The sequence below is a fragment of the Botryllus schlosseri genome, chromosome 14, assembly GCF_051294905.1.
Source record: "Botryllus schlosseri isolate E-star chromosome 14, Bs_hap1, whole genome shotgun sequence".
Classification (NCBI taxonomy): domain Eukaryota; kingdom Metazoa; phylum Chordata; class Ascidiacea; order Stolidobranchia; family Styelidae; genus Botryllus; species Botryllus schlosseri.
In genome coordinates this window covers 8,772,192-8,901,803 of record NC_137249.1, presented here as the reverse complement: position 1 = coordinate 8,901,803, position 129,612 = coordinate 8,772,192, and the positions used below count along the sequence as shown (strand labels likewise).

Here is a 129,612-nt window from a genome sequence, read left to right as displayed (position 1 = left end):
CTACGTGCCATAATTGAATTTTGTTCAGCGGCATGATTTCGAATCGCAAGCACCATGGTCACACCCAATTGAGAAAAAAAAACTACATGGAAGTGTATCTTGTTGGCCAGTTACTCAATTAAAATAGCTCTAGCCACCACTTTTGGTCTTTCCAAAGCTCACATCCGAAATTGTGAATGACTTAAGTAAGGACCAGTTATATGCTTATAAAATGTGCTGGGCAATTATTCAAGGAAATGCTGATGATGATCTGGCTTATTTGGAGGTTGGACCAGTTGTGCATTCAAGATGGCTAACTTTAGGATGCAGAGTTTTACGGTATCATGCGACAGTTGATGAACCCCCTTTGAACTGGAGATTCTGGTTCGTTTTTTCCTAGAAGTATATTTTCCGGCTTGGTTTGAGATCAAGCTAAACAAACATATAACACATGGATCCAGAAACTTCTTGCACTTGATTCAACGGGTTTTGAATTTCTCCAAAACGTTCGGAAAATTGCTTTGAATGTGGTGATAAGAAACGGTTATTCCGCACACCCCGAAAATATTATGATTGCAATGCTGCTGCAATGACGAAACAAGGGTGTGACCAAGGTGCCTGCGATTCGAAAACATGCCGCTGAACAAAATTCACTTATGGCAAGTATGTCATTTCAGTTCCAACCAATTGAACTTCGGTCCTTTTCGTTTATTCTGTGTCCCAAAGTTGAACTTGGAAGCAAAGGCATACCACGAGTTGGTTGATATTGAACCTTATCAACAACTTCCTCCAGCGATTGAGCACTTAACTGATATGGGAGGGTGTGTCGTCCGCGTGGGAGAGATAGATAAAAGTCATGAATCATAATCGAGTATATAGGGATTACGAAATTCGCCGCGATTGAAAAGTGAACAGTCCATCAGTCTTTTGGAAGACCGAATAATTATTTATATACAGTTAAGCCATGCACCGGGGGCCGCGAACCTGCCTGGAATAATTAACAGTCAATGCTCATTGCTCATTAAGGATTGTATTTAGATCAAATTAGTTCACTCCGCCAAGGTTAAAACGCGTATCGCCTGCTGTGCGAATATTCTTCACGACTGTTCAAGTCGGCTTTAAAATGCGCATAATACGTGGTTTTACCAAAGCGCCATACGGAACTTGAAATTCCCGTAATGTCGGATAGGGCGGCGTCGGCTTAGCAGAGGTTGTTGTGTAGTAGAGAGCATTTCGGCGGTTCGCGATAGACCCGTGGCAGGCGACGACGAATTCTAGAATGCATTATAAGCAATATCGGCAGCAAGATGATATTTCACAAGGTGGTAATTAGCATAACATCATAGCAATAATGGAGATGACAAATTGAAAGAAAGTAAAATACAAAAACACATCGTTCGTCAGTGAACCAGATATGAGGTGGTGAAAATCTGCACCGATAGGGAGTATACGCTATAATGTGAGCGTAAGTACTAAGTATTGAATCGATTCCATACGTGACGGAGCGACGCAAGGCGGTTATATAAGCCTTGTGAGTAATTTGAGATTTCAAGTAGAAGTTAATAAAAATTTACGGAATATCGAAGTGAATGGAAATTATGCCGGGTTATCCGGGTGTTTTGATCGGTTCAAAAGTATAGTAATGGAATATTTAGCATCAAAGCATGTAAAGATGAATGTAATCGTAGCGTAACGCGGGGACTTCGTCATAAATTACGAAGTAACGTCGTGAAAGTAGAATGTACAAAATGTAAAGAGAGGTAATAACAATAGCTTAAGTAATGACAAATGTGTGTATTGTTAGGTAGCATAATGGCATTGTTAGTGTTTAGTGCTGCGAACCGCAGTCATGTCGAAAAAAAAGTCCCTAGCGATGTACACAGCATGGTATACCACAAATCCATACACATTGATGAATCTGCGCGCCATATGCTATCCAGATATATAAAAAGGTTTCCGGAAATAAATTGACGTGATTTAATCAAGAATTTGGTCCACTAACGGATCGAAAGAAGGGATAAAAATAGTAATTAATCATCACTGCACGCCACTTAACATATCGCAAGTGTAAGAACGTGCGCCCGACTACCCCAGTATAATGTGCTTCGAAGACTTACACATGGCAATGCCTGATGACGTATCGACCGGTAAGATACGTCTAAACGACAGTCTAAGTATTAGGTCAAATTCCCCAACACTGGATAGATAATTCATCCAAAAAACCGTATATACACTAATAGTGTCCGATCGTGGATCATTTCGATAAAAAAGCGTACGGGCGAGACGCGAGTCGACCGAACTTCACCTCAACTTCGTTATGTAATGACGGAAGTTTATAGCATGAGTTAAAATCGCGTGTTTACAACCCATAGATTCCCCGGCCGGTAGAATCGCTGAGTCACGCACAAGCAACTCCCATGTCTAAAAACGATTTGGCGAGATAACATGGCCAAACCCACTCATTACACACGATCCCAGGAGCAAAAGTGAAATCGTAGACCCGGTACTTCGACCATAACCTTAATTAACGAGTTCCCCCGAGTAGCGCTATGGGCATCGTGATATTCAAAATTTAACAGATTCGTGACTAAACAAACGTTTCACGGATAGGTGACAAGATGTCAGTAATAGGTAGCCATGCCATGAAATGTACAATGTACAATGTATAAAGGTAAAAGATATGTATAGCTAATCGCATGTAACTATAGGTTGCAAAATCTGAGTATGTTCAGATGACATTATCGCGGGTAAGTATATAAGGACGTAAATTACGGGAAAAAAATGACAATTTGTCACCGTGTTAAAGCGGCCTTATTTAAGTATAGGTAATTAGAAGTAAGCGAAAATGTCAAAGACCTAGCTAGTATAAAGAAAGTAAGGAAGTCAATGTTTGAAGAAAATAGGGAAGTAACTTCCGTATTTATAAATTCCAGCAAAGCGCTGAGTTAGAAGTAACGCTAATATGTGATTAAAATCGAATTATGATTATGGGTAATTGTAGCAAAAGCGAGGTTATGCGAATACGTGTAGTGAGATAAGATGAAGTTGCGTTATGCAGAGTTAAGTTAGTTATAAAATCCCCATTCCCAGTGATACTGGTATATTTCAATAATTCGAAGCCGAAATCTAAATTGTCGGTTAAAAATAGCAGATTTTGCCGCGGAACATCATATAGAATCCCGATGGAATGCTATGCTATAGTCCGGCGAAAAGCCGCGTCACTATTTTTATCAAAGTAACATTGACGGTATATAGTTACGGTAGTTAAAAAGGGTAGCGCTTAAATACGCGCAGAAGTCAGTGTCGCATGAATGACATATGAAATCACAAAAATTAATATCCTGGAATTGGTAGTTATGTTCCACGGAGATGCCGTGAATTTAAAAAAAAAACGAGCAAAAAAATAGATTGGTAAATTTCCACTGTGGTTGGCAGTGATTTACGCGGTAATATGAAGGTAGGAAAAACCGCAAAATTTATAATCAGAATCGAAATGGGGGTGTTAAACAATCAAACAACTGTAAGCAAATGGTATGTTACACGACTAAGGTAGGCTATTCGTGCGAAAGTGAAGTTGTATATATGGAAATAGTGAATAGTTAATCGGTAGTAATTATTCGATTTCACGGGAGAGAGAAGCAATTTTACCGGGCGATCGAGAGTGTAATTCCCGACGAGGAATGGATGTGATAATTTCGTTAGAAAACAAAACGCTAAGATTCAAATAATAGTATTTAAGGCCGTAATATAAAAACGAAACCAATGCACAATGTTCTGTCAGTGTCAGAGTATCACTCAAATCTGGTTCTCTGAATGTCATGGCGATGAATATAGGACCACAAACAACGAACATAATTATATGGAAAGCACGAATCGAGCAATAACGAGGAAATTTGCTGCTAGCCGATAAAGCCAAGTGAGATAAATTATTCTCACTGCAAAATGCATTCCCGAAATTCGAAGTCAAGTAAACGGATTTACCGTGTAAGTCTGAAAAAGTCCTGGATGGCTCCATAGCAGTTGTTAGTCCAATTGTGTAGGAGGCGATTCGTCCTTCGTTGAAGCTGAAATCATCTCACGAGCGTGCACCATATGGGAGGGTGTGTCGTCTGATAACCTGCTAGAGTTGCAACCTGAGTCCCACGTAATGTGTGGCTGGGTAGATATACTTAGCTCTTTTTCGTAGTAGACGCACGTCCCTGTGTTAGTCCTGGATCTGACAACTTCAACGTGAATGCAACGACATCATTGCCTCAGATAGATATATTGGTCGAATATGTATGGAATATACAGTAGGATATCGCAGATGAGTCTCCTTGTAAAATGAGATGCACGAGCTGATAAATGGTAAGTCACGTGGTAGCGAGAAGAAAGATATAAGTCACGTGATATACAGATATGGGCGATGTACCATAATGATGTTGTATCTTACACATGGGCGATGTACCATAATGATGTTGTATCTTACAAAGTTTATGAACCGTGAGAGGGCGCAGGGCGTCCCACACTGATGCAGAGTTGGAAGAATGCCGCGAGAAGCCTCTGATTTTGTTTCATCCATGCCACAATCAAACAGTGGAACGACATGTAAAGATCGTAACAGAAGCATCAGCACAAGTTTCGGGATTTGAAAGACGAGATGGCCTCTCATTCGCCAAAAAATTAAGTCTCGTAAACTGATGAAAAAATTTGACACAAAAATGCATTTTCAATAAGTCGTTAAATGTGAGTGTTTGATTATGTTTTGAACCGATTTTAAAAGGACTGTATTGTGAATATATTTGTATTATGAGCCCAATATTCGGTATTGTCGGTGTGTTACTTTTCTTTTCAAAAAAACTGATGACGGATCACAATTCGTCAGAATAAATGTTGAATTTCAACAAAAATGTGTGTATATATTGTTTTTTTGGCTATAACTCATTTTGTGTTCACAATAGAGAAAACTTTCTTCTTAAGACAGATAGAAACATGATGCTTCCGCAGATTTTGAGCTATATATCATGACTCTACGACCAGCGGTTGCCGAGATGGGCCATTTTACCACCCCTACGCACAGAAATTGGGGGGTTGCCGGCTGGAAATTGGGGGTAATACCCTGAAGTCACTCTTTATTGAAGTTTTAGGTCATTTGTCAGGATTGAGGAAGCCCTTTTTTCGATTAGAAAAAAAGTCATTTTTACTCCACCCTATTGGCATGAATAACTTTAATGGCCCTACCAAGACTTCACCGAAAGAAAACTTCACAGAAGTTAATATTCTCACACCATCTACTTTGATTCCACAACGACGATGCTATACTATATCAACTATGACGTTCTGTGTACCTCATTAAATCACTGTATCCACGCAACACCATACACAACAAAGATAGACATAATCGAAGTACATAGAGTTGAATTTTTTCAAGCAGTATCCAATGAACCAGTTGTCTACGACTGAATATTGCGTTTAGAGTCGCAGATCTTGTTGAAAGCTGTGGAGGCATGCGACGTGCTCAAGTCAACTGATTTATCCACGAACACAAGGAAAACGCGTTCAAATTTGTAACATATAGACAATATTGCGATCTATCTATACATAACATACAACAAGCACAGCAAAACCATTGGAACCTGGGATAACGTTGTCAGTAGCCAAAATCCACTAAATTCCCTTTCAATGGATACAGATTTTCGTGTTTCAAGATATTCTCAATTCAACCTGATCGTCGATTAGAAGAAGTTCCATCCTAATTGTAAGGTGAACTGGACCGTTCTTGCAACGGGAATGATGGATTCCAGTGCAACATCCACCACTATATTTTTCCAGCCCAATCTTCTCATGCGAAGCATTCATAGAAACATAACTTACTACAAAAGGTATTTAGCTATATACAAATCATTTCCAAATTATGCAAAAATTCCAACAACAGCCACGCGGACGGTCACAGTCCTGGACGTCGAAACATGCGTACTCTGTATACATCAACACACTGCCAGATAGGATAGTGCACACACTAGATAAATAGACTCCTACTAAAAGAATTGTGGCAAAATCCCTAAGTATTCTATGATTGTGAAGCAGTCAACGTCCAATTGCCAACACATGGATTGCACACGAGGTGCTGTTGTAAAATTACACTCTACGATGTTCAATGCCGTATACATATAGATGGTGGAAATGCGTAGATGAAGACAGATATCATCCGAAAATATCCATAGTCCAAAAACATCTTTGTCAATAGTTGATGATACTGGCGAAAAACAATGCATGAAACATATCTAAAAGAAACTAGCGGCGTGTAGCAAAACCGCCCAGGGTTCCCGCGTTTCAATGGAACATGTTAAAGTCAGATCCTCAGATAGACTTTAAGCGACATGATAGCGCGGATGATATACTCGAACATTGTTTCAAGCGGCTAGCTTTAGTATAGAAGGGTGTGAGAACCTGTGCCCATGATCGAATACCAGCACAAACTTCCCGATAGGAAATACACGGATTAAACTAATCTAATTATAAATCTTGCATAATCGTGAAACATATCTATCCATCGGTAGGCTTCAGCTCCTTTATCTGCAAAAACAACGAGGGTTATACAGACACATCTACGTGATTAGTACAACCTGACACAACACCCACCTGCTTTATTAAGTAAGCCTTTTCGTCGTTGAACTGATCATCGTCAGTCCTGTCGTGGTGGAACTTTGGCAAGAAGTCCAGCAGTCTCTGCTGATTTTTGAGGAGTATTTCCAGAATCGGCTGGGGTTTTTTCGGGTTTGCCACAAAAACCTAGAAGCATAGTCATGCCTCTTACATTATACAATACAAAATAGGACGCTACGGCCCCTACAATATTTTAACATCAAATAGGTATATATTCTAGATCAGTGGTTCTCAACCGCCGGTCCGCGACGACATTCCTGCCGGTCCGCGAGGTATATTACAATTTTATACCTTAATTTCAAGATGCAATAATGAAGGCGACAAGTACAGAACATATACAAGCTGACTCTTCGCTAAACAGCGCAGTTTGTGCGATCATTCCTTTTCGATTCATTCATTTCGGGCAGGACCGCAACTGGGGCCCCCCAAACCGCCCAATTGGAGAGGGGCCGAGCTTGAAAAGGGCCCAAAATTATTTTGCAAACGAACATAAATCATAGTGTCATTTTTTCTCAACATATTTCAACTTCTTTTCGCGCTTTGCGCGATTTAATGTCACTAAATGCCATGCTTATAGGTGCCCCTTTCCGATAAATACGCTTGATTTATATAAATAGGCATTTCGGCGTCAGCCATTACCGCGCCGCGACGTACCAACACAAGTTCAGGCTAACATTCAGGCCAAACATTCGGCAGCGAGAATACCGATTCAGTCATGAATGATCGTAAATTTTCGCTATTGGCGCGATTAAGCTGCATGAACTGTCTGCTTACACTGAGTAGAATGAATGTGCTCACAAGTACAGGTGACAACATCCACCCAACTGTATGGTCTTGGGTCGGAGCCCCCGGAAGTTTGGCCTATCGCCCTGTGTGGGCCCAAGACCAGCGTTTGTGGGGTGAGCTGACGAAGTACTTTTTCGGCCCGGGTTTGCGCATGGCCGGTACAGCTGCTGTAAGGTGTTGTCTTGCGGCACGCATTGTATTCGTAGTTGCCAGAGTAGCCTGCGTCTGGTGGCATTGTGCAATGAGCAAGGTAGCACGACAAGGTGCTTGGTTCTACTCCGAAACGCTTCTTCTCTCGATATTGTCAAAGAGAAGAATATTATTCGTGTTGGCGTGGTCGGTTAAACCCACGGCCTTCGGCGCGAAAGACTGTAAACGACTCTCGGCGGTAGCACGTTTATCTGGACAAGGCAATTTTATCTCGACTCAGCAAACTCACTACCATAAAATCAGATGGATACCATCAATAAGATAATTAATTACGCTCAAAACCCTCTAAATGTCACACTCTAGCGCCATATAGAGGGTTGCCATCGACATAGACCCAAAAATAAGGACAGTCGAAAAATTAGATTAGCATGAAAAAACGTTTTTGAACATACTTTGTATTTTTATGAGCCGTGGCATATTCGCCAGAAACAATCTGCTCCAGCAACTCCTAGTTATTAGAAAGTGCTTCATGAATCTCACGAGAGCTCAGGTCTAGATTTACTTTTACTCAGGACCGAAACAGCACTTCGTCAACCCCCTTTCTGAATAAACGTTGGCGCAAGTGCAATATAATTTGGAAACATTTATCAATGATTAACAGCTTACAACTTTTTAACCAATGTGTCGATTGCATTACGCTTTTTCTCACTACGCAATAAATGCTGCCTTCCCCACAGCTTGAGCTTATTCTGCTGTAGACCAAACAGCAGGAACCAAGTACTATTGTTTACTGCTAAAATGACGTCCGCCGTGGTAGCTTGGTACAGACGTAACCACTCACGGGCACTGCCCGAGCTATGTCACCACTTAGAAGTCAAATTTTATGGCGTGAACGTCACAAGAGTTCATTTCCTTTATGATGTCATAGAATCTCGATGCAAAAGCAGAATTTATGAATATTATACAACACAAATACCAGAGGAAAACGATCAAAGCTCTGTAGTGGTTGAAAATAAGACAAAATAAGGACGCAAGTCGAAAATAAGGACATTTCTTAGAAATAAGGACAGTTGAGTTTTCTAAGACGTGATCCTTCAAAATAAGGACAAATCTTATAAATAAGGACGGTATGGCAACCCTGACCATATAACAGGGTTGTAACCTAGTCACAAGTCAATCTCACTTTTATAGTTTTGACTCGAGTCAAGTCGAGTCATTTCAATTCACCACCGAGTCAAGTCCGAGTCCAAGTCAGCGAGCAGAGGGTCGAGTCCGAGTCATGGAATTATGACTCGAGTCCGAGTCCAAGTCATCGTTTTCACTTCTCAGTTTCCAGTTAAAGTCTGGGTAAACCCACTTATTATAACTCTGTTTGGTGATAACGAACGGTTCGCATTTAAAATCTACCAATTTTCCTCACTCTTAGCAATTACTGGTCGCATTTTCAAGTACCAGTGCCAACAGACGAAATCCAATAGTGTGTTGACTTCGGAATTACAATGAAATGTCGGTCTTGGCCGTCTGAGTCTCGAGTCAATGACTTGGTTCGAGTCATGCGCATTGACTCGAGTCCAAGTCGAGTCAATACACAGATTGACTCGAGTCGAGTCGAGTCATTTCCGTATTTTGAAAAAATGACTCGAGTCAAGTCGAGTCATCAGAAAATTGTGACTCGAGTCGGACTCGAGTCGAATCATGACTCGAGTCATTACATCCCTGCCATACGATTGCAAAAAAACGGTTGCATACTTTACATTTTGGCTTCATTTCAATTTTGAAAGTTCACCGGTCCGCCACACATTTTTGGAAATTTTACCGGTCCGCGAGGTGAAAAAGGTTGAGAACCACTGTTCTAGATGACCGAAAACAAGGCTTCAAAGTTGACTTACACAATTTGAAACATATAACCAGAGTTGTAATGACTCGACTCGAGTCATGATTTTCTGATGACTCGAGTCATTTTCTCAAAATACGGAAATGACTCTACTTGAGTCATTCTGTGTATTGACTCGACTTGGACTGAGTCATCGCGCATGACTCGGAACCAAGTCATATGACTAGAGACTCATATGGCCAAGACTGACATTTCATTGTAATTTCGAAGAATAGTAAAGTAACCACACTGTCGATTGGTACTGGTATTTGAAAATGTGACCGGAAACTGGTAAGTGAGGAAAATTAGTACCGGTATATTATAAATGCGAATTGCGAACTATTCAATATCACCAAACAGAGTTATAAAAGTGGGTTTAACAAGACTCGTAACTGGAAACTGAGCAATCAACACAATGACTTGGACTCGGGTCACAATACCATGACTCGGACTCAACCGTCCGCTCGGCGTGCTCGCTGACTTGGACTCGGACTTGACTCGGTGGTGAATTGAAAATGACTCGACTTGACTCGAGTCAAAACTATAAAAGTGAGATTGGCTTCAGACTCGGGGCCTTGTGACTTGGTTACAACCCTGCATATCCCCACACATTTCCCTTCGCGTGGACACTAAAAAGGCCCTGAGCCCCAAAATCACCATACGTGCATTATCGAACCCGTGGTTAGAAACATTATACGGGATACAGTTACAGTAAAATCTAGAATGATTTTCTGCTCATTACAGAATATAAAAGTAGCAGCAATCATGCTTAAACACATTATCAAATCTATCCCACCTTGAAAACATGAAAGGCTTCGAATTGAATGTTTTTACTGCTGTCCCGTAAGCAATTCATGATAAGTTTCAAATTGTTCGGACTACCGATATAGTTTGTCATAATTGTGAAATTGTGCCGGTCCAGTAGAAGCTCGCCTAGAAGCTGTGAAGTAAACGAGGAGTTAATGGAGCACAAAAGATCTGCAGCACCAGGAAGATACAGTCGCAGATCAAAGTTTTCGCGGCACGAGAAATTCTACAGTGTAGTGCAAGCAAAGGGTCACTCGGCAGAAATCATTCAACCCGATTGTTTAGGTATGTCTGTTTTTCGATAAAAAAAAATCATCATACGGTAATATAAACCGTTTTGGTATATTTCAGTGAATAGCTATCACCGATACGTGTCCATACATAGCTTCATATCAGATATTAGTTAATTTATTAGGTAGTTCATGGATACCTTCATACTGGATATCAATTATGTTTATGACATTATAAGTCTGATATGAAAGAACAAAAATGTTGCAGAACACTGTTTCAGGGCATCTATTAACACTCTCACTCTCGCATACAGCTTTTTCAATTTCCAATAATGAAATGAAACTGTTTAAAAATCCCAGCCAAAACAATAGAGTTAAGCAACTCCTAAAATTAGGAAATTATTTGGTCTACTAAATGCCAGGTAGTATGGCTCAAGCCTCACATCATTAATTTCATCACGGAACAGAATCTGGAAAGAGTTTCAGGGGCATCCACATCAGCCAGATAACACAGGAAGCAGCATTCAACATCTTATGACAGGTAATAGACAAGATATGCATGAAATCGAAAGCAACCGTCGCTGTTCCATTTTGTTGAACTATGCAAAAAACGTGAACCAACTGCAAGAACTTCAGTCCCTTCTCCCTTGCCACGATTAAAATACCAGCAGAATCAACATTCAAATATCAAATTTACAACTTACTTTCAGCGATTGCCTTCTGGTTACATAGTTTTCTGAGCCCAGCAAATTGGTATACCTTCCGAAGAAGCTATCGTAGTTTGCAGTCAAGAAATCGGCCACCACAGGCTTATGTCTCGTTAGAAGATCCTGCAAAGGGATAGCTAGCTTAAAGCTTGGATTTTCAATCAATCAAATATTTCATCATCTGGTAGGCATCAGTCTTGGGCTAAGAATAATATCCAATATCCTTCAGCAACATTCTGATCTGTTACCACCATACCGGATTTGCATCGGTCAGTTGTCATGGCGATTTGCCGATTTCACCCGTAAACATGATGTATATCTATCCAAATATCACTGTATGTGTATATAAACTTTACATTTACATAAATAAGGTAGTTTGGCTTAAATAAGCTAGTCCGGCTTAAATAACTGTCAAAGTAGAGCGGAAGTAGTGTTAAAGCATAATTAGGCCTGCTGGAGTAAGTGAAACTCAAAATAATGGCTTTAGAAGAGAACCAAGAATACTAGTACAAGTTGAAAATGAGAGGCCTGGACAATTCTTAGTCGTTTAAGAAAGTGTATTCCACATGCTTCCTGGGCAGTAATCTGCAAATTTCTCAATCTCTAGCCTTTAGCCTGATAGTTAGTTAAAAGAGTGTCGCTGAAAAACTGTTCTTCATACCGGTGATACATGGGCTATTGTGCCTGATAGCTGTAGTTGACATGACTCGTAAGTATGATACACGCTTTTCAAAATTTGATATCTAGTGAAAAATTCGGATTTGCAGCACTTCGGTAAAGAGTCAACAGAGTAGATGATAGATAAAATTACCTTGAAAGTTGAGAACGCGTCAGAGGCTATATCAAAAGTTGAAAATTCGACGTAGTCAAAGAACTTGTATAAATTGCCCGGCGACAACACTGGCTTTGCAAGTGTGTCGTATCTCATGCTTTCCCGAAGCATCAATCCACAATGAAGCGCTATCTCTGGATTTTCATATCTGGAACAAGGAATCAATGAAAATCACAGTACGGATCGCACAATCGATTTGCAAGTGAGCGAAAACATGTTCAAAAATATTCGACTCAATAAAGCTATGTGGTCATGACCAAATTCCTCCTTCCACCAAATTGCAAAATTTCTCCCCATATGAATATATCAATCAAACTTCCGAGATGTATAAAGTTGATACTTGCACCACATTTGAAAGTGCGTTCTTTTGTCCTTAGGTTTCCGTGATACATAAAATTAATGTAGGCCAGGGGTGTCAAACATACGGCCCGCGGGCCGCTTCTTATAGGTTCCAGCACATTTGTAAAAAATGTTGAGACTTTTTCGCGGGGAATACTTCCAAGTTCATAAGCGAGGCCCCATTATAACAACTCAACTACAGCGCTGTGGCTTCACTCTAGTGATCACTATAGTAACAAGTCGGTGAAATTGACATCCAATTTTTAGAAGGCAAAAAGTGCACACCAAGTTCAGAGTTTTATACAAATATAGACCGAAAAGTAGTTACTCACAGAAGCGAAAACGCCAATGCGGAACCGTTATATGTTAGTTCCACAAATATATATATAAATATATGGTCGTGTCACATTCGACCCAATAGATCTCCCCAGGCCCAGGCATGAGAGACACCGAACTCGCGGTTTGATAAAATAAACCAAATTTGAATGTCTACATTTCCAATTAAATATCTTGTATTCCTCACAACGCATATGCAGGGCTAACACCAGATTACGACTAAATCAAAGGGAGCATAGAATATGCAAACCACTGTTTTAGCGTTTCTTAACTGTATTTAACCAGACACCATGGTATTTTTGCCAATTCTATCGTTCACGAATAAAGGTAAATGCGACTTGCTACTTTAGAAACCCTATGATCCATGTATTATCTATATATGCTTTCAAGGTATTCAAGTGATAAGCAAGAGCACGAGGTAACATTTTGGAATCAGTTGACTTGTCCGGCCCGCAAGCTATTTGAAGGCTTGATCCAGCCCGCGATGCAATTTGAGTTTGACACCCTGATGTAGGCCTAGGTTACTGCGCCTAGCACGGCAGTGACTGGATAGTAAATGATGATAATTGTGAAATTAATTGCATGGATTTTCACTCGTGTTACTTTTTCAACATTAAAACCTTGACAAATATCGAATATCTGCGAAAAACTGAATCCATGATACAACAGTAACCAGAAACTTCAATCAGAACACCGAATCCTTTACCCCGAAATCAGTAATGTGATGATCTCCGGCTTGCTATTGATGTATTCCACTGTGGGCATTCTAGATCCGATCTGACGCCGGAGCAGGTTATTATAAATTTGGGTGATATCTTTTTTTCCCTGAAAAAGTCAACGAGTTTTCGGCCATATGACTATGCTGCTCAGTGCTCATGCCCGTAACTCAAATTCAGTATCGCACAATTTCACTCACTTCAAACTCAATGTGTGAGAGATTCAGTATCAGGGAGTGCAATACATGCGAGCTGTAGGTTTCTTGTGACAGTTGGGCGACCAATTCCATACTCGGTTCGTGATTTTCAGTGCCGTAGAGGATGAGTTTCATTGCCTGCAACTGCTTCAGTATGTCTTCGGATGCCTGTTCATCAAATACCGGTATCAATGATTGATAGCCTACACTGACAGCTAACTAACAAATATATGGCATTACAATAAAAAACAGTTGACCAACCTTCTCTGCTTTTTTATCTTTTTGATGTTTTTCGATCACCCCCAAGCTCGTAATTAAACTCTTGACAATCTCAGTCGGAGATTTTTGTGCTTTTTTGAAAAGAGACGACATCGTGACACTGGCTTTTGATGCTTGTTGGTGGCGGTAGGCCAATACCAATCAAGTGAAGTAGCTCCTGCCTTGTACTTATAATTGCTATATCTCTTGTTAGAATATACCACCTGCGATAAACGCAATAAAAGTATATCATAACGCAGCCGGATTAGCAAGTAGAAAGCAGGGTTTCAATTTCACATAATGGATTTCACCATAGAATCCAATGTGACAGCTCTTGGTGATCAGGCAACAGCATTCTATGAAACAGCATGTCAGTATTGAAATGGACTACCGCTAAAGGAATTACAGTCTTGTATCTGAAAATGGCCGCAATTTTGAATTAGATTGTGTACAGACAGTGTAGTCACATATTCTGATACAGGCGGCAAGGAAAAGGACGCCAGACATCAGACTCGGAAAAGTAGTGTACCACGATTAAAGGAGGGTATCGTTTCCTGAAAGTAAAATCGATATGTGGAGGCTAGACAGTATCGGTTCAGTAGATCCTGCTCGACTCCTTAATAGCGAGCAGAATATCATTTTGCATATGGGACCCAGCAAACTTAACACTTGACATTTGATACAAGTCTTATCATGCATACCAATCATAGTGAAATCAGTCATCTTTTGGGGGGTCGGTCTGACCCCGTTTTCAAAGGTAGTGAATAGGCAAAAGAATACAAGTTGGCAACAGAAACGGCACACGTTCAGAATGGCAAGGTAAAAAAATTTCATGCTCATAGCGGTAAACTGTTAACATTGCTACGGCATCAATCGTATCATATAATCAGTAGGCTATTCACCAATCTAACTAGAATGACATCACAAATACTGAATGTGTGAAAATCCCGGGTGAATACGAACTACTCTGAATAATTGATATGAGCAGCTAAAATCAGAAGAAATCCACAGCCTAAGTTGCAGATGCATAGAGCGGTTACTTCCTGGGAAAAAAACAGCAAATCGAAATGTCTTCACACCAATTCAGCTGTTAATGCGGGAAAAAGTTGAAACTGATACAAACTGAACCATTTTAACGACACAGGTGAAATCCTTGTTATCTCGCTGAGATTTTCTTGAAAAATCAATAAATTTTGCATAAGCACTGTCAATGCCGGTTTGGATTGATCAGGAATGGCTACGAACACCCATTCTTGCTTGATTCAAAACAAAATATTTGCAGTGAATTAATTATTTAGATCGTGTCAGAGCAACGGCAGTCACATTAGTCCTTCATATTATTATTATGTGTTTATGTCTCTCATAAAGTACACATTCGTCCAAGTTCGCAAAATCAGTCCTGAAAGTGTGAAAAAAATGCTTGAATTCATAATTATCTTCATGGATATCAGATCAGCTGCCCGGAAACCAGAATATTATGAATACAAAATCGTCACAACATTTTGCGTATATTGCAATATAAATTGCAAGAAATATATCATCAGCCTTGTGAAAAGCCATGTCCACAATACCAAAGGTTAGGCTACATCTGAAATGTGTCAGTGCCATTTGGTCCCGGTAACTTCCTCTTTACCAAGACAGTACACACACTGGGTTGCAATGTGTACTTAAGTGTACGATGCTTCTTAAAAAGAATCACAAGGTATGGATCAGAGATTTTTTAATGCTGCCATGTATATCCTTTCCGGTACCGTACATACATTCCTTGTGCCAATTCACTGTATATTCAACTATAGGCCTACATATTGACCCTGATGGAAAGAGCGTGCTTCGAAAAAAATTGATTTCTAGGTAACTAATTTCATCCTACATAACGGCAACGCTACATTTTCTGAATGGAAACATTGATCAAACCATGACTGTTAAGCCCAAAATTGAAAGTTCTTTGTTAGAAAAGGTCTAGCACTTGAAGTGACATATTCTGCGCACAAAATTATGAGTCCGATATTAACCTCCTACTAAATATCTCCTAACTTTGGTTAGAATGATTACCTTGTCAATCAAGATGCAACGGCCTATCTGCAGTGTATCAACAGCAACAGCAATAATGTAGCTTAGGCTATTGAACCTCAAATATATTTTACCCTGTCTTCTATTCAGCATTTACACAAAATCACTGGTTATCGATCAATAACATTGAGCACCAGCATTCAACAATCAAATTACCACTTTCTATATTCACTATCATGATATATAACATTGCAATTGACATTGTTTTCTGGATGTCAATATAGACTTTTTCAATCTCTGATGACAATGACAGCTTTTGGACTTCCATTACCAGTATGCTGTGATGAATAATATATCCCAATCATAAATCTGGTGATTATAACTTGTTGGTTAGAAAAACAATAATGGAACTAAACTGATTGAGTAACTTATCATGAATGAACTGAAAAAAGGTCAGACTCCAGTTAACATTGCTCATGGTATATCACCAGACTTGGGAAACTACAAACTAGCATTTAGAATTCTACATACCCTGGCATGAAATCAGTGAGCCAGTAGGGTAAGGGCGTGAAGGTCACTTACTATAACACTGAAAATATATCTTGGTAGATCTATGGTTCTCTCCATCCATCAGGTCACTCGATCTAAAGTATATGGGTTATTATTAGCAGAAGTTTAAATGAACTCCGGGAGTTTGCTGAACCAGTCTCTGGGGTTTGCCAAAGGTCACGGCTTACATCCTACTCATACAGCATAAGTCACACTGATGTTCGTATTGATCTTTTTGTTTTGTGTGAAAACTGAAAATCATGCTTTAATATGTTTCTGCGGCAAAAATTATGCCACTGCTGTTTTTGTACATCAGTGTTCTGTCAGTAGTACTGTTTCAGATGATTAATGTGTTAGATTATTTGTGTAACTCTGAGAAAGTTTGGGATGCACAGAACGGTCGCAGATTAGTGAAATGTAAAGAGAGGACACTTTTTCAGAAATTTCTGACATGCAAAACTGGAGAAGAATTCTCCCACTTCGTGATCGGTTGACTAAAAAAAAAAATAAGGTCTTCTTTTCGTTCAGAGCTAAAATCACCGCTTTTCCCTCCGAAATACCCGCCGGAGCTTCACTTCTGAACTAATTTGCGGCATATCACTCGCAATTTCCTCTAAATCTGACCTAAATTTTCAAAAAAGAGGACAAAATCTCTAAAAAGAGGACAAAAGGGCGTCCTCCGAGGACACTTTCAAAAAAGTCAAAAAAGAGGACGTATGGTAAGCCTAGACTAGAACCAAGTAAGTGATTGATCTAAACATCCTATAAGTATGAGCCCATGTAGGCTAGTGAGCTTATGAAGCGAAATTATCAACTACAACAACAGCTACGTACCTCCCTCTCTGTAGTTGAGTAATGAAATTACGATCATACCTCACGAAACGTGAATCAACTGTGCCTAAACATCTTGCAAGCGCAAGTGCCAGAAATCCACACTGCAACTGAAAGTTAGACTTCGGCGATCTCTTGGGCACTGAGGTGTGGCGCGTGCAGGCTTTCGTATCTAAAAAGCCAGTACTTCCTTGGCGTACGTAAATATCGACAGTCATTTTATTGCTGACAATACGGGCGCAAAATTTAATAAACCCAGTTTGAATCGAAGGCCTCAGTCGTGGTGATTCCAAAAATCTGAACTATAATCAGGTCAAGGCATAGGAACCAGAAAAATCACTATACTATAAAAGCAGCACTGTAGTCAGATCCGAACGAGTCACCAACTAATACTGTACAAAGATTTCAACCAGTATGACAATTGCCGCACAGATCGCCGATTCCATGCCGCTGACTTTCTTATTCACCTACCTTAGAATTTAATTTGAATGCGACTAGGGTGATGTTAAATCGTCAGCTCTTACTTATCTTTTCGACATCCTCCTAACTTTTCATTACAATCATATTGTGTCTTGTATATCGCATTGTACGGTGTACAGTATGTGTGAATTTTGCAACGGGATTTTGTTCGGTTCAAATAAGGGCAGATTTCCACTAATCTCTATTATTCCAACGTTCATTATGTGTCAGTCGTACCCAAGGACATGTATCAGCGCGGTACTGGCCCGCAAGATCGTCTGCTGCTTGTATACCATTACATCGCAACTTTCCAACGACGGTGCTGCATGTAACAATGTAACATGCATAGGTGAAATGAGGGTCAGCACTATTTACGACGCTCTACCGTAACCCAAACGCCACGCGAAAACCATGCAACCACTGATTAAGCGCAACTGACCTAATCCAACTTCGACCTGTAACTTCAACCAACCAACCCTAGAGTTCACAAACATCTTCGAAATGCGTAACTGGTATGATAAGAATGAGTACCAACCATACCGCGAAGAGTAGGGCTAAGGCTGTCTTTGAAAGGATGACGGCTCGTTATGCCTTCCCAAATATTTTATATAGGTTCGTCACATATGTGCCAGGCATAAAAGAACGTACAAGCATCTCATTCGTAAAGCATTGGAACATATTCATAATAGCTGGATGAAACAAGAAGTTCTATTATAAAATATACAATGAAAAATCACACCACCACAGCAGCCAAGGTAACATATGCAAATGAGATGTGTCACCTCATCTATAGTGAGATAAGGTAAGGGTCGAAATACGATTTACGGACCAATAAATATTCGATCCTAAAATGTTAAGTGTCGGTTAGTATCATATGCGCCCATTATCAGCAGTCAACACGGGATAAGTCAAATGCCACAACTTTAGCATAAGCACAAGGGTGAATCCTGAATACCACATTATTTCAGCATCTGGGCAAGAGATAATCTCAAAGCATTCAAATCTTCACCAACAGGAAAGTTTTAACAATAGAAAAGTGCTCGGCCTAGAATGATAGGGCAACCTCTGCCGGCGAATTCCGTGAGACGTGTTCTGAGATACAACAAATGCATGAATCTTCGCTATTAATTACGTTATTAATTACTAACACATGGGGCACAAATTCAACTAGCCACCAAGAAGGTGTTTTAAATCTTTACGAAGGCCATCAAAACTTGAATGGGGTGGTGTGGATAAAATCTAGGGTTCCTAGCACTGGTAACTTGTATGAGTGAAACGATAGAGCAAATATTTGGGCTAGTTGAAACAGGTCAGTTTTGAGATGAAAAAGGTTGCATATTGGTTGTTTTCAGGTCATGACCTGATTAACATATCGAAAAAGATGCTCTAGTAAGAGTACGACACCGGAGCTAGATTCCTATCCAAAACACCTCTTGTTTAGAGTTACCGGCAATGCAAATGTGCCATTGTATTCAACCAGTAGAGAGTGTTCCTTGCAGCAAATGTTGCAGTCAACCACGGATATGAATATGCCAGACGATCTCGTGAAATTCAAATGACCAATATCTCGCTCAAAAGTAAATTCATTAAACGGCAAAAATAGTTACGACTTGCCACTGTGATGCGACAAACGAAAAAATCTCTAAAATTACACTATTACAAAATAGTTCATAACAAAATAGTAGTTGTAGAATCGCCCATTTCAACCGTAGACAATATGTCGACATTGCTCATAAGTCGGTCAGAGGGGTCATGCCTAACAACTCGCATGCATAAAGTAGGAAGACTCGACACAGGCTATGCCACATCAACAAAGTGTAAGCATACGATCATAATCCATACTGACGAGGCTTCTTGTGATATTACACCAAACATTAACAAACAGCTTTCAGCAAGGTGGCAGTACAGGCACAAAATATCGAGCCTCACTCAGTTTTCTAGCTCGAAAATATTTGATGTGGAGGGCAAAAGGTATTTTCAAAACCATCGAAATTCATAATTTCCTCCATGTCAAATCACTACGCTTGTAATATATATCAAGTTGAGCAGCGTCATTGCAGAATTTTCCCCATACGCTGCGTGCAGTGTACAGGACAATGATTTCAGAATCACGCATGTGCATTTCGTTAGTAATTCAGGTGGTTGGGTGGCATGTAAATACAGGCACAACGTTTCTAGGCATTAACAATGGAGCATTGGGTACAAAAGATCACACAGACATGTAATATTTATGTTTGGCCCTCAAAACGAGTTGGGAATTCTCATCGTTTTCACTTAATTCACAAGGCAGCTGTTACAGAATCACAGCAGAAGCAAGCTAACAGTTTGCACCCGACCTGACGGATAGCTTTTCTGATGCTGCGGAATGGTGAATTGATTCACAAGGCTATATCATTATTGCTTCCAGCGTCAATCCGCTGCTGATACAGAAATAACAAAGGGATAACGTCGTACAAAGAAAATGAATTACAAGCTGAAAAGCAAAAACGCTTTTCCAATGATGACTCGATTAAGTGCAGTTGATTAGGGTTGTTTATAAAGATCTTCAAAGTCGAAAAAAAAGAAAGAACCGGGAAAGCACGTGCCACCATATTCAATGGAGAGGGCTTTGCACTCGACCTGAAAGCCGCTGTCCGTAGTAGTTGGTGCAATGAAATGTTACTCTTTACCGCACCATCGCCTTTCGGATTATACAGAAAGCGCAACGTCGACGAGCCATTCCGGGATGAGAAACCGGACCTTGAGTCTCTGATCAGAAGTACGAGCCGGAGAACCATCTATGGTTGATTATATCTTCGACATAAGGCCGATGGTCTTTGTTTACAAATATCATTCGTAAAAAATCCTGGAAAAATGAGCGATTGCTTGAATACAGACTAACAATTCAAATGGCGATACCATATCCCCAATAGCTTAGATGTTACAACGAAGTTCATTATTTCCAGCAAATCAGCGTCATATTGTTTTCATTAATAAGCAATGTCAAAATACAAGCATTATCATATGCATAAGATGAAAACATGTGAAAAAGGATAACTGTCCCTTCAGGCATGCTGGGAACAACATGTTCGGTCACGGCGGAATAACAAAATTCGGCACTGTAAATACTATTATATTGAAAAAAAAATGGTTGAAATTTCATCTTGACGTTATCTCCCGCTTAGAATTCAGCCAAATTGTAAATTTTTTGTTGAAGCAGCCCTACCGATCATTACTCATGGATAAATTTCAACATCTTGGATAATCGGATTACCCTTTCACGTCGTTTGGTCACACGTACAAAGACGTTACGCAGCTTACCCGACAGGACTGTGAAATATTAGGAGGTAATTCCGGATTCGTTGCCTTTGTGGCAATTTTGAATAGCGCCGCCATAGCTTCAAATTCATACCACGGTGGCCGGGTGGTCAGCATCTCCACGGCCGTGCAACCGACGCTCCTGCAACATCAATACGACGCGTTCAAAGAGAACAGCGTATCGTTATTTCAATACATACCAGACGTCGGCCCTTCTGCCGTACCCCCTGCCTTCAATGACTTCCGGACTCATCCAATACGGTGTGCCTGTCACACAGAGACTGCCGATCAGTATGCAAGTCTGTGCTGCGTAACTCGTACAGGGGTCCATCATAGCAAAGTCGTATATAAGAATGGAGCTTACCAATCGAAATTATGACAACTGTCAATATGATAAATAGAGGCCGACTCCATCACCATGGAGCAGAGGCGGTGAGTAACTGACTACTTCTCACCTCTGCCATGGAACATAGAGTCCGTGATCAACATATTTAAATAAATTCAGGTCGCAACAATCAAGAAGTTGCACTATTAAGGGCGGAGATCATAAAGTTGGATGATCAATGGAGTCTATTATAGCCTTCATCAGGATGTGACAAACCTGGATTAAGGAAAGGGTTGATCGGAGCGCATTAGGTTGATCAAACACACCGGAATAAATTATAGATAACTATAAAAACTGCGTACCATTCCTACGCGCAAATATTTCTGATCATGACCACGACAATTGTCTCCTAGATAATGTACACTGCGCACCATTCCTATCCGCAAATATTTCTGATAATGCCAATGACGATTGTCTCCTAGATAAGGTACACTGTGTACCATTCCTATGCGCAAATATTTCTGATAATGCCCATGACGATTGTCGCTTAGACAATGGCTTCACTTGACAATTATCGAATTATGTACCCACTATTGTAAAGCGATATCAATGTTCTATAATCCGTTTCTGTACCGTACTGATTACACACGACTTTCATTTCGCGATGATGATAATTCAACCTATTACAGTCGCAGTATCTTCATTTCATTCAATAAATTGACAACTGACAGCCTATAACGAGTTTTTGCATTACGATGCAACAGTTAACACCACTTGATTGAAAACACGGTACACCTCGGACAATCAGCACGCGTCACCTTTCCCAACTTTATGTGTTGCAATTAGCAGTTTTTTAATCACATGACTAGCATTCTCCCGGCTCTTCTAACTTTATGCTCCCAGCCCTTAGTGTTGAAATATTGTCACTGCACCGATGAGACAATGCAGCAGCACACAGCAGGTTCACTGTTATCTCAAACTTACCGACGACAGTTTGTCCGGATGCTGTCAGTATCGTCTGTAAACGTTTGGCGGCGCCAAAGTCACCTGTTTCAACACAAACATGAAATTACACATCGAGCACAGCGGTGGATTTACAGAGTGCAGAATCCCTAGGTCTGCGACTACTACGATTGTGATAAAGTTCGACAAGGCTTCATAAACCGTAAAAATGAAACATGACAACCTGGCACGAGTCAAGTCTGGAAAAATGCTCCAGAAAATGATGGGCATAGCGGAAAAGACTATGTCAGAGGGGTTCACTAATTTCATGCTGAAATCCAGCAGCAAACAGGCGTCTCACCCAGCTTCACATTGCCGGAAGCGTCCCGCAAGACGTTGGCCCCTTTGATGTCACGGTGTAGAATATTGAAGGAATGCAGGTAAGAGAGCCCCTCCAAGATTTGCTTCGTGTATTTGCAGGTGACGAGCTCCGTGAGAGCACCGTAAGATTTAATTTCGTCTTTCACCGAGCCCTGTCGAGAGTCGATCGAGAGTCATGGAGGTGATGCGAATTTATCCAAACACTACTTGCCGTAAATGGGTCTACCTAATTACAAGTAGAAGTAACAATTTCCAAGACGTGTTAAAACTACTTCAAGTGTTAGGTCTGAAAAGTTGTTTCCAGAGGTAGATCTGGTGGAGGGGGTCGCGTAGCAATGAGCAAGAGCTGGGTACATTCCAAATTTCCAGATCCATTTTCACAATTCATGCAAAATGGTTAATGACACTACAAATATGTGCAATCTTCAGTTGCCGCAATGGGGAGGCTATTTGCGACACATATTATATCTATATCTCTATCTCTCATAACAGTGATGCAAACTCCTTCCAGTTTCAAAAATTAAAAAAGTGATAGCTCTCCGAAAAATTACATTTGTCACTGACCACCTCTGTTGTATTCTGTTACAACACGGTCGGTTGCGCATGTAACCCAGCTGCACTCACCCCCGGCATAAACTCCATAAATACAGACAGTGTGCTTGAGTCTTCGTAAGACCCGTAGTACTGCACGATTCGCTCATGCGACACCCGTTTGAGAAGTTCGATCTCGCTTAGCAGCGCTTTGATTTCCTGCAGAGACTTGTCGTTTACTCACGATCTCATTGGCTCTCCCTAACATTCGATTACCTTGGTCGATTCGGCACTATCCGTCGGTATAGCCACCTGTTTGACGGCCAGTTCTCTGCCCGTATCCGCATCGTATGCCAGGTAAACTTTTCCGAACGCACCGTGACCAAGCACTCGTCCCCTCTTCCAATTGGCTGGAGGTTTTGGAGCTGGGAAAGAGTAGCATTTCTCTCGACTGCCTACGTTGTCAATCAATGTGTAGATGACGCAACAGAGAAAGTATTGATAGAGGTTTCGGTAATTTACATGCCCAGGAAGCGAGGGCTGGAGAGAAACACGAATTACTACAGCACTACTCTCCCAACACCTGTGTGATTCCCAACTACAACTACAACTCATTCGGTTTCGAATGGCCCTTGGCTCCAATGACCGGAATTGTGACTCTAACCCACAATACAAGTTACAAGCTACACATGAAAATCACGATCCAAGTGGAAGTTTATCACTCAAAAATTCCGAATATGACCATATACTTCACCTCGGATTTCTCCGGCTCAAGAAAATTCGAAATACAAAAAATGTCCTAATTCTCCAGCCCTCAATCAAGAGATGGAGCCTCGAACGGTTGCAGACAAAGCAACGAATATAAACGCCACTGGAGTTACCATTTGTCCATTGGCATTTACTTACACGATAAAACAGCCGAGGCATCGGGACCCGTGTCCCCCGTGCTCCTTCTGTGCGGGCGTGCTGTTTGAAAAAAGTGTCGAGAATCTAAAACCCTCTACCGACACAAATTACCGCTTCAGCATCGTCATACCTATGAAGGACGGGCCCATGAATTCTTCCATGTCAACGTTCAGACTGCTATTGCTACTGCATGTACTTTTTACGGACCTGAACGACAAAAAGTCGATTGAAAAAAGTTGAGCCCCCGGAGAAATTAGAAGGCATCCCATCCAATGGATGACGGTAAAGCACCAGAGATAAGCAATAAGCATGGATTAGGATTTGGAAAAACCTAATTTGTGAAATGTTGACGAATTAGGATTTGAGATTTTTGTTTCGATGGATTAGGGTTGGATTTACGATTTTCTGGGAGATTGATGTCATGTGACGAATGGCGACGAAGTTTTACGTCCTACCAAAGTTACTTCATGTACTTTGACACTCATTTAGCGTTTTAGTTCTTTTTACAGAATAACAGGCATAAGATATAGGCTTTCTAAGTAGAATTCTAAGCCTGAATCTGACTAGGATTTAAATATACAATACAAAATGTCCAGATTGGGGTTAGGAATTGAAGCTTTGGATTTGGATTGGATTAGGACATTGAAATTTGAAATCCGTTCATCTCTGTAAAGCACCATGCAGTGCCTTGAGGAGCATAGCACAATATAGCCTCAGAATAAACAACTCCTCGGCAGTCACCAATAGATATACAGATGATAGAAGCATTTTTTTATAGTTGGCAATATTGAAAATATATTGGCAAACAGGCTACTCGAGACTCAAAAATTTGAATATGCCACATATGACAATGCTGCAAACGTCCCATTGTTATGAAAATCAGTCTGAGATCAACTTATGACTCAACAAGGTTTGTATCCGCTAAGCCGCGGCAACATAACCCAACCAGGAATCCAAAGCACTAGCTACGATGACATGACAAATTTAGAGCATAATCAAATATAACACCGACCTCTCCATGGGTGATTTCCTTAAAAAATTATTTGGCAAGTTCTGCCTGCTGTTTGCAGGACGAATACGCGGAAAAGACCTAGAAACTGAAAGGAATTCAAAGTTAGTATCGACAAAAGGCGAAACTACACAAGAACACGTACTGTCCATCGGCCTGGAACTTTCTTCCGGTTTGGCATGGAGTCGTTTAGGGTATGTCCCACCACCAGAAAGAATATAGTTATGATCCGGTAAATCAGACATATCATCCGGGTGACTCAACACCCGGCCATACCGGTCGTACCATTGATTGTCGCTGAATTTAAAAAACGGGCACGGTTCATATCAAGCAACAAAATATAACAAGCAAATGTGTGTCCAAACACCTACCTCGCTAGATGTGGGCTCGAAATGCTGCTGTCTAAAGAAGTAGAGCTGGCAAGTGGATGAGGATTGTACACCTGACAACAAGAAAAGCAAATCAACGCGGTCGCAATCAAAATTAGGGGGCTGGAGCAGACCAACAGCAGCATGAATTATGAAGTAATTTATTGCATTTACAAATACAATGGTAACACCTGTGATCAAATGTATGTGAATTGTGAGAATTATACAAATTTTGTATCAGTAACAACAGCAATTAACCACAAATGATGCATTAACACATTACAAAATTACATTTATCGCGGGCTGTGTAAAACGAGGTTTTCGTACTGGGTGCTGATTGAAACAGGGGTGCCGGGATAAAGTGAGGTAGATGGGCACCTAATTTCTGAGTAGCATATCGGAAACTGAATACTAGAATAAATACTTCTTTTTCGGCATCAGCATCTGGGACTGAACTGATCATTTGCGATGTAGGTTCGGGTTGAGCACCTATTCTTAAGTCATCAGCTTCTTAAATCTTGCGATTACAAATTGGTAGGGTGCCGTGCATTATTCTTCCCCCTCAGAGGGTGCCGCCAGGTCAAAAAGGTTAACAACAACTGCTATGGATCAAAATGTTGGGGTGGATTACGCTATCGACATCACAACACATTACTATCACAATCTAAAAAACGGGACAGGAGTAACTCCCCAAAATAGAGCCGTAGTCGAATCAGCACAAAAACCTTCAAGGTCATTTTCTGAGCCTGTAGGTACTGTAGGTACTCGACTACTCGACAAGCAAACAGTTTTCACTCACATCATCAGGTATGAACTCCCCCGTGCTGACTGTTTTGCTACCCAAGGAACTGATGGACCCACGGTGATTGACTCCTGGCTCGTTTTCATCCACCGTACCCGGAGGAGGCGAATACCTTCCGGGGCTCATCATCTGCGGAGACTTGAAAGAGAAATTCAATACATTATTGCGTATGCAATGGTCCATACACTCCACCCAAGGCCAGTGTATTATCAATAAGCAGGGTCAGACACATCAATTTGATCACTTGAAATGATTGGAGTCACAGTCACAAATGGCAATGATTTGCCAGTACAAGATAGTTGGCAATTGGAATTTAAGAATTATAACAAGACATTGACTAATAATCCAACCTGCATTGTCTTCACAGACGGTTTTCTTGCGATTGGCGGGGATACTTGCGGCAAAATTACATTCTGTAAGATATATATGATATTACGTCTGCTTGCGGTGTGGTGTCGGTAATGCTGGTGTTGTACGACCCATTGCCATTAAAACACTTTTCTTCCACTTTAGTTGAATGGCGATATCTCGTCACCAACACATTTCCAGTAGACCATCAAAATACGGGTAATACAAGTTCTAATATATGACAAGACAAGCACACTCACCGGATCTTTTAAAAATATTTTGATATTTTTTGCACCAGGAGTTTCTTCAAGAAATCCAACCATTTGATCCACGTCATTCTGAGTGAGAATTGGCAGAAGGATCTGAATGTATCAGCAGCGTTGTTAATCGTTATTTATGCAAACGTATAAAGGTACCGTTATGTTAATTTTGCCATTTCAAGATATCATGTCGAGTACTGTCAAATGTAATTAGTAGGGCAAGTTTTTGTTGCAGTTAAATCCTTGGAAAGTTGCATTTATTTTTGACAAAAGTTGCATTTATTTTTTCACAAGAGTTGCACCACTAAAAGACCAACATTTTGCTCAGTTGACTAAAAAAAAAAGGTCAACTTCCCTGCTCAGCTCCCTAAATACCCGTAAGAGCGTTGCTTCAGTGCTGATTCACAGTATTTCAGTCGAATTTGGCCGTGTATTTCCCCAAAATCAAAAATACTTTCATGAAAAATCGAAAAAGTTGCAAAATATTGCAAAAAGTTGCATGATAAAAAATGGGCAAAATTTGCACTATAAGATTCCTTCAAACAGCTTAAAACAATACTCTACATATCTTACGAGTATTTAGGAAGCTGCCGGAGGCTGTAAAAAAAAGTTGCAAAAACTTGCCCTAGTAATTAGGAATCAACAATGAAGATTAGGCTATTATTATTATTATGATAAACAGACAGATATGCAATGTTTTGGCTCAAGGGCAAGTGCAGACTATATAATAACCAAACATAGTGAATTCTTGAAATTAAGGATGTATCAAAACCAAGAATTCTATACACTTTCAGTGGATATTTTTCATATATAGGGCGATGGTCCGGGCAATCTAGCATGGTTGGTGATAAAACAAACAATCAAGGTCCTATTCCGTTATTCCTTGCAACACTATACAGGAGAGTGGCCTTCTTTGATGAAGAGAGAAACCTGAACACAGTTGACAGTCATGGCAGATGTTGCTAATTCCATATTCTCGATGTACTTGTGTCAAAGCTTAATCATTTGAATACGGCTTGAAACCGACTCGACACTGACCAGTGTCCATATACTAAATTGACAATATAGACCAGTGGTTCTCAAACTGGGGTCAGCGGTTCTGTTGGGGTCCATGAGACAATTTTTTACTACAAAGCATGCTTCAAACAATTCAAATGAGCCAGAAATAACAAATTTTTGGAATAAAAATTCCTGGAAACGTATTTACATACTTATGATCCAATATTAAATTTGAGTCGCGCTATGCGCTATTAAATTTGAGTCGCGCTATGCGCGCTTTACTGTCACTATGCATTTCTTGATAATTTTGCAGAAACAAGTCTACTTGTATTCGCAATTAACAGCATCGCGCGAGGCCGTTGCAATACTCTAGTCTTGGGGTGCGCAACCCGAGTGTGCAACATCCGCATTTCGGCGCTGACCATTTCCGCACCAAGACATATGACGGATTGGCCAACAAGCAACTTCACAATAAGTGCACTGACAAAGATCACTGGCGATAGGAATTTTATTGTTGTCACCGACATGATCCTCTCAGATTCGGTCAACGGTAGGGCTCTTCAAAAATGACTTTTTTTCTCAAATCGTACTGGATACTTGATAAAATTGTTAGGTTACCTAATTTAAGCCTACACACAAAATTTGGTTCAATTCCAGCCAGTAACCGCTTTGCTACAGGAGAAGAAAGTTTCTATTTATTATACAAAAATAAATGATAAAAAATTGGAAAATTTTCTGTTCACCCCATGAAAATGTTAGGCTGTCTATAGAAACGATGCTCACCAAATTTGGTTCAATTCCAACCAGTGGAAGCGGAGTTATTGCCGTCGAAAAATTTAGATTTGAATAAAATAGTATTTACGGTTTCTTTGTTTATTTATTATAGTTGTGCTCACCGTAAATACTATTTTATTCAAATCCAAATTTTTCGACGGCAATAACTCCGCTACCACAGGTTGGAATTGAATCAAATTTGGTGAGGATCGTTTCTATAGACAGCCTAACACTTTCATGGGGTGAACAGAAAATTTTCCAATTTTTTATCATTTCTTTTTGTATAATAAATAGAAACTTTCTTCTCCTGTAGCAAAGCGGTTACTGGCTGGAATCGAACCAAATTTTGTGTGTAGGCTTAAATTAGGTAACCTGACAATTTTATCAAGTAGCCAGTACGATTTGAGAAAAAAAGTCATTTTTGAAGAGGCCTAGTGTGACGGTAATTTCGGCTGTCAATTATACACATTCACACTATTATAGCAATCTTAGCGACAAAAATAACATTGGCTGAATGCTTTCAAGTAACAGGGTGCATTCTGAAACATATCCATTTACAAAAACATTTTAAAAGTGACAAAGTCGGTGCAAGGTGAGAATAAAGATCATATCTGACGCCATGCATTTGTATCACAGCTACGATGAATTCAAATGGTGTAGGGTGATACTTGAGCTACGAATCAAAAAACTAAAGCGAAGTGAGAATAAATCTCATGAGGTAAGAATAAAAAATCATATCTGACACAATGAATCTATGCCACAACTACGATAAATTCAAATGGGTAGTTAAGAATATATCACTGTAAGAAACTTCAAGTAATAGAACTAACTTCACTATTGCTGCCAGCACCAAAAACCATTGTAAGTGGTCGTCCAAAGAGACTTTGAACGGTGGAGTTGAGGTCGGACATGAGAAGAGGAAGTCTAAAATATGCTATCCTTCTCTCACCACAGAACTCAAACTTCATCCGGATCTCCTGAAAAAGTGTTCAGAAATCAAAATTTGCCATATGCATTGAAACTGCATCAAAGAGTACAGGCATAAAGATGGATTTGGAAGCGAAATATGACAACTCACTCGACCGGACGAAGTTTGCTGGCGCAATGCTGTCAATTCTTTCAAGACAGAACTGACTGGGTCATCTTCATCCATTGCACCGGATGGGGTAGCCATCAGTGTAGCAATTCTTCACAAATTCCAAACTCGGACTCTTGGTATTTTTGCGGCTTCTAATTACAATAATATCCACACGGCAAACCAAGGGTAATCCCAGACAATATTCATGTCATTTAGCTTACATTGGCAACAAATCCTCTGTCAAGTCAATTGAAAGTGATCAACATTGAGGGTCACTGGGTGAGCATCATTCATGGGGCTCTCCAATCCTTAGTCCAATTTACCGGTGACTTGCAGTCCAATGAGGCAGGTGAGGCAGTGCCTCACCTGTCGTCAGGGTGAGTACGTGAAAATTGTTAAAAACCCCTCCATGAGTCGATGATTATTGGTATTTTACATCGATGCTCATAAATAACTCAATTTGAACATTTTTTTACCCAACGTCATCAATTTGCATAATTATTATTCAAAAATACAGCACGAAAGGAGAGGTGAGCCACAGGTGAGGCACGGGCGGGTCGTGCCTCACCTGCAACAATGCAATTCATCATAAATAGCTCAGAATTCATAATAACTGGTATTAATCAAATGCTATCGTCACATTGATTCCGAAAATCCAAATATTAACAGTGTCAGAGCACCAGAACCCCCCGAAAATCGCCAAGGAATGTGACATTTGGCTTTATTACAGACAATGCCATCGCAGAGAAACAACACCCACGTGAGGCACAAAGATATCTGCCTCGTGCACTATTTGCTAACAATTGGACAATCGCAGCACAGTGAAACGCGCTATTGATTTCGGAATAAAACAGTCTTGTAGGAATTATATAGTAGCGACGGCCAAAGGTGATGCGGAGCAAAGATATTCCCTTACTTATGTAACGGTTATGTATATTTTCCATCCATACCAACGTTAAATTGTGGTATGTGATAGCTACTTGCATAGGCTGCATTGTCGTTATTGTTGGCCTTTATGCCGTGCTCAACAACAATACCTATAACCCTTAATTGAGGTATGTGATATCTATACTTAAATAGCCTGCGTTATTGTTGTTTGTGGTCAGTGGAGCCACTCCTAGTGTTTTTACACTAGTCTATAGTGTATTTTGACTGCACCTAGTGTCCTAGTGTATTTTCTTTCGAAATTCGGCAGACCTGGTGTTTTTTTACTGAAAAAATATCTGTATATGAGGAATAGGATGCCATTTTAGTGTGCTTCGAATAATTTATACCGGTACTTGAAGAGATAGTAATTATTATCCGTCTCAACTTGCCCATTTAGCACAATAGCGACCAGTCCTGTATGTTTCAGTCTCATTCTTCCAGATTGCATAATATTATAACACGCGCGCATACCTCCACTTTAGCCTCATGGTTCGTCTGCTTACGAATATATTCATCAGGGCCTAGAGTGGAATTGGTGGTCACGTCACGCGCAACTTTCCGTTCAATTGCTTACGGTAATTATTCTATGTAAGAAACCCTTCTGTCACGGGCAACTCATTGCCGAAAACCACCAGTTTCCAGTCTGGATCAGGGCAAGCACCAAAAGTTTGCGATATTATAACAATAAGTAAGATAGATAGATTCATAGTTAGCACAGTCCACTGTAATGTCATTAAAATAAATTGGTCCCAATAAATGCATGGTATAGCTGAAGAACGGAATAATCACAGGTCTTATGCGACCCCAATCTTGTATTGGTTTGAACTGCCAGGACAAATATGGGAACGAACGAACCACTGTCTGTAAGTCTGTCAGAAAATCATCAATTTCGAATATTTTCCCCGAATGAATTATTCGGATTGCAGATTTAGTGTGATTCTGAAGTTTTTCACAATGAAAGCTCGCGACATCATAATAATAATATTAACACTAATCCTGTAAGTCGATCAGCACTCTAGAAATAGTCATGCATCTGTAACGTCACGATCGCAGCCTCAGTTTTATTCGCAATTAGCTTCAGCATAAAAACTTTTACGAGTTATTTTCTAAACGGTAAATATAGATAAGAGAGACGGAGAGAGAGAGAGAGAGAGAGAGGCGAAAGGACAGTTCGAATATATATTCATCCATTCATTATATTCATTTCAACATTATGTTATATATTTATGTATACACCAGTGCTTTTAAACCTTGATGATCACTTTTTCACAAAAGAAATCCCATCCGCACGAACCAACCAAATGTTAACTTGCGGAATCATGTTCAGAATTTTTTTTCATAACGAAATTACCGACTTTCCGTGTTTCAACTCAATCGGAAATTGCCGTAATTTTGACTGAAAGTTTCAATATTGGCATGTTTACAGAAAAAGTAGAATGTGCATTGTGACGTCAAGTGAGTGACACATATTATCAACACCGGTCACAGCGGCTGTTTGTGTTCTCGCAGTTTTTATTCTAGTCAGTTAAGGCCGAGGTTTCCATTGGATCTGATTTGCCAAGTGATATTGAGACTGAGTCCGAGTACTCGGATGTCGAATGTAAGTATCATTTTTGCACGTACTTACAAAATTACCGTTTAAATGCCGTATTGGTTCAGGTGTTGACGCGCTCGATCCCACGTCAGTGGAACCCCTTGCAGCTTCATATGATGGGTCATGAATCATGATCAGCCTAGCTTGCTCAGCGCAAGCCGCTCGTCGAGACTACATGGAATACAGTTGTATAGTCTGTAGTCTAATAGCTCGTTTCACTCATGTATCTTGATAAGTTTGTGCTGTAAGGAGGTTCCGAGAGTTACTGACAGAATTGAAGTGTATCACAGAATTGCCAGGATTCAAATCAGTGTGTCTGGACGTTGACGTATTGGAGATGTCCTACTATGGATATCAACAGAAATATGGCCGCAGAATAATAACATCGAGATCGATGCATGAATGGGATGAATCTCTGATTCGGTTGCCAAATACTTTTCTCGCACTAATACATTTCTTTTCACTTTTCAGGAAGTTGAAACATACTCTCCACAGAAATTGTGTTCGCTGGGTATGGGGATTCTGTGGCAAAATCCTGCCTGCATGCGTTGTTACTGCTGCCCGAACAAAATTTACGCCAAATTCTTACACAGGATTCCAGTTCAGTAACGCCACATTGTGAATGTACAGTTGTATTCCAAATAATAAACGCATATAACTAATCGACCAAAATAAATACTGTGTCAGGCAGAAAAGCATATCAGGTTTTATGTCGGGCAATAGCTTCATCTCTGCTAATTCTGATTATGCTGCTAGTCAGAGGAGGTGGAACGGTCTCAGCACAATCGCTCAACTCAACAGTTTCTGGTCCAGTTCTGATGAGTGCTTGAACTTCTTCGGCAAGCTCATTGCAGTAATCTAGAACAGGCATAACAATATGAAGAAATCTTATGATGCAGGCAGATCACCGGCAGTTACCAAATGTTGAATTATCAAGGATCATGTGAGCCGCACATTCCCCATCTTTGTACTTCGGGTATTTGACCGCGGTGCTCCTTTCGACATTTTCCGAGTTTTCGAGCAATTTTCATTGAAATGCAGGATTGCCAACTGCATCCTACAAAAAATGCATAATTGATGAGGCTAGTAATTATGCCAAAATCTGATATAGCCTACGGCAGGTTGTTTTGAATAGCCGAGACACTGCAAGGTACCTACCTGGCTTTTTGACTGAAATATGGTTGTAGTGATATAACTTTAAGCAGAAATGATTGAGGAGGGCATTGAATGATTCACTTCCAGCAGTGTTTCCATTCGGCGATAGATGGCGTATGTCATTTTCCATTCGCGTGGAGTAGATAGAACATCGCAAATCCTTAGTATGCCAATGAATCTGAAAATGGATTGTCATAATGGTAAACAACAGAATCAAAGATGCTACTCATTGTAACTTAAATTAAGGCCCATATGTATCATGTATATATGCTGAATGGAGCAGTTTGTTTCTTTTTGATACAGTCTAGTAGGCTTTTTCATCTTTAAAGGATGTAACGGCATCTACACTACCCGTAAATCAAAATCTGGAGTATGAGCAGTTTGTGCAGTCTTGCTTGATTCTCAGTGTGCTACCTAAACCAGACTCTTGCACGTCCGACTCTGATTGACACATTGGACAATGTTGAAAAATGCTCACCAGCTTATTCCTGTCCACAATCACAAACTGGGTCTTGCTATTCTCCAGACATTCCTCTGAATCTGAATGCCTGCAAATCAATATCTTGGTGAAGACTTGGTACAAATATGATTACACTGTTCAAGTACTCACTCTGACTCGCCATCTAACTCTATTGGGTGGAAGCTATCATCACTTAACAGGGATTGGATATCACTTTCACAGTCTTCATAATCCTCTCCAGCAATAGGATTTGGACAGCGATGAAAAGACACTTTGGGTACCGAATATCGCGTATTCGAGCAACCATACGCGACACAAGATGTACCTCCGTGCCTCATCTTCTTCATACCTTCCATATTCACAATCAAATCCAGTATCAAAGTCAATCCCAACACGAATAACTATCTGTTTACCACACTGAGCTATACCAGGACTTTTACCGTGTCACTCACATGACGTCATTTCATAGCTGAATGATTTCATATCCGTTTTTCAGCTTTTCGATTTATAATTTAAATTACTTGAAAACTATCATGTAATTTCAACTTTTTTTTATTTTATTCATATTCCTAACCACATGCGTACGAAATTAGGCAAAGTCATTTTTAAGATGCAGTTGACCTTTAAAGACGTGATTCTTTAACTTTTTAGACCACTATCCAAATCTAAGTTTTAGTGACATCTAGAGACCCAAGCCTCACACACCAAAAAGAATGCATTTTAAATATTAGTATGCCGGATTCACTGACGTGCGGTCTAGGGAACTGACCTAGTTTATTTTTGTCCTTGATGTTTTTTGCGGAATATACACCGACTCATGATATACAGTTCGGTTTATTAGCATTGTTAATCAGTTCAATACACCACAAAAAATTCGATACAATGAACAGATAGGAAGGTGTCGATAGGACTTGGAGTAGTCTTAGGAATCAGACACCGACATAGCTCAGTGCGCCTACATAGTTATAGCATAGCATAGCAATTTTCAGCGTAGCTACGCTGTAAATTGCTATGGTACGGTCATAGTTACATACACGTGATCTGTGCATATGTATACCATCGAGTGCATGAGTAGTGCCTCACATGTCGTCAGGACTATCCTTTGCATTCCAAATGCTTATTTTATCGAAAATTGATACGACCTATGGGATGCATCAATATATATGAATCAAGCTCTCTGCACCTTCCGCGTAGCTCAATTTGCAGCCTTTAATTTCACTGTGAACATCAATCATAAACAAATCTCAATATGTGACTCCGGCGTCACCATTGATTCCAAATTGTCTTGGAAGCAGCATATTGAATGCACAATATCAAAACTAGCTCGGTGTGTGGGAATAATGACCCGTCTCCAATCTTTGGTTTCCAGATCAGTGCTACGAACCATCTACTTCTCTCTTTTCCACTCTCATCTGCAATATGGAATCTTAGTATGGGGAAATGCATGCACAACATTTTTGTGCAGAATTCGAACCCTGCAAAACCGTGCGATACGGCTGATCTCATCTGTACCTTTACGTACCAATTTATCGCCTTACTACCGTAAGCATCGAATTTTGCGAGTTGATGAACTATATCGCTTCGAAGTATCAAAAGTTGTTCACAAATAGTTTTCCAATAGTCTGCCTCCTGTGTTTGATGACTTTTTCATACCTGCTAAACATGTCCATTCCCATTACACGAGATCCTCGTCTAAAGGAAACATCTACTTACCCCCACCCAATAGCAGCCTAACTAAGAGATCTATCGACTACTCGGGACCTATCATCTGGGATGCATTACCACCACATATCCGTGAATTGCCTTATAATAGATTCAAAAAAGCCCTACTTGATCACCTCTTGTCGTTACACTAACACTGTTGCCCTACCTCGCCCAGACATTGCTTCATTGATCATTTGCCACCATTGTTTAATTTTTTTTTCTATTTTCCTTTAACTAAACATTTCTTTACAGCCAGACTGTTCAGAGTCAAGTGTACCTGTTTGATGCTGGTGTGATCAGACTAGATGACCTTCACGGTCTTATCGATCATTCCTATCTAATACCGAATACTGTGCACGCATATTTTCTGTACCACCATCACTGCCGTTGTTATGTATTTTGGTTCGATGAAAATAAAGACTCTCTCTCTCTCTCTCTTTGACAGTCCGTGCAAACGAATTACGACCGTCTTCACAACTACTTATATTTTCTTGAGTAGATTTAAAGTCAGTCAATTCTACTTCTACTTTAAGTAGTTTTAGGTTGCTTTTAAAAGTACTACTTCTATTGGTACTTGAGTACATTTTTGCGTCGCTACTTTTACTCGACTACCTTGACCACCTCTGCACACATAGTTGATGCCAGTTTGATGGTGGATAGGTCTATTTCTACGTGGTTCTATTGAAAATTCTGCAAGTCAAAGCTTGCAAAGTACTGATTGTAATTTCTCGTTGTCTTTTGAAAAAAATGCGCCTTCTATTATAGGCCTATACTGCCAAGTGCCACTTAATTGCACTGTCGGAATTAACCGAAATTTGATTAGAGGTCTCCGTAGCTTTCACATGTAGCTTGTCCGAAACGAGTCGCATGGCTACTTTTAAACAGTTTCTTATAACACTTGAATCATTGCGACGCACGCCCAAAGTAGACCACGAACTCTCTGTTGCGACACTAGGACATTTCTAAATCAGTTGAAATTTGATATTTTATTTCTCTACTTAATGGAAAAGCGCCCAACTTACTGCATTTTGGATTTGAGATATAAAAATCGAATACAACTGGCGGACCGGTAGAAAACTTGCCACGGACCGGCACCGGTCCGCGGACAGGCGGTTGAGAACCACATATATATTAGTACAGAAGACCGTGACCTCGAATATGTACCTTGTACAAACTAACCAAAGGAAATCGCTTTACGCGCAAAGAATTTTTTTGTCGCAAGAAATTAAACAAATAATACATATATCTACATAATAAAATATCGATCTTGTGCCGTCGCGACCCACCCTTCGCGACCCATGCTTATAAGAACCGATGCCTTAAAGAGAGAAAAATTTGCATTGCAGTAACTTGTTGACCTTATTTACTACTATCTTTATCTCTCATGTCATCCGAACCGTTATTACGAAATTGTCATGATTTTTGAAAGAAAGAAATCTGAAAGTAACTTTTACGTCATTTGTTCCGCGTGTCGTAGGCTAAGATGTGCTGATTCAGTGTATGCCTATTGCGTGTCACTATAAACACCCGCTTTCGAACAAGACATTTGATTACGTAATATTAATAATAGTGCGCAAATATTAATTCAATACCGATGGGGCAAGACAAAGTCATTGTAAAAGCTAATTAAGAGTTGTGTCGTTATTCAAACAAGTCTTTGCAAATGCGTCACAACGACAAAAGTTGCGGAGCGACTTTAGACTGTACTTAAAGCTCTTTTCCATAGTTTGTTTGAAATATTCCACGCCAGAAAAAGTACAAGCATGCACGATTTTCATCCACACTCATCCGCGCCATGTTTCTCTCCGTACTGCGATTTTTTTTTATCCCCACAAGTGAGTAGCCTACCGTCTCACAGGTTAAAAAGGACGGATGGAACATTAAGATCTATAGCCCTGTCTTCATCAAGAATAAAAGCATCATCATCGAGGTAATAAAAACTCCATCAAATGAGCATTAAAGATTTGCAGTTTACAGAAATTACATTACCGGTGATAGGGCAACTTTTGAGAATGCTCTGTATTGTAGGGTTACCATACGACCCAGAAGTCGGAAACCTAAGGCTCACGAGCCATATATGGCTCTTTTGGGCATAATTTGACAATTGTTCAATTTTGTACCTAATTTATCAATATTGCAGCAACTTGTTAGTAAATTATTAAAGCGGTCAGATTAACTATTCTCGTGGCAGCATAAACATGTCTTTGAGAAGTCAAGACAGTGGCGTATTCAGGGTTAGGAGCTTCGACCCCCTTTACAAATTATTGAAATTTAAGTTGCCAAATTCGATGTACCCGACCTTACGCGCTGCAAAGTCTTGGATTGCACCATACGCTGATTAATCAAAGGGAATAGCAGACATGGTGACTCCTGTATATGACAATGCAGTTTTCTAATGCACATTATCTTCCTGATCTACTAAGAAATGAACCGCCTTGAAAGTGTAATTTACAATTGGGCCATTCCCAACCTGGACAACAAAAGTTGGAACCACCACATTTCCAAATCTTCTTAAATTTGGTACACGCGTAAATGAGTAAATTCTGAACACAATAAACTTTATTTGAGGAAAATCGGACCCTGGGGTCAAAAGTTACGGCATTTTGAAAAATCGACAATTTTCTGCTCATTTCAGCTCCGTATCATTCAGGTTTTATCATGTAATATTCAAAATGTTGTGAACATATGGTGGATTACAGTGGAGATTTGGTACTTGGTTTTCTGAGTAGCAAGTTTAGTGGTTTATATTCCCAAGTGGTATCAAATGCCATGCAGTGTAGTCTTAAAGCTTAAATTGGGGTGATACTTGATCGATGGTTTGAAATCGGTCAAGCGTAACACAATTTAGAACATGAATTGCTCAAAACCTTATAGAAATATTCAAGCAAGTATGGTTTCATATGAAAGCTGGCTTCAAGGACAACTTGTTTATAGCTATTTCATTTTGGTTTTTTTGACTGGAAAGTAGTGAAATCGCAGTCTCAAGAGTACACTGTATTTGTGTATAGATATTCATACCTCCGGAATATGCGCGGCAATAACGATTGTATATCGCCCGCCACTAGGGCTTACCTTCCCTGAAATTAGAAGTTACATTATTTGAGTGAAAGCTAACTAGCATCACAGCCGAATCACACTGATCATTATTGCAATTTTTATTGAACAAATTGATGAAAAATAACAAAAATGAAACACAGAGGCACGGTACATTAATTGGGTTGTATTTCTTCAAACTCTTGCCATGCGACAGTAATTTTTTCATTGCTATTGAATGAAATCCTATATCGCCTCTGAGTTCTTTGCAAAGTTGGTGCCTCAATACAACAGAGTATATGGCTATGAGGGATCCAGCAAACATCATCCTGTTCAGGAAACCTGAAAGTCGTGGACGGGCCTTTTGGACTCATAAATTTTAGCTGAACATCACCGTCTTGGCTGTCGTTTTTCATGACCAGACCAATATACCAGTGGTTGTCATAGGCTGCAGCTACATATCCACCTTCTCTTAAAGACACGGCAGAGGGTTGACTGCTACGGCCAGGCTGTAGAATGCCAGTTATGTAGGCATAGCTTCCATCAAAGCTTATTCGCTTAGCGGCGATTTTCGTTTGAGAAATTGGCTGGAAATAATGAAAACTCCTTGTACCTTTGATGGTTGTGGCATGTGTGAACCGCTGTGCCAGGTTTTGTCTTGCTCCTTCTACGCACTCCTCCGTTATTTCATCAAAGTGAATTATTGGGATGGCTTCTACGCAGAATGCCAGCATGTCTGTCAAGTTCAATATTTGATTTTGATACGGTCGGCGTAGGCTTGCCAACGTTGTCAGCCTTTTAATAGTACCTCCAATGCCATCGCATGGCGATTTGCCATGACTTGTTGCAAAAAATGACCAATCAGCAGGGACGCCAAAATCTGCTTCATGGTTACATAGGTTTAAAAAGTTCTTGCAGTTTTTATACTGTGCTGCACAGCCATCAGTAAAATATTCGATTTTGTTCAACTTTGGTAATATTCTTTTAAGAAATTCAACGGTTTTCTTTTGGATTTCAAATACCATTGCTACATCATGTGTTAAATCCTTGGATAAAAACACAGGCTTGAGTGTGATAACGTATCGCCTGCTTTGTAATAGCATACCACCGGGTGAATGGTGCAATTTTTATGAGTCCACTGGTATCCTTGGGCTTCATCCTGTACATGAAAGGAATAATTTTCGCTAAAATCCATAAGGCAAATCACATTGCCTTCGTCCAATGATTGCTTTCGATGTTTGAGGTAACTTGATTGCTGTTTCGTGATGAATGAATGTGGCTTGAGTTTAATTAGTTGTTCAATGAGCAAATTTACAAATTCATCGATGGCAAGTACTCGGGTAATCATATCCGTTCTATCCGTAGTGACCCACTGATTGAAACTGATGTCATCATATGTATTTTGAAACTGGCTACTTAGGTATTCTCTAACAGTATCTTCATTTGGGCAGTTTTGACATCCTTGCAGCATACAATCCTTGTTTTCTGCGTCACATGATATCATGGCAATTAATTCTTTGTAAGTTCTTTCTATGTGACCAGACTTCAACATTAATATTACATTCTGATGGATTGTACATACACACACGGAATGTGTACCTGCAGAGCCCGCCAACACGCACCATTTCGGCCTCAATCTAGCGAAAGTAGAAAATCCTACTTTTTTCTCAGGATACTGACTTTTGAATAGTTGGTAGAGTTCCCTGATGGTACACAAAAGCAACCTCTTTTGCTCGTGTACATTGCGGGGGATGCTCACTTTATCTCGAGCTCCAGGCATGATTCTTGTGTTCTCGTCATCTGAGTAAAATTTAATTACCAACTGCTTTGTATCAGAGCTCAGGCCTTTTCCTTTTGTCACGGATGGTTTGCTGAATATTCCTGATGCTTTTTCGATTTTGCGTGCTTTTGTGACACTGCAATACGGCACTTCAAAGTATTTTGCTACCGCAGCTTTGGACCATGATTGAGGTGCGCATGTTAGCAACTGAATTTTTTCTGAATACGTTATGGTCTCCTCATTGACCTTGTTTTTGATTTTTGCAAGTAAAATATTGTAGTCCTTAAGACTTTGATCATCATCCCAGACTTCCAGGTCCTCTTCATTGTCTACTTCATGCTCAGGAGGTTGAAGGGCAACTGACATCTTTTTGGCATAATAACCACCAATTGAGGAAAGCTTTCGTTTCTTGTACTCGGATTTCGTTCTGTCCTTCAAACCGTGAAGCTTAAGTGGACCCTCTCCTATTAAAGTCAATGTTTTATCCACCTGATATCTAGCTATTTCATCTGAGCAATTACTATCCCCACTGTCAGTACCGGTACTGCTACTGATTACCTCGGGTTGGGCAGATCTGGAATACGGAATTTCAAGCTTACAACGACTGTTCACTGCGTTCCGACAATTTGCGCAAAGCTTCTTTCCCGGAATGATATTCAAGTTTTTCACCATTACCTCTCTCACAGTTTTCAAGCTGATGGTACGGAGACTTCTTTTCACTGGTTTTCTGTGCTTACTGAAAGGATCGCAACAGTATACCTGATTATTTTCATAATGCTCGAGAAAAGCTCTTTTATGGTGTACGTACACAGATGCTTATCACTTTCTCTATTTTTGTTCAAGTAGCCCTGACCTGTGTAAAACCTTTTCTCTGTCATCTTCACTGAACAATCCGAACTGTGTATGGCTTGAAGTGTCTTCTCGGCATTCTGTTCCCTTTCCTGTCAGTTCTCCAATGCTACAAGAACAATCTTCATCACCCATTTTACCAAATTCCTATTCCCGCCCGAAGTTAAGCAAAGACTAGGGATTCAAGTTGTACTTATTGAAGTCAAACACTCCAATCCTATGCCACTAAAGAAAGCGGGTCATGTGTACTTTCCAAACAAAAAAACCCTCCACCAATCGGCGTTCCCCTTAAGCATGGTAAAATTTCTAAACGCCAAAATCAATTGTATTTCGGGTAGGGTGTTAGGGAATCCTACTATTAGGGTTGTGAATGTCGCGCTATTGGGGTTGAGGGTGACGTCGCTAACGCTCAACCCTAATATTCCCCACCCAAAACCCTGATGTATCCTACTCGCAACCCGAAATACAATTAATTAGGACGTTTATAAATTTTGACATGTTCTTGGGGAGCACCAATTAGTGACGGAATTGTTGCTGCTGATCGGAAAGTACACTAGAGCTCAGTGTACTTTTGACACTGCAATTTCACTACTTTCCAGTCAAAAAACCAAAATGATATAGCTATGAACAAGTTCACCTTGAAGCCAGCTTTCATATGACACCATACTCGCTTGAATATTTCTATAAGGTTTTGAGCAATTTATATTCTAAATTGTGTAACGCTTGACCGATTTCAGACCATCGATAAAGTTTCACCTCAATTTAAGCTTCAAGACTACACCGCATGGCATTTGATACCAATTGGAAATATAGACCACTAGACTAGCTATTCCGAAAACCAAGAACCAAATCTCCACTGTAATCCACCACCTGTTCACATCATTTTGAATATTACATGATAAAACCTGAATTGTACGGAGCTGAAATGAGCAGAAAATTGTCGATTTTTAAAAATGCCGTAACTTTTGACCCCAAGGTCCGATTTTCCTCAAATATAGTTTATTGTGTTCAGAATTTACTCATTTACGCGTGTACCAAATTTCAGAATATTTGGAAATGTGATGGTTCCAAATTTGTTGTCCAGGTTGGGAATGGCCCAATTTCAAATCAAAATTACAAACAACACCATAGCTATCCACGTTCTTGATTGGTAAGTAGACGTTAAATGTAGACGTGTAGCGAAACGTTATCGCCGAGAGAGATTTGAGAATTCGATCAATGTTTAGATTTTCGGAAACAGTGCGCCAATTAAATTTAATTAATATGAGTTATTATAAATTATGAGCTATTATTTATGATGAATTGCGCTATCACAGGTGAGGCTTGGCCCATCTGTTTATCTCACCTGTTTCTTTCGCGGTTATATTTGAACAATAAATATGCAAATTGCGTGATTTTGAGAGTACCAATGATCAAAATCTAGTCATCCCTGAACAATTGAGCATGCATGATAGAAAATACCAAAGGTTTTACAATTTCTAATCACTCATCCTGACGACAGGCGAGGCACTTACCTCCACTGAACCCACATCACTGACGTATCACACCCTGCATAGGGTATGTGTACTGCTGTAGTAACCATGTTAGACTCCACCTGCTTAGGTGAGCATTGGGAAGTGGTTCTCGCATTTAAGAAAGCGTCAAGACGAGCCTATGATCCCGTTTAACTGGCGAAAGTCTCAAGGCTTTTCTGAAGCTTAACCTCACCAATTATTATCAACCACAATTCAGGCGCATAGCCAGCCGAAAAATAAGGGGGTTGAAATAAAAGGGGGGTGGGGGTTCGATTTTTTTTTCGAATTTAGTAACGTAGCATCGATTCATTAGGGTTACGTACATGCGATGCGTAAATAACGATTATACAACATCCCCGTGTTGGCGATTATAGGCGTATGATAAGCTTGTCGACGAGTCCGGAAGTGCTGTTAATTAGCGACTCCCTGATCTGTCGTGAACAATGAAATACGCACGCGTCGAACATTTGAATGCGCGTTGCGCGCGCTTATCAACGCGTCGAACAATTAAATTCGCGCGCTTATCAACGCGTCCAACAATTAAATACGCCCGCTCATCAATGCGTCTTTCGTCTTACGTAGCCTCGGCGACGATTTGCGCAAGTAAAAATGTACGAGTTTTTATGGAATATGTGCTATACTGACGAAGATTTCAGGTGGTTCAAACCTTACCTCTTTTATAACTCAAGCCTACTGGACTTATAACTCAAGACTAGTGGAAATCAATTACGCCTGTATGCTAGGGTTACCATATTTTGGAAATCTAAAAAGAGGACACTTTTTCAAAAATAAGGTCGACTTTTCGCCCAGCCGGAGCGTCACTTTTGTGCTAATTTACGGCATATCACTCGCATTTTTCTCTAAATATGACCTAAATTTTCAAAAAAGAGGACAAAAGGGCGTCCTCCGAGGACACTTTCAAAAAAGTCAAAAAAGAGGACAAATCTTAAAAGAGTACGTATGGTAACCCTAATGTATGCACGCGTCGAACATGATTGCGGACATTCGATGTCATTCAGTTACGAAAAGTCACTATTTTATCACAATCGTTAATCAGCATATACTTAATAGCATTTTATCGAAGTCACCGAGAAATAGGAGCCAAAGCATGGTAGGCCCAAGACGCGGTAGTTAAGCTAGCGATATCTTAAGTACTAAGCCTATTGCAGATGCGATTGTGTAGGCCAGCGAAGATATCGTGCACCAGACATCGGGTAATCGCGATTAGTAATCGTAATCGATTACGACGATTACAGCGTTTTGAAGTAATCGTAATCACAATCGATTACATTTGAAAAAATTCCCAAGTAATCGTAATCGTAATCGACTACTTCCTATATCTAATCGATTTCTTTGTGAAAGAACGATTACATTTTATTTGCACAAATACACCGACATAAACTGAACATTCGCGAACAAGGAAGAGATATTATTCCAAGGTAGTGATAGCACCAGTGACGTGCGGTGAGGTTCATGACTGGTGAGGCACGCCCCCCTCCAACATACAAGCACACACACAAACACGTACGCACGTATCAATGGCAGCGGGCATAGATAGCCTTTTCTGTGCACACCAATAGCCGTTGCAATTCCATATTTTACAATACACGTAGGACTGGTCGCTATTTTGCTAAATGGGCAAGTTTAGACGGATAGTAATTACTATCACTTGAAGTACCGGTATAAATTATTCGAAGCACATGAAAATAGCATCCTCAGTTACAAATCTGTTCAGTAAAAAAACACTATTTGCCGAATTTCGAAGGAAAATGTACTAGGCCAAATCAAAATACAATAGATCTAGTGTAAAAACACTAGGAGTGGCACCACTGACCAAACAACGACAACGCAGGCTATGTAAGTGTAGCTATCACATACCACAATTAGGGGTCATAGGTATTGCAGTCGAACACAGCATAAAGGACACAAACAACGACAATTTGGCTTATGCAAGGAGCTATCACACACCACAATTTAACGTAGCTATGGATGTAAAATATATAACAGCTAAACAAGTAAAGGAAAGTATTGGCTCCGCATTGCGTGTTAGTCGTCGCTACTATATAATTCCTAGTTACAAGACTGTCTTATTCCGGCATCGATATCGGGTTTCACTGCGCTTCGACTGTCCAATTGTTAGCGAATAGTGCATGAATCAGATTCATTTGTGCCTCACCTGGCCATTGTTTCTCTGCGATTGCATTGTCTGTAATAATGCCGAATGTCACCTTCATTAGCGATTTTGAGGGGGTTCTGGTGCTCTGACACTGTTGATATTTGGATTTTCGGAATCAGTGTGACGATAGCCTCTGATTGATACCAATTATTACGAATTGCGGGCTATTTGTGATGAATTGCATTGTCGCAGGTGAGGCACGACGCGCCCGTGCCTCAACTGTGCCTCACTTTATACGTTTGGCGCTGTATTTTTGAATAATAATTATGCAGATTGATGATGTTTGGATGATAAAAATGTTCAAATTTAGTTATATATGAACATCGATGTAAAACATCAATAAATCATTGACTCATCGAGGGTTTTCACGATTTTCACTTACTCACCCAGACGACAGGTGAGGCACTGCCTCACCTGCCTCATTGGACCGCACGTCACTGGATAGCACCATTGTGTCCTATATGGTGTCGACACAGGCAAATCTCACGCCTCAGTGAAATTGTATCACGTCACAATTTCCATTTGGCTACAGGCAATTTGACGGTCATTTTTGACCGACTTGCCGAGCAATAAATTTGGTAAAACAGGTATCAATCAAAAGCTGACTCTGGACTGATTACGAAAATATAAATTTTATTCCGCTCGTGGCCGTGGAACTCCGACAATCAGCCTCGAATTTTTTATTTTTATTGTTATGCAGATTGGCATTGGGACGCAACAATGCTGAACAATGCTGTCTGGCTCTTTTTCTCTTGAGATACTCTCTCGTTTCGCCAGACAGCATTGTTGCGTCCCAATGCCAATCTCAATAACAATGAAAAATTTGAGGCTGATTGTGGGAGTTCCAGGGCCACGAGCGGAATAAAATTTATATTTTCGTAATCAGTGCAGAGTCAGCTTTCGATTGATACCTGTTTTACCAAATTTAATGCTCGGCAAGCCGGTCAAAAATGATCGTCAAATTGCCTGTAGCCAAATGGAAATTGTGACGTGATACAATTTCACTGAGGCGTGAGATTTGCCTGTGTCGACACCATATACGGCCGTAAACCAAACTTTACGCTGATTGGTCGAGAGACAATGGCCATGGATACGACGCAGCAACGGAGGACGCTGCATTTACTTCAACATATAGTCGGCACTGCTATGTATTCCTATAGCCGTGTAGACTGTATAAAACGACAAGATTACAGTTAAATGTTTATTTCTTCATCAATAATGAAATTAGGAAAGGAAATAAAATATTTACTAACATATACTGAAATATAATGCCGAAATACTACTGTGTTAATGAATGCAGTGCCACCAATGGCAATGAACTGGGGAAGAACAGATCTTTCCATTCATTTTCTTCCAACGCAAAGGACAGAAAGGCTTGGGAAGGCAGAGTATAAGAAGGCAGGACTATTTGTGGCATACATTTGGGCCTGAATTTGATGCCAATAAGAGTGATTTACTTGTAATTATCTAGCAGCAGTCAAATAAAAACTCCTTTCCTGTGATTTCTGCCCAAGTTCAAATTTCATGAACTCATTGCATGTGCTGTTACGATACCTCAAGCACACCGGTGCAGATGAGGTCTGCTCAGCTAGGATCACTCTATCATGTGAAGCACCCAGATATCCATATGGAAAAAGAACATGACCAATCTTTGCTACGTTCACATGCGTGATGCTTAGTAGTCTTGAATGGCGCTTTCTTCGTGCAATAACCCCTACAATATTGAATACCTGTTCATACTGTACTGTCATTGAAGTGATTTGAAAAGAGATGTTGCATATGGAGTACCTGCTGTCTTTTTCCCCTCAAAGCAGTCCAAAACCCTACCAAAATTGCTACTTGTGAGTCGAAGAGCCCTATGTATTTACCCCATTCTGCACATCCTCTCTGTTCTGATGTTCTGTGGGCTTAGGTAGCTAATCTGCATATGACTGACTTCGTTGGCTTTTCACCCTAAGATTTGCATGTGCAGCATCCACAACATTGCAGGAAGACAGTTGACACGGCATGGAGTTCAGGGTCCGCCTCTTTGCAATGCGCATAATCTTCTGCTTCACCACGGAGATTGCGACTGGGAATCGCCCCTCTCTTTAGACGTGACTGTATTGGTATATCTATAATGCACTAGCAGCAAAATCTTCCTTGCAAAATTGGTAGGAGCAAATTATTATTATTATTATTATCATTGTACACAACAGTGGTGCTTTTAGCCTGTTTAAGGCTTTGTGCTCCACGACATGACAGTATTCGAACTGATCAATGCATTTATTCTTGTCTTTGACATTCTTTCCACTCTGTCATGCATCGGCTCGCGATTCATCGGCTCTTTAGCTGCCGACTTGTAGCTCGCCTCACTGTGATTTCTGGGCTTTTTAAGTCAGTGCAACTGCAGTGAGGTCGGCGATGAGGAGTAAATGAAGCTTGTGGAAGTAGGCTTGAAATCCTGCCTTCTTACTCTGCATTCCCAAGCCTTCCTGACCTTTGCGTTGGAAGGATATGAATGGGAAAATCTGTTCTTCCCCAGTTCATTGCCCTTGGTGGCACTGCATTCATAAACACAGTAGTATTTCGGCACTATATTTCAGTATATGGTATTAAATATTTTATTTCCTTTCCTAATTTCATTATTAATGAAGAAATAAACATTTAACTGTAATCTTGTCGTTTTTATACAGTCTACACGGCTATAGGAATACATCGTAGTGCCGACTATATGTTGAAGTAAATGCAGCGTCCTCCGTTGCTGCGTCGTATCCATGGCCATTGTCTCTCGACCAATCAGCGTAAAGTTTGGTTTACGGCCGTATAGGACACTATGATAGCACAAGCGTCCGATTTTCAAACGCCACTGCTCATTATTACGTCAGAAGTATTAGCTTGCTCGCCATTGCGTAAGAAGCATTCACACATTGTAAATAGATATTCGAAGTTCATCGTAGTGTGATTGTAATTAGCAGGATCACCCACCGCGGTGCAGAGATGAGCGGATTTGAAATTTCTATGTCCTAATCCAATCCAAATCCGAACCTTCAAATCCAAATCCATATCCTAATCCATAACTTTTTCATATTCAAGTCCATGTCCAATCCTAATCCGATTCCAACTGGAAATTCAGAAAAAATACTAATTTATGCAAAGGAGGGATTCGAAAATTTTCTTTCACAACCAACGATTAACTTGATTCAAGATAACTTAGTAACCATAAGTACATTAATAACTGATCTGAATAAAGTTTGTCGCCATTCGCCACACGACATTTCAATCTCCCAGAAAATATGTAAATCCAATCCAAATCCTAATCCGTTCAGAAAAAAATGTCTAATCCAAATCCAATCCAAATCCGACAAAATTTCACAAATCCTGTTTTTTTAAAACCTAATCCTAATCCATGCTCATCTCTGCCGCGGTGTATATCTTGTTATCAATACACTCCGGACGCCACTACCTCGCAGCAGGATAATAATCACCACTCTGCCTATAGTTTCAAATAGTAACTTATGAATTGATATTTGGTTACGCAGTTTGACCGTTGTTGCTTGACGGGTAGTAGGCCTATGTACCAGAGGACAAAGATTTGAAATTTTGTACTCGTCAAATACAACATTACGATTTTCATTACGGCCGGGACATTAAAAATCAACAGCTGCTGATATATATAGGCGCCTGAACCACATTAAAAAGTCATCAGTAATACCATGCCACACCAGATTACGCATTAATTGTAAAAAGTGTGTGAATCCTAGATTCGCACTTTTACTGTCGTCTACAATTGTTGGAAATCTAAATGTTACTTGTCATGAGCTTCGAAAATAGGATTATGGTTATCACTGAAATACATTTAAAAAGATGTAGCTTGCAAAAGGTTCATGAACTTAAGTTTCGCGAGCTCAAATAAGGCAACCAGCATGATTAGTAAGAGTTTTTGCAGAGAAAATATGATTGCGCAGTACACGACGAATCCCATGTATAGTGAATTCAACTAATTGCTACGATGACGTCACAGAATTTCAATTGTGACGTGAAGTTGTTTGACATGTATGGCTCTTTGGGGGTTACAATGGAAAATATCGGGCCAATATGGCTCTTCGAACAAAAAAGACTCCCGACCCCTGCCGTACGTCCTCTTTATTAACTTTTTTGAAAGTGTCCCTGGATCACGCCCAAATGTCCTCGTTTTTGAGATTTTGTCCTCCTTTTTGAGAATTTTGGTTAAATATAGGCAAAATTCGACTGAGATACAGTAAATCAGAACTGAAGTAACGCTCCGGCGGCTATTTCGGGAGCTGAGCCGGAAAGCTGACCTATTTTTTAGTCAGCCGACCACGAAGTAGGGATAATTTACCGTTTTTTCAGGATTTTCCTCCGGTATTGCAAGTATGCAAGTCTGAAAATTTTGAAAAAGTGTCCTCTTTTCAGATTTCCAAAATATGATAACCCTACTATATTGGTCTCGTTCCGATTCATGACATTTTTCATCAGTCTCGCATATGATCGCATTGTCGAATGATTAAGGGTGAAGGTGTCGCCTTAATTACATAAATTAATTAGTCACTTTCTAGTTTCTACCAATGATAGCGAAATAAGAAACCTTTCATGTATAATTTCGAGCCATCTCAAGATTCGGGTACAACACGATGACCAAAATATACGCTAGTGCGGAGCTGGCATTGGGCAAAATACGAACCAGGAGACAAAAGTGGCCCACGAAAGCCTGAATGAACAATATGAATAAAATGTGGATTGAGTTCCAAGAAAAATCTGATTCCTAATTTTCGTCTCCTTGAGATAAATTTCAGTCTTTTCAAAGCTTATTTATAAGCTGAAGGTCATTTTATCGCATTTCTGTGGTTTATATTTCGTAAATCATATTAGAGTAGAGTATTTTTAGACATATTGATCGAATTTGAATTTTTTTCATCGATTCACTGACGATTTAGTGTCACTGGATTTCTTGAATTGATCACGGGTTGGGTACCCCCTCCCAAAAACAAGGAATATATTGATTGCTATAACGAGATGAATATGATGCGACAGTCAGCGCATATAACACTTGTAACACGCGATAAAAATAATACAATATCATCACGTGATAACAACGTTGGGTTATATTTTTTATCTGAACAAGTCACAAACAATGTACAATGCGATAAGATACAATGCGAAGTCATGAACAGATAGGAGGATGTCGAACGACACGCATCAGCAGCGATCCTTTACTCTAACATCCACCTCGGCCTAGAGTGCCCGATGTCACCGTTCTTTTCGATGTCGATCTTTTTTGAAGCCGCGGCCCTTTCTACTAGTTCTTTCCATTCTTTGTGAGTGCTTTCTTTCGTCGGGTCTTTTACTGGGCACGGACTGCGACATAAGAAGTCAAACTCAACGGCAAATGGATTACACCACATTCCACAAGACGTAGGCCTATATATATTAATATATTAATCAAAAGAACATGTATTTTGGGACACTCCCACAGATCCGTTAGGTGTGTAGCTGCCTAAACAAGCTGGTAAATTGTGCAATTTAAAAATCATGTATTTCGTTTACATGGTTCTGCTCACGTGAGCAAATCAGCAGCAACACATTGATCGAACACGAGAAATTTCAGACGACGCGGGACGTCAAGACCGAGATCTCTACGCGGGAGAAATGTAGTGATTGTCATATGATCTTTGCAGAAATATGACATCTGACGCGCGGGCCGGAACTATCGCGTCTGCTGCGGTTGTAATGTGATACTGGCTCACCAGAAAAGACAGAGGACGTGGGCGGATTTGAATAAAATACATACTGGCTGTGAACCAATGTATATATCAGGGGAGGCCAACCTGCGGTCGTAGAAGGGAATTTGTGCGGCCGTCGTCACGTAATTCAATTCCAAATGTTGCGAGGTAGCATCAATTTACATGTATAAATGCCGAATAATGCACAGGTCAGCCAAACTTTCTGCTGTTGACTAACTTATTCGTATGGTAGAAATAAGCCGCCATAACAGCTACACTTTCGCACGCTACTATAACTCGAAAGCAAATATATATATCATTTCATCTGTAACGAGTCTGGCTATGCTATCAATTAGCGAGTCCGCGATCCACCGTGAATAATTATACATAGGCCTATACATATGAAATCTTATTATAACGAATCACGTGATTTCAATCACACCATTGCGCATACGAATGTTTGGCGACCTATGCAAAAGATCGCGTGACGATGTATAGTCGATTCTCGCTAATTGTTTGTTTGTTTGATTCATTGACACAACAACAGCGGCGCGTTTCGCCTAGTAAGGCCATGTGCGCCACGACAGTAACATCTGTAATATTTCATTGTCTTTGATTTTTTATCGTCTTCCGGGCTACTTTTCACACTCGCACTCTTTCATCATCGGCCTCCCTCGTTTTCATGCGCCCGCTTATCTTCGTTTGTACTGTCGATTTTTTGGCACGGCTCACCTACACATCTGGGCTTTCGTACGACACTGCATAGGCAGTGAGGTCAGCGATGAGGAGCCCAGATAAACCTCCGACACATAGAAGTAGGTTCGAACCGGGATTCGAACCACTACCATGGGTGTCGTGCCACTGGTGCATAACGAACTGCGCCACTCGCTTCCCCATTCTCGCTAATTGGAGGCACTGATAATACGAATTGCTGAATTGGTAGCTGCTGGTACCCACATTGTTAGAGTCTATACCAGTGGTTCTCAACCTTTTTCACCTCGCGGACCGGTAAAATTTCAGAAAATGTCTGGCGGACCGGTGAACTTTCAAAATTGAAATGAAGCCAAAATGTAGAGTATGCAACCGTTTTCTGCAATTATATGGTGCTAGAGAGTGACATTTATAGGGTTTTGGTCGTAATTAATTATCTTCATGATAGCATCCAGGTGATTTTATGGTAGTCAGTCTGCTGAGTAGAGGTAAAATTGCCTTGTCCAGATAAATGTGCTACCGTTGAGAGTCGTTTACAATCGTTCACGCCGAAGGCCGTGGGTTTAACCGACCACGACAACTTGTATAATATTCTTCTCTGTGACAATATCGAGAGAACAAGTGTTTCGAAGTCGAAACAAGCACCTTGTCGTTCTATCTTGCTCATTGCCCACTGCCACCAGACGCATAGGCTACTCCGGCAACTACGAATACTATGCGTGCCGCAAGAAAGCACCCTACAGCGACTATACCGCCCCCAGACCCTACACTTGGGTGGATGTTTTCATCTGTACTTGTGAGCACACTCATTCTACTCAGGGTCAGCAGAGTTTATGTAGCTTAATCGCGCGAATAGCGAAAATTTTCGATCATTCATGACTGAATCGGTTTTCTCGCTGCCGAATTTTGGCACACCGTTTGGAGTCCCATGTTAGCCTTAACTTCATTATGTGTTGGTACGTCGTGGTGCGGTAATGGCGGACGCCGAAATGCCTATTTTTATAAATCATGCGTGTTTCTCGGAGAAGGGCACCTATAGACATTTCGTGACACTAAAGCGCGAAAAGAAATTGAAAAATGTTGGAAAAATTTTAAAATAAATACGCTATGATTTATGTTCATTTTCAAAATAATTTTGGGCTCTTTTCAAGCTCGGCCCCTCTCCAATTGGGCGGTTTGGGGGGCCCAGTTATACGGTCCTGCACAAAATGAATGAATCAAAAACGAATGATCGCGCAAGCTGCGCTGTTTAGCGATGAGTCAGCTCGTATCTGCTCTGTACTTGTCGCTCGCATGTCGTCTAATGACACGTCTTCAACTTGAAGTCAAATGAAACATGTTTCCAGCCCTAATGTTACCTCACGAAGTTCTGAATCATTTTAAAATCTGATGTTTTATTTACTTTATTAATGGACACGCCTTCAACATTGCATCTTGAACTTGTGGTATAAAACTGTAATAAACCTGGCGGACCGGCAGGAATGTCGTCGCGGACCGGCGGTTGAGAACCACTGGTCTATACGATTTTAAAACTCCATTAATAGTTTACGGAGTGGAAGTTATGATATGCGAATTCAAGTTGTCACGCGATAGCGGTCGAACACCATTCGTTTATATGATATTTAGATTGGAATAATTATCATTAATAGTATTTCATTCATGTGCGCGTTGCGGCGCAACTATGTCTTCAACTAGCTGTCGACTGGGATGGGTGAGTCATGAATCTCAATTTGAGATATGAACAAAGACAGAAAGCGATTTTCTGAGCCCTTTTCGTCGAAGGAGCCACATTTACCATATATTTTAAATTGTCAATTTAAGATTCGTGCCGTCGTGGCTAAAAAAACACATAAAAACATGTTTTAGACAAGGACCATGCTTTAAACATGTTTTTTATAAATTGATTTTTGTTTTAAATGCAACTGTAGTTACGGTATGGTACGATAAAGATACGAAATGTTGGTACGTTATTTTACAGCAACTACTATAGTAACGTAGGACCAGAAAAAAAAATTTGTGGTACGCATTAAAATAAATCTTATCCTACCCGACCGTACCAATTTCCCTGAAATACGATAACATTTATTCCCTTCTTTGTATATCAGAGAGATGTCGATGACTTGATGGGTTTTGGGAAATTGTGTCAGGTGAACAACACCGTTATGGATGCAAAAATCGCAGTTCATCATCATCATCATTGGTTTATTAGCAATTTTATCAGTTCAATACACCACAAAAAATGCGATACAATGAAAAGAAAGGAAGATGTCGAAGCGACTAGGAGTTGTCTATGGAATCAGACACCCACCTTGGCCTAGGCGATGTAAAGAGGAGGCATGCACACTGAATGAAAGTCAAGAAGATAGTATAGAAAAAGGAAGCGACAAGAAATAGGGCGACATGTCATGGGAAGCGAGATCGATAGGTCAGTCGTGGTCCGGTAATCTTGAGGATGGACTGTATTAATTTAGTAGTAATTTCTTGTATTTCGACTTGAATGTGGACATGCTCGTCGACTGCCGGATGGCCGGCGGGATATTGTTTCACACATCAGGTCCGGCATATTTGATAGAGCGATGATCTTTTCGGTCGATCATATGATATTTGGACGAGGTCGACGCGCGTGTGTTGTACTTGTGCGCTTTTGATTCAGAGGTAAAGAAGTCATTGAAATATTCGGGGCAACGACCGCAGTGAAACTGATACATAAACTTGGCGATTTCTAGTTTCCGCATATCTTTTATGTTTAGGACGCCGAATCTCTTCAGCAGCGACTTATTGGATGGGCAGCCAGGCCCCTTTGGGGCCCTAGCTATGATTCGGAGTACTTTATGCTGTAGTTTCTGCAGTGGCTTGAGTGCAGTTTTACTGGCAGCCTCTCAACAGAGGATACCATAATGTAACTTCGATTGGATTAAGGATTTAAAGAGTATCAGAAGAACCCATGCTGGCATGAAGCGCCCAAGGCTGTCGAACAGGCCGCACTTCGGAGATAATTTAGTTTCTAGGGACTGAATATGACTCTTCCAGGACATGTTCGAGTCCAGTAAAACCCCGTAGAAAAGTTCGTAGAAATTCGAATCGTCTCCCTTCAACTAGTCTACAATAATACAACGGGGGTCGATGATCGGCCCATTACCGACTTGTCGTCATATCCAATGATATGAATCCACAAAGCTATCATTTATCAGAGAGTATCTAGAGGTCATCCTACTAGAGACTAGAGTGTTCTCACACGCGTAGGCAATACCATACAAAATAATAAAAAGATAACACTTGTAACGATGATACGTACGAGCATCGGAGGTGGGTGGTGTTATATTAAAGTTATTGGTTCGTTCTTTGGGTATTTTATTTTGCAACCAAATCTTATCGCACAATCGAGCATATGGTAAAAAGATACTCGTATGATCATACGATTCGTTGTGCTGACAGGCCGCTAAGCCACTTATAATGATAAATAACGACCGAAATGCACGATCTCAGCAGCCGACACTGGATAGTAAAAATGAACAGCTTTCGCATTAAAAAACCACATTCAACATTTCGAAAGCTGTCGGACCAAAACTAATAATACCTAAATATTCTCGTACTTTCTGAAAAGGACATGTATGCGCTCTATTGTTATATCGGTATGACTCATGTTACAAATGGTACCAATCGCATTTTGATTGTTGATTACCTCTGAGACGATATATTGTTATAGAGACTCAGGGGCGTAGAAAAGAAGGCAAAATGCGATTTCCAATACTACTCCACTCGAAAAAGATGGTTAAAAATTATCATCTTACTTTTGGCTAATTTCTACAAGCGAGCTCAAAAATGCAATACCTCTATCAATCTAAGTAAATATAGACTGAGTTTTGTACGACTGTACGTATATTTGTATATACATGATTGCAGTTTGTGGGAGTTCACGAGCTCAAGGGTCACTATCCAGATTTTGCAAGAAGCACTTGTAAGGGTAACACCATAACATGCGTGAACGACTCAAAGGCAATCTGACGTTATTGCGTTTAGGAGAACTATGTCTCCGAAGTATTGTAAACTTACAAAACCTTGCGGAAAAGTAGTGCTTGAACGATCATTATTTCACTAAAATTTTCATCAATACATGCAACGATTGCGATATAATAATAATGATAATATAATGCCGAAACGACTTGCAGTAGTCTTTTGATCAGACACCCACCTTGACCTGCAGCATGCAAATAACCGACATGCACACTTCTGGATAAAAGAAAAGATAGCATAAAAGTAAGCGACAAAAATGAATGCTGCATTGTGACGTCCTATGACGGTTGCGGTTCGTGTTCACAGCGAACCTTTCATAATAAATTTTGTGAAAGTTCTGGTGGCGAATGATTCGATTCCGCCATCGACTGCGCCACGTTTCTTGTCGCATTGAGCCGTTAGCTATTGACGAGACGTTTACGAAATGTAAGAGCTAAATGAGCATTTTCGAAATTATTTTTAATAGTGGGTTTTCTCCGGCGCCTGTCGTCGTTTCCGGCCTTTTGCGCACGGACAATGATATATTTCTCTATAGTAATTGCCTTCTATGCTATAAGTGCCAGTGCGGATATTCAATTGAAAATAATTTAAACCCATATATGCTTGTCACGTGAAATGTTGTATTACTATTCGCGATCGCGGAGTAAATAATTACGGCAGAGCCGGCCGATTAGTCAATGCGCGCGGTTCGTTGAGCGGTATCTGGTAATAGCAGTGGCGGCTCGTGACAATATCGGGTGGTGGGGCAAGGGCTGCGAGCGACTTTTATCAACATGACGTCACAATGGCGTTTTCCAACGTAAAAAAGTAACTTTAATATGATGGTCACATGAATTTCCCGACAACAGTGATTTTAACGTAGGTGCCGCGAGAGGTTTGCCGGTGAGCCGTGACTTGAAGTGTGGTAACAAATGTTTTATTCATTTTTTTTTAATCAAAGGATTATTTTACATAATGTACGTGAACTAAGAATCGTCCCTATGCCACGAATCAATTATCAGGTCATCCTTAGTAGCATGCGTTATGATTTCATGGTAGAGTTAGAGATTACGCAAATCGATAGGCCGTCCGAAAGTGTTTCGTACACGATCCTGGTGTGTTACGACCACTGAGCTGGTGGTTACGAGTTACGACCAGGTGATAGGCAACCAAAGCGGAGGTACCCGACGTACGATTGGATCAATGGACTGGACAATTTCTATCATCATCATCATTGGTTTATTAGCAATTTTATCAGTTCAATACACCACAAAAATGCGATACAATGAAAAGACAGGAATATGTCGAAGCGACAAGGAGTAGTCTTCTAGACCTTTAATTTTCGCTCTCTAAGGCAACTGCGTAAACTAGCCTACGTACGGAGCAAAGATTCAATACGATTCATGTTCGCACTTGACTTGACCAGACTAATTCCAATGACTAGAACTCGAGAGATTGCGTAAGCCTAACTGCAAAGGTCAACGACTTCGGGCACATACGCAATTGTTATCTCATAGATTGGGCCTGTCATATTGAATCCAGAACATCAATTTGAATGGTCTTTGAAGAACTAAGGACAGCAGCCTCGGAACTTCGGTCTCGGAACAATATAGTACATTTTGGCCTTGAAACTGGAGATTGTGACGCAACACATACGGCTTACTGTCTGCTGCCAAATCTCCGTTGGAAAATATATTAATCAATAAATACATGAATGAAAGCCGTAAACTTAGCATACTGTTACATGAAATCATCGAGAAGTAGCATTCGCAATCTCATAACCCATTCCGGCATGGTACACTGTCAAAATCAATACAAACAGACGAACACCGAACTTTGAGTAAAATAGATCGAGGAATAGGCTGATCGAATGATCAGCTGTTAGCCGACATCGAAAATGAAATAGCTATCGCATTTGACAGGGGATTGTAAGCAAATGGTTTGAAGGCCACAATTTCACAGTGAAATGCACATTGGCGAACATAAAATTATGTGAATATTTGAATGCAAACCGAGAATCTTAGTTAGCTGTTTCATGCGATCATCGAGATATACCATTGGAAATATCATCACCGATCTCGTTATGGAACGCAGACTAGATTAGCACAGACAGACACGCAATGATGTAGGTAGGCTAAGTATCAGATCAGCGCGCATCTCTACCATACTCGACCTCGAAAACGAAATAACTGCCTCAATCATTGAGCGTCAACTTTAAGACTTGGCACCGCGTTCGATACTAAAATCAAGACATACCGTGCAAAAGCTCATGACAGATCTAGGTATGGAACATCGTTAAAATCAATAGAGACCAATAACGGCTTTTGCGTAAATCTGTTAGCGATAAATGAAGAGTCAGTTCTCACTCGACTTTGGAAACGAAATTACCACCCACATAGTTCAGTGACAAACTTAAAACTTATTACAGCGGTCGATACTAACATTAAGACTTACTGTGCCAAATATCATGACCGATCTCGGTATGGAACATCGTCAAAATCAATGGAGACCAATACCGGCTTTTGAGTAAAATCTGTTTGCTGTACAATGTACATGATAGATCAGCACACACTGAACTTCGGAAACGAAATTACCACCCTTATCTTTGAGTAGCAAGCCTGAAACTTGGAGCAGTGCTAAATACTACCTTCACGACATATCGTACCAAGTTTCAAGAATTATCATGGTGCGAAACACCGTCAAAATCGACATATACCAGCAACGGTCGAGTCAACGCATATCAGCAGGCCGTGTTATTTTTGGCATATGCCAAAACTGCCAAAAATAACTTATTTTTGGCATTTTTCGATTTTTATTTTTGGCAGTTTTGGCATCGTCCTCTAAATAGATAGTTTCAGCCTCGAATTAGTCACAAAAACGCTTTATTTGGGCTAGTTTGTCTAAAGACACCACAAAATGTGCAGCATCCACGGATAATCAGTGCCAACAAAAGCAAAAAAAAGCCTAACAAACACGCTCAACAGCTGATTGTTACAGCTGTTGAATAGACTTCAATCGTTTGCACTGTAACAGTGCTTCCAAACTCAGGTCACCTAAGTTTCTCCTAAATTCATTTCTCGCCCAGCGAATCTGGGAAATATCGGCTTCAACAGTAGCCGTTGAGGGAAAGAATGTTGCCAGTCATCCACAAAAGGTTTTCAGAGCTTCAAAATCTTTGGAGGGCCGAACCGGCTTCCATGCATCATGAAAAGAGATCACTCCGCCAGTGCCATCGATCTCATCGCGGAAAGAATTTTCTTCCCGATCCTTTTCCAGGAGTTTACTGTGTTGTCTCTCAACACATTCTATTCAGTAGCCCGACTATCATTTCTCCTTCCAGTCTACCGATATATTTTCGGAGGACTTTTGTCACTTCAGGTGGCTTTAATATTACCAGCTCGCATGGAAGAGTCCTGGGAAGGTTAGCTTGTTTGAGAACATTGACGCAACAAGACTGTCTGGCAAAACGAGACTGTGCAGCTCAGAAATAGCCAGACAGTTTGTTGCGTCACAATGTTCAACTCGATCACAATGCAAAAATCGTAGTTGATTTTGGGGTTTCCAGCTCCATGAGCAGAATATAAATTCTATTTTAATAATCAGTACTGCGGCAGCTTCTCATTGATACCCGTTTTATCAAATTTAGCGCTTGACAAGCCGGTCAAAATTGGTCGTAAAATTGCCTTTGGACAAATGGAAAGTATGACGTAAACCAAATGCAGTCAGCCGTTCAATTACGCTGTGCCCACACCATTTAGGACACCATGCTTTCACCCCTAATGGGTGGGCTGGACCCAGATTAAGAAACCTGCCTTTCACAAACGCTCTTCTCGCTTGTAACGCGGTTCTGGTAACACAACACCATGAACGAAATACACTATTTGGCAGGCCGTGTTATTTTTGGCATATGCCAAAAATTGCTTATTTTTGGCATTTTCAAATTTTTATTTTTGGCAGTTTTGGCATCTGGCTCCTGAAATGCCAAAAATAACACGGCCTGCATATCAGGGTAACCGAGTTCAGATATAGATACGATTGTTACATCACACCTTAAGGGCGACAGGCATAGTTGCCCCACTTGCTCGGCCATTTTACGAATAGGAGAGAGTAAATCACCGTTTCTTTATTGTGCGCGGCTTTGAGAGAATAGATAGTGAAAGCTTGTTATGAGCGCTACCGGGGCAAGCCCCGGCTAGGCATTCACAAAGCGAAAACACAGAAGAGAATTCGATTTTCGCAGAGACTTCGCTATGTATCGGCATTTGTTAGCGAAAGCACAAGAATAATGCGGGTTTCGCCGTGATCTCGGTATATACTGATTCCTTTGCGTCTATAAATGGTTAAATTGTTATTGAACAGAATTTTAGGTGGGGCAATGCCCCAGTTGCCCTATAGGACGAGCCGCCACTGGGTAATAGTCATATTTTTTACACTGTAACAGTACATGGCCAACTGTTTCGGGACTGTATTTGATTGAAGAATAATTAATAACGATTGAAGTTGTTTTGAAAACTGTGCTACATTTCGTCGTACCACCAAATCAGCTGTTCAGTTTGGTAAGATCAAATACTTTTTACCATTATAATTATCATTATTATTAGCGAACGAGAGAGTGTCGCCTTTCGCCTGTAAGGTCAGGTGCGTCACGAACTTGGAGGTGCGTTCGTTATACGAAATTGGGGACAACTACCTTTGCAAAATAGTTTCTGGCATTAACCACTTCAAAGAAAGCAACTATTGAGGCAATAGGCGGGCTAGTGCTAACAAAACGAACTGCATGTGCAAGATAAGATAATATTTCGGGTCTTATATAATCGAGTCATATATCAATTCGTTCTTGCGGTGACGTTTTAATTCCTCCATTTATTCTCGTAGATGATAATTTCATGCGTCTATTAATTTTTAAATGGTATTTTGTAAGAATATAGCAAACGTTTGTTGCGATAACGGCGTAAATACTTTTGAAAAACGAGTAGGATGAGCCCTCGGATAACTTGCACTTACTTTGGTCGAGATATGCGATATGGAATGCATAGAGCCACCGAAATGGTCGTCGGTACAACAGTTGTAGCACATAGTCATATATCACGGGTACGGCATGGGTGTTCTGATGATGATGACCGCTGACCGTACAAATGCTGCATGACGATGTAGTCCAGGTTAAATATATTCTTTGGTCCGTTTAAAAAGACAATGGTCGGAAACCTGTGACGTAAAAATTTATCTGATGCATTTGACAACATTAACACTAAGCTATCGACAGTGTCAAAATGGATGGCATCTAACCAACTTCAGCTCAATGCCTCCAAAACCAAAACTCTCGTATTTCATACACAAGTGAATCGCAGTAGAATTATAGTAAATAACGCACATCTTGATACACATAAAACTGTTAAATATCTTGGCATTATCATTGATGATAAACTCGGATGGTCTGATCATATCAACAATATAAAAACTAAAATCTCGCGTGGTGTCGGGGCTCTCTATCGCCTTAAAAATTTAATTCCTCATCAAACTCTCAGATCAGTCTACTATGCCTTAATTCACTGCTATCTCATTTATGGGATCCTAGTTTGGGGACCTGCTGCGAAAAAACATCTGCAGAAATTGCAAGTCTTGCAAAATCGAGCCATACGAATTCTCTGTCGGAAATCTAGATATGAGAATTGTAATAGCATGTATCGTAGCGTTAGAATATTGAAAGTGGAAGACATTTTCAAATTTGAGGTAATGAAATTCATGCATAGCTATCATCAGGGTGAACTGCCACTATATTTTGATAATCTGTTCAAGATACCTTCAGATACCCACCAACATCATACCAGATTTTCTTCTAACTTGTCTCTGTCTGTGCAACACCACTCTACCAGTCTAGTGCAAAATTCAATCAGTTTTATTGGTGTCAATGTTTGGAATAAGCTGCCACCTAATCTCCGCAATTTAGACTCTTGTGCTTTTAAAAAACAATGTTTTCAATCTCTTATCTCTAACTACCGCTAAATTGTATTTGCGTTGTATTTCAAATTGGTCCATGATACTGTGTCTTATTTTCCCTTTCGTTCGTTAGTTTATTTTAATTTTTTTTTTTTTCATTAGTTATCGACTGTGAAAATTGCTCCTGTCCCGGGTGGCTCGGCTCTGAAGACTTTGTCATATCGAGCCTCCCGTCTACCTTGCATGTCGCATTTCACTGTAACATTTTTGTAGTGTTATGTTGATATGTAATGTATACGAATAAAGATTCTCTCTCTCTCTCTCTCTCGTTAAAGGAGCCATATTTGTTTGCCCTATATTTTCGATTGTAATTTTTTAGCAGCCATACAATAATGGCAACTCACCTTGACGTCACAATTGAAAAATCATGAAAAAAAAAACATAAAAATCATTAAAAACGTGTTTTTAACGAGGGTCATGTTTTAAACATGTGTATTGTGTATTTTAAATTGATTTTAGTTTTAAATGCAACCCTATAGTTGTATCCATTCATCATCAGAATGCTTAGGCGCCAATGTTGCAAATGCCGTTATCTTATCGCCCATATCTGGTACGATCCCCAATGGAATTTCGAAGAGCTAGGAGCGCACATGACAGTTCTTATTTCAACCGAATATATCTTTACAACCACGCATTTCGCAACGGATATTTTTATACCCGATTGATATCTTGACTTTTTCGAACATCGCAACACCATGCATCAATCGTTTGTCCGTTCCACCAACGCCAATAATGATATGATCGGCAAATATTGTTGCGATCGATAACCCATCGATGACTACATAAGCATTGTAGCTTGTACGAAGTGTTCCCTATTGTATAATCATAACACTTCGCATTTTGCGAAGTTCAAGCAAGTTCACTCTCTGGGGTGTTTACGCGTAGCATTTCGCTGTGCCTAGTACATACAGTTATATATCGGTAACGGCACAAACGCGCAAAAACAGCAACGTATCAAAAGTCTAAAATGATCACTAAATTGTACAGCGAGCGGCTACATATTGCTTCAGTTTCATCGGAGGGTATAATATAGCCTATTGTGGTTACATGCTGCTTTGCTCGGGGGCAGTAATGAAGAAACAATTCGACGCGAGTATACAGACGATAGCCTCGGGGCAGGTAATCGTATTATGGCAAAATGATTCAAGTTGCGGAGCGGTTCGGCGTTTGGCACCACCATTCTCGGCGCAGATCCCATAACGAATTGAAAAATGAAAAAATTATGTGGGCACACGTCTCATCTTTCAGAAGAGAAAACCTATTCCGGTCTTATAAATAGATTCACATTATAATATATTGTTCTCAGTGTTCACTACGTCGTAGGTGGAAGGGTACGATTTTTCATAGCGAAAATTGGAGATATTCCCGAGCTTGGTAGTTTACTCGAGCGGTTGCATCCGTGAGACTATACAGCAGTGCAAAATAGTAATCGTATTTCTCAATGACGCGACACGGCCGATTTGCTGAAGAGAGATGTTGTATAGATACCGACAAGATTGCGCAATGGTGAAGCGTCCGTTTTCTTGATCGGTAGGTCGTGGATTCAATCCTCGGCCAAGTCAGACCAACTTCCGGATTAGTAACACCGGTATCCATGACTTCCCCGCTGCGCGCTCAGAATTACCAGAGTACCATGGATGAGTGGTACAAGACTTAAAAGGCTATTTCTGCACCCTCCTGGTCCAACGGCATATGCACATAATGCACTCATGGTATGCATATGCACAGATCGTGTGTATGCAGATCATGTGTCGGTGTTTGTCGGCGCAAAAACATCAAGGACAGAAATAAATAACGTCCTTCCTAATCAGTGTAGGGCTGTAGGCACGTTATTTAGTTACAGACAAGACACTCGAATCCGGCAACCCCACAGACGTTAGGCGTACACGTTGCGGATTTTTGTAAATTTTGAAATCTATATATCCATTATATCACACGTGCTAACAAGGTTTCTGTACGGCGGAAATTGAATAACTATCATTGTTTACCTCGGGTATTGCGATATTTCAAGTTTTATATCTTCGACAATGTGGGCGTAGGCGGCGCTGCGACTGGATTGGGCTGATCGGTGTTGCCTAATTGAATTATTTACTCAAGTGCAGGCCGTGTTATTTTTGGCATATGCCAAAACTGCCAAAAATAACTTATTTTTGGCATTTTTCGATTTTTATTTTTGGCAGTTTTGGCATCGTCCTCTAAATAGATAGTTTCAGCCTCGAATTAGTCACAAAAACGCTTTATTTGGGCTAGTTTGTCAAAAGACACCACAAAATGTGCAGCATCCACGTATAATCAGTGACAACAAACAATAAGAAGAAGAAAATACCTAACGATTTCATAGGTTAGTAATATCAAACGGAACCACAAAATATGCAGTATCCATCGGAATCGGTGCCAATAAGCAAAAAGAAAGAAAGAAAAGCCTAACAAACACGCTCAACAGCTGATTGTTACAGCTGTTGAATAGACTTAAATCGTTTCCACTGTAACAGTGCTTCCAAACTCAGGTCAACTAGGTTTCTCCTAAATTCATTTCTCGCCCAGCGAATCTGGGAAATATCGGCTTCAACAGTAGCCGTTAAGGGAAAGAATGTTGCCAGTCATCCACAAAAGCTTTTCAGAGCTTCGAAATCTTTGGAGGGCCGAACCGGCTTCCATGCATCATGAAAAGAGATCACTTCGCCAGTGCCATCGATCTAATCGCGGAAAGAATTTTCTTCCCGGTACTTTTCCAGGAGTTTTCTGAGTTGTCTCTCAACAAATTCTATTTAGTAGCCCGACTATCATTTTTCCTTCAGCCTACCGATAGATTTTCGAAGGACTTTTGTCACTTCAGGTGGCTTTAATATTACCAACTCGCATGGAAGAGTCCTAGGAAGGTTAGCTTGTTTAAGAACATTGACGCAACAAGACTGTCTGGCAAAACGAGACTATGCAGTTCAGAAATAGCCAGACAGTTTGTTGCGTCACAATGTTCAACTCGATCACAATGCAAAAATCGTGGTTGATTTTGGGGGTTCCAGTTCCATGAGCAGAATATAATTTATATTTTAATAATCAGTACTGCGGCAGCTTCTCATTGATACCCGTTTTATCAAATTTAGCGCTCGACAAGCCGGTCAAAAATGGTCGTAAAATTGCCTTTGGACAAATGGAAAGTATGACGTAAACCAAATGCAGTCAGCCGTTCAATCCCGTTGTGCCCACACCATTTAGGACACCATGCTTTCACCCCTAATGGGTGGGCTGGGCCCAGATTAAGAAACCTGACTTTCACAAACGCTTTTCTCGCTTGTAACGCGGTCGTGTTAACACAACACCATGAACGAAATACACTATTTGGCAGACCGTGTTATTTTTGACACATGCCAAAAATTGCTTATTTTTGGCATTTTTGGCATTTTTATTTTTGGCAGTTTTGGCATCTGGCTGCCGAAATGCCAAAAATAACACGGCCTGCTCAAGTGGTTTTGATTTTAGGCTACTTCCACTTCTACTAAAATAGTTTTCGTTTTTTTTAGGCCTAAAAGGATACTTACTTTTTTACTTAGTTGGAAATAGCTTCTTCTACTTGTATTTCATAATGCTACTCGATTACCTAAAATGACTACATCGACCCCCTCTGCCTGTAAGCTATGAGAAATAGATCAATGTTTCAGTATCAGTATCAGTTTATTAATATTTTCATCATTTCAAAACACCACAAAACTGCGATACAATGAGAAGATAGGAAGGTGTCGAAACGTCCAGTCCAGCTGCCGCAGATTATAGTTCTATGTTACCCTACTAACATGTTGTGACGTCACGAAAATTGCCGCTATTTTTATCTCTAACGGTCGATACCTATATTTCTTTCAAAGAGTGATATCGACTCGATATTCGGTGCGACCGATAAATAATCGATCGGGCTCTAGTCGTAATTATTACTCCGCCATTCATCAACCGTAAATTTGGCATGACTGAAAGCTAACACTTGGATTTGCCCGATGCATACGGCGCTCACCGAAGCACTTATGAGCATAGGCGTAGCCAGAGGCCAAAGGAGCCAAAATTTTCGATCAACATGATCAACAAATCAACGTAAGGAGTAGTATGTTTGAGCAGGAATATTTACGTCGAAATTTTTTTCGCGCAAGCGCGATCTATTGTGTGATTAATGTCGGTCGATTTATTATTTGTTGCTTACCCGCATCCCGCTAAATAACAAAAAAATTTTGGTCCGAATAAAAATACGCATGGTGTACATAATGGAATGTAACTGTATTCGTGTGTTTTGCTTGCGGTTGCGGGACTATGAGGCACCAGCTTTCCAGTGCAAAAAGAAACACCAAAGCAGGGGTTCTCAACTTCCTTTGTATCACGGGCCGCATTTTAACAGCAAAAAACGCTGCGGGCCGCAGACCATTATTACCGTGCATTTGTGCGCTACTATTAAATTTAGGCTACTGTAGCCTATTTACCAGTCGTATACAGGCATTAGTAGATTTTTATGAATTGTAAAGCCTTAATGGACAGCATTCGTGAGTTTGCAGTTGCTGTCTCTTGTGAGAACATGTCATATTCCAGCGGCGCAAATGAATCCCTCCACGGAGCGTGCATTGCGTTCGTTGCCAAGTCGGTATGTGCAATGTGCAAACCTTCAACCAGAGAACCGAACCCCCTGTTTCAATGTTCGAGTGAGTAAGCTTAATATCAATGTTCGAGTGAGAAAGCTTAATATTATGGTAACTTTTTCGTTTGTGAGGCCATTATCACTTTGAGCTTCCAGTGATATGAGAAGACGTCTGGCGTTCGGGGTCATATCTGAGCAAACCAATCAACCCTTCTCCATTCCTTCTATGGCTGGAGCCCTGCACCTATAGTTACAGAAGTCAGCTTTGTCAAATTGATGTATTTGCTAGTGCCCTCCCCACGTATGCCCTGGCAGCATTTCCTCTGCACATATGTCCACTCTGATAAAATACACCCAGATAATTATTACCTATGAAATGTCTGTGGAGTCGGTGGCTTCGTCCAATGCTAGGCTAAAGTAATCTACGCCACAACGTGTTTCAGAACGTGCGTCAAAAGATTGTTGTTACTCTCCCGGCCACGGTTGAATCACACAACTGACTGTAGCTTCTAAATTTGTCAGGTGATGTTGTCTTTGCTGCCAAGTTCCGTAAACAGCGAATATTCGCACAGTACATTAAAGTTTTATTGAAATTGTCATGTAGATTCATTGGGTTTAGCGATATTCCCGCTCCAAGTAATTTTGAACGTTGCGTCTTCAACGTAGTCAGCAATTTTAACTATGCCTCAAAATTAGGATGGGTGGGCTTGACACCTAGCTAGCAACGTTTTTTCCTAAGAGTAGCCTAGCCGATATGTATCCAGAAGAAGCTCCCGTGGTATCATTTTCAGCTTCTACGCTCCATTATGACAATTGACCTTCGACAAATATGACACATCGCGTATCCATTGGTATCTGAGAGAACAAACTCATTGTTCCACGCAGAGTTATAAACCCAGTTTTCGCCGTTGCATTTCCCTTTCCCTGTTCTTGTTTCTGTTCAAACCATTCGCGGTGAGTGAAACGTTCTTCAAAACTGTACTACGCAGCGGAATTCTCTTTAACTCGAGTCGAGCCGATTACCGATTCAAAACAATAAGAATCCAATCCCTATAGCATATATCAAAACGGTGTCCGGTCAATACCGAGAAAACCATTACCGAGAATGCCATTACCGAGAATGGACATTACCGAGAATGGACACCCCAGAGAATGGACATTACCGAGAATGGACACCACCGAGAATGGACATTACCGAGAATGCAATATATGCAATGCAGGCATGTTATGCATATGAACAGGTCGTGTGTGTGCATCACGGCGTTGCCACATTCGGCATCGATGCTCAGGTATAAATTTCTTGGCAGCATCAGTCCCAGTGAGCTATATCCTTGCCATTGGCCATTCTCGGTAATGTCCATTCTCGATGGTGTCCATTCTCGGTAATGACCATTCTCGGTAATGGCATTCTCGGTAATGTCCATTCTCGGTTATGGTTTTCTCGGTAATAGTATAGAACCATATCAAAGCACCGGGACACATCAGAGAATGAGTATAATTAAACGAAACAGAGACGGCGCGATAAGAGAGCTAAGAAACTTAATTAAATGTAACAATGGTGTGCCAGTAGAATAATTGTGTTCATAATGGAAGATGTCGCGGGCCGCAAAATAAACGTTTGCGGGCCGCGGGTTGAGAATCTCTGCACCAAAGCAAATACAGTTTTAGTTAACACGAAGTGCGATCCCGGAAAGATCGCAGGGAATAGAACCTTGGCCGAAGATCGCGCCAGATGGCCCTCTTACAATATGAGTCCCGCGTTACAAATGTAGAGTACCAGCAGGCGAATGAATGCAAAAAAGTATTATCTTTTAATTTGTTATGGTACTTGTGAGCGATCTTTTGAGTGGCGAAAATTTTCTTCGCGGGCAATTACATACAACAGTATGCTTCAACAAAGCAATTAATGACGATTTGTCCGACCAACGCCCACCCTCGAGAAGCTCATGAACAGCCTCTCCATGCGGCACGAACATATAGCTCAACACTTTGTAAAATTACGTGCCCTCCAAATCTTTGAAGACAGCGCTTCTATCAGCCCTACCGGTAAGTCTGATAATGAAAACCTATATGCAATATGCATGTAAAAATACCATTGACCAATTTCATTCATTAACTTTGAAAAATTTTCGTGCTTCGTGCTAATGGCATACTTGGGTTTCCACAATATTAATATTATAACATAACATTATGTGTGTGGGGGGAATATATGTAAAAATGTCGCCCAAATGTGTTAATCATCTAATAAGGGCCCAAGATCGTCGTCTGAACTATATTTTCGATATCTTTGAAGGAGAGGGGGGTTTAATCCCATCCAATATTTGCCACCCTCCACCCCCCCCAAAAAAATTAATAATAACGATAAAAGTCACAATATAATTTCAGTAATTTCGATTCTTCATTTTCAATCATCTTTACCACTGCAACCCTTGTCAATTCTTCATCTGCGACAATTCTGTAATCTAACTTTTCCACGTATTACACAGGAATAGCAATTAGGTTGCTGAAATCTTTCAAGTTTACTTCGATCTCGCCCTTTTCCTTGGGGGATGGGGGGGGGGGCAGGTTGCAGTTTTACTGTGGATAAAGAATATAATAATAATAATATTTATTCTGGCTACGCCCGTGCTTATGTGTACATGATGTGACGGGTATTTAATCGATATACTTTTCTATACTATTCAGGTCTATTGTAACAGAGAATAGCTGTCGAGCGACAATATGTCGATTGGGTTTGGAATCATAACCCTCACAGCTGTATTGGTTGCAACCACAGTTACTGCTCAAAATAACCAGCCAGCACCAACCCAACCGGCAACTGTAGCTCAATTGGCAGTAGGTCAGTTGGGAGGATCAGGTATGTCACCAATTGATGTCTAATATAGTTTTCGAATACCATCACATTCATTGTACCCTCAGGTCAGCTATGGGCACTTGAACAATATGAAGGAGTACCTGCTAGATGGGGTAACTGGGGACTCTGGGGCAGCTGTGAGGGTACTTGTGGAATAGGTGTTCGAAGGCGCCAAAGAATATGCTTCATTCTTAGAACAGTCGCCACTGGGTAAGACAGATATGCCTGATGTATCAAATCATGTGATGCGTATGTAATCATCAATGTAATTTGGTGATAGTGGTACCACAAATTTCCAAGTTCCAGCAAGTGCTAACCCGACCCCTGCAATCCGACAAGCTTCCGCCAACTTTTATCAAAGGCAAGATGGATGCTTTGGATATCTCATTGAAGGAATGGTGAGGAATGACTTGGTTCAAGGTATATAACCTTTTATGATTGCACAATCAATGTCGTGTATTCTAGGGCTGTCAGTTGCAGCCATGCGTGAACCAGCCAAGCTACGGGGTCTGGCAGGCTTGGGGAACTTGCAGCAGGCTATGCGGAGGTGGCAGTCAAACTAGAGCACGCGCCTGCTTAGGGGGTAGTCAATGTCCCGCAAACAGTCTGACCGAAAGTCGCTCTTGCAATATACAGCCATGTACAGGTAATTGCGACAAAGTATTGATTTGTTTTCGATGCCTGAAATTAGACTTTACCTTTACAGTCACGCCTCAGTGGGGGATTTGGACCGACTGGGGTGCATGCAGTGCCCCGTGTGGTGGTGGATTCCAAAGCCGATCGCGAGGTTGCGCAGTTGGATCATGTCCTTCCGTCGGTGGAACTGACACCAGGCAATGTAACACTCAAGCGTGCGTAGGTAGGAATTTTACGAAAACCGCATGTGCAGAGAGCGAGTCGACTTATGTATGTCGAATTGACAGCGCAATATGTATGGGGAGTTTGGGGTGGATGGGGACAATGCTCAGCTCCTTGTGGAGGTGGTACCCAGTCTCGATTACGACCGTGTGCTAGTGGAAATTGTCCAGCTGGAGGAGGTGCTCAGACGCAATCTTGTAACGTAGAGCCATGTCAAGGTAATATCTTAGTACAGGCCGCAAGGCAGAAACGCGCTCAAGTGACTTCAAAACGGAGCAGTTGCTAATTTTGAGTTGCATCATGAATACTATATAGACTTGAAATGACTATATGATATAGAAATAATATCATGCGTGCGGCGATGACGTAACGCCGTGATAATAACTGAAATACAAACCGGTAAGTTCAAAATGCAGCTTCAACACTTACAATAGTGCCTTCTGGCGACGTGCCCGTGCTTAAATATGATAAATTTTGACTCCGACATTCAAATAGTGTTCAATGCGGGCAATTAATACGATACAAGCCTAGCCATTGATACTTCTGGGCAGCAATGCTTGGGAAGAATAAATGAGCCGGCAATGACGGATCCATGCCTTCCGTATTGTCTACTATAGCCAGCGCTATGAACATGTAGAGAATAGGCACCATTTGCGTCAGGGTCGAGAATAGAGCATAGAGTTGGACGGTTTTACTGCTTGTTTCTCCACATGTTCTCACGCTCGCCGGGAACTTGAATAATAAACAATTATTGAACTATGAACAATGAACATGCACGATCGATTTTCAAGTGTAATGCATATAAATAGGGCATACAATATAATTAAAATACGCGGGGTAATGGAACTGAATCCAACTGTTAACATTTCACTTTGCACAAATTCAAGAATTTTCAACACCCCGTTTATAGTGAATGCTTTCTGGGGTCAGTGGAGCGCGTACAGTATCTGCACTGCGACGTGCGGCCAAGGTAGCGAAACGAGAACGAGAGTTTGCATTGGGTCGAGAAATTGCGCAGGCAGAGGATCTGAAACAAGGAGCTGTTTCGTGCAAGCGTGCGTCGGTAAGTATTGAATGCCGTAAAATAAAAACATGTTTCAGCTTACAATTCATATTGGACGATTGTAAAATTTTCAAGCCGTAACGGTTACCAGAAGCAGACTAAACTTGAAGCAGGCTATTAATGTTTTAATATGCGAGATGTACAGAAATCCAATTCCACCGCATCGAGGATACCATTGGATTATATCTTGATAAAAAATAGATAGTACCTGCTTGTATACGAACCTCAGTTCGTGTTTAAACTGATTTTCGGCAGCCTACTTGTTAAGAATTCCTTAACTTGGCGATAATCGCCTGCTACTGATGCTGAGGCGGTGATAAGAGAAACTGTGTTATTTACTGTGAAATTCGACAGTTTCACATGTTTAACAATGTCATATATACAAACGGTACAAGTCAGCTCTTTCCTTAAAATGTTATTATGCAAAGATGTTCTCGTGCTTGTTACGGCTTTTGTGAACAATGAACATGTTTTGTAGTCTAAAAATAAATAACGAATAAAGCGATATGATGTGATGTGTTAAAGATGTGTAGGCCTATCGCAAATGACCGAATAATGACAGTTATGGCAGGGCAAACTCGACTACCTGGATCAGGGGTGGCCAACCTTTTTACAATTCACGGCCGCATTTAGGCTACTGATGTAGCCTACGGCCGCATTCCAGAGCATGGTCGTAATGAACTAGCTGGACGCCAAATACCCATGATAAAGTGTCTATGGCAATATCCAGTGAACTCCGGACGAAGCTATTTAATCATTAGGCTTACTATACGTACCGCCAAAGTCGCGATTGGCGTCTGCGTGGCCATGTGACGAGACTGTTCAGTGTTCAATTGTTCATGGTCGTGCGAAGCGCGAAATATTTTTTAGTTTCACTTATGAATTTCGTCAATAATATTAATAGTTTTATATATTACTATCAAACATTTATCCTTTCTTAGCCCATGTGATCAGATTCACTGGTGAAGTTGATGGAGGGGGTGTTTTCCAAAACTTGGGACAAGTTATAAATGATGATGCGTCTTCGGGTTGGGCCAACTGTTATTAGTCACTTTACTGCATACCGTTATTTCGTGACCTCCCATCAGAATTGTCGGTATAGTGAAGAGCACACGATTGCGAGTTTAGGGCGCATCATTTTGCTCTGCGGTTCGAATCTGTACTGTGGGCGTTGATTGGAAAGGGCGCTACTATATCTTAGAATCCAAATATGAAGTCAAATTGAATCGCGCGCAGCGCGAAGAAAATTTCAAGATCAGTTGAAATCTACCAAGAAATCTAAAGCCAATTCCTAAATTCAAATTACATGTCGACGGCCGCCAACACATACTAATTGAATTACATGTCCAGGTCCACGGCCGCACAAAGGTCCTTCTACGGCCGCAGGTTGGCCACCCCCGACCTGGATGAGTATTCGGAGTATTCGACTGCCACGTTATGACGTCATAGCAATCATAATGACCCGGAAAGCTGAAAAAACGTATCCCACGTGTCATTCACAATAGATCTTGAGCATGACTATTTCATATCGCTTATATCATCTTGAGCATATGACTATATCATATCGCTCATATCGCTTGTGACAACTGACGATACCACCGGTCGATCACTAACTCACGGAGATTTCGTATCAACGAACATTAGTGACTTTGTGCAACATGTTTTGGATGCCGATCAACCGGGATGTTGCCGCTGCCGTGGGAAGAATGTATCGAAACTACATTCCCTCGACGCGACATTACATTAAGACTTAAAGGGGCACTGCGCTCTAAAAATGATGTGGTCTCAAATTGAAGGTAAAAACGAACAAAAATGTTTGGCCGCAGCTATTTCCTTCAGAACGCCACCGTAATGGAGCTGCAATTTATTGAAATTTCTACAAGACCAGCTGCCGCGGCTGCTTAACCCGTTACATGACACGATATCTTCACCGTCGCACTTGCTCGACGCGATTAGGCAGTCACGCAGAGAACGAATTTTAGATAGTTGTCAGCCGATGTTATGAAGGAAATGTGTCTAAGTTTCGTTATCTGCGTGACTGCCTTATCGCGTCGAGCAAGTGCGACGATGAAGACATCGTGCCATGTAACGGGTTAAGCAGCCACGGCGGCTGGTCTTATAGAAATTTCAATAAATTGCAGCTCCATTACGGTGGCGTTCTGAAGGAAATGGCTGCGGCCAAACATTTTTGTTCGTTTTTACCTTCAATTTGAGACCACATCATTTTTAGAGCGCAGTGCCCCTTTAACTAAACGCGATTTGCGTAGATGTATGGATATTATACATAGAACACATCAGTAGAGAGCGCGCATCGTAAGTCTCCTTCAATTCCCCGCAGCATTACTCCTGTACTTGGTCTTATAGCAACGAGGGCAGAGAAAACAGCATCGCAATGGTACGCAGACTCAACAAAATTAGTACCCAAAGAACCTGTGTGGAGATGCGAGGGTATAAAGAGATGATCGTAATCTGCTTAAAAAACTTAACAAGAACAACTCAATATTGTTAATGTGGCAGCACGCCTAACCGTGAAAACCAATTAGCACGCTCACTAAACTTCCAGATGGTCGATGTCGACTATCTGGCATCAGGCTCTGAGCGCACTGATTGTCTCCACCTGAAAGTTAATCTTCATCTACCGTCCTACAAACTATTGAGACCTCTGTGATGTCGTAATTCGAGTTTACGACTGAACTATTGGTAGAACGTAGGACCCGTTTGAGGTCACGTGCGTGACAAATGTAGCCTGAGCGTGAGTACGAGTACACTTACCAGTGCGGTGATTGTGATCGGTTAGTAACGCAACCAGTCAAATCTATGAAATGTATATTTCACTATGCTGCGTGGATTGTGGCTTTATGCTACTATATAACCTGCAAGATATGTGGTAAATCGTTTTATTTTTCTGTTTGGTGACCAAATTAGTAAACATAGTTACTCAGGTTGAAGTGGAAATAGTGACGTGGAATTATACTCAGGTACGAGGAAAAATAGTGCAGCTCACAGAAGGTTTACATTTCCAAACAGGAATTCGATCGCGTCACGTGATGCAAAGGAAAATCTTGCAATAGAATATGTCACCGTCACTCTAACTGGGCGCCCTGGTGCGCCACGAAACCATATAAAAGTAGAAGTAGTGGGGAATCAGATTTACTTGAGTAAGTACTACAAGTAGGGCCAAACTAATTGATTAGTTGGAAAAGAAAAAATAACTTCTGTCCTAATCTCCTCTGTATTTATTGTATCAAATATCAATGTGAGGGATATAGACTCGTTCGGCAAGCATAATTTCGAATATCGTAGAAGGATTTCGATTGTGATGTCACTTAGGCTATTTGAGCAGCAAACGGAAATGCGGAAGTTATTTTACCTCGCGTTCATGTATTTATCCTGTCCGATTCTCGTCTTATAGTCACAATCGGTTGTTTATTGAATGTTATTTAGGTGTAGGCAACTAGGCATATTATATTTATTCGGTTTCAAATTAGAATCTTTTCTCGCCGTCTAGGTACATGGGGTTCGTGGGGTGCATACTCCGCTTGCACTGAAGAATGCGGAGGCGGTACACGTGTGAGATCGAGACCGTGTCCAGCACCCGGAAATTGTCCCGGCAATGGAATAGATAGTCAGGCTTGTAATGAACAGCCTTGCGTTACATGTAAGTTTGAAAAATATAGGCTAATGCTTAGATGGAGTTTGACGTGTACGAATGTATCGTGATATTGCATATGAATACTGCTCCTCTGTTCCGATCATCTACGGTCGCAAACGATGGGGTATTATAAGTATACTCAGAGTCCGCGTTAGCACTCACTAGGAAGTATAGAAGTCATGCAGTCAATTTATACTCATTTACAAGTAGGCTACAAGTAACGATTTTGAGATCTTGATGCAGGGGCTATTTCGCCCAGTTTTCGCGACCAATCCGCCCAAAAAATGGACGCAGACATCTTACAAAACTACTGCCTACTTAACATAATCCTACATAGTCTTGCTTTGAGAAGAAGTGGAAATTATCTAAAGTAATAGCCAGTTGAATAAACAGTGCAAATAGGCAAAACCTACTTGGGCTTGATTACTCAGAAATAGTAGACATACTTCGCTACTGACCACCTCCTATTATATTACGGTGATTGATCCGTTAGATATATAGACTCGTGATCCCATTGTTCCGACACAAAATGATCGAATAGATGAAACAACGCGTACGCATTGAGAATATCACGGAAAACTGTACTCCAATAGATGCTTGGGCATTGTGGGGAGAGTTTGGAGCGTGTTCGTCTGCTTGTGGCCAAGGAACTTACACAAGATCTCGAGTTTGCTTACAAAACAATCTGCCAAGCAGCAGCAGTGTCGGGTGTGGTACTCAAGGAGGACAGGCAACAGAAACGCAGTATTGTTACGGACCACCGTGCCGTGAGTATCTGATAAATGATTTCATGTGCTGAGGACCCAAACAGCACTCCGTCATCCTCCATAAAAGTTGATCGTTGACCCCCCATAGAGTGATCAACCAGACCCCCGTTCACGACTACAATACTGGGGTGTCAAATTATTTTATTAGAAAGAGGCACCGTATGCATGTTCTCTAGTCACGCGACACGCGAAGAAAATGTCAAATTCATAGCTGAATTTTTCTCAAAAATATTAGTAACGGCATGCATTTTGATCCTCATTCAGCCCCCTTGACCAGATTCACCTACAGCTGTTGTAAATGACCGTGTAGCAGTCGAAAAACACAACAACAACAACAGCGAAAAAATAACATTTTTTGTTGTTGCCCTTTGTTGTATTATGTGTCATCTTTCATCTACCCTATTCCTATAATGATTGGATTCATCTAAGTGAATTTTGACTTGGCACCGGATTCTAAGATTTTGGCCACCTTCGAAATGTGTTTTGATGTGCGATAAGCACGGAATAGCATGTTGACGACGTGGAGAATTCGTGATGAAATTCTATAATTATCATTACTTTATATTTGTAATGGGACAGTATATAGTAGACGAATATGAAATTGTACGTGTTGACTGCGATAGCAAATTGGTTCGCTATTCGGAATGCTGAATATTACATCCGTATATGTGTCAATATTTTATACATATATGTATGTTGTAGTATGAGCATTAGAGGATATGGTTTGGGGGCCTTCAATATATCAGATTGTGTCGAGTGTGCGACTTGTGAACGAACATACAGTGTTTTAACTGTATTTAACGTTTTGATTCCACTTTTATATTTATTACCAGCAAATGTCAATTGATTTTGTTTATACCCAGAGTCCTGGGGTTCCTGGGGACTATGGCAAGGATGTTCAGCAACATGTGGTCCCGGTAGAGACAGGAGATCCCGATCATGTGTCTCAAATGGCCAACAGGTTCCGGCCGCTACTTGTACCTCCCTCACCGGCTCTGCAATTGAAGAGCGCGGTTGTAACGCAGGACCTTGCTGTAAGTCGTTTAAATAGGCATTGTGCTCTAATTATGACGTGGCCTCAAATTAAAGATACAAGTGTGAAACAAATATTTGGCAGCAACCATTTTCCTCACAAAGCCACCGTATTCAAACTGCAGGTAAAGGATTGTTGCGTGTGTTATTTTCCAGCCTAGCTTGTATTTGTGGTGTCATAACCCTGGGTTCTTACACGCATTTTCACGACGCGATCAAGCAGGAAATTTGATATACCTGTCAGACGATATTATGAATGAACTGACCACGACAGTCTAGTTCCAGTAACGCGTAGGCCTACGTCGTACGGTTCCGACGCTCATTGTTCAGCCAGGTATAGGTGGAGCTTATTACCGGTGCCGTTACAAGCCGGAACGATGATGCTACCACAAAGATAAGCGAAAGTGTAAAATATACTCGCGTAAATCTTCAACCTGCGGATTGAATACGTTGGCTTTCTGAGGAAAATAGTTGCTGCCACAAAAATCCCCATGCATTTATCCTTAATATGACACAAAACATTTACAACATAATATTTACAGTGCAGTGCCCCAATTTGAATCCATATTTATATTGTCTCCATGACACTTTGGAAAATGTCCTGCAGATTCGTTCGGAGAATGGGGTTTCTGGGGACAATGCAACGCCCAATGCGGCGAAGGAAGCCAAAGTAGGACTCGCCCGTGTCTCGCTGATGGGTCACCTATCAGTATTCTCGCTATTCAAACTTGCGGTTCATTAACCGGCCCTCTGTCACAGTTCAGAGTTTGCAACCAGGGGCCATGCTGTAAGTTTTTGAAATCGATAAGGTACGAATTCGGCGAGTGGAAGTTGAACCGAAATCCTTGTCATGTCTGCAGACAGTTGGGGCTCGTGGTCTCAAGCGTCTTGCTCGGTAACGTGCGGCACGGGCACTGCTAAGAGAGTTCGAGTATGTCGAGATGGTAGCGGCAATCCTGCGTCGCCTACCCTTTGTCCTCTCTCAGACGGTGGTGCTGAATTTGAAGAGCCTTGTCGGGCAGGACCATGCTGTAAGTATACGCTATGGGTTTGTTAAAATGCATTCCGCATGAAGCGAAACGGCATAGGTGATCAGAATAGTCGGCCTTTCTACTAAAATATAAGTTGAAGTAATAGCGAAAATTTCTATTTATTTACAAGTAGAAGGTATAAGTGACTTCTAAAAAACAACAAAACTTTAAAAAAATACTTTAGAAATAGAAATATACGATGGCCTGAAAAATAGTTTTAAAAATTAGACTTCGCCTGCGTTTAGATAGTCCATCGGAGGTTGACTTTTGATATAACAAGGTGGATCTTACTGACACCAGACACGGGGTGATTAATGTGTAAATGTAATGATTGGGAATACGATTACTTCTGAAACGCGCGATTACGATTACGGCAATATCCACCGCACTAGTCGATTACGACTACATGGAAAAAGTAATCACAATTATTTAGGATTACATATATTTTGCTTCCTTAAAATTGAGTTTAACACATATTCAATAACAGCGCTACATTCATTTAAACAATTGAGATGATGCAGTAACATCGGAGAATACATTTTGGAAAATTGTGATGATATTTGGTTGTAGTTGGTTGGGGTAATTGTTATTCGTAATCGTAATAAATTACGACCATTACTGCCTATTCACGTTATCGTAATCAATTTGATTTGAAAAAATACAACGTAATCGCAATCGGTAGTTTTGCATATATAATCGTTTACTTTATAAAAAGACTATTGACTACATGGCATAAACTCGACAAGGAATAAGGGTGATGTGATATCCTTATTGGCGGTAGAAATTCTAATCTCTTTGCTCGATCATTATTTCATCAAAACCTGTAACTATCATCATCAATGGCGTTCGTAGTCGCGCAGACGGTGGATATGAGATGTGCTGATTTGATTAAAAAAAACACCGTTCTGGCACATTTCTGGTCTTCAACATATACAGCTGGTTCGTACAACGGTAAGCAGTAAGCACCACCCAGCTTGGATTGAACCTTTTTTCAATCGTACATGTCGACATTGTCAACACTATAGCAATTTGTCAAACTGATGTATGGTTATTGGTTAATAACCATTGGTTATATGCTTACAAGGTAAACTCAGAGTGAACGTTGCTGCAAGGCGATGAGTATGCAAACTGCACAAATGATACTATTTAACCGATTAAAGATTTGAAGATTATATAACTAGGCCCTAACAAAACATGCGTACACCGAGAAATAGAAGTACTTCGTTACTGATCACCAGGGCAAGTTTTTGCAACTTTTGCAACTTTTTTGACAGCGTCCGGCAGCTTCCTAGATACTCAGAAGTTATGAAGTATGGTGTTTTAAGCTGTTCGGATGAATCTTATATTGCAACGTTTTGCAACTTTTCTTCATTTTTTCATGTAATTTTTGCATCTTTTTCGATTTGTCATGCAACTTATTGCAAGTTTTTTTCATGCAACCAACTTCTTAGTGGAAATATTTGGCACTATAAGTAAATTGATCGCTGTTGTTGTTGACTGTTGTATAAATTTGAGGTCCTTTATGATTTGACGTACATTCAGGCTAGATCGCCGAAAATTATATTTTCACTGGGTCAATTGTTTCAGGCTATTGATTTTGTTGAAATCGCCAACACCGAGTTTTGCTACAGTGCCTTGGTTACAAATCGATTCGAGTATCTTATACCATAATAATTACAAGGAACGAGTCCAGAAATGCAACTTTTTACTGCAACTTTTGTGAAAAATAAGTGCAGCTTTCCTCGGATTTCACTGCAACAAAATTTTGACTTACTGATCACCTCTGCGAAACGAGTGTGTATAACCTTGAACCTACCGTAAATAGAGTGCCATAATTGATATTATAGGGTTAGAGATACTGAATACTGAATAGCTAGTATACAAGAACCTACATTACAGTTTCTTTTGGAACGTGGACAACATGGGGCATCTGCAGCGCTCCGTGTGGAGAGGGATCGCAGTTCAGAACAAGACAATGTCTAGGCGATGGATCGCCCTACGCACTTCAGCCTGGCCAAAATTGCGGAGCGTTGGGTGGTCTTCTGTCTGAGGCAAGACGTTGCATCGTCCGAGTTTGTTGTGAGTTGAGCTCTCCATTCACACGCGTGACTGCATTGGTATTTGAAATATCCGCATCATTTCTCTTGACAGATAGTTGGGGAGAGTGGTCGGCGCCGAGTTGCTCAGTAACCTGCGGATCTGGACTTTCACGAAGAGTACGATCGTGTCTCGGTATCAATGGAGAAACAGTGGCCAACACTTCATGTCCTAATACCGAAGGAGGCGCGGTATTCGAGGAACCCTGTCAACGAGAACCTTGTTGTGAGTCTTCTTTGTTTTATTGACACAACAGTAACGATTGTCGCCTATTACGATCATGTGCGTAACGACAGTAATATGTGTAATGCTCATTGTCTTGGCCTTTCGTAATCTTGAGGGCGACCTTTCATACTCGCACTATTTCACCATCGGTCTCTCTCGTTTTTCACGAGCCCGTATCTTCGTCTCTACCGCCGACTTTTGGCTCGGCTCACCTTCACTCTGGGCTTTTTTTCATACACTGCAATGACAGTGAGGTTAGCGCAGAGGAGCCCAGATATAGGTCTACCTCTGGCACATATAAGATAGGCAGAACTATGGCCGAACAAACTTCCATTGGTGTCGTATAGTGACTGCTGTTTTTAATGCACCAATTTCTATTGGCATCAATACATATCGTATTCCCTATTGACCGTCATTGAACACGAACCTGAGCAATTTTGCTAACACGCAGGTGTCTGGTACTAGGGTCAGAGGTGGTCAAAGTAGTCACGAAAGCTACTCAAGTAGAAGTAGAATTAGTGACGCAAAAATCTACTCAAGTACTCTCTCTCTCTGTCTGTCTCTCTCTCTGTCTGTCTCTGTCTCTCTCTGTCTCTGTCTCTCTGTCTCCTCTCTCTCTCTCTCTCTCTCTCTCTCTATCCCTCTCATTTAATTATAAGTGTTCATTTTATAGATATGTGGTCATGGCTAAGAAATCAAATCAAACCACGTTTTATAGGCCTACAAGTTCCCGATTTCACTGCTAACACCACCCTAGCTACAAACGTGTCAGATCTATTATGTTTGAATCTGATAATCCTGCTGTAGTATCGTGGGATGCATGGGGACCATGGCTAGGTTGCTCTACGTGTGGCCCAGGAACAGAGTCGAGAGTACGAGGCTGTCTTTCAAACGGACAGCCTTCGCCACCTGATGTGTGCGCTGCAATCGCTGGATCTTCCATTGAAGAACGACCCTGCAATCGTGGACCTTGCTGTAAGTTTAGGACACGTTTATTGCTATGACCTTGTCAGTTGATTAGTTACTTTCCATGACAGATTCATTTGGTGTGTGGGCTCCCTGGGGCCCCTGCAGTGCTCCATGTGGGGAAGGATCACAGTTCAGAGTAAGGCCATGTTTGGCTGATGGTTCACCAACCACCCTTTCGGCGGGTTCCACTTGTGGAGCTTTAGGTGGAGCATTATCTGAATCGAGACGATGCTTCGCTCAGCCCTGTTGTAAGTCCAACTATCCCGAATCGTCAGATATATGGTAGCCCATACCTGAAATTGCGATTGAAAAACTGTTCGACAGATTCTTGGAGTGCGTGGTCGCAAGCTACCTGTTCGGTATCTTGCGGGGTCGGCGTCTCGAGGCGAACTCGCGTGTGCCGAGACGGCAGCGGAAATCCGGCGGCGAACGATTTGTGCCCGAATTCTGGCGAGGGAGCTGTATTTGAGGAAACTTGTCAGCGAGCACCTTGCGGTAGGCTAACTATCATATCATTTATCTTTTGAAGCATACCATATCGAAGGTAATGTATGAAAGACAAACAATTGCTGCTGCAGATCAGTCTACGCAGATTTTATCACGCTAAAAAGCTTATTGAAAACAAGCACGGTACAACTTTTGAGCATTCTATGTCTGACGCACGCATAAAATGAGCCGAATATTGTAAATAGAGATGTTCAATGTTCGTGGCCATGACTAAAAAAGTCCTGGTTCAAACACACTTGTGTTTAAATGGATTTCACTTCAAACATTCTCCGAGCTCAGTGGTTCATAACCGGTTTTTAACGGAACACCAGGAGTTCTACAGGAGGTCAAGGAACACAAAACTGATAAAATATGATTACAATTAGTGATGACACGCCATCATTGGCTGCAGGCTGTCAGGCGCGAACAGCATTAGCCGAATTGTGAATGTCGTGGTTTCAGGCTATGTGCAATATGCCAATTCTATATCCAATATTTATAAGTTCATTTGTAATCAAGCACTTGTTATCACGCTTGCGTTTTGACCGAACGATACCAAGATACTTTCCAAGGTGAAGCCTCGCATTTCTGAACTAGTATCTGAAACGGAGCAGCAGATTTGCAATGAATATAATATAATGTTTTCCTTTTATGCGGAAATTATATTTTATTGGTTTTGTTCTCTTAACACTCTGTCGTTCTCTTAACACTCTGTCGATGCACAGTTCATTTGGCGCGCCAGCAATTAATAATAATGTGTGTGGTAGATTTTTATTTTTATGGATATACTATTCAATTTTATGACTCAGCGAAAATTTGGGTTCATTCGAAGACTCGCAGATTAGCGTGACTCAGTGGTCGGGAACCTATGGCTCTTTTGGGTATAAAATATGGCTCTTTGAAAATATTTATTTTTGTACTGAATTGATCGATATTGCAGCAACTTGTTAGTAAATTTTTATCACGGCCAGAATAATTATTCTCGTGACAGTACAAACAATATAAACATGTCTTTGAGAGGTAAAGGCAATGCCGTTTTCTGGTCTAGGGGCTCGGACCCCTCTTTTCAAAATCGTCAAATTTAAGTTACCGACGCGCCGGCGAGCAATATCACTCGCGAATTCGATGTACCCGACTCGAAATCTTGGATTGTGTGATACGTTGATTGATCAAAGAGAATAGCAGACACGAAGACGTCCATACGACAACGCAGTTTTCAAATACACATGATCTTCCTGATCTACGGCGCGAAATGAACTGACATGGACGTTACATTCACAATTACAAACTCGAATTACAAACAATGTCATAACTATCCAGTACCGGCGATAAAATGTGGCGTGCAGCACAACGTTCTGTCTTACCGTCGAATACTTTGAGAATTAAGAATTCGATCAGTATTTAGATTTTCGGAATCATTGCGACAGTCAGATTCGATTAATATTAGTTATAATAAATTATAAGCTATTTACGATGAATTGCGTTATCAATGGTGAGGCTTGGCCCGTGTGTGCCTTACCTCTCCTTTCGCGCTTTATTTCCGAGCAATAAATATACTAATTGTGTGATTTTGGGAGAAAAATCTTAAAAATCTTGTCATTCATGAACATCGATAGAAAATAGAAAATACTAATTGAAGGTTTCACAATTTTCGTTCACTCATCCTGACGACAGGTGAGGTACTGCCTCACTTGCCTCCCCTGACCCGACGTCACTAATGTATCACAGCTTACAGATGGGTAGGCATATATACTGCTGTAGTGACCATGTTTGGCTTCACCTACGTATGTGATCATGGGTTCTCGCATTTAATAGGAGCATCACGACGAACCTAAGTTCTCGTAACTCAAGTTTCGCGCTTAAATAAGGCAGCCAGCATGATTAGTACGAGTTTTTACAGAGAAAATGTGGCGCACACGACGAATCCCATGTATAGTGAGTAGGGCTGGGCAAAATCGAGTACCTTAGTGATTCGATTCCGAATCACGTAATTATGCTTCGAGTCAAGTAATCGAGTATCGCTCAGTATGACGTCATAACAGAATGCAATATGTCAAAGTTTAAATATGTACCTTTTATGCGACCACAATGAATATAATATCTGTTATCCATCACATTGAAGATACTTTGGTATTTTTTCGACGACAATGTTTTGGGATGCTCATGACTTCGGAAATGTGCTATTTCCAGTAACGTTTGTAGCTTTGTACTATAGAGTTTCGTATGCTGCGACACGGCCAATCGAGGTTTCAATGCTTTCAAAGTGGAAAATAGTATCGAAACTATAATTCTCATTGATAAATTAACTTTCAGTGGCGAAGAGCGTATAATTTCAGTACTCGAAAAAATCGTCATTTATTACTCGATTCGAATCATTAAAATTAATACTCGGTTCAGATTCGAGTACTCGAATCATTGTGCCCAGTTCTAATAGTGAGTTCGAAATGGTGCTACCATGATGTCACGTATTCCAATTGTGACGCAACACTTGATTGACATGTATGGCTCTTTGAAAGTTGAAATGAAAAACATAGGGCCAATATGACTATTCGTACAAAAAAGGTCCTCGACCTGCCGTAAGTGATTAGTATAGGTTAAGAGCAAGCGTGCCGGGTCTATTGTGTCTCAATCGGATAATTATACTGGCAGTATCGTGGAATACATAGGTGCCGATTCGTCATTTTGTGATAGTATGCGGATTATGTGACGTCACAATCCCTCCGTATCGATGGTGTCATAGCCGCACTAGAACGCAATTTACTACATTCCACTAATGTGTACGTACAGCATTAAACCACTCATGTGTCGTTTTAATACCGGTCCTACATTCATTACATTAATACCAGGTCATACAGTCGAATTAATAAATCGAATTTTGAAACAGTGCGATTGTTCAAAAGTTAAACTACTTTACTAGTCTGTCCGACCGCGATCAATATATTTGAATATTGAAGGTTCTAGTTCAAACGCATGCTTAAAAATTTGAATTTGAATGATGATTACAAAGGAGAAAACACGCAGCCAGTCAGTAATTATCCGTTACGGACAACACAATGAGTTTGTCTCTTCGCATTTAGTAGCTCGCAACGCTGCAATTATCTGCTAATTTTAGCTGCATTGCTGCATTTCCCGATTTACGTTCGCAAAGCATTATTATCGGAGTAACGATTACAGACAGGAATTCATTCCGATTCGCAGGCATAAACAATAATACACTTCGGTTAAAAAAGCATTTTGAACACGGCATGCGCCGCTTATCGAGGCCAATGCAATTTTATTTCGAGAACGTATATTTGGTCGTCAAATTGCGATAGACGATTTTGTTTCTCAGCGTGCGTGCCGAAATCGACGTCTCTATAACAAGGTCACGTTTTTATCCGCTCGCGTTGCTTCGCTTGGTTTCTAATCAGTGATGTACATTTGTACATCTGATAAGGATCGTTAGTTTTGTCCTATAAGCAATCGGCATCAGTATGTTTTGCGAAATGCATAGTGATCATTTTCTTTCGAACCAATCGGCCGACCAAGGTTCTGCGATTTGAGAAAAATTATGAATATGACACACTTTGAATACACATTCCGCTTTGATTTTGCAAATTCGGTCGACGCAAAATGACTTGTTTAGTGTTTTTGGATAACATTGACGATAATGCACGAAAGTATTGTATGTTTGTTTGCTTGCGGTATTCATGGTGTTTGTCGACGACTATGCTCGTTGACGCCAGGTCAATATCTTCATTTTTATTCCGTAACTGCCGACTTGTAGCACGACCCACTTCTAGGCTTTTGTAAGACACTGCTTACACGGATGATATGGCGAGGAGGAGCCTAGATAAACCTCCAACACTTAGGTAGGAATTCTGGAGTCGACCTCGGTCGGACACGAACCCTCAACCCATTGGTGTTGCAGCTGTGGATTATACCTCTACGCGATCTCGCCACCATAAAAGTTTAGTAATTGCTGTTTAATGCATTTCAGTTTGGCCTTTGGCGTGCATGATGGAATCATTTTAGTGACTTTATCACGTGAATTTTTTTCTTTAATACAATTATAGGATAACTTTTGAACATTCTATATGTCTTGTGCATGCACACAATTGAACCAGATATCGAAATTATATATGCTATTTTCTTAGGTTGTCATGGCTAATAAAACAAAAAGTCCCTATTTTAAACACCTGTGTCTTAAAATACATTCGATTTCAAACACCACCATAGCTGCAAGCGTGTGAAATATATCATGTTTCAATCGGATAATTCTACTGCAGTATCGTGGAATGCATGGGGACCATGGCAAGGTTGCTCTGCGTGTGGTCCAGGAAGAGAGACGAGAGTTAGGGGCTGCCTTTCAAACGGGCAGTCTGCGTCCCCTGCTGCATGCTCTACCATCGCTGGATCTACCTTAGAAGAACGACCCTGCAATCGTGGGCCTTGCTGTAAGTTTAGTATGCGTTTATTGATAAGACCTTGTCAGTCTCAATGAAATCAAATATGTCATAACACAAGAAAAGACATTATCGTCATCACAAAATCATCACCATCGTGACATAGGTCGTATCGCATACAAATACATCAGTTGAATGGTATATTCATATTGAAATGAACCCGAATATTTTCGGCTGACACTCGTCAGGGGTAATCGTCAGCAACTAGTAGAGAATTGGAAAGAACATTGTATATCAACAATCGTATCACAAAATATGACGTAACCAGCATGAACTTTCGAATGATAGAGCGTTCAATGTACTATTTTTAGGTGGTACACGAACTCCTTTGCTGACAGAGTTTTGATGGGTCATACATCTGGGCACATGTCCCCAGATTTATCAGAACACGTGCATCACGCTCAGTGAAAAGCTCACCCTTAACTCATTCGCTCAAGCTTGATGCTGACCGATCAAAGGCCATTAATTCTGCCATCGGCATACATCTGTTAGATAATCCGATTTGTGCGAGTAATTATCGAGACGACAGATTTCGCGTCGTTGGGATGTGCCGTTCACACTTCCATTTGTGTGCCTTGGAGTCGACTTTTATCAAAATACACCAACCAAAACTATGTCAACAAAAGGAGTTCGTGTACCACCTAAAAATAGTACATTGAACGCTCTCTCATTCGAAATTTCATGCTGGTGACATCATATTTTGTGATACGATTGTTGATATACAATGCTCTTTCCAATTCTCTACTAGTTGCTGACGATTACCCCTGACGCGTGTCAGCCGAAAATATTCGGGTACATTTCAATATGAATATACTAATCAATTGTATATTGAAGTTCTGTACCTCCAAGAAGCTCTACAAATACATCAAAGCAAAAAGAATCCACATTAATCTAATGAACATACATTGGTCACTGATACTTCTAAATAACATGGTACGTCCTCGTTACACTACCTAAGTGCGACTGTTGCAAGAATCGTATTTCACGAGTCTCGACGCCAGCAGTGAGAGCAAAATAGTGTATACATCAGGGTTCGCCAACTCAAAACGGGTCACGGGCCACTTTTCAAATTTCGCAGAGGCCGAGGGCGTATGAATTCAATATCGCGACAAAATAGGCCACGCATTTTAACAACCACGTTTTTTCAAATAATTTCACGTAAGTACAATGTTGTGCTGTCCAACATGGACGACTGGCCTAGTTACCTCAAAAGAAATGAATATATTTAAAAAAAAATACAGATATAACAAAAATATTATGATTACCACTTTCAACATCTTTTTAAACTATATGAGCGGCGCACCCGACAACATTTTTAAGCGACTCTAAAGAATAGATATCGGGGTTAGCTATATACGGTATTTGCAGGAAAACCCACTCTTCTTTAAAACTGGGTCTTGTGGCGAAACCTCAAGTCGTTTTCTAAGCGTCTTGGTCTTGGCCGTGTCGGGCCATTGCACGAGAAGGCAATATTGACCATGCCCACATTCCCCATTCATATCAGCTAATTCTTCCTCCGTGCTATTACCATCGCCGAAGCGGTATCAGCTAGTGAGGATTATTGATATTCGGCACAGGAGGAGAACTTATTTTGAATATTAACAACAATAATATTTTTAAACTCAAATCAATTTTGGCATTTGAAAATGATCTACTAAGAATTCTTCCGGTATCTCAAATCAGTTCGCGGGCCACAAAACATGACCTCGCTGGCCACGTGCCGTGTGTTGGTAACCTCTCTTATACATCATATGTTTCCTTTTAAATTTCAAGACAATTGGAGCAGTTGGACTCAATTTACGGCTTGCTCCGCCACTTGCGGAGATGGTCAGTCGCGCAGAACAAGAGCCTGTATTGGTGACGGCGGCGCAGTGGCCCCTGATGTCCGTGCCTGTCCAGATCCTTCCGGCCTTGGAGCGTTGCAGACTCGAGCTTGCAGACTAGCGCCTTGTTGTAAGTATAGATGATCGATAGAAGTAAGCCGTGACATTGTTTCCAGTTGAGACGTCTACTTGTTTTAATTCATAGATTCGTGGCAATCGTGGTCCCAGTCAAGTTGCTCCGTTACATGTGGCACCGGCGTAGCAAAGAGAACCAGACGGTGTGCCACGCGCGATGGCAAGGACGCTCCCGCCGTTACGCAGTGTCCGGATCCCGGAAAATTGGGATACTCCATTGAGCAACCTTGCACAATGAGGCCTTGCTGTGAGTATTTTTCAGTTTCATCGCAATAGAATAAGCAAAATTACAAAGAGTAGGCCTACATCGAAAAAAGTATTGTCTGGGATTGGATCAGAAGGGGTCAGTACCGAATAACTTTGCAACACTTTTATGAGTGACGTCATCATAAGAACTGCGTGATATATAGCTTCTTGTGTAAGGGTAACTGAATATATTTTCGTTGGTTGTACCTATTTGTGGGGTCATCAGTAATTTTTCATTAGTCGCGAAGATATATCATGCAATTTTGAAAGTACCCACCTCCGGTTAACTGATAAAAAGTACGTGACCCCACACCAAATCTACTTTGTGAAACTAGTTACTCGAGTAATTTTCCGAATTTTCATTTTGTACTCCCACTTGAATTAGCTTTGGCTGTTTTTAAACTTTTCACTTCTAATTGTAATTGATTAGAAATTCACGGTGTTATTTCTATTTATGTTTGAGTAGCACTGCTGATTACTTTAACCACCTTTGTATTGCATGGAAAACATTGCTCTCTTGTAGATTCCTGGACATCTTGGACTCAATACTCGGCTTGCACGGCGTCCTGCGGTACTGGACAGCAGACTAGAACAAGGAGATGCCTTGGTACGCCCGGAGCTTCGGCGCCCTCCAGCGCCAGCGCTTGCCCTGATCCTAGGAAACTAGGAACTTCACAAACCCGACAGTGCAGTGGGGGACTCTGTTGTAAGTAGTAGAACAGTCCTTTCAACCTCTGGGATGGTACGCGCTTGTGCGGATAAAAAAATTGCAGTGCGGATGAAAATCGTAAATCATTGTTACTTAATAATTCAAATATACGTAATAGGAAATTAAAGTGTGGTGGCTCTCTAACTTTATTCGTTGCAACACAATTGTATAAACTTGTTTGACCTACGTTACGACGAACCACTAATCGTAGCTTTTACAGCAGGGCTGGCCAACCTTTTCAGCCAAAGGGCCACATTCGATTGACGACCTGTTGCGCGGGCCACTAGCTGCGCGGAGCGCGAAAATTTTTTGAAGTTCACAGGTCAATAATATTGTCACCTGACTATATTGCGGGCCTGCTGTATATCGCTGGGCTCAGTTTGCAAGGACTGGGCTATCGGCGTCTGGACATATCGATATCGGAAGTTTCGACCAACATACGTCAATCATTTTGTACCTAGATAGGTTCCATAGTCGACGGTCTTTCTGCGAGTGCAAACGCATAGTCGCATAACTCGAACGACACTTTGTCTCGTAATCGTGAATATAGTTAGATTCAATCTGATACATTATGCGTTCTTCTATTTTCACAAAAGGGCAACAATATTAAAAGCAAGAAATAGAGTGACAACATGTTGCGCGAAGCGTGTAGCAAGTATTTACTTTTGATAAATCAATCGCAAATTATTCTGCTTCATTGTAGGGTACGAAGATCTACCAATATGTGACTGGTTCATAGATCTGCCAATGCGTGGGAACTGATATTTTAGTTATCACATCTCAAGTGTTGCCTGGTTCGCCTCACAAGTTCACAATCTGTGTGCATTCCATTTTTCATAACATTAGAAATTTCGGAATTTACCTCGCGGGCCACTCAAAACCGTCTCGCGGGCCAAATGTGGCCCGCGGGCCACGGGTTGGCCGGCCCTGTTTTCCAGTAACTTTGACCAATTGGCCAATTATTACGTAATCAAAAGTCTGGTTCCAAAACCGGTGTACTGTAGTGGCAGTCTGGATTGCATCAGCTCAGCACGTCTGAGCCAGCGACATGCAGGACAAATGATGTCAAATTGTCTTATCGTTTGATTTCTCTCAATGATCATCATATTTCCGAAATAACGGTTCGATTAGCCCGAGGCCTTAAGACAGCAGTAAATGCCATCATAACAGGCACACACATTTGCAAGCTACTGTAACGCACGATTCCCCGTTTGGGTTCTTAACGTATGGTTCGCAAAGGGGTCACCACGGCATCGTAGCGATCTATTAATATTGATGTGTTTGGAGCATATATTCCAAGTCATAAGACAGAGGCATTAAAGCAAACATGTGGATTTTGCAGAGAAGTTCCTGGAATATCATGGCCTACTAGTATTACGGCAGCGTTTGTCATATTTCCTATCCGTAAGGATCAAAGAGGCCGGCTGTTCAACGAAATTCGCGTTGAATTCATTGTTTCTTTTTCAATGAATGCATTGTAGCTTGTACAATATGTACGTACATGTGCATGTGTACCGGAATCGTTAAAAATCTACCCAAAGCCTACATTTCCGTACATTGTACAGTAGGCCTCGGCGTATCATATAGTTACTATAGGCTTTAGGCTTCCTCGAGGGTAAATGTCACAACACACAACTAAAGACGTATACTGGGCTTCTCTATTCATTCTTTTCAAAGCGGCCAATCTATTGCTCTCGTAATTTAGGTGTTGTTATGCACATGCACACTGCACAGTTTGAATGATGTGTTAGCCAATCAAGATCATACAGTTTGCGTATTCACATTTCCCTTGACAAAGAAATATCCACGTTCTTTTCGCCAATCGTTACAATCGGAATCCTGCCAAATGAGCACAAATATTTTTAAGAATTCTAATCTTAGTTGAAGGGATGGCGTGAACGTGAGGTTCACGTTTGCGTTCTGTGCGTGAACCTCGGAAATTTAGAGGTTCACGTTCACAAACGAACCTTGGTAGGTTTTGCACTGTGAACCTTTTTCATATATTACAATTTTCATGTGATTATAACATCTTTGGTTGAAATTTATTGCATTTCAACTGTGAACCACTTTATGTATGGCGCTGACAGCATAAAAGAATCAACACTAAACGAGCATGCACCTTGGCAATCTCAAAAATTTTACCTGCTTTGTTAGTAAAGTTTGCTCGAAATATCCAGCTTTCGGTTTGCGAATATTTAGTGACTCTCTGCTGTGAGCCGCAATCACGCAACATCAAGAGCGAAATACGCTACATGTAGGGCGGGAGCGAATGATGCTTATTCAATCAATGAAATTGATATCGTTGAATGATGTTAAGAATCTAGCAAGCGTGCGGGGTCCATCTCTATTTCATATGTTTATTCTATCATAAAAAATATCCGTGCGATTGGGGTGCTGGCTACCGCTGTATAGCTTGCTCATGAGGTAAACCCGTAGCACACTATGCTCAATATCAACGTATCAACACCCAGACGCCGAATACATTGTCCGGTCTGGCCCAGACCGTTAAGGCGTAAGCTTATATTTCCTTGCAATTCCTCGTTGAAATTGTAGGCAAAGCGGCGGAAGATATTGATTTTATGGGATTATTGTATCATCTGATTGCTCCAGTTGATACATTTGGCGACATTTAAAAGTCCGTATGTATACTGCAGCATTGCGGAATTATGTGCCCCGAGTCGTCGATATGGGTATCGTGTACAGTAATATGTATCTCTTCATTGAAATTAGCCATATGACGTCACGTGACGTCATGAGGTTCACGTTCGCGTTCACACTTCACACAGAACCAAAAAAGGTTCACGTTCACACGAACCCGAACCATTCAGAGGTTCACACCATCCCTATACACTACACAGTTACAAACGTACCACACCCTACAACGGAAGAGGGGATACGAATTTAAATATCTGGATATCGGCTAGAGAGAATAAGAGTGCCTTCGTTAAGGCTATGATAATCCCATTCCTACTCGTACAGTCTTTCTTAGTAATTTGTCTGTGAAAATGATTTATCCGAAGTTGTGCATTATTGTGCACAGCAAAAACAATGTAAATTAGCCCGTTCGCTTATCAAGAGTATTTGACTACGTCCAAGATGTAATTCCATCGCAATGCCGAAATACACGTGTAGGTTTTATTCCCGTCAAAGAAATTGTAGTCCACATCATCTTGTTCGCTTCGCCGCCTTCGGCTATATTCTCTTACTTTCGATTCTCCTTAAACCAGTAACAAAGTTGTCTGTTCGCTCGACATGATAGTTCCAACGCGGTACCGAATAAATGTGTACTGGAAGTCGTTACCACAATAACTTGTACAGTGGGGCTGTTCAAAAATAACTTTTTCTCTGGATTCCGGATTTCTCGATTTTCTTTTTTCCTTGATTGGTGGATAATCCGAGAATTATCAACGTAAAACTCCAATAACTCCGCTTCTACTAGTTGGAATTGAGTCAAATTTGTTTTGCATCGTCTCTAAAGACAGCTTAACAGTTTTATGGGGTTGACAGAATAATTTGATTTTTTTTCAATTTTCTTGTTTAAATTAAAATTTTCAATTGGATCCGCGGAGCCCTATACTTGTTGGAATTGAACCAAATTTGGTGAGCAGCGTTTTTTAGGGTAACCTGACAATTTAATCACTGAATGACTGGAATCTAAAAAAAATATGTTATTTTTGAACAGCCCCATTGTACAGCTTAAGACTGCGAAAATGGCGAAACTATATCTTTATATTCAATTACTCATATCTATTTACAGTTGGCTTGGGTGATTGGGAATCGTGGAGTCGCTGCACCTCTTCTTGTGGTACCGGAACTATCACGCGCAGAAGATCGTGCGTAACGAGCAGCGGTGTGAAAGCTCCGGACAGTGCGTGTGTCAACTATCAGGAATCCGATTTTGTCCTTCGCGGCACTTGCACGCGACCGGCTTGCCGTAAGTATAGTGCTATGGTCCCCAATAAGGATTGATTTGTTCATGTATAATTAAGCTCATTCCAAAAATCAAATCAAAGTGTGACGAGAAAATAGGGTAATTCAAGGGTCGGGCGATTGTACTTGTACAATGTACATCGCAGTATAACGATAAGTACAGTGGTTCTAAAACACGAGCAAGTCCGTAACAGCCTTGCAGTTGGCCTCAATCACTCTTAATTGGGGTTCCAATGGTTCCCTGAGCCAGTCTCAGGGGTTGTTTGGACGTCAAGACACACGCCCATGACACGCCCGTCTTGGCCATCATTAGCTACAGGTAACTGTTTTGGTGGCACGTCGGGTGCATCAGTGGCGCACGCAGGGGTGGGTGGGCTCGAAATCAAAATCCCGACCTTCGGAAACGCCAATTCAATCCGGTATATTTATAAACTCATTTGTAATTGAGCAATACGAGCGAACAATACCATGACGATTTCCCAGGTGAAGCCTCGCATAGCTGTAGGCCACTGGTATCTGATCTGATCACTCTGATTTGCTATAGATATTCATTATAATGTTATCGTTTCGTGTGAAAATTAATTTTCAATGCTTTTATCCGTTTAACACGCTGTTAATGCGCAGTTCGTTTTGCGCACCAGTAAATCTAGCTAAAGTAATGTATTAGATGTTCACTGTGCAGTTGGATGTGTTGTGGTAGGTTTTTGTTTTATGACTCAACGAAAATTAGGGGTTCCACGGAGGCTTGCAGATAGGCGTAAGTGTTCCATATTTATGTAAAGGTTAAGAACCACTGCTTTAAATGTTGATGAGAATAGGGTATAATATAGAGTAGAGCAGTAGTAGTATGAAATAGGGCGTAATAGGCATTTCCAATTATGGTATAATGTTCCCAAGTTTTGCATATATGGCCGATACCATCGAGCTATTAAATATATAAAGAAAAAATTTATAAAAATGAAATTAAAAAATCGCCATATGCATTCACAACGTTGCGCCATGTAGACTGCCCCTGCTCTGGGAAATTTCAACTGCTCTTCCGAATTTTCATCTCGGCAACGCACATTATCCCACTTGCACGGAATTGAGTTTGGAGGTCTTATGGGTCCATGTTTGGTACACCGGATCTGGCACTTGACCAGCATGTGTGATATTCCCTGAATGTTGGATGGTTGCATTGACACTGTCTCACGCCAATATTGTTTAGAGCAAATATTGGACAGTATTTCTGGTGCATATTCCAATCTAATTTATTGCCCCAAGTTGTAGAGGCTTTCTGGGAACGTTATTTATTATATTCTGACTCCATCTTCTGTAACTTACAGCTGGAGTTTGGGCATCCTGGTCTCAGTGGGAGGCTTGTAGTCAGACCTGCAATTCCGGAACCAGATACAGAAACCGACAATGTGTGAGAGGAAAGTGTACAGGGATCGATAGAGATGTCGAAACCTGCAATGCGGTACCTTGTCGTACGTGTATTCTTCTTTTCTTTCATTGTTTGCCGAGTGCAAATTTCCGGGTGATATGTATTTAGAGACAACACAAGGTAGTGGCATTTGGTCATCATGGAGTACGTTCGGCCCGTGTACTCCTGGATGCGTTCGGATTTCAACCCGAACTTGCCTTGGAGGTAAATCCGAAGGCGATTGCGGGTCTGGAGGTATGGATGCTTAAAAGTACTTATGCTTTTCCAGGATATCTTGCGATTTCGAAATTTTATTACAGATTTTAGAAGGGAAATCATTTGCGATCCTTGTCCGTACACTGGCTCTTCGTCCGTTTCTAGTTCGTCTACCTCCGGAAGTCAATCCGGATCCGGAGTTTCATCTACATCCGTAGGCTCATCTAGCTCCTCCGGTTCGTCCAGCGCAACTGTAATTACAGGCGGCACGGGAACTTGCGTAGTGGAAAATTCTGAGAAGCGGCAGTGCGTTGGTAACGACGTCCCGCGGGAGGTGTGATTTATTTGCTTTTGCGATTATAATCTTGTGACAGGTTAAGTTATGAAAGGGAATTTATATAGTATCTTGGATGTTCCTGAACGCTATGAACAGGGGATCATAAAAGTGCTAACCTGGATGTCAGTCAAATTTTTTCAGTTGCTCTGGAACGATAGACTTGTTGAACCGATCATATCAGCCAATATTCAGCCCACTCAGAGCCTTGGGCTATATGATTCGGATAATTACGTACTGGTACAGGAGAAATGTTATTATGTATACATGGGTATCTAAACGATCTGTAACCGGATATGCTGTAATTTTATTTGGCCGCGAGCTCACGAAAAGCTGTTGATAACACATTCTTTCTCGATGATTTTAGATATGCGTCACCCTCGGATGCTGCTACGACGATAGTTATATCCCGGAAGGAATACCAGCATGCTATTATAAAAAGTAGGTTTGCCATATCTAAATTGCATTTGAATTGGGGTGTGTATATTGTTGTGAAACCTCACGGTGATTGTACTTCGTATCACATCTTCTGCGAATTACTTGCACTTTTAAATGATGCGCGGACAATGCGTCCTCGCTGCATCCCATCGAGAGTTGCAATAATGCGAATCCCTTTAATGGGCATTACGCCCTTACAATATCAACCAGGTTTACTTTGATAGTCATCCAAACGCGATAATTCATCGGGTGGACTCGACCTTTTACGTGACGTTTCAAACTAAACTGTACTCTTGCGAGATCCTCATATATGCATGCTGGCTAGCAGTGCATAGAATGTAGATCAGTGGTTCCCAAAGTTTGTGATTTTGATAGACGGGGGTGACAAAAAGTATAGTAGTACTATACTACTACTATACTAGAAGCAAACTACTTGAGTAAGTAGATATAGCCTATTTGAATTCAACAGAAAACAAGAAATAGATAACCTTACTGATGACCTCTAGTCTTTAAAGGGAACGATATGTCAAAAAAGTAAGGGAACCACTGGTGTACACTGTTGAGTATAGAAGTATAGACCATGCAGGCTAGTATAACCAATTAGCCGCTTATGGCCACTACTGGATCAAGTTACAGAAATTTTGTATATGAAATTGAAACAGATAGGCCTACATGTCAAGTAAACCCCTGAAAGGATCGTGACAATGTGAAGTGTAACATTTTCATCGCGAAAACGAACGTGAATCTATTCCGGCACACTGCCGTTTCTGCATATCATGTATCCTAACCGACAATATCATTAGTCACGTAACCTCCCGAAACCGAAGGAATTTGCTATAGTTAACATTCGGAAAATAATAAAGTTGTGATTTCGATGTCGTAAATTGAGGACCCGAGTATATACCTGACTTTGATCCCCTGCTGTGACCGTCCGTAGTGACTGCGGTTGTCGTGGGTCTCCGAATTTAGTTACCGAGTGACGTCGGCTGTCGTGCTAAAGCAAAACTTCAAACCCTCAGGTTCGAATACTGATCACGAGCATGTAAAATTTTCAACCCGAGTTCTATAAATGCACTCACGTCAGAAATCATTGCGCTGTTGTCGTTGGCGAACATGACTAACACACTTCATGGTATTTCAGGTGATCTTGAAGTATACGCGGGTGATGTAGATGAATTCATGTTATGGATTGGATATGTACAACAACCAGTGGCTTATCTGCAATGCCGATGGGTTTCTTTCACAAAGACGAGATGTCTGCAGTATATAGTGTTATATATGAATAATATAGTTATGAAACGAAATTTATCACAATAAAATGTCAACTGCGCACCATGATATATAAGCGGAAGAAGCAAATTGTACTTCTGTAGACCTGCGCAATGCACAAAGACTTGGAATGATTGCAGTTCTGAAAGCATTTGCGACGTATATCTACTGTGACATTTAATGCATACAGCACATGCACAGATATAGACAGGACGAGACATAGACACTAGGGTGGAGTGAAAAATGAAAATTTTTGAATTTCAAAAAAGGGTCTTGATATGTGGTGCCAAATAGTAAACAAATAAATTCTATCATAATTTTGGGTTCGTACACCCTCTAGTGGTCGTGCAATTTCACCGAACGAGTCAAAAATAGCTAATTTCGCGATATCTTGATCATCACTTGCACTAGAAAGTCAGTTTTGGGCTTAAAAGACGCAACATATTTCTATCTCACTTCCATAGAACTTACTCCTAAAAATGAACAGAAAAAAAGTTACAAGCAAATTTCTGATTTTACAGGTAAAATTAAGCACTGAAGCAGTGGGTAGGATGTCAAAAGCGTGTAGTGATTGATCTTATGACTGAGCAACATACCCTATCAATTAGAACCACTTTTCAAAACTTGCTCAAACAATTGAAACCCCCTCCAAGCATAAATAGGGCTCGGGCATGCTAAAACTGTATGTAAAACAGCTTCCGTTGGTAGTGCAGCGTCATGATATCGGCAAGTTTCCAACAACGGCCCTCATGAGATTTCTTACCAAAATGCTGTCGTAGGGTTTGTATCATATTTGTCACAAAGCTCCTGAATGAAAGCACAAAAATTGAAAGTACACATTCAAAACACAAACATCAATTCTATACTGGAAACAGAAAATTTTTGTAGCGGTATCATATGAGTATCAGTGTGCACAAACATTAAAATTATGTTTAGTATTGAAAGATTTCATCTGCTTTCAAGACTTCAGTTTTTGTCTGATGAGGCTATCTCTACGTTTAGATCCTGAAACATGGGTAGATGCTTCAGTAACCACGTTTTAATGTCTTTCCACTGCCTGGTTGTGGCAAGGATGACTGAGCCTTAATGGTGATGATCTTAGGTTTTCCACCTCGGCATCTGACAAGGTCTTGATTGCAGGCGGCTGTTCAATATCTTTGGGGTTTAAGTTGAAAATTTGGTGGAAAGATTAAGCCTTGATGTTGATAAATGGAATTTGGAAGAAACTGATGCTCAATGTCGCTGTTTTTAGGTTTGGTGTCATTTATATCTTCCTTCGAATTCATAATTGGAATTTGGTATGGTGTGGTTGTTCTGCGCATAGCTGTAATTTTGTTAACTGTAAATCTTCAGACGTTTCCCTCCTCGTCACCAAAGCATTCCCAGCAAAATATTTTCTGGGTGTTCAAAATGAGCATTTCTTCGTAGCAAAGATAGAGCAAGGGAGTGAATTCAGGTATCAGTCAGCTTTGTGACGCGTGAAACTATATTGTGGAAAGTGGAAATTTTTAGCACCATCTACAATGGAATTGTGCATTTTTATTTCAAACCATGACGGAAAATAGACCTCCATGCAGAATTGAGCAAGACAATTCAGATTTTTAGATGGACGACTCTGTCCCACATAGTACTTTGAAATTTGAGATGCGAGAGTCAACCATACTGAATGAACGACGGGCCCAGCCTCTAAATATTGCAGATCTGGTTCCAATTGACGACTTTGAAGGTGAATATATAAATGAAACCAAATCCTAAAGCAGCAACACTGACACCAGCATCAGATTCTTCCAAATTCCAGTTATCAACATCAAGGCTTAATCTTTCCACCAAATTGTCAACTTAAACCTCAAAAATATTGAACAACCGCCTGCATCGCAATCAAGACCTTGTCCGATCATGAGCTGGGAAACCTATGATCATCACCATTAAGGCTCAGTTATCCTTGCCAAAACCAGGCAGTGGAAAGACATGTGACAGTGGAGAGATAAGCATCTGCTCAATGTTTCAGGATTTAAACGTAGAGCTGGCCTCATCAGACAAAAACTGAAGTCTTGAAAGCAGATGAAATCTTTCAATACTAAACATGACTTTATTGTGTTGTGCACACTGATACATATGTGATACTGCTACAAAAATTTTATGTTTCCAGTATCGAATTGATGTGTGTGTTTTGAATGTGTATTTTCAATTTTTGCGCTTTCATTCAGGAGCTTTGTGACAAATATAATACAAACCCTACGACAGCATTTTGGTAAGAAATCTCATGAGGGCCGTTGTTATAAACTTACCGATATCGTGATGCCGCACTACCAATAGACGCTGTTTTAAATACAGTTTCAGCAGTCTCTAATCGATGCCCGTGCCCTATTTATGCTTGGAGGGGGTTTCATTTGTTTGAGAAAGTTTTGAAAAGTAGTTCTTATTGATGGGTATGTTGCTCAGTCATAGGATCAATCACTACACGCTTTTGACATCCTACCCACTGCTTCAGTGCTTAATTTTACCTGTAAAATCAGAAATTTGCTCATAACTTTTTTTCTGTTCATTTTTAAGAGTAAGTTCTGTGGAAGTGAGATAGAAACATGTTGCTTCTGCATCTTTTAAGCCCAAAACTGACTTTCTAGTGTAAGTGATGATCAAGATATGGCGAAATTAGCTTTTTTTTGCTCGTTCGGTGAAATTGCACGACCACTAGAGGGTGTACGAACCCAAAATTATGATAGAATTTATTTGTTTACTATTTGGCACCACATATCAAGACCCCTTTTTGAAATTCGAAAATTTTCATTTTTCACTCCACCCTAATAGACACCACAGATATAGACAGGACGAGACAATCTCAATTTCATAATCTCGAAACTGACCTTCGCGTTCCCGACTTCGTACCGGATATCCTCGGACTTCCAACTTCGAAAATTTTGGAAACTAACATCAGATTCATATAGTACGGTTACCATACGTCCTCATTTAATAGGACTTGTCATATTTTTTGAGATTTTGTCATCTTTTTTGAGAAATTTGGTTAAATATAGGGCAAAATCCTACTGAGATACAGAAAATCAGCATTGATCTAACGCTCCGGGAGCTATTTCGGGATCTGAGCCCGAAAGCTGTCAACCGACCACGAAGTGGGAAAACTTTTTCCCTTCGGTATTGCAAGTCTGAAAATGTTGAAAAAGTGTCCTCTTTTCAGATTTCCAAAATGTGGTAACCCTATTATACAGGCCTCCTCAAATTACGGAATCCGCTCATCTGCGATACATATACTGCTGCGATATCAGAGGTTCATTGAGATTAACTTGATGATGATAGGGCACGTTCTATTAGGTATGATTGGGAGCGTATTGTTCACGGTAGTTCTTACGATAACAAGTTTCGAGATTGCACGTTGCTATTATGTTGCTTGCTATGTGCATATTTCTATGTAACAAATAGGTGCACCGATCTCTCCAAAAACGATCGTCAATATCGTCAGGTCATATCTGTTTTATACGTTGACCTTATATATAGCCAACAGGAATATACATCCCTTGTAGCCAATGATATATATCTTTCCTATACCATATCATTAGGGCGATTTTTTTAAAATCAGGTATAGTACAACGAAAGATAAATTCCTACATTCTCGGGTAGAAAGTGTCTGTCCTGTAGCTTGCCAAAAATGGAAAAAGAACGTTCAACATCAGCAGTTGTTGTTGACTGACAACACTGAACTTGTGCGTAGCCTACACTGCTGGTGACAAACCGTGTTGCTTCATTCTGGCAATGGTGTCTCTGCTGTCTACATCACAATTTTTCATCATGCTCTTCTTGATATAAGAACCATGCAATGCCCACGCAGTCTTGCTTCAGTTGGGATATTGCGGTACGTTGAGCGCAACACCATGTTAACCTGTTTGCTTCATTTGAATGTTTATGATCCACAATGAGCAGACGATGGGTAGGCCTACAAACTGAGCTACAAGCCGTCAAATGACAAATGATAAGACAGTGCAAAATCTACGATACAAACGAAATACAGGTTGCAAAAAAATTTCAACGTTGGAAACAATTTGACATTTTTTGTCCTGACGCTACAATTTTGACTTATTTTACATGTCACAAAAATCGCCCTACATATCAAGGAAAAGACGCACAACACGGAATTCATATAGTGCTCTACTATAATGACACCAATTTCTGAAATATACTGTAGGTGAGCAGTGAAATGAGGATTCTAATCACGAGATTGGCCCAACCTACCAGTCCCATGTGTTGCTAAAAGCCAGAATTTGGCTGCCCAGATTTTGCGATCCTCCAACAAATTGTATATAAAGAATAAACTACTTGGCGAAAGGGTCTGGACAAGAACACCGTACGATTACCCATTATGCATAATCAATAGGCCTACACAAGCCTTAACCGAGTTGCCTTTTCATTTAATATTTGCAACTTTATTGTCGGATTTAGAGATCAAACCTATTTACTGATAAATAATGGTTCAAACGAATTGCGTCTCATGTATACAATACAGAGCATTTGGAGTGCTCGGGGCTCATGTGTGTGGACGACTGTATGTGGCGTATTACGTGTTCTCGTATAAGTGTCATGATATGGATATTGGTCTAGGTACTGGCGCGAATTTGATAAGCTGTTGTAGTCCTTAGCAACAGCTGGAAATCATGTTTTAGGTCGCTGCTGTACTCTATGAGCTATATATACTGACCTGTATACTTCATCCTATCTTTGACTTCGTAAGGGCAAGAATATATCATGTTTATGACAGGATCTTTTCTTCTCGTCTGACTACGCGCCTGATTCAAAACGTCGCAATCTTCTCGTCTGGAAATTCTGGACAATGCTCAATTGTGTATAGCTACTATAACTGAAGCACTTTGAAGTAGTTTGAAATCAATATACGAAGCATATGATGATGTATTGCGGAGGCATGCGATCGGGATTTCGCTCAGGAGTGAGACAGAGAAAATGCCGCCAAATACGTATAGCAAACTCAGAAAAAGATTGTTCTACCGGAAAGAATGCTGCCTTTGCGTAGCAACGATAGTGTTCTTTGTATTATATGTTTACTCGAGGAAAAGCACCGGAGAACCAACATACTCCGAACATCAGCCAGATTACGATGCATATTTTCCCGGCTCGGACAAGTTAGGCATTGGTGAGGTCGGTGCTCCCCGAAATCGTGATCGTGGGTCGACTACAGCAATGCCAGAGTATATCGGAAAAGGTATGTCTGTCCCGATATATATGATACGAAAGCAGTAGTAGCGGAAAAATAATATGGTATTTTTACGTAAGACGAGGCGTCGCTGAAGTTTCTAATAGTGGCCGATTGGGGAGGACAGTCCGAACCACCGTACGTGACTGATGTTGAGCGCAATCTCGCTTACGCGTTAGGAGAATTCGCACGGAGGTACGAAGCTCGCTTTGTTATGTCACTGGGGGACAATTTTTGCGATGAAGGCGTGACAGATGTTGAAGACAGTAGATTTCAGGTAAGTTGGTTTGCTTCGCATCAACCTTGTAGAGAAAAGTATTAATATTATGACCTCGATCCTTTGATACCGGTTCTAACACATACCACGTTGTACAATGTATATTGTACATGAACTGGTGATGTCCTCTGAATTGAGATTTCGATGGCTGTTTATCATGCGTACTTCAGCATGGTATTGCAATTCAGCTGCTGCAGATCGATGGTGTAACGGACCGCCCGCGAATGAAGATGTAATCTTGCTCGTTTTCAGGATACTTTTGAAGACGTATTCACTGCTCCAGCTCTTCGTCGCCCATGGTACATCATTGCCGGCAACGATGATTACAAAGGGAATGTATCCGCTCAAATTGAATATACAAAAAAATCGAGGTGTGCTCTTGTTCCGTTAAATTAGAACCTTAATTACGAATATATCGATGGTATACGAAAGATGTTGACCGAGTGAAGCAATAAAATCATTCAAAATGTGAAGTAGCCGCTTAAAAGAGGGAAACCCCTGAACTGCATAAAAGATTTGATTTCACATCTGACGGCATTGACGAAAGTTGACTTGAAATTAGACTATATTTCATTAATATTGCTAATATTATGGTCGAATTCCCTAGGTAATATATCGCCGCACATTTGAAAAGAAACGCCAAATCAGATTGCGGTCCCTTAAATTTGTCCGTATATGATCTCCAGCGACAATTCTTGGACAGCGGTCGGAAACCATTGTCTTAGAATTAGATATACGTTAATTCCGAGAGCAACACGCAATAGCATAGTATGCGCTATAGTTGGAGTCACTCGGTGAGTTGTCAGTATATATATACACTATATGTCAGGGGTGGGCACGGGCACACCTGCTTCATGCGCGAGCCGCATATCAAAAATCTTGCCTTTAAAATCGCCACATCACGAAAATTCAAAAATACGAATTCATGACGTCACAATGAAATATAGGCTATAGAATGTAGTTTTTAATGTGTGGTGATGATAAGGTGGGTTGCAAGGTGTTTGAAACCAGGCTGATATGGCGTCTAAGCAGTGCGGAGCTGTTCCTTCAAGCGCCGATGACAATTTAAGGAATGATCTCGACGAGATTTACCATTCCAAGCTCTGCAGTTATTGCTAGCCTTTACAATACAAATGGAAGAGCCTATTCACCATTGCTGGCCAGGAAATAATAGTGACCTGCGCTGGCGTACTTAATATAATCAAGTTCATTGTTGAATGCGATGATTTATCATTGGTAGATTACCCTGACCACCATCATTGTTGCGGGTGAAACGCTTCTGTGAACTCGATTCGAGAGTTCAATTACAAATTTCTAACCCTGTAATGCCACCTTCCCCTAAATTTTACAAGTCTTGCGTAAACCACAAGGAAAGAAACAACAGGAAAGCAATACGCATATTGTTAATACGCGATAAAGTGATTCAATTTATAGTTATTATTATTTATAATCGGGTGCAATGGCGAAACGCATGTGCAATGTGCATAGTGAAATATTTAAAGAGCCGCAATCAAAGGCTGAACGAGCCGCTGTTTGCCCACCCCTGCTATATACTATAGGGTTACCAACCGTCCTCCTTTAGGAGGATTTGTCCTCCTTTTTCGGGGTTTTGAAAATGTCCTCCGAGGACGCATTTTACTCCAGTATTGCAAGTCTAAAAAGTTTAAAAAAGCGTCCTCCTTTGCCGATTTCAAAATATGGTAACCCTAATATAATATATACAGCAAAGCTCAATATGCGCGAGCACAGAAATCCACAATGATAGTAGCAATCAAAGTATGTTATCCCCTGTGTTCGCTACCATTGGCAATATGTTATACGGACGCAAAAGTTGTTACGACGCCACCGCTTCATCATGAAAACATTGTGCCTACACTTGTATCATACAAGGCTGTATTCGCGAGTAGGTAATGAAACTCATATTTCGGTCGGGCTATATAAATTTGAGAGGCGCTGGGTCACCCCATATAGGTTTTGTAACACGCGTGTCAGGGATTGCCGACCCCTCCTAAGGTCTAAACTTCTTCAATGTATAGCTATTGGAACAAAATCTTCATGCAACTTTCTAGGCGATGGTTCTTCGAGAAGGAATACTATAAACTTTCGTTCGAACTACCGTCTTATCGGAACATGACCATCGACATTTTAATGATCGACACCGTCCAGCTTTGCGGTCCTATCCCCCAAGGAAAATATCAACCGATTGCCCCCGAAGATGAGGAAAAAGCTGAGAAGCAGTGGAAATGGATTGAGAAAAAGTTAAAAACTTCGTCGTAAGATTGAAATTGCTATATTTAGGTTCAGACATGCAGCAAGGAATCACTTATTCCTAATCAATCTCAAGCCGATTCACTGGAATTGACAATCGCGCTGTATTTGTGTTAAATACACTTTATACCTGTATGACAATAACAATTGCGGGACGGTTTAGCTTGGTTGTATTAATTAGACTAATGACTTACTCATTAACGTTTTTCCATATATTATGCCACAAATTTAGCCAAAGTGCAAGCGCCTTCTAGATATATGAGCCGGTATTTTATTGGATAATAGTTTTGAACCGATCGTTAATGATGTAGGATAACCTAATATAGGTAAGTACCTATAGGTACTTAGGTAGGTACCGGAAATGAGTCGATACGATTTTCAAAGCTGGTCCAAATGTAAATTCAGATTTCATTTCGTATCATGTCTAAATCCACGTCCATATACGATATTGACTGATTTTTTCGTCGCCTAGAAATTGAAAATGAATATAAAATCAGTGTTCCAGTTCTAATCCGAATCGAAATTTGAAAAACTCTCAAGTTCTTAAAACTCTTAAGTTCCAAATTCGATCAAATTCGTCAAATCAGAATTTTTTAAATGCAAAACCTGATCCATGGAAAATCTCATTGCTCATCTTTGTTAGGTACCTAGTTTACCATGCCTGGCCTATAATATAACCTTATGGATTTAATGCGTTTGGTTTAGAAACGCAATCGTCTAATAATTAAAGAGATTCCCATGATGGCGACGCAATTTTCATGTATTCTGTAGGGCAAGCTATTTACTGGTTGCGGGACATTACCCTGTGTTTTCCGGAGGAAGTCACGGATCCACGTTGTGCCTGAAAAGGCGATTGAAGCCTCTCCTGGAAGCCTACCACGTGTCGGCCTACTTTTCCGGTCATGATCACAGCGCTCAGCATTACAGAGGACCAGATACAAAAGGAATAAGTTATTTCATCACAGGAGCAACGCACCCGCGAGACGACAAACCGCAGCACCTGGATGGAGTAATCGAGTCTAGTCAGTTCTACTGGACTGCAAGCCTTGACAAGACTGTTGGCGCATTTACTTACTGTGACGTCCGAAAAGACTTTTTGTCAGTAGCTTTCATCAGCACAAAGCAAAAGGCATTATATTTCGCGACGGTGCCACCTCGTTCGAGCAAATTTAAGCGCAAGAAGACATAGATTCCGGAGTAGTTGTTCTCGATTTTTTCCAATCATATCTAGTCAATTGGCAAGTCGTATCTTCGAAGATATATTGGCATTGGGTATCAATGATTGGTTAAGTTTACGCGGCGGTAGGGTGTTCCGATCGCTGCTAAGCTGTTGTTCGTGATGGTATACATGCGCAAACGATCAATGTACGATAGGGTTGCCATACGTCCGGAATTTCCCGGACATGTCCGAAATTTCACTGTAAAAACTGCGTCAAAGAGGAAATTCTAAAATATGCCTAAATGTACGGTATTTTGAAGGCTTGAAGTAGGCTCGATTTTTTTTCGTAAATCAACATTAACAATATTATTTTCAAGCAGGTAGATGCCACATGAGCTTTTTTAGTGTATCGTACATTTTTTATAATAGAGACCATCGCAACCGCAAAAAATGCAACCAAAATTAAACAAAAATAAACATCATTGACTGACATAAGTTTATTAGTGATCGCAATTATAAGATGACGGTATATTCCTAGAGTTAGATTAGGCCGTTTGAATGCTTTAGTCAAAGACACTGAATCTAAACCTGGGGGTTCTTTGCCTTTACTCTGGGGATCGCGAAGATGTTGGGCGTAATCAGCTTCCACAATAGGCCGTGAGTATAAATCTGGGCAAGTTGACCTATTTTAGTAATCTGCTTATCAATTTTTGAGATAGGCCGAGGAACATTGTCAGATTCGAAATGCGATCACGACCATAAAAAAGTTTTTTTAGTCAGCGCCACAAAATTCAAATAAAAAGTGATTGAACGGGATTCGAGCGAAGGTGATGGCCTTTTTTATTAGTCAACTCCACATATTTTCCAGCAAAAATAGCAAAATCGGCTGTTTTCAGTCTTGTTCAAATAACATTTCTGATTTGGTAAAAGTGTCATCCTTTCCCGATTCCAAAATATGGTAACCCGACCTAACATTATAGATGTGAGGCACACGGCCGATGGGCGGGATACGGCTCGCCAGGCGATTTCATCGGGCCCGTGAAGAAATCTGTTGCAGACCCTACCAATGACCAAATGAGAATACAATACAAATACAGCAATCACCATCAGAGCTCTCATTAGATATGGCCCAATTCAAGACCTATGTTCCGCTCCACTTCTGTACACACTAGACAGGCAAAGTTTTGCTAGTGGACGTCATATAGGCACTGGGCAGGCAATGTGTTCATACCTCGTTGTAACACCCGCTAGTAGGCGCTAAAGAGTGTCCGGAATTGGAGCCTCGAAAATATGGTAACCCTAATGTACGACTACATATAAGAAGCGCGGATATTAGATCGAGACAACATAATTTCTCTTGCGTGCCTGCATTTTTGGTATACTTCTACTTGCAATGAACTATATTACTGTCGCGAAACTATCTGATCTGATGTGGGATAGCCAACACTAGCCTGTCCAGTGCCCAAATATGAAATTAATATAATTCCATCATTTTCCCTGCTTGTTATGGTGCTGCTGCATCGACAGGTGATAATTTTAATGTATTTACAATGACAATATTCCAAACACACAAACTGCTGAATTCACATCATGTATGAGAATATTCCTGTGGAATAGATTACTCGGCAGTGGCTTCGTCAATGTTTTCCTCCATCCCCTGATCGTCAGGTATGCCGGGTATTACGGTGAAGCGAATCGGGGAAGATTCTTCCGTGCTGGAGCTAGTTGCTGTAAAATACATTCGTATCATTCTTCGTTATCAAGTAATGAAATTGGTTGCTGTGATTTCTGCATCACGAATTTTTGATACACATTTCTAGGCAGAATATCATTTCCAATACCTCTGCTAATACTTACTAATCGACGCGTAGCCCACTCAAGTTTTGGACGTCGTAAATTACCCGTAATTCGCACATCAGGTCGAAAGTAAAACTTCATAGATAATCCTTTGATTCTTTACCCACCGATGCCAATAATTAGTCCGAGTAATATTGCCAGCAGAAGAACAGCCAGTATCGACCCCAATATAAAGGCCACACATTTTTTCCGCGTCATCGGTTCGTCGTCCGTGTCCTGTCCGACGTACTTCCAAATCAATTTTGGAACGACGCAATAGGATGTACCAAGTCCTTCCAACAGACTGCGCCTTCTCTTTGTACTGAAACATACAGAGAAAATTCTATTCCATAGGAAAATAGCAATAATTAGATGGTAAAAATTCCTCTCATTTTATAGCATCTATGCCGTAATATTATTGATTCTCAACGACTGCAATCCCGTGCATGCCAGGAATTCCTTTTTACTAACAAACGTAGAAATACCAAATGTCGCCTTACTGTACTATGGGTGCTTTGCCATAAACTTTATTAATCCGTTTTAGTATCGATAGAAACCAAATACCGAGCCTTACCTGTTTTTGGTCCAGATTTCACTGTGGTTTGAAAAACTTGTTTTCTCGAAGCTGTCTTCTTTCTACATGCAGGTACAGACATTATAATGAGTGTATGGTTTAGGCCTACATATTGTTAAGATGACATTTGCCATAGACTGAAAATGTCATCAATATTGTCCGGTTAATTCAACATTAACAGAGCATAGAGAGGCCACTAAACCGACAAGTTGAAATCGTTCGGAGATTGGCAACAAAATATCCGCACCTAAGCCCCAGGATGTTTTACGGCTTCTAATTATCTCGTTGCAATAATTAAAACAGTTAAAACTTGTCATAAATATGGAGCAGCACGATAAACATGAAGAATTCCATCTATATGTATTTCGAAAGACATCAAAATGTTTAACTTTTTCGACAAAAATTTCGATCGGATTAAATAACAATATATACTAAGCAATATAGGCCTACCTCGTGAATATACCCATCGGATATTTCTGAAATCGTACCGTCGTCCTATTAAATAATAAGCGGTCTTGTTAGGATATGTAAATAATGCGAGATAGTTTTTCGGTTAATTTTACCTTCTCAGACACCTGCTGTTTGCAATTAGCGGAACCAGAGCCCGCGCTATCTGATCTCTTTTTACCAGTAGTTACTATGACGTCATCGTCTTCGAGATTTATATCCTCTGTGAAACGTCTGCTTCGATCTTGCGACACACAGCTTATCGAATCTATGTCGTCCTTTTCAATTGGACTATCACTCTTTCTCCCAAATATATTGAACCTCCAGCGCTGCGGGTAGCAAGAAAATAATAGTGTTGATTCGAGTATACTTTGGAGACAGAGAGATAGTTTTTATTGACTAAAAATTACATTGAAAAAATAAAATACATGTTACAGCGATACGATCCTTAGGGATCATCCAGTCAGCTGCATCGATGGAGTACAAAATCGTCTTTTAATAGAGTCTCGCGTCAAGAATAAATTAAAACAAGGTAGAACAGCGGTGAGTTGGAACAACAACAACAGAGTAACAGGCAACAATAATAAAGAAGTAACGAAAGAATGAAATACAATAAAAACAAAATATAAATAGAAGATGAATAAATGTACAGAGTTGTCAGTTCACATTCTAGCGAAAAAAAAAACAATTTAGCAACGTAAGATTACCAAATCCAATAAACGGCAATTACAATGCAAATCTAACTATAACTTCTATAAGTCATGAGTAAATGAGATTCAAATTCGTGGCAAAAGGCTGAAAAGGACCATTCCTTCATGGATAATGGAATGTCATTCCATATTTTTTGTCAATGATATATGATTGATCTGCGGCACTTACTATTCGTGACACGAGAAATAAATAAATTCTTGGAAGTCGAAGACCGAGTACGGTGTGTATGTACGACACTAGATGGCGTGAACATTTCACTAAACAAACTTGAGAGATCACTTCGATCATACCATGGAAAACTGAATTCAGTTTTCCATGATCATACTTATACATCAACTTAGCAACCTCTAGAGTGCAAAGATCCTTTACTTTCAAGATGTTCACGGATTTATATTTGGGGGAGAGTCGTTCCCGTTCTTTCATACAACTGATGTATCTAATTGCTAAATATTTGAGTACTGCAATTTTCGAATAGTAGGCTACGTTTTGCAGCTTAGTCCCCAGAAGACTATGCCGTAACTGAGCTGACTATGGAAAAGTGAGAAATATAAATTTCTAAGCACAGGTCTTGGGAGTGTGTCTTACACGAGAAAAAATTCCTACAACTAAAATCCAGTATATATTTTAATGGTTCGATACGATTGATGTCTTCGAGTACCGAAATTATGCTCACCTTGCCACTAAGAAATAGATTACGAACGGGAATCATCTTTTCAATATATTCTTCTCGCGATGCGAGTGTAGAAATCTTATCAGCATTCATAACATTACAGTGCGGACAATGTGCACCGTTGCTATTATGAGTTCAAGTTTTTTCATTAGCATAGTGTTCTCACTATGGATTACTAAACTACCGTGTAGGTTAGTAATCTATAGTCCTAACTGCGTGTGTCTCGCCATTGTGTTCTACAATGGTATGGACACAAGCAAATCTCACGACTCACTGCGATTGGTCCACGTCACATTTTCCCTTTGGCTAAAGGCAATTTGACGGTAATTTTTGTCCGGCTTGCCGAACGCAAAATTTGATAAAATTGATATCAATCGAAAGCTCCAGCGGTGCTGATTGTGATAATATAAATTTTATTCTGCTCGTGGTCCTGGAACCCCAAGAATCCCCCTCCCCCCAAAAAGAAATCATCCTCGAATGTTGCATTGTAACGGAGTTTGGTATTGTGACTCACTCTCACTCTCGTGCGCACTTGCTCCTGAGCTGCTCAAACGGCATTCTATGATTTTATAACAAATAATGAAAGAGTTAGTCACCGTAAATACTATTTTATTCAAATCCAAATTTTTCTACTGCAATAACTTCGCTTCAACTGGTTGGAATTGAGCCAAATTTGGTGTGCATCGTCTCTACTGACAGCCTAACAACGCATTGTAACTTCATTACATCCAGGGATATCTAGATATCCAAGATTAAATCTGGTTCTCTCTGCTAAAAGAATGGACTTGACACTCTGATGTTGGTTAATGAAGCTATTGAGTATGACGCACACGCTGGCCGGGGAATGGAACATTTGAATCGCTGTTGCAAAAGCCCTGATATTGTAGCGGTATCAAATTGTATTCTAGGATATATTCTAATGGGACAATAACTTTATTTTACATAATTTTGTCAATGATATCTCCATATTTCTGCTAGTATAGTGCCTTGCCACGCCAATTTTACATGTCATGAGCTATAGTGTTGTGATACCCAAATAATCCCGTATATAGTTCACATTCCGCCTTCGATGATTAGGCAACCTACATCGCTGATATATGACACAAATAAATTAGTGATGAAATTGGTTCATAAGGGCTGTTCAACTGGACGATTTCATCCAAAATAATCAGAACATTATTCGCCGGAAAATTTCCACGCATAAAAAATAGAATATTATCTGCGTGGTTGGGCAACTGCGAAAGTATGGAACAAGTATCAAATGTGATATGGAAGAATGTTGCTATGATGGTATGGAAAATTGTAAGTATGGTATGGAACGATTAAGGCGGGTATGGAGTATGATAATTTGCCATTCCATATCATACCATACCATGCCCTGCTCACGGAGCCTATGATTATGTATACTCGAATCGAGTCGAAGCTAGATACTCAATTCGCGATCGAATCACCCAGGTATTCGCTACTATTGCAACTATAGAATGTAAACATGGAATGGCAACGACCGATTTTGCAGCTTCGTTCCGCTATGCTGAGGCTATATTCAGAATTGTTTTTGCGTAAGCGACTGTAGGATTTCTGGCAAATCGAAAGTTATCTTCCAGAGCGCAGAATTTACTGAATCTGGTCTTGATCGAAAGCTACTGTCGTTCCGATTTCGAAAATTTAAATTTAAATATGATCGGGCACTGATCCACCTCGAATACGCCCTTCAAGTCTGAAATATCGGCATTGTCCGAACAATCGGAGAGCCGCAACGGGTCATTGTTTTTCCATCATATCTATTATGATGACGATGTATACAGAAAGGTTCATATAACGTTGAAGCAATCTGATTTTCTGATATACTCGCAGCTTTTGTCGACTATACTCGCTATAAATGTTAAAAACATTGGGGCACTTTCACGATAGTCTCGGATATAATCGGGATACATTCACTTATAGCAGGGGTCGGGAACCTTTTTTTAGACAAAAAGAGCCATATAGACCCTAAATTTTCAATCGTATTTCCCAAAGAGCCATACATCGAGGTCAACTGTTACGTCACAATTGGAAATTCATGACGTCACTGATGCACGAAATCAATGTTTACTATACATGGGATTCCTTGTAATATTCCTTGCGCAATATTTTCTGCGTTAACACTGATGTGATCTTGTAACGACCGCACTAATCAAGCCGACTGCCTCACATTTGCGCGTCCGACATAATTAAAAACGACATATAGAGCATGGGACTTTGAAAGCTACATATTTTTGATTTCCGTTAGCGTTAGAGAGTCGTATCATATTTTTTGAAACTCAAGGCTATTAAGATACGCATTTTAAAGCAAAAACAACAATAGTACAATAGTAAACAACAGTAAACGTGTGAATTAACTGCACAAGTGCACATTCTTCAGTAACACGGCGTTCCGTGGAATCCGCGCAGCACGCGCGAGGGCAGACATACCTGAGTTTGTTCTACTGGCAGTGACGCGCTGTTCAATCAGTTGCTCTAAGTCGGGAAAAAACTTCAGTGGCGGAGACCATTGTTAACAGATATCATTTGTTTAACTTTACCTCTCAATTCTCAAATTCTTCGGCGGTAACAAACGTTGCGCTACAACCCTACATTTCAACGGCGTTGCGACCAAATCACCTAACAATCCGGATTTTTGATGATGACTATATTTGTAGTTGGATTTGTAGTTAGGAATGTCGCTTCCAAGGGAGCCTATTCCTCGTCGATGATTCGGAAGACAGTGTCGATTTAAAACTGCTTCGTCATAAAAGCGTCGCCAATTCGCTTTTCTCTCTGATTAATCGGAAGTAGGCTACCGTGCAATCCAAGATTTCCAGGTGTGCGAGGTATAGGGTGCGGCGCATGGCTGCCTATGCGCGCCTGAAAAACTTGGATTGCGCGATGCCCTAATTAAACAGAATGAAATTAATCACATTTGGATTTTGCAGCTACACACCATTAGAGAATAAAATCTTATTATATTTGAAGGGTAAATTAACAATTATCCTCCGGCAATATTTGACATAACTTCAAAGATTTTGAAAAGGGCCTAAAATCCCTTGATGGGCCACTTTTTAGCCCTATAAAGACTGGTCTCAGCTAACACAAGCATAATAGTTACGATCCATTATGAAAATTTACAAAAAAAATCAGCAATATTGTAAAATAAGAAGCGAGTCAAGTGACAAATCAGGAAATTATCGAAGAGCCATATTAAATTATTAAAAGATACATATATGGCAATTCTTTTACGATACACGCTATTACTTATATGCTATAGGCGACAGCAGAGTTGCAATTTGCACCCGCACAATACGTGGGTGGTACAGTTCCGTTGATGGTAATGGGATCAATCGATGTCGTAGTTCATTAAAGATACAGTTAGTATTGCTACATAGCCTGTTGTGATTTACCGTGCTCGTCGATTCCTCTCCATCTCCTGTCCGGCAGCCACTATCCCTTTCCGACTCGGAGGCAAACTGAATACGATAAATTGAACCGTCAATAGTATAAAGCAGTAACTAAAATTCAAGAGTACCAACTTCTTCTCCCTCGTTCTTATCAACGCTGCTTATCCTCTTTCTTGATCTTCGAAATACTGCGTTCTTATATGTTACAAAAAAGTATAGGCTATATTACTGTATATATGAATATCAGAATTTTCATATCGTAATCATAAGACCAACGATTGACACCAATTCATACTAGCATCGCGTCGCAAAAGGCGAGCTTACCCTCGCTTCCCACGCCAATTGCATATGCGTGTCCATGTCCACGAATTTTCTAAATTTGTATTGACTTCGTTACAATTTCTCGTATTTGCTGGATTCATGCAATAGAAGTCTGCTAATATATGATCCAATGAATCCATTGAGCATATGCCGCATAATGATAGCTCATAGCAGTGCGTTATTACTAGCACAACTTGTACGTTGCCAAATGCGCTACACGCGTTATTACGGTTTGCAGTACTGAAACTGTAATAACTATAGGGCAGCATTTAAAACAAAAATCAATGTGAATCAAACATGTTTAAAACAAGGCCCTTATTTAAAGCATGTTTTTTATTGTTTTTGTTTTGTTTTTTATTAAGCCATGACGTCACGAATATTCAATTGTGCCGTCATAATGATTCGACATTGACAATTGAAAATATAGGGGAAATATAGATCCTGTGACGAAATATCTGTACTAAAACTGTTGAACCGACTATTTTGAGGGTTCCAACCATCCCATATCAATATACGTCGGTTAGATCGGGTCGTAAGTGTCCGTATAGGCTCATACAACATGTTTTGTGGGAAGTATTTACAAAATTCTTGAAAAAACTTGAAATAACACAATTTTTTTAAAGGCCTTTGTTTAAAACACTGTTCACAAGTGTTTTAACACAGCGTTTGTCTTAAATGCAACGCTAGTAATAACATGCTACCACCACATAATGACTCGTTCAATTAGAAATATGTATTGAACTGCGATGAAGAGTCGCCTTGTGCCACCATTAAGATATACCTTGAACGATTCAATGACAGCATGTTTCATATTTTTCTCGGGAGATTTTGGTTTACTCGGGTTATCAGCTTCAGGCATTGAGGCAACGACAACGACGCTTTCCTTTGACGCGCGCATGTTGGCGAAGAGATTCCTCATGGAATCGACGGTGCGTCTGAATATGGTTCTATCACCCGCTTCAGGAGCATCTTCTCACGACAAAAACAGTTAATTCTGACCGACGCTAGCTTTATACAATTCCATATACCTGACTGGGAAATTTTGCTCGAATTTTGTCTCGGGATACGTAATCCGACGCCTGGAACATCAAGTTTCACACTCTGTCGTACAAAAAGACGGATTTACAATCTCTGTACTGTCTTTCGGAGTTGGTAATACCTACAGGAAACCTATATCACCAGCGAACAAATAACAAACTAATGTGATGCTGAGAGGCTGGCTAACAATATATAAACAGTGCATGTGCACGAGCAATGAGCATTGAGCAAACCTTTCGACGGTCTTGTTCTGCATACATCGTGATGCCATTTTCTGAGCTCTCATCAGACAGTCTCTGTGCGAATGCAAAATACTAAGTAAATCTGCTTCTATGAAAACTGCATCCCTGACCCATCCCACACAATTTATTATCTTGTTCAACATTATTGGGTGGTTATCGGTGGTAATAACCATAGTCTCAAGTATAATCCTTGTGTAATACAGTTAAAGCGGTCGTAAATTTCACAATGGAAAACACTCACACTTTGCTGGTAATAGCATCCACTTCCTGACTGTCTTTTACGTTGGATGTCATCGTAAAGTTGTGAATGGGTATACGCAGGAGAAGACTCGTAATCGTTTATGTCATCCACCAGATCAGAGGAAGATATGCAATCACGTAATTGCGGAGAGTCAAACGCAGGGACACTTTTGTTGTAGTGCCTCGTTTGGGAGCCATGACTCGAACCAAGGTGGTACGGACTGTCATTGGTAATGGCGCTTTCTAATTGAAGTTCTGGCAGACATTCGTTGCTTGGCCCAAGCAAAGCATCCATACAGACAGAAATAGAATGGCTTCGCCGTATTGATAGCTCAAAATTGTCCTTGAGTCTTTCCTGTTGGAATTTCAACTGAATTTTATCACAATTGACTTGAAAGAATACGCAATGCATCGATTTAATATGGAGCTCAAGCTGAAGCTAAGTCCAGATTTGTGCTATACACTTTCTATCGGTATCGGTGCTCAATGGACTCTAGGGCACGTGTTTTCATATCCAATAGTTCAGGAATTCATAGTATAACTAAGTTTTGTTTCCGTTCTTCAGCCCAAAAGGAGCGATACCCAGAACATGAAACGAAACAGGTTGGAATTATGCCGATTTCTATTTTCCAGCGCGATAATAATAAGGTTATAAGTAGATAGCGTCATTCTTTGTCATATACGAAATAACAGGTAAGTTTTCGAAATCAATGGTCTAGGAAGCACATGGTGCATCGCAGGGATGTACGATCAGGGGAGGCAAGTGAGGCAGTACCTGACCTGTCGTCAATATATGTAAATGGAAATTGCGAAACCCTTCCGTCATTATTGGTATTTTACTACAGATGTTCATGAATTGATAATTTTTTTACCTTTTTACACCTAAAATACGCAATTTCAATATTTATTCAATAGGACGAAAAGAGAGACGACGCTCAGACCAGCCAGCCGCACTTATGATAGCGCAAGTCGTCATAAACCACCCAGAAATCAGAATGAATGCATAACAACTGGCATTAAACGAATGCTATTAGCGCACTGATTTCGAAGATGCAGCAATTCATATCGTAATGAAACCAGGACCTCCTCAAAATAACCAAGGAATGTGGAATTCGGCTTTGTTACGTACAATGACAGTCCAGTGAAACAATGCAAGGTGACGCAAAAAAAATCGAACGCACCTATAACAATCCGAGAATCGCGATGCAGTGAAACATTGCACTATCGGCTGTGGGATTTGCAAACTGACGGTATATAGCATGAATTGTAAAGTTGTGACAGCCAATATGTAGTGCAGACCAGATACCTTCTCTGACTGATGTAGCCTAGCTGCTGTGTATTTCCATACCTATACCTTCAATTACGATATATAGGCTATAGTACCTTCTTACGTGTAACCTACGTGCGAAGAATTCCGGTGAGATATGAAATAACTAGTAATCGATTGAACAACCTACCCTTTTTAGTTTATATATTTGTAAATCTGAATATAAATGGGTCATAAAAACGTCACTGGTTAATGTATCATCACCGTTGTTGTTCTAGGGGAGTTTGCTGACGTCTTAGTGATTGTGACGTCACCAACTAATCCGTGATGGCCTGATTTGGTAAAGTGAGGTTATCACGATGAAGTGTGAAATAATTTAAAAAATGGAAGTAAGCGTACTCACTGTCACAGAAACCGAGGAATCTTGAAGCTTTTCCACGGAGTCACGACTGCGTGGTCTCTTCTTTTTTAATTCCAAAACTCCAGCCGTGTTGCATTCACTAAATTCATTGTGTCCACAATTATTATCTTAAGTGTCCCGCAACGTGTTGCGTACGCATCTCAGCATATTGCACATTGTATTGAACCAGTTAACCTGTATTGGTTTTGAAAAGCCTGTCTCTGTGTGTCCCTGTTACAATATAATATCTGTGCCGCAATGCATTTCTACGAGGAAACGCAGGGTAGGCGCAGGGAACATTTACGCTAATCTGCCAGCCAGCGGGACCCCAAATTTTCTCTCAGTAATAAAAACAAAAAAATACGATACACACCTAGCTACACCTCTAATATGTTACTATAGACTACTGGTACACAAAATGAACTGTGTCAATAGCGTGTTAAAAGAACAAAACCAATACAAAATTATTTTCATATCAAACGAAAATATTATAATTAGGGGTATTTTCTTTTGACATGTCAAAAAAAGTCAAAATTTTGTCGAAATTGTAGCGTTAGGTCAAAAAAAGTCAAATTGTTTACAAATTCCAAAATTTATTTGCAACCTATATGCATTTTGTTTGTATCGTAAATGTTTGCACTGTCGGTGAACTTATCATTTGACATTTTGCCGCTTGTGGCCTACTATCGGCCTACTTTTGCATACGGCCCATTGTCTGCTGAATCGTAAACATGCAAATGAAATAAATAGGTTGACATGGTGTTATGCTCAACCGACCACAATATCCTAACTGAAGCAAGACGTTGGCATTGCATGATTCTTATATCAAGAAGCACATGATGAAAAATTGTGATGTTGACACCATTATCAGAATGAAGCAACACGGTGTGTCACCAGCAGTGTACGCACAACTTCAGTGTTTTCAGCCAACAACTGCTGCTGTTGATCGTTCTTCATCCATTCTTGGCAAGATATACTTAGTAAGGACAGACACTTTCCACACGACAATGTAGGAAAGTATCTTTCGTTGTACTAATACAAATTTTAATTATTTCTACCATAATACGTGATATAACTACTGAAATTCGTCATAGGGCCAGATTTCGTTAAAATCAAGTTTTTTCATGCAAATATTTGTCAGTTTTTGAGTCAGAAAAGTGTTTTCATGCGTATACGCATGCCTTGACCTCCAGGTAACACCTACGGCATACTGGCTCATGGCCCTGGATTATCGGGAACGCCAGTTAAGAACCACTTACCTGTTGTAAAATACGTATATAGTTTACAAGCGGGCATGCACACGAGACTATACCCCACGTAAAGTTTTAGTGAGCTGCTTCATCAGATATTTAGAAATACAGTTAAAAATGATTACTTCGTGAGAATCTCGTTAGTTTCGGATCTTCTACTGCTCACGCCGGATGACCTGGTATTGCTTTGGGTAGAGACTCTTGATTTAAAGTGCTGTCTTTCTTCATTTTGTGTGCTGGTGTTTTTCGAAAGAGGTTTATTTTGCCGTTCGTTGGGATCACAATTTTCCACACCGTCTCCAACCAATTCACAGACGCTATCGATTTTGGATGACTGAAATGATGGCAAGAAGACTTGTGAATTTCAGAGCGCTGGATATTTCCATTCAAAAACAGATGGGCCACACCTTGATAGGTTCGTTTTCACGCCCACCACTATGGCCGTTACTTTCAAGTGATATTATTGAGTCGTTCGAAGCTTGTGAAGTACCCCCCTTTCGTGTCTGACGAAAATGAATCTTCAGTTGCAAAAATGTTCGCCTATTGCTTACAAAAGTCAAGGTATTTACCCGATAGCCGTTACCCTCTTGCGATTGTGAATCGGGTTTTCGGTCAGAGCTTTGTGGAGCAGATATTCTGCTGAATGATGTCTCCAGAGGCATGCCACCCATTGATCGTAGATAAGTTGCGGTGTCCTGATCAATTTTAACGGTTTATGAGTTTATCTTAGGGTGCGGAATTTCCTATCTTGAACATTAAATGCATAAATATATTTTAGAGGAATCTAATGACCACGGGGCTTAAATGATTAATATGCTATAGATTTTTATTCGGAAGCGATGGATTATATCAGCTTCATACCTGATCTAAATCGATTTCCAGATATTCTTCTGGGAGCGCTGATGATATTAAATCCAAACCAGGGTTCTTGATGATGTATACGGATGGTCGTTCGTCCTGTTCTGTGACTGGCTTAGGATCCTGACATACAGCGATAAAGATTAATTTACAACGCCAATCTAATCCTGCGAAGCAGAGATGCTGACTATTTTGCAAAACTATACTCCAAGTCGTTTCGACACCATTCTATCGTAATATTTCGGTGTATTGGTCAAATGAAATTTTTAATAAATAAACTGAACTAGACTACTATCGGTAGATAGAGAAAGCTTGTTGGGTTTCTTACATCAATTTTGGAATCGATTTCTTCGTTGAGCTCCGATAATTGATTTCTTATGGCGTTAATCTTTTCCTTGATGGATGGCGTTATGTAACAGGAATCGGTATTGTTGTGAGAAATGTCTGATGTCATAGCGACGTCTTCATCCGTGACACCAGGCGGTATCTAAATATCAGTGGTGGCTAATTGTCTTTATGGTTACGCGTGGCAGAGATCCATCAACAGGGAGTTTAGAATTGAAAGAAAACGGTTTTGAAGACTATGTGACCAGATTAGGGTCGCGTCGGGATTTATGATTATATTGTAGCTGGATTTGAACATGAAATTTATCATAGCCTAATTTTCGATTTTTATGCGACTTTTGAACAAATTTAAGCCATCACCGGATTTGCAAATATTAAATCCGCGAATTTCTGACACGTAAGTAGATCTGGTAGAAGCACTGAAATCTCCAGAAACTATTGTGATGATGGAAAGTATATTTCCAATAGTAAATTACATCACAGATAGCCTATATTTAGACATCGAAACCGGCAAACATTCCTTCACTTATATACCCATGAAAGATAGTTTCTTTGGATATGTCTTTCCGTATGCTTAATTGCTTATATGCACAATGCACATGATCATGATGACGTGGACAAACATAAAAAGCATTAACCTGTAAGCTTTCTTCGTCCATTTCATACTGGACTGGACTTGAGTCTTCATCTCGTAAATGATCACTGAGCTAGGATGAAACATAGGATGTGCAAATTACGAGTGGTATAAGTATCAGTGTAACAGTAGAAAGAAGTGATAATATAAACGTCCATATAATATTTGGTCTTCACAACATATGCTGATTGCTGATGTACACGCTGCGCACCAGCTAAAATGGCAACCATTGGCAAATAGCAACAATTTTCCCATGAAAATTGTCTAGCTTAAGTACGCGGTGTCGTCTCACACAAAAGAATGAAATCAGCCATTATTATGTACCGCCACCAATATGATTAACTAGCTTCAGCTACCACAGCTATCTGAAGTGCAGCACTTGAATGTTTCAAATACCCGAGCCTTTAGGCTTTGAAGTGCCGTTCAAGTCGTTTTCAACTCCACAATACATGCTGTTTACGATCTACATGTACCATCCACGTATTTGACTACATATTGGCTTGGTTAAGAACGTACGATAACCTGCTTCGAGTGGTCTTTCTTGGCTCGTTCAACGGTACTATGTTCAGTAGATTGAACTGGCGAACTTCTGCGTGTTTCCGTAGGAATGGAGGGCTCTTGGAATACGCAAAGTCCTTCCGTGTTTTGAGCACTTGGAATGTCTCCACGATTATTTTCGTTGAGCTGATGTGAGCTCGTGATTAACTCCGCAACTTCCGCATTAGGCGAATTTGCTTGATTAGCGACAAGGTTCATATGACTATGTGAAAAGCTTCTTTCGGGCTGTAAAGTACAACATCCCTGCGACTGTTGCGAATTGGAGACGTATTGTTCTCTATCATGTGTGGGCTTATGGGGGTCTGTGGTTGATTGATCATCAAGAGTGTCCACAGTACTACTGCGAGACTCGGACAAACTATATTCAATATTTGTTGCAACCGTCGATCTGTCCTTGACGGACAGTGCATCGTTGCATTTCGGTACATTCGTCTCTTTACCGTTACGCCGGGTTGAAATGTGATTCTCTATTCGCGAATCGATTCCTAGTGTCATACTAGACGACACGCGCGACTCCAATCGCGCGACTGCAACCACATTAGGCCATTCATGTTTCAAAACCTTCTTGTCGGCTACTGCGTTCTTTGATACAGTGAGATCTGCAGTTGAACGGATGTCTGTTTGGAGATTGATGGTTGCATTTTGAGACTGTTCGAGTGAACAGTTTTTCTCCGAACCGTCCGAACCATCACTGATTTCAATTGCGGGAGGAGTTTTTGTAGCTGAAGACTCTTCTGCAATGCCATTCTGAGTGGTCGGCCGAATAGAAATTCCGGTATTTTCAGCCCATGTCTGTCGTTCGAAGCTCTCGCTGTCGCAATTCTCCTGAGATGTGATGATTTCTACTATTCGTCCTTGAGCCACGGACGAATCCTTCATAAACAGTGAATTACCGTGATGTTATTGATGGATGCAGGACTGCAAAACTCGATGCTTTGTACTTACCAGCTGTGTTCCATCAATGGACTTTTCCTTTGCGAGAGCAATCTGTAAATGTTTGCTATCGGGCTGCGGAGACGGATATTCGGGCGATGGCCTATCTTCAGAAGAGATTACTGTCCCTGGTTTTTCAGCAGCCGGTTTCTGATTCTGCTCGCAGTTCGGATCAGACACCGGTGCCTGCGAAACACGACTGATCGATTCGTTACGGGGTGAGGGCGATCGGGATTTCTTGGCCTGAATTTTCATTAGCTTGTCATGCTTTATGTCAACCTCGATATTTCCATGGCAAGCGAGAAAACTCGGCTCAGGTTGTGTTTGAACATCATCAATCAGTTTACTTTCTACATGAGTCTTCGTTACTTGGTCTGGCCGATCACTTGATGCACTCCGGCGGTTGGAAAAGGCACGAAAACGCGGTGTATTCAAGAGACGGTCCGATCTTTGCGACGATACAATTATGTCGCCATCAGCACTGCCTGAGAATTGACGGGGAGCATTTTGCGTTCTAATTTCTTCAACGTGATCTGATTGGTGGAATACTTCATCCTCGACCTTCACGGTAAACAAACACAAATACAATTGACACAACGAATCACGCCGAATTTTTGCCCAATGTTATCACCGCTGAGAAACTGTTGTCTTGTGAACCTCTTCCCTCTTCAACGCCGATGAATTGGGCTAGTACTGTGCGCTTCGTCTGCGATAAGGATTGTGTCGCATTAAATATTATATTGGCGCACTACCTATACATTTTCTCCAGCATAGGTCAACCTAATATTCAGTCGCGCGGGTGAATTGAATATGAGTGCATTGTCCATATTCAAGTCCAACGCAGCGTTCTTTATTCAGACCAAACTCACTTTTGACGTAATAATTGAATCCTCGTGCCAGATCTCAGCTGTTTGGAGGCCAAGATTTGATCCGTCGCGGCCAGCGAAAAACGACGTTAGCATATTTTCGGCTACTAGAACCTAAATATTTTGACGGTCGTAAATGGCCTATTGTCTTCTTATATTGCGATCAGATTACCCTTTCTTCTTGGGAGAAATCGTGCATTGAATACGTCGATCTGTGGCTGTCGGTAGTGACTGCACGCGGACGCCGGTATTCAAATGGCGTGCATAAATCTCCCCTTCCGGTTGTTTCTTTACCATTCCAATATCGCAGTGGCTTACTATTAATCCTCCTAATCTCCGGAAAATTCTGTGACTGCAAATATGTTGAACGTTGAAATCGCCCTATGAGAATTGAATGAATTATTTACTCTCTGCAACATCAAAATATGTCTTTGCCTTCTCCGCAGAATCGCTAAAGCTACGGTCAGGATTTATGTGCTCATGAATCCTCTTCATAATAAAATCTACAAAAGTCATGCCTTCCGTTCTTCTCTTCCGGTGTCCCTTTTATGCTCCCAAGGTGAAATTTCGTGTCGATTTTGACAGTTTGGAGGATAAGATCTATCTCCGAAATGGGAATTTTCAAATCTGGTTTGGTCTTGGTAGTAAATCGCAGATTTCGGCGGATAGTGTCCATGTCGCGACCAAGTATTGCGACTTGAGCTGCCATTAGAATCCGGAAGAGAATTGCGATGCTGGAATTTCATAATGTTCATGATATACGATATTGAAAGTCCATTGCCTTGAAATGTCCCACTTTGGTAACGAGAATCAATACAATCTAGTAGCCAGATAAACAACTAGTTAGTTGTAAGATACTTCAGAAGTCATTCTCACATCAAATTGACAACGTTGCCTTGAACTTCTGGAAGACGTTTTCATTGGGTAACTCGATCGCCCGGTTACTGCTCGCTTTTGTTTATCGTCCACTTTTTTCCATCGATCGTAAAACACATTTTTAAGATCCTTTTTGCATAGTCATACAGAAGTGTGCATTCAAGTAAATTTCAATTCAATAACAAATACTTACCTCTCGAAGTCTTTGGCGTGATTGCAGTCGAGATAGCGCCCTCGATTCGATATTTTCCGCAGTATTGTCTAACGGCGATACCGCCGAAGATATTCCGCTCTCTATGGTCTGAACGAGTAAAAGTGCAACATTTCTTGATGGGCCTTGGGTTTGTTATAGAGTTACGGGATATTGGTGAGAATACTCACATCTGCCACATCGGATGTTGGCGTGCTATCAGCTCTTTTGGAAACTTTCTGCCAGTTCCAGTTGAGCGAAGTCAGGTGCTAGATGAGAAATGCATTCAATTCGACCTGGCCTATTTACAATAGCATCTCTCATCAGGATTACCCTTTCGTTCCGCTCCATGAAAAACGTGTCTAGATTTTCCCTGATCCCGGTTAATTTGTAAGTGGAATCTGATTGACGTCCAAAATTGAAACCCTATCATACATGAAATTTATAGTTATATATATATCAAATTCAATCTTTATGGATGCAACGGAGGATGTGTCGGCTAAGCGATCAAATCTCAAATAATGAGGAATAATCGACAAATCGTCGTGTCTTTTAACACCCAGCACACATAACAAGAACTTTCGTACGATTAAAATTATAATATTCTCTGCAGTCTGCACATATACTACGATCTTCGAATATTATCTAATAAAAACTATTAATCAAACGGAAAGTATTTCAATTGTCACCACGGCAAGATTTGTCGCGTGCATAATAGGCCTAAAATACCAAATCCCTATATATAAATATAAAAGCCCAAGAAATGGCCTCTTCATTCCTCTTTCACCCTCAACTGCCTAAACATTCATACGCAATTATTTCGGTATTTTAAACTCGAAGTGTATATACCTCTTTTCATTACTATTGATAGACATAAACCTGTTTGCGTTTCCATAATATTTTGTTTCAAACTGAATAAAATATTACCGAAGCCGGCGAACTTTTTACGTTTAAAATAATTATCGCTGTCACGTTGATGAATTTAGAGAATTTTTCTTATACCATTTCAATTTCGCCAATTTAGTCAATTGGCATACATATTTTATTTGGATGAAATCCGAAATCATTTCAAACTAACAATTTCCATTGGACCCGATACCTTTCCTAACTCATCAATATTCAGATACTTTCGCTACCGTCTGATCGACGTTAAAAAAAGGTAATTTACACGCGTAGTTTATATGTACCACCAACGATTATTCCAAACGAATTGAACATTGGTCAGAGTAGATTTATAGATAAGCTCACCATGGATTCATGATTTTCAGCTTCTGTAGCCTGAAATCGATATAAATGTATTCCAATTCCAAACTGACAAATAATTATTTAGATCTTACCATTTGTTTTGATTCAGGAAGGCTGTTCCCAATCTACACAGTATTCGAATGTGATAACATATATTCCCAAAAGTGCTGTAGAGTTTATATTTCCTATATATACTGCATTAATATTACTCAGCTGCTAATATTAAATATTAGCATTATTTTCCACAGATGACCATATGTGCGTAACTATACGTGTAGGCAAGCTACAGTCAGCGATATTTCCACATTGATGCCAGTATGGGAAATGAAATATGTTTTTGAAGTTTGCAGCTCTAGCGTTTTAATATTTCAATAAGCTCCTGCAAACACAGAATACGCGGGTACCCTAATCACTTGAACGATATAAATAAATATGCATAAATCTTTGAGTCATATAAATTCTAGAAATGAAGTATAGACTATACTCCCCTTTCCTCAATGCTACCAGAACGCCTGCTATTAGATTGTAGACGTGTTTTCGTAGTTGCAATAATGATTTCGAATACGGTGATCTAATCTCTAGCTTATAGATCGACTGAAACATATGAGCGTAAGTCCTTCGCGGCAATATAGTTGTTCTCTGCCGGACGAATTACCCGTCACTAAAATACTTTCTCTCCAAGTACACTTAAACGAATTGTTTCTGGTACTCGTCTCACACGTTCCCGTTGGTGAAAGCGTATAGATGACAAAACAAATGTTTCTTTTCTACGTTTACCGCAGACATCAATAAACGATTACTCGCCTCCTGCATATGGAATCGCGAACTTGAAGTTCCTCTGTCATACTTTGCAGCGACTGTAATTAATGTGATAGACATCGAAGTAGCGATAAAAGTCAGAATAAATTGATAATTCTTAATTTGTTAATCCTAGTTAATTTGATAATTTGGCAAAGCGGCGAAGAAGGCTAGATACTTTTAGATGCAGACCATCGTGGAAACCAATCGTCCAAATCTTACTTGTAGCTTCATCAACAACAACAACAACAATACAAACAACAATACCCAATGACATCCCCGTTTGCTACTCTGATGATCCACAATGCAAAAACCATAGCCGCTCAAAAATGGACAATGCATTGGACGTTGCATAAGCATTGGCTTCACTCGGAAGCACACGACTCACTATCCAGACATGGGACGATTACTTCACATCACACGATTACGATTACAGCAAAATCTCACGAAAAAGTAGTCAGGATTATTCACTGTTAAGCTTTGTTTTTCTTCAATTTTGACTTGGACACATATTGGAAGACTATACATAACAATTGCGGTGAGAATGCCTCATGAGATAACAATTTCCTTTCTGTGACGTCATTTGCTCTTTGCGTCACGATATATTCATTGCCCAATTTATTACTCATGTTTTTTGTCTCCAACGATTTTCAGTCCATAGCTACAACCCCCCCTAACAACGGTGTATAAGAGGATGGCTATATGGTGGCAGATTCAAATGTTGCGTAAAGAATTGCGAAAAAACGATTGTTGCCCGTTTCAAGTAGGTTAGTAGGTAGGGTTACCATACGTCCTCCTTTAAGAGGAGTTGTCCTCTTTTTTGACAATATTGAAAGTGTCCTCTTTTTTCAGAAAAAGTATTAAAATGCCACGAAAAAGTCGATTTTTAGACATAATTGGAAAGTAGAATTGTAGAATAGTGGATAATGCGGGAGTCGATCGCATCTCAACATAGGGTAACCCTATTAGTAGGCCCATATGAGAAAAAGATAAAGTGAACATAAAATTCTGCCACTATTAATAATAATGCTTCTCGTATTTGAGTATACGTATCACGTTCACGTATATGCCTATTGCCTACAATCCACTATACAGATATTGGGTGCTGTCGCTACGACGTTGGTTACGAGTAACGGCAAAGAACAACTCGGTTATGATTTATATCAGCTCATCAGCTGTCGTTGATTTTTAATGTTTCGATGCCGAAATCGTGTTTATTTGGCGAGTATAAAAATTTAAAATGTTTGTCCGGGTTATATATACTGTTGTGTATACAATACATACTACTCGCCAAGCAGCATCGTTCAAACTGCGTTTAACTAAGCATAACGAAACATCAATAATTACGATAGGCCACTATTTGAAAATGGCAGAGTGGGGATATTATCCTCTTCTTGCGAGGTAGTGGTGTCTGGTGTGTATTAATCACCTGACATGCGGCATGACGCTGGTACACTACAACATACACCCGTGTACCACCCGTGATCTACGGGTGTAAATATACACCCATGGTACACGAAACCAGACCATACCTCAGACTTACACCACAAATTAATCGGAATGACGCTTGCACGTAGCGATTAGCATTCTTCCGGATCAACTAACTTTTCCGCCTAAAATGCGTCCCGTCACATGATTAGCATTCCCCCGGATCAGCTAACTTTGTAATCTTCGCCCTCCATAGTCACGTATAGGATTTATAACCGCGATATAACTCTGAGTTAGGTTCTGTTTTCGTGTAACACCTCCTTTTCGTTAAGAGTGTACTGTACAAGCCTACATACTACAGTATCGAATATATATTTACTACGTGTGGATAATTCGTTACACAATGACAAGCAAAGCTTGACTTGCGATGTGTTAATGAGCAGAGGAGTTTGAAGTCATTGTCCGCACGCCGAATTCGAATGGCCATGTTCTTGCAATCTGAGCCCCAGAACAAATGCGACCACAGAGGAAAATGACGTTGCCCACTCGATGAAATCATGAATTATGGGTAATCTACCTGTGCCGAACGCTGACATTCCACAATCCACAGACGCTTGCCCGATGCATCACTGGATTCGTTGCCCGGTGATGCTCGAGTGGTATCATATATGTTTCGTCGGCACAACAAATCTCATTATAATGCTACCCTAATACATGTAGTTTGCTTCCGAAAATCAGGGATATCTAGAACTAGATATCCCTGCCGAAAATCACGTAATTTTGAATATGCATAGCTACATCTGGCCGTCATATATAGGATCAGTGAATCGTGATTGCAATAATAATGATTTGTAATAACTAGGACGATTTTTTTACATGTCAAAATGAGTCAAAATTCTGACAAAATTGAAGTGTTAGGTCAAAAATTGTCAAAATTGTTTACAAAGTCAAAAGTTTTGACTCCTCCATATCGTTTGTATCGTAGATTTTTCTCTGTTGATGAACTTATCATTTGATATTTTATCGCTTGTAACCTACTTTATAGGCCTACCGTTGTAGACGGCCCATTGTCTGCTCATTGTGAATCATAGGCGGTCAAATGAAACAAATAGGTTGACATGGTCTTATGGTCAACGTACCGCATAACATCCTAACTGAAGCAAGACTGCTTGGGCATTGCATGGTTCTTGTATCAAGAAGCGCATGATGGAAAATTGTGTTGTAGACCAGTGGTTCTCAACCGCCGGTCCGCGATGACTTTAGTGTCGGTCCGCCAGGTACATTACAATGTTATATCTAAATTTCAAGATGCAATATTTTGAAGGCTTGTCTAATTGATAAAATAAATAATGCATCAAATTTTAAACTGAATCAAAACTTCGTGAGGTAACATTAGGTCTGGAAACATGTTCTATTTGACTTGAAGTTCAAACCGTGCCATTTGACAACATGCGAGCGACAAGTATACAAGCTTACTCACTAAACCGCGCAGTTTGCGCGATCATTCGTTTTCGATTAATTCATTTTGTGCGGGACGGAACTGCCGTATCTCAATCCCCGCAATTGGAGCGGGGCTGAGCTTCAAGAGGACCTAAAATTATTTCGTGAATGAACATAAATTACTGAGTATTAACTTTATCCAACTTTTTTCAAATTTTTCCGCGCCCTGCGCAATTTAGTGCCACTAACTGTCTTGATTATTGGGTGCCATTCCCTCAAGAAACACACGTGATTTATAGACATATGCATTTCAGCGTCAGTCAACGCACCAACATATAGTAAAGTTTAGGCTAACATGGAACTACAAAAAGTGTGTCAAAACATTCGACAGAGAGAAAACCTTGCTCGAAAACGACTGTCCTTTGTTGACCGAAAACCTCCATATATCTATATGTCTAATTGTCCATAGGCGCCTAAATGACCGGCGCCGAATCTCGCTGTCCTCATAATCTGTACCCCACAGGACAAGTTATTTGCGAGTGAAGAAATACCGATTTGGAATTGTGTGCGTCTTTTAGTTTAGTACGCTTGGCGATTTCAATATCTATTCACTATATAACAGACGGCAGATGGTCGCGAAATGATGACATAAAACGAAGTAAATTATTCCAACAGCCCCACCCGAATATGTTTAATTATTATTTAAGTGCCCTAAATTTTCCAAGAGAAAATCTGATAATTCTGACAGGATAAAAATTTATAGCAACAAATATGCAATTACCAATATTATTGACCGATTCAGTCACAAAATATAAAAAAAATGTTCGCGCTTGATGCGATTAGGCTACATAAACTCTCTGTTTGCACTGAGTAAAATGAATGTGCTCACAAGTCCTGTTGCAAACATCCATCCAACTATCGGGGCGAAACCCCCAGAAGTTTGGTTTATCACCCTGTGGGTTGCTCATGACCAACGTTTCTTTGGGGGTGGGCTGAAGAAGAGCTTATTTGGGCCTGATTTTGTGGATGGCCACGGTCAGGTATAGCTGTTGTCGGGTGCTCAAGTGCGCCGTATTGTATTCGTAGTAGCCAGAGCAGCTAGCCTACGTCTGGTGTGGTAGTGGGCAATGAGCAAGGTAGCACAAGATGCTTCGACTCCGAAACACTTCTTCTCTCGATATTGTCGAAGAGAATAATACTATTCGAGTTAGCGTGGACGATTAAATCCACGGCCTTCGGCGCGAAAGACTGTAAACGACTCTCGGCGGTCACGTTTATCTGGGCAAGGCAAATTTACTTCGACTCGGCAGTCTCGATCACTATCGTAAAATTACATGGATGGTGGATGCCATCATGAACGTAATTAATTGGGTTCAAATCACCCTCAAATTATCACTCTCCAGCAGTGGCGAGATAGCGCATGCAGTGGTATAATCCGCGGCTGCAACACCTAGGGTGCGGGTTAGAGTCCGACCGAGGCGACTTCAGAATTCCTGAATCTAGGCTCCTCCTCGCCACCTCATACGAGTAAGTGGTGTCTTACAAGGAGCCTAAAAATGGTCCGTGCGGAAAAATGAAGAATATCATAGTAGTCGACAAACACCATGAATACCACAAAACAAACAAAACTCTCCAGCAATTGCAATAAAACGTTTGTATACTTAATTTAGATTGATTTCATATTGAAAGTCCGCCGGTCTGCCAAATATATTTTTCAGTTTTACCGGTTCGCGAGGTGAAAAATGTTGAGAACCACTGATGTAGACAATATTGTCAGAATGAAGCAACACGGTGTACGCACAACGCCAGTGTTGTCAGCCGCCAACTGCTGCTGTTGAACTTCCTTTCTATATTCTTGGCAAGCTACTTAATAAGGACAGACACTTTCTACCCGAGAATGTAGAAACGTACTACAACAAATTTTAATTATTTCTACCATAATACGTGGTGTAACTACTGGAATTTTTCATAGGGCCAGATTTCGTTAAAATAAAGTCTTTTCATGTAAACATTTGTCAGTTTTTAGGTCAAAAACGTTTTTTCAGGCAAAACTACTTCCTAAGAACAGACAGTTCCAACCAGAAATGAACATAAGTATAGTATAATTTTAACATTATGTGCGAAAACATCTAATTTGCATACGTGAGGTCTAAATTTGGTCAAATCTAATTTTTTTT

At 40.5% G+C, this 129,612-nt stretch overlaps 5 protein-coding genes and 4 long non-coding RNA genes across 15 annotated transcripts; 4 read left to right on the top strand and 5 right to left on the bottom strand.

The window, feature by feature from the left end:
• Window positions 1-14,079: 14,079 nt before the first annotated feature.
• Window positions 14,080-54,465, bottom strand: LOC145456369 (mitogen-activated protein kinase kinase kinase 3-like). 2 transcript variants are annotated; one of them, XM_080334443.1, is made up of 19 exons: window positions 54,455-54,465; window positions 29,725-29,961; window positions 29,477-29,623; window positions 26,874-26,975; window positions 26,616-26,678; window positions 26,263-26,403; window positions 25,467-25,537; window positions 25,241-25,392; window positions 25,099-25,183; window positions 24,217-24,293; window positions 24,087-24,146; window positions 23,457-23,605; window positions 23,274-23,399; window positions 22,630-22,801; window positions 22,311-22,373; window positions 21,202-21,268; window positions 21,005-21,143; window positions 17,249-20,549; window positions 14,080-14,898 (listed from the first exon to the last, which is right to left on the bottom strand). In XM_080334443.1, exons 2-18 carry the CDS (start codon window positions 29,818-29,820, stop codon window positions 20,457-20,459), a joined length of 1,803 nt encoding a protein of 600 aa, XP_080190569.1. In that variant the 5' UTR covers window positions 29,821-29,961; window positions 54,455-54,465; the 3' UTR covers window positions 14,080-14,898; window positions 17,249-20,456. The 2 variants fall into 2 exon arrangements, with proteins under 2 accessions (XP_080190569.1, XP_080190570.1); XM_080334444.1 differs by having other exon boundaries at window positions 17,288-20,549.
• LOC145456297 (uncharacterized) lies at window positions 31,787-32,630 on the top strand. The gene is made up of 2 exons (XR_013920561.1): window positions 31,787-32,251; window positions 32,311-32,630. It is a non-coding gene; the product is annotated as an uncharacterized LOC145456297 (long non-coding RNA).
• LOC145456296 (uncharacterized) lies at window positions 32,869-34,452 on the bottom strand. The gene is made up of 5 exons (XM_080334374.1): window positions 34,011-34,452; window positions 33,879-33,948; window positions 33,404-33,578; window positions 33,164-33,302; window positions 32,869-33,103 (listed from the first exon to the last, which is right to left on the bottom strand). The coding sequence occupies exons 1-4, from the start codon at window positions 34,214-34,216 to the stop codon at window positions 33,178-33,180; spliced, it is 576 nt and encodes a 191-aa protein (XP_080190500.1). The 5' UTR covers window positions 34,217-34,452; the 3' UTR covers window positions 32,869-33,103; window positions 33,164-33,177.
• Window positions 43,726-47,854, top strand: LOC145456371 (uncharacterized). The gene is made up of 2 exons (XR_013920589.1): window positions 43,726-44,179; window positions 47,726-47,854. It is a non-coding gene; the product is annotated as an uncharacterized LOC145456371 (long non-coding RNA).
• On the bottom strand, window positions 50,020-51,885 carry LOC145455134 (uncharacterized). Its single transcript, XR_013920277.1, has 2 exons — window positions 50,464-51,885; window positions 50,020-50,274 (listed from the first exon to the last, which is right to left on the bottom strand). It is a non-coding gene; the product is annotated as an uncharacterized LOC145455134 (long non-coding RNA).
• Window positions 54,466-68,608: 14,143 nt separating the features above from the next.
• Window positions 68,609-96,012, top strand: LOC145456120 (A disintegrin and metalloproteinase with thrombospondin motifs gon-1-like). The gene is made up of 27 exons (XM_080334179.1): window positions 68,609-68,809; window positions 68,872-69,016; window positions 69,087-69,204; window positions 69,272-69,452; window positions 69,513-69,665; window positions 69,730-69,882; window positions 70,575-70,727; window positions 74,236-74,385; window positions 74,973-75,146; window positions 76,010-76,180; window positions 76,786-76,965; window positions 77,039-77,209; window positions 79,109-79,288; window positions 79,361-79,531; window positions 80,339-80,506; window positions 80,569-80,748; window positions 80,825-80,995; window positions 85,255-85,422; window positions 87,205-87,384; window positions 87,460-87,636; window positions 88,159-88,341; window positions 92,102-92,278; window positions 93,600-93,743; window positions 93,809-93,934; window positions 94,000-94,229; window positions 94,597-94,670; window positions 95,809-96,012. Exons 1-27 carry the CDS (start codon window positions 68,674-68,676, stop codon window positions 95,810-95,812), a joined length of 4,218 nt encoding a protein of 1,405 aa, XP_080190305.1. The 5' UTR covers window positions 68,609-68,673; the 3' UTR covers window positions 95,813-96,012.
• On the bottom strand, window positions 93,971-95,886 carry LOC145456122 (uncharacterized). The gene is made up of 2 exons (XR_013920504.1): window positions 95,747-95,886; window positions 93,971-95,672 (listed from the first exon to the last, which is right to left on the bottom strand). It is a non-coding gene; the product is annotated as an uncharacterized LOC145456122 (long non-coding RNA).
• A 4,776-nt stretch (window positions 96,013-100,788) lies between the features above and the next one.
• On the top strand, window positions 100,789-107,315 carry LOC145456121 (tartrate-resistant acid phosphatase type 5-like). Its single transcript, XM_080334180.1, has 5 exons — window positions 100,789-101,160; window positions 101,232-101,428; window positions 101,681-101,799; window positions 103,498-103,701; window positions 104,468-107,315. Exons 1-5 carry the CDS (start codon window positions 100,902-100,904, stop codon window positions 104,883-104,885), a joined length of 1,197 nt encoding a protein of 398 aa, XP_080190306.1. The 5' UTR covers window positions 100,789-100,901; the 3' UTR covers window positions 104,886-107,315.
• LOC145456119 (uncharacterized) lies at window positions 106,378-124,673 on the bottom strand. 6 transcript variants are annotated; one of them, XM_080334172.1, is made up of 30 exons: window positions 123,862-124,673; window positions 123,773-123,802; window positions 122,858-122,950; window positions 122,716-122,793; window positions 122,528-122,635; window positions 122,335-122,463; window positions 121,977-122,192; window positions 121,631-121,810; window positions 121,462-121,572; window positions 121,224-121,298; window positions 120,605-121,153; window positions 119,624-120,532; window positions 119,106-119,174; window positions 118,451-118,609; window positions 118,126-118,245; window positions 117,834-117,959; window positions 117,672-117,767; window positions 117,390-117,598; window positions 116,018-116,114; window positions 114,349-114,702; window positions 114,099-114,161; window positions 113,856-113,928; window positions 113,609-113,796; window positions 112,639-112,701; window positions 112,510-112,575; window positions 107,829-108,041; window positions 107,716-107,760; window positions 107,266-107,327; window positions 106,820-107,013; window positions 106,378-106,583 (listed from the first exon to the last, which is right to left on the bottom strand). In XM_080334172.1, the coding sequence occupies exons 1-30, from the start codon at window positions 123,862-123,864 to the stop codon at window positions 106,474-106,476; spliced, it is 4,788 nt and encodes a 1,595-aa protein (XP_080190298.1). In that variant the 5' UTR covers window positions 123,865-124,673; the 3' UTR covers window positions 106,378-106,473. The 6 variants fall into 6 exon arrangements, with proteins under 6 accessions (XP_080190298.1, XP_080190300.1, XP_080190301.1 ...); XM_080334174.1 differs by lacking the exon at window positions 123,773-123,802; XM_080334175.1 differs by lacking the exon at window positions 122,335-122,463 and having other exon boundaries at window positions 123,862-124,672.
• Between the last annotated feature and the right edge of the window lie 4,939 nt (window positions 124,674-129,612).

Coding starts and splice junctions, on each gene's coding strand:
- LOC145456369 (XM_080334443.1), bottom strand. CDS start 29,820: ATGGCTACCCCATCCGGTGCAATGGATGAAGATGACCCAGTCAGTTCT. Junction 26,679..26,873: donor AAATATTTTTAAAAGATCCG/GTGAGTGTGCTT, acceptor TATATCTTACAG/AATGTAATTTTGCCGCAAGT. Junction 25,538..26,262: donor GGGAGTTCATACCTGATGAT/GTGAGTGAAAAC, acceptor TCTTGTTGTCAG/GTGTACAATCCTCATCCACT.
- LOC145456296 (XM_080334374.1), bottom strand. CDS start 34,216: ATGGAAGGTATGAAGAAGATGAGGCACGGAGGTACATCTTGTGTCGCG. Junction 33,579..33,878: donor TTGTGGACAGGAATAAGCTG/GTGAGCATTTTT, acceptor ATCCATTTTCAG/ATTCATTGGCATACTAAGGA. Junction 33,303..33,403: donor TATTTCAGTCAAAAAGCCAG/GTAGGTACCTTG, acceptor CATTTTTTGTAG/GATGCAGTTGGCAATCCTGC.
- LOC145456120 (XM_080334179.1), top strand. CDS start 68,674: ATGTCGATTGGGTTTGGAATCATAACCCTCACAGCTGTATTGGTTGCA. Junction 80,507..80,568: donor CTGCAATCGTGGACCTTGCT/GTAAGTTTAGGA, acceptor TTTCCATGACAG/ATTCATTTGGTGTGTGGGCT. Junction 87,637..88,158: donor TTGCACAATGAGGCCTTGCT/GTGAGTATTTTT, acceptor GCTCTCTTGTAG/ATTCCTGGACATCTTGGACT.
- LOC145456119 (XM_080334172.1), bottom strand. Junction 122,794..122,857: donor TCATGGAGCGGAACGAAAGG/GTAATCCTGATG, acceptor TTTCTCATCTAG/CACCTGACTTCGCTCAACTG. Junction 122,636..122,715: donor CAACATCCGATGTGGCAGAT/GTGAGTATTCTC, acceptor TTACTCGTTCAG/ACCATAGAGAGCGGAATATC.
- LOC145456121 (XM_080334180.1), top strand. CDS start 100,902: ATGCCGCCAAATACGTATAGCAAACTCAGAAAAAGATTGTTCTACCGG. Junction 101,429..101,680: donor TTGAAGACAGTAGATTTCAG/GTAAGTTGGTTT, acceptor GCTCGTTTTCAG/GATACTTTTGAAGACGTATT. Junction 101,800..103,497: donor GAATATACAAAAAAATCGAG/GTGTGCTCTTGT, acceptor GCAACTTTCTAG/GCGATGGTTCTTCGAGAAGG.